The sequence below is a fragment of the Caloenas nicobarica genome, chromosome 10 (assembly GCF_036013445.1).
Source record: "Caloenas nicobarica isolate bCalNic1 chromosome 10, bCalNic1.hap1, whole genome shotgun sequence".
NCBI classification, from domain to species: Eukaryota; Metazoa; Chordata; class Aves; order Columbiformes; family Columbidae; genus Caloenas; species Caloenas nicobarica.
The window spans coordinates 21,996,657-22,140,835 of record NC_088254.1 but is presented as its reverse complement, the minus strand read 5'-3'; the positions used below and the strand labels follow the sequence as shown (position 1 = coordinate 22,140,835).

Below are 144,179 nucleotides of genomic sequence, written 5' to 3'. Positions count from 1 at the left end.
CAAACAAAAATTTCAAACCCGTTTTGACTGAATTAAAAAAAATCAAAAGAGCTATAATGAGTAGTTTATGTAAATTAAATAATTCTTTCTGGATACATTCCTTCTGGCTTTAAAACCATTACATGAGGAATGAATTTGGCACAATATACGGAAATATCAAATGCTTATTGAAATTAACACATTTAAATACCAATGAATATTTAAACTACAAATAGTTCTCTGAATGCCAGAACTAATGAAGTCTGGTTTCATATGGATTTTTCTGTGGTTGAAATGTATCATCTTACAGTCTCTCTCAATCATGTGGATTCTTTGGAAGCTACTAGTGCCTGAGTTCGTGCTCTACCGTTTCCCTCCGTTCGGTATTTTTGGGATCTCTCTCCTCACCTAAACACCTGCTGTAATGAAACAGGCAGGACTTTAATGATCTCTGAGACCTCAAGTGTTCTGGCACATAGCTGAAAAGAGCTAACAGGTGTAAAAGTTATTAGTGAGGAAAAATGTACTGAAAAAGCAATTCTTAGAAAGCCAGATTAATAAGCAATCAGTTTGTATGTGGCTCCAAATTGATTATTGTTCAACCATATTAGTCCAACACTTTGTTCCAATAATTCCAAGTTTCTCTGTAGATGTAAGGGTGAACTGCCTGCATACTTTCATTTAGATGCCCTCACTTTGAATAAAAACACCGTGTAAAATGTGCACATTATTGCATACGAGTGAAGTGTTATGACACCCAACTTATTCCACAGTTGGATGCCAGACATTCATTTATATTTTGGAATATTTAACTGTTTTATCTGAATTATTGTTACCTATTGCTTTGTACAAGCTAGTCTGGGCTCATCAACTCTGACCAAAGTCTTAAAATGAAAGCTCAGAGAAAAGATTTACCGTGAGGAAGAAGGCCAGCAGACTATTAAGAAGTCGTGACAAGACAACATCGCACTCCTTCGTTACTCACATGTGCGCTCTTCTTACTCCACGTCTCGGGGCTGTACCTCTGACGCTCCTTTTGAAGCCAGCGGTAGCATTTCAAATGCGAAATAACATCACAGTAGGCAGTGCCGTTTCCTCCAGATCCCTCGTTCGCTTTAAACAGCCAGCGCCGTACGTCCATATTGTCAACGATGAGCTGGCTGAGAACACGAATCATCTGCGGAGCAACAACACAAAGATATTTTACACTACGACAATATTAAATTGTTCCTCAATTTAGACTTCCAGTTCTCAAATATCTGAACTTGAAATCTCTTTTCTAATGACGATTTCTTTTTTCTTGGAGATGCTTGTGTTGTTACAGTTATTTTGGATGCGTAGGGAAAGCAACCTCCAACATTTTTTGATGAAGAATGTATAGCCTTTGTCCTGCATTTGAGTCCACCAAACCACAGCCGAGCACCTTTGGTGGTCGGTGAAGCTGTGATCTGCAGAGAGAAATTTGCTTGTCCAGGTTTTTGTCTCATCAGGATTTTAGGTTTTGGATAATCAGTATTGCTCAATAAATGTGGTGGGGAATGACACGGGATGGACTCCATGATTTGCAAAATCTGAGAAACAATTGTGCCAGATTCTAACACCAGCTAAAACATCTGTGAAATTTTCCTACTGGAGAGTACATTATGTGGTTATAAATGTACAAAGGAGTTACCAAGCAGGCTTTATAAAAATGCTAATTATTAATTTGTGTATGTACACAGATTTAAATGACTTTAAAATGCCTTTTGCCCAGCTGGTGTAGGATGCAATTAGCTTCTTAGAAACTGCAAATGCCTTTGAACCTGGTGAAAGTGTTATCAGATCTTGTTGCATTGGCCTTCTGCATTTTTACATAGGGACTTCTGTTTCTTTTTTAAAGATGTTGACCTGAAATACAATTACACACGTGTTCCAGTTGCTATTATTTGTGGTTTTTGAGAATCGCATAAATGTGTTTTTCTTGATGACTCCCCTACAGTAATGGAAAAGGATCAATAATATTGTAAGGACTGTACCAATCACACAGAATTAAGTGCTATCTTTAAGTGAAAACTGAATTGTGCTTTAACATAATGTCACCTTGCTTTGATTATTTAACCTAAAATGTCAATATTTCATACAAGCAAACAACAGAGGTAGAACTTCCATAACACTGTAGTATGAATCAAAAGTATTAGATCCAGATAAATTATTTAACAATAAGTCAAAGAGTTGTTTTTCACATCGCTGATCATATATTCATTTCATCTGCTATAGAAGTTGCAATGCATTTGTGTAGCTCAGATTGTTTTCAGTGTTAAAGATGATTAATAAAAAGCAAAGCACTGTGAAAAGCCTAAGTAGTAGGAATTCCTGCAAACCATGGCACTGGTTATTTTCCTGTATGAGATGTAGCATCACCATAAAAATATTTTTTAGAAAAATCAGTACCCGTCATACTTAGATATATTATTGCAAAATCAGCTTATAGAATGAAATAGTGAGGCATTCAATAAACATATGTAAACTGAACATAGTACAGAAAACTCTTGTGCCTTGTAATTTTAGTTTAGTAATATCTTGTTCTTTTTTTAGTGGCCATGCTAACAAGACAGGTGAATTTAGCAGTGGGAAGCCAGGTATGAGGTAAAACTCCAGTTGCAGATATGTTCAGTGAACCTCAATTTGAATGGGCTAACTTCTAAGGGGAAGAAATTCTCCCTTCAATAAATACTAAATTTTCCCAGAAATCCTTGTTCTATTTTCAGTCACTGATAAAATTCCTATTAATTTCATTGAGGCCGTGACTTCATGGAGCAGCAACACAAACTGTTTGACATAACTGAACCAAACACCCTTACATATCCTCAAGAAAGAACACGAAGAACGCCAGAACCATTGTGTTACTTCCTGACTAGGACATGAATTGCACTCAATGGGTCAGATACAGCCAAAAAAGAAGCCAATCTCATGCACGATTTAATTAAACCCAGTTAGGGTCTAACCAATATCGTAAATTGGACAAAGTTTGTGTCCTGTCGAGTAAAAAGAGGCGTCTGCACGTGGACACATCCCGGCCCATGTCCCGCTTACCTGGTCCATGCTGGAGATGTCAGACTCTCCGGGAGGGGTTGGCACACAAGCGCTGGCAAAAATGCGTTTACTTCCAGACTTGGTACTACAGAGATGAGCCACTTCTGGCACCGAGCCCAATATAGGGACATTTAGCATGTCAGCCACTGCTAAATCATCTTGGTGGGGAACCCCTCCGATAATGTAGGCGTCTCTGCTCTGGAGAAGAATTTTTATTCTTTGGATTGTCTTGGGACTGTACTTCAGTTGAGTGGCCAGGCACATGTGATGCTTCTATATAAAGATAACATTATTCTTGTTAAAAGGTGTTCTTCTCTGTTCCATGAACCTAATTTATAACGTTGCACATGATAAATACATTATTAATAGCAGGCTGGGTTATGACCTATCCTGTAGCTTAGCAGTTTAAATTGATAAAAGCTGTTGGGGTGAGGCTCCATAATCGTGCACATCTTTAGTGTGTTGGAAATGGGCTCGCTGGGAATAGAACTAATTACTACACATCTGTATTTATTTGATCCATGCGGAATTACCCTTCTGTCAGTCGGCAGAGAGGCTGGTGGCCTTTGGATAACAGTGATTCATCTCAGCAACACTTCTGGCGTGGTTTAACTCTAAAGCTCCTAAAAATCAATACAAAAATGAAGAAAAGCCCCTATAGCAGGGATGGTATTTCACCATACAGTTCACCAGTATTTTAAGCGATTGTCTGAGAATAAAACACTTTGATTTACAAAAGCTTTCACTGATCACATTAAATTACTGAGGATATACATTTCCATTACACAATAGTTCTGATAGCTCGTGTGAACACAGCTGCAGAGCACTCAAAGAGAGGGTAGGATTTTGTTGTTTAAAATAAAGGGGTCTCAACTTTAAGAAATTTTGCATTTCTTCTAAAAAAGAAGATCTATTGCTGAACAAAGCTACTCATGACATGCTATAACCTCTAAACTTATGCTAAGAATATTGGTCATGGCAGGTGAAACCTCAAAAATATTTTCTACAACATATCCTATGCATGGCCTGCAGATAACCCGATTATCTTTCCAAAGGTATAGAGGAGCCCCAAGGTTGAGACAGACAGGGATAGACATCATACAGAAACAGTACAGAGACCTCCACTGCCATAAATTGCCATAAACAAATAGTTGTAACAAGAAGGAAATCTTCACATTGAGATTTCATCTAATTTAAGCCCTAGTCAGGAAAGTATTCCTGGATTTGCCAGGGATTTTCAGGAGAACCCAGAGTATTTTCCTTCAAAGTCCTGGACTGGAGAACCCAGAATGTTTTCCCTCAAAGTCCTGGATGCTCCTTCATAAGGACTGAAGTACAAATCCTGATTCTACTACTTAGATGATGATGACAGCAGAAAAGGAAATGGGAAGCCCCTGGAAGTGGATAAAAGGAATCCCCTTTTGTCAATACCAAACACACAGCTCCAAAAAAAGTACTCAAGTCTCTCTGTAAAGAAATCAGACATACTGCAAGGAAGGTGAGGATATAAGTCAAAAAAATTAGATACTCTTCAACATTCTAGTAGGAAAAAGGGAGTCACAGAAGTGTAAGGGCAAAAAGAACAACAAACAAGTTTCCTGGAGTCTTTTTCCTTCCGTCAGTTTGAAAACTGAGACTCTTCATGTTTCGATTCATTTGTTCCCTCTCTCCTGAGCGTGGTACAAAAGCAGGAGATGGCCCGTTCGGTTGGGCTTGTGGCCATGGAGAGAACAGGATCAATTTCCAGCCCCGGTCACTCGCTCCCTGGGGCTACGAGTGGTGATGTAGGGGCGAGATTTGCTTTGTGTCTCTCAATAATAGATTTTACAGTTAATTAAGGAGTGCAGGAAACAGGCTGTAAAATCTAGTTCATTCCTGCTCCGAGTGGTACAGCTGCCATGATATACAGTTGTGCGAGTGAAAGCAGGTAAAAGCAGAACTGAGGAATCCTCAGAATTCCAGCACGACTGCACAGAATAGTGGTTGGCAGGTTAACCAAAAAGCCAGTTCTTGGTTCTCTCAAGCCTGTTGATTTTTTTATAAACTTCTCAGGATCAGAGAAGCCAACCTTGGCATCAGCTTTACTATTAATATGATGAGCAAAGCTACCACTCTGCTGTTTCAATGTGCTGCTGGTGGAGAATCAGGGCAGGGTCACCCTTTGTTAGAAGCCTTTCTCATTGCACCTGGATGCACCGAGTCACAAGAGGATGTTCTACCAGGCAGCAGCTGCCTAAGGACAAGGGGATTTGGACACCCTTTTCTCACAGGTCTACCTGTGTTTGGTGTTTTCCAGATTTTCCTTCCATCCAGTTCCATCAGAATATCCAGGAAACTGGGCAAGGCTGATTTGTGCTTCTGGAGTTGCTCAAAGGAGCCTGCTAAGGTGGCCTTCAAGCCATACATTCATATATTAGGAATAAATGTAGATAGATTAGGTACAACAAAAGTTTTTCATAACAGAACCCATAACCCTTACACAGACAAAATGACAGCTAAATCCATGGTCACCAAAGCCAACGGGTGACGAGGATCAGTTAAGAGCACAGATTCCTCTCCTCACAAAAGATACATTTCTTGGACACATTAGTCGATAGATGGTAAAGAACATTTGCTTAATGAAAAGAATGTAGGTTGAGGATTTTGCATATATTGCACTGTGCTGAACAGCCATGGGGATACCTCAGCCTGGTGCCAGGTAAAACCCGTGATTGTAATTGTTAGGTCCCTTCATCAGAGCACGTAAACATTTCCCAGTAAATCACAGCTGCACAATAAATTTTCACAAAGCTGTTTGCTCTTCTCTTTCTGGAAAAGAAACTTTGTTTGGAATATTTCAACAGAAATGGGAAGAGGGAAGGCTATGCACAAGAGACGCGTGCCTGAAAACAACCTGCTTTTACAGTAAAACTGCTTCAGCCAAATCACCATGACCAAAATAGTCCGTGAGAGACATGTTCCATTCCTGGACAGCCTATCCAGGTTTAGCACATCTTTTATCCATAGTATGATGTGTTCTAGGTGGTATTTTTAGGATGTTTTATGTGGAAAGCTTCTTCAAGCTTCCAATATTTGGTAGGTAGTGCTGGAAAAATAAGCAATATCCAGAGGGAAAAAAAACAAGCTACAATTGTCAAAGTGCAATTTAAAAAGCAAAAATATATCACTGGTATTTATCAAGGATTTACCACCCCAATAATTTTACTTCACAGGGTGAAGGTCCAGCACAGGCAGCTGTGATTCTTGTAGGTTTCCAATGTTGAGGTAAAAGCACAATACTAAAGCAAAGCCAGCTCCTAAAAACACAAATATCATCTCTTGATGCTTTTTCTCCAACTTCAGAGAAAACAGAACACATTCACATCTACAGAATTCATTTCAACTATGGCAAAACTATGAGACAGCTCCAGCTCAGGGTCTCTCCATATACAGCGAAAGAGCTGAGCACTTTTCTCACATAGATGTTTCCAGACTATTTCAACAGAAAATGATTCATCCACACATGCAAGTGTTTTGCTGAACAGCTACTATAGAACTACATTTGAAAAGCAACACATTTACAAAATATAGAAGACCTTCTTTACCTTCTGAAGCCATTAGTTTCAATGAGTATACGGTACAACGAATAATTGTTCAATAAAATAACTAGAAGAGGGTTATTAATAAATATTAAAAACAAGAGCAGGGCTTTAAGCATAGATCCTAGAGATACAAACGGACCCCAAAGTTTCATAAAAATCAAATCTCAGCTAAGACACTATGGGCTGAATATGCACAATATAAAATTATTCTCTACTGTAGATAATCTTCACTGCACTGCAGTATTTTCAGAAGCATTGTGTGTAGTGTACATTCAATAAAATTTCTTTCTAGACCATGGACCACATGGATTTAAAACTGACTTGAAAGGTTTAGAACTAATATTTCTGTATTACCTAACCTATGCAGTTTTAAGTTCTGTTCTTTAAGCAGTTGTGAATTGGATTTAATTGCAAAGAACACTACGAACACAAGTGATTGAATACCGGGCTGCCCGGAGATAAAGTTTGAGTAATAAGAATGGTTTATTGATATGATTTGCTTAGAGATATAAATCTATCAAGTTCCCAGTCCCGAGTATATAGTAAGAAGGGACAGTGGTCTACAAATAGCCAATATAGGACTATCTCAACTAAGTCTATAAAACTAAACTGGGATATTTATTTCCAATGCTCTAACTAGTAGCCTAATCAGTAAAGCCCTTAAACTTGCAGTAATATTTCACTGATGTGTACCAGAGCGTTACAAGTTATAAAATTTCCAATTTAATTTTACTGCATCCCTCAAGCTGTAGTAATTAGAAGACAAACTCACAGGGAAGCTGTTTATAGCTTCAGGGGTGAGAATTTTGAACCTGTCCTGCAGGTCAGCCATGTCCTCAGGGTTCCCAGATCTAACAGCTGCCTGCAGACCCAGGAGTTTATTGTAATACCGCAGTAACTCCTCACTCAGCTGAAGGGGGCAGATGTAGATGACGTCCACGTTGGCATCTAAAACAAAGGGGAACGATGTTCATTACTGGAAGAAAGGTAGAGTCTGTTCAGAACAGCAATCTGAGAATTCCTGATCATTTGCTAACAAATGGCTTGCCTAAAAAAACCCACTGAAAATAAAAATGAGATCCGTAATTCCCAAATCTTAGTGGTTTAACTGCTTTTTCTGTGCTTCAGCATTTCTATGAAGACAGGTCAGCAACCCAAGGAAATAGCTAGTTTTCAGAATTCATTTCTGCAGAACATATTGGGGGCAGAATTTTGCAAGTGTTGCAGGGGGATTTATATGCACAACTCACATTAACATCAATGGGAATTGCACACTGCTTTAAAAAAACATATCCCATTAACTTCAGTAAATTATAAAACTGAGCAGTTAAGTTTAGGAAGATGATGAAATTCCCCTTTCATACGCTGCCTGGATTTTGTACAGCCTGTTCCTATTCTTGTCCCGTCTGTATAAAAGCTCACGGCAGGATACCATTAATAACTATTGCTGAGCGTGTGAGTGTGCAGATTAGCGAGTTAAATACCACAGTGTGAAAATCTGTTTTTCTGCACGTAAAACAACTTGGGCTGAAAGCGTATACACAAACAGAGGTGAGAAAGTGGAATTCTTTAATATATGCTGGTTTGGAAAATTTTAACTACTCTGCTCCTCTAAAATATTAATGCAAGAGATGAGTTAATGAATTAATGGGCCTTGCAACAGCAATAGAATATGCTGCCAAAAAGCACTACTAGGTTTTGATCCAGCTCCTGCTGAAATGGGTAGGAAGTCTTTCATTGTCTTCACTGGGCACAGGAACAAGAGCTTGGAAAGTGCCAGGGCCAACTGCTCCCACACGGGAAGGAATCAGAGGCACAGCAAGTATCGGACTAAGGAAACCCTGAGCCTCATGTAAGAATAAAATATCTTACATATTCACTTGATTTAAAAATGTAAGGTCAGAATCTCAACTGAGGCATTTTAATAGAACAGCATGTGACAATCAGCCCTGTATCTGAAGCTCCAACAGAGCCTACATATGTATATATACATATGTATATACATATGTATATGTATAATACAATTCATAATCATATACATTTTTTAAATAATTAAAATAATAGTTCATTAGAACTGCTATTGAATACTCTGTTTTTAGGCATTTACTCAGAGCTGCAAAACGAGCCTGAAAATTTACCAGCTATGGTACAAAAAGACTCCTCGCTAGTATGGGCTGTGATGCTGAATGGATTGCACGGTCAGAAATGGAGAAGCTCAGCTGACATTGTTGAATAAAATGCTGCAACACATTTTACTACTCTTAGCACTGCCCTATAAAGAGATATACGAGTCTGCATCGGACACAGTGGGGCTCCAGAGACAGATTAGCTCATAGCAGATTACAACGAGCAAGGAAATCCTCTGGTACTCTAAAGAAAAAGAAAATCAATATGGTAAATATCAATACTCTTCTGCCAGGCACAGGTAAAGTATCTGATCTAGTTAATAATTTAGGTAATATTTAACTAGTTTGTATCTTACTCATGGTCTGTTTTACAGTAGAACCAATTTTCATGTTCACAGATTTAAAATGAGAAAATGCCTGTTCAGTGTGTTGACTTTGTCCCGTTAAGTTTGTAACTATCCTTTCAGAAACAAACAAAAAAATCTATGTTAAAAAAATAAAACTACTGTGGAAAAACACTATTAGTGCCTAGATAATATATAAAGGCAATTACATTATTATTTTAGGCAACTGTAAATTTCTGGATCTAATATATTTTTGTTATGAACTTACTAAGTGGCATTTATAAAATAATAATGATACTGAAATATACATGAATCATGTAGAGCATGTCATTCCAGGGAGCCAATGAAGTTGGTCACTGACAAATAATGTTCTTCACTGCTCTGCTTAAGAGAAGACTCTCATTCTAGGAAAAACTTTTAAATGCATGTCTTTTGCCTCATTTGCTAATTAAAAAAAAAAACAACTCTGTTTAAATAAGGGCTTGCTCTTTTCTAGCACATCTCTCCATATGAGCCTGAATGAACACTAGAATTAGCTACCTAATTTTGTAGAACACTAAACACTTTTGATCATTTGTGGTGCTCAGCATGCCCCAGGATGAGGCTGCTTTACCTTAGCACGGAGTTGGCAAGAGTCAGCATGTTCTTCTTACAAATAACATGGGCAGGAGCAAACGCCGTAGCAGATAAATTACTTCTGAGCTTATCTGTTCTCTGTATTTAACACTAATACAAAAATAAAGTCCTCATCGGACATTCTACAGGCAAATAACAATCAAAAAAGAGGCAGCCAACAGCTCATAACGTACCCAGTATGTCACACAGCCTCCCCATCTGCACGTTCTGCTGGAGAGCGAGATTGGGAATATGCTCACGGGTGCACTGGGAATAGCCTGGAAAACAAGTAAAGCCCCCCCCAAACTGTCTTCAGAAAACCCATGGCACATATTTGAAAGAAATCAGACTTTTGGATTAAAAAAAAAAAAAGGCATAATAAAAAGATTTCAAATCCCAACTGTGTTATAGCACTAATTACATCAGCTGTATGAATTTACTTCTATTAGTGAACTGATGTAACATCATGTTTTTATGTCATGAGATTTTAAATACAGACCTAAACATTCCAGACCTATAGAGCTTTACAATTCAAACATGTAGACTAAATATTTTGAGTCTTCTACATTGCTGGGGTTTTTTTTAAACGGCGAAAAAAAAAAGACACCATTGTGAAGGAAGAATCCTGGTACGTTTTGTCCTTCACACAGATAAAAGGCACCAAAGCCACTTCATTAAGGAGGCGTCGCAGTGATACCTGATCATTTGCTGCAGAGGAGGAACGAGGGGCAGCCTGCCTGAGCTTGGCTTAACTAGTTAGGGGCAGACTTCCAACTGATTGCACACTCACATTCCAAAAGACTGCGGTAAATGCCATGACCGCTGTGACTATAATCTCTAACCCTGTAATTTTTAAATTCAGCTAATTCTAAATTAATCAGCGTGTATATAGAAACACACAACTGTGCGACGTGAGTTGCGAGTCACAACAGCTGTGATTGAACCCATAAGGAAGTTCAATGTGACGTTCAGCATAAAATCTCACCTGATCCAGTAACGAGATCCTCACAACATTTTACATTTCTGCACATTTCCAATTATCAGAAACTCGAGAAAAACTTGGTTTGACTAAAATCTGCTCAGTATTTCAGCGCATTCATTTGGGAAGACAGTAATAGAGGATCTTCCAGGCAAATTACAAAGACAGTTAATACAAGTAATCAGCATTCTGAGGTGCTGTGGCAATGACACTTCCCACACACGAGAGCAAAACATAATAAAATACAGAGAAATGGAAACCACCAATTTCATTTTTAGCAACTTCTTGTAAAACTCACATCTTGTAGCAAGCACAATGATACCAGGCACCTGCAGAACTACATCAATGTAAAAGATATTGATTTTTTTGCCACTCTAATATTAAGCTACAGTAATTTGAAAAAGCTTGCTCTGATTACTTAAACTTTAGTCTCAAAGATACATTTTGTTCTCTCAGGTGGGCACCGATTTGAAGCCACTAACAGTGCTGCCTAACAATATCGAAACATTGACATTTCTAATGTGGAAAATAGCTGATTTCCCCACACTAAACTGTCCTCTTGAAAATACATTTGTTTCCAAGAACTAAATCCGGGCAGAAAAAACAACATGCAAACATTGCTTGGAAAATCAGTAATTATTTGAAAGGGATAATAGTTAAAGTAGCAATCAAAGAAAAGTCAGAACTTGCATGTTGCTGTGGTTCTGCAGATACATTAGAGCATCACACCAACTACCGCATGTACTTTTCTCAGATACGTTAAAAAAACATATTAATTCACAATATATTAGCTGCCACTGACATGACCCTATTAGATGTAATGAGAGGAATATTCACTCCTTGTGAATCATTCACCTTCCAATGGACATTACGAACCACGTTAATCCTCACACCTGATACATTTTGAACATGGTTGCTCAGCTGACAATGCTTTTTAAAGGTAGAAGTTTAATATTCCTTTTCTTGCAGTCTACACAAAACTAACCCAAATGAACTGTGTGTACTGTGATCACACTCTATGCATTCTGCACAACCTGGGCCATCATCTTTGGCTTGTTGCATACAGCTGCTTTGTGTAACACTAACATTTTGCCCCACAGCATTTGGTCTCAAATGCATGAAACATTTCAGACAAATTTGCATTTTCCAGAAGCCAAAGCTCCTATTTGGATTCAAAGCACCGCTACTTTGGTTGTTCTATACCTGCAATCTGGGTAAGTTAAAACTCCAAATGGTGTTTGAAAACAGTGATGGGGACAAAACCTGGTGGTGACAGAGCACTCGAGGATGTGGCTGCTCATTTGCAGGAGGCATCAGCGCGTCACAGCAGCTCACCGGTGGGGCTGCTCTGTGGCAGGGGTGACCTTGCAAAGCAACAACCAAGAATTTTGATTTCTCAGTTCAGTGGCACTGACAGGACACCAAGGGCTTCCTCCTTCATGGGAGTTTTATGGTTGTGTGTGTGAAATGACTTCAGTGGAATGCTCAGGCAGAGTTATGGAAGTACTAAAATACGGGGTGTCTGAATTAATGGTAAAGGACGTGCTTGCACCTCTCCTTCCAAACTCAGCCATGACCTAATGCCCTTTAACTACTGTTTTCTTAATAAATTTTGCTCATCACCAAGTGTCTTCTCTCAACAAAGAGTCCACAACACTTTTCGAACTGGCCTTTGAAAACAGAAATAGTGGTACGGGGTTGGGGGGGGACACACACGACGTGACAGTTTAAGTGACCATGGGGCAATATCTGACGGGGAAGGAGGAAAACGAGCTGTCCAGGATTCAGCCACCTTGTGCTTCCCATGCTTGGGAGAGGGCTAATTAATAATACCCAACTTTTCTCACCATACTTGGCACACCTACTGTTCAACTGAAACTGCTTTTCAAAAGGATTCATGTATCACACATGAGAAATATACAGTAGGTTATATAAGGTGACAATTTATTATAAATGTCACTATTCAGGTAGAAAGATTGATCAAGTCACTTAAAAACAGTTGAATGAAAAAAAAGAAACAGTATTTGAATCCCGAATACTACACAAGTGTATTCATCCATTAGAGTGTGGGAGTAAATCTGATCAGAAAGTTCAAATTCCTTTTTCCCTACACTACCTGGCGAAAATGCTAAACAATCTTTAAACAACAGAATCTACTTACTTTTTTTAGCTATGCTAGAAATGCAAAGTTTTTGTTTTGGTGAAATAAATGGAAATGTTTGCTCCTCACAGCAGTGTAATTTAAATCCTTTACTATCTCTGTTCCTGGATTATTTTCAGAAACTTGAGGTGAATTTGAACATGTTGTGAAAATGGAGACTGCTGAGAAATTCACAGTTATGACTCTACCTCCATTTACTGGAAATTCCGCTTCCATGGGAAAAAAACTCAGTCTCTGATTTGCCCTAAATGCTGAAGTCAAGGAAGTATGAGTAGAGAAATTCAGGCTCTGTTTTTGATTTACAAAACTGAACAGAGAAACCACTAGCAGTGTATCAAACTCCCGTGTCTTGGTGTTTATCTGCTCTGCCCCAGTTCTTCTAATTTAGACACATTTTTTATGATCTTAAAAAAAAAATCCTGCTGAAATCAGCTGTCATTTTGCATGTTTCGTCCTCTTAGACAGAAACGAATGTTACTTGTTTAAATTGTTCATCTTCCTAGAACTCTGATCAGACAGACTTCTTAACTGTAACATTTAATAAGGATGAAGAAAAGAAGGCAAAATATTTCAGGGTATTTAGCAGTTATTTTTTCAAAAATACTATTACATGACGTAGCAGATCAAAAGTATAATTGGAAAAGGCCTGAGAACAAACTACACAATGTTACCAGATGGATGTGTTCCAGAAATGGGCCCAAAATTTTACAAATGTTTTTTAACATGTCAAATGCGTAGGACCAGAATAATTAAACATTTAAATTTATTTCTATTCGTACACTTTAAAGGTTTTTAGTTTATAGACCTTATGTTTTAATATTTTCAAATTTTAAATATGACCTGTTCTTAAAATTATATAAAACCAAATTGGGTCAATTTCTTTGCCATTTTATGTTGCTGTTTCTCAAAACCAGTTCAATCTTAACATTTCAAAAGAAAAAAATGCTATGTATTTACATTACATTTTAATGAGCTAAATGCTTCTCATTTAATTAATGTAAAAGCCCTATGGAACTCAACCAGAACTCCTGATATAGTCAATGCATTTAATAAAAACAAGCATGAATAACTTTTTAAAACCCCTCTTTTGGAGCGCATAATCTATTTTTTCCACGCCCCACTTCAATAGGTTTCCTAATTTTCTAAGAAAACATCTGCACTCAAATTATCTTTACTACTTACTTTCGTCCTCATTAAGGGAACGTTTCCCCTTGACCACGTACAGACTCCGGGACCTGCAGCAGAGGTTGTGCTGGATAAAGCACGTTCCAGAATCAGGGCCCAGCCTTCGGGTGAAGTGCTAAATGAACTCGATTTTCCCTAGAGCTTTAGAATTTACTTAAGAGGCTGAAATAATTGAAGAAGTTTTATAAATTCCACTGCATGTTACAAATCCATCAGAGTAACAGGGACATAATGATTAATTTTTTGACGTTAGCCTGTTTTGATTATAGTGAATTTTTTAAACAACTTTGAAAGCATCTGTTGTGCAACAACTCTGCTGACTTCTGCATTTACACACCTAATGAATAATTGCTTTTTCCTCTATAAAATGCTCTCCTTCACATTTTTACCCAGTTTAGAACACTGGCATGTAGAAATTATTTTTAAATGATCCTGCTTTAAAATAGGATTCAGTCACATGATTTAATCTAGCATATTCGCATGCGACTTACAGACAAAGGTGTAATTAAAACCAACTGTATATTTATGTTAAACATAGTCAGCAGAATCACAAAACGAAAGGCTATCTAGGCTCCAAAATTGGAAGCTTAAAACTTATTTAGAGTCTTCAATAATTCAGGTCTTAACCAACTCATTTTACAAAATCCTGAAGCTCTCAGGTCAATTTATTTGCTATGTAAGCACAAAATCTAAATCAAGTCACAAGCATTTTGACAGCATTTTGTGTTTTAAGAGATTATCGGTGCATTTTAGAAACTCCCAAGAAATCATATTCTGTAATTTCTGAACACCTACACTTTGCCGTTGCATTGCAGAAAACAGCTTTTAAGCTTCCCAATTCATAAATGTAATTAAATAATTACATTAGTGCTAATTAACATGAAACTGCAGATTATTTAAGCGCAAAAAACACTATTCAACTTCTTAATTATTCTTGTTCACACAGCATTTCCTTTTGCTCAGGCGCCCTAGGTGCAAATAAAGCATCCCATCTGCTCGTAATTAGAACTAAATAATTTCAGAGAATGTAGCTTATCATTTTGACTGCACATTTGATTAAAAACAGTGTACAAGCAATATCCCGGCTTATTGCTGTAACAGCAACAACACACAGAGGCCCGTGTTTTCCTATCATTAAAGAAGACTGAAAACATTATCTGTTATTTCAGGGGGAAAAAATACAACTTTTTAGTTCATTTCATACGGATGAAAGCAAATTACAGCAAATCACCTCTCCACTGAATAGTGGCCCCCACATAATGACTTTATTTGCTTAATCCCCAAATTAAACGCCGTTTCGAGCGAAGGCCCTGTGTTATTACTCTCATCATGTCGAGAACATTTTCCTGCCGAGACCAATTTGAATAAAACAAGGGGCCTTCCTTGAACTCAATCAAGGAGTCATAATGTGGTGGGTAATAGAGGTTGCTGATAGATTTGCAGGCAAAAGTGTTATACCTAATGATGGGATATGGATAATAGTCCTCCTGGAGGTCCTGATGCGATTCCAGTTGGCTGCCAGATGCTAAAAATCAAGAAGAGCATTGATCAGTGACAGGGAGCTGTAGTGGATTCATCTAGTCAAACTTCAGCTGTTTTTCCACTGTACAGTTAAGCCAGGCATAAATTATATTAATTGATTTAATTACATACTTAAAACATCTTCCCCAATTAATTTAATTAGGTGGCTACATGAAGCTACTGGCAGGGGAAGATTAGAGGCTGCTCACTTAATTAACAGAATATGAATGAAAAAAAAAAGAAAGCAAACATAAATGAAATTGTGAGCACTAATTAAGAGGCTGTCTGCAAACTTAAATACTTTCTGACAAAGTGGTGACAGGAATGTAGACAAGAGAGGGATTTTTTTTTTTCCCAGCAAATTGAGTGCCACAAGGTATATATAGAGAACTAAGGTAATGCAGTTAAAACATTGATTTTCTGACAGAACTACTGAAGTCAAAGTGAAAGGACTTTTTTCAGTAGAAACACCGCAACAGATTTTGCAGCCACAAAGGCTGAATCTCTGATGAAGGATGAAATATGATACTCGGACAAGTGTATGGTTAAAGGGGAAAAAAAATGGAAACAGCTTATTGCAACCACTGAAGCAAGAGATGTTTAGAAAAGAAGTGCTGCCGTAACAGCTGGTAGCACTGCACACCTTGGCCCTGATGTAAAAATTCTCCAGGTGTCTCTGACGTGAATCCTTCAGGGCTTTTTTCACACGTGCCATGCGATTATGCAAGAGCCAAGAAATGGCGATCACACCTGCTGCCCGCTGCTGCTGCCCAAGCTGGACGGAGGCTTTTCTGGCCCGATAACATCGCCACGTTGCTTGGATCTTTGCAGCAGCCATTTCGGTACCTCCTTGGCCTTTGTATCTTTGGCCAGGTCGATTTAAGATCTTTTCCACAGTCGACTGATTCTTTATCACTGACAGAATGTCACTTTTGGTGGGTTTCTTATTAAGCTGAAAGTCTGATGCAACTTCCGCCAACTTTTTACAGTTTATTGTGGCCAGTGGTACAGCGTAGTCCTTGAGAAGCTTTTCTGTATGTTCCAAAAAAGAGACGATGCTCCCCCAGGATGAACAATAATGTTGCCTGAACGCCAGAAAGCCTGGAGCTTTCTGATCTATCATGCCATGGTGAACAGCAACGTTGCAATCAAAACACGGACCCTGTAAGGACTGACATGGAAACATTTGTGGGGGCTGTGGGAAGAAAATAGCCACAGATTAAGAGTAATCACCATTGATTGTAAATGAGTGGTCAAGACATACTATTGTCTTACTATTTATCACTTAACTGTGGGAATTCATACATCTGAAATACACTCATACTGATTTATACATCGAAACCACAAAGTCCAGCCTGGCTTTACCATAACACGCATTGCCGCACAAAGACCTCAGAGGTCATGCAACATGATGAGCATTTTGATGGAAATACACTAATTGCACAGAGGAACTATGCTTGATTCACCAACTTTAAAAATTAGACTCTACAGTGATTCACTGGTCTACAGTCAGAAAGTAACTGCAATCGTGTTCTTCCACTGAGATGGCCTCCACTTTTCCCAGAACGGGTTACATCCTTCCATATTAATGCAAACGGGATAAAACCTGGAACAGAATTGTTCCTGCCTCTCCACAGAACTCTGTATTTACTGGTGACTTTAGCCACCAACTCGTTAGCTCAGATGTTCAATCCAAGTGCAATATTTTAAAACTATTTTAGGTAATAATTTTAATTTACATTAATAACTCATTGACCTCCATTTCTCAAGCTTGCTTTATTTTTGATTTTCAGATCTCTTCTGTCACTTTCAGATCTCCTCAATGGCATAAAAGTCAAAAAGTCTGGAATGATCATGAAAAGCTCCAGACACTTTGCTATGGAACACAATAATTAGCCATAAAAAGAAAGAAATGTCCCTTTTGCATGGGGATCAAGAACAATCAGCAAGCATTAAGCAGTCAAGGTCAAACTCCCCTATAGTCTTCTGTAAATATAAAGGGAAACACTACATTTGCTTAACTGCAGTGAGGGAGATTTAGATGAGACATTAAAAAAACTCTTTTGTAACAGTAAAGATAGTTAGTTAAGCACTGGAACAGATGGCCTAGGGAGACTGCGGAGTTGCTGTCACCAAAAGTTTTCAGAACAGGTTAGAAAAACATCTGTCCGCAATATTACATGTTCAGGTAATTCTGCCTGGAGCTCTAGATAACCTCGTAACATTCTTTCTAGAGTTATTTTCTAAGATTCTGTGAAAAAGCAAACAAATCTAGGGGGAACACTTGAGAAAGCAGAAATTGGCACTATATGAAGTATTTCCTACTTCAATATTTACTATTTACTGGCTTTGGTTCAAACCCTCCTGTAACAACTCAGTGATTTACAGTCACTTCCTAAACCATCTCTGGTAAAGACAGTATTAAAAACGTGAATAAAAAGTTCGTTATCCTCACTGTCTACATACCTGTGTCTGAGAGGGAATCTGAAGCTCGGATTCCAGCTGTTGAGCTGGGTACGTCCACACCGGCTTTGATTTTCTTGCTGAAACCACGGAGCTGCTGGATGGCAGTGGTGCAATGTTACCTTCACCAGAGGAATATTTGCCAGAAATTGCTTCCTTTGGGTTTGGGAAGGTGACGGTATCTGGATTTTCAGGGTCCACCCTACTACTAATCTCTCCTGCAGCAAAGAAAAGAATTGATCACAGGTTTCATTGTTAAGAGAAATGCAACAACAGCATCAAATTGATGTTCTACCCCTACCAGCAAGTACTGGCATGTTCCGGTTTGCTCTCATGTCCAAGCAGGTTGCAATTTTCAGGAGCTATCACCAAAAGCCACTGAGGAATGCTGCTAGGTGGCCATAAGCCAAACCATACTAGAAGAGGTTGCTATTGCGAAGACTGAGATTACGCTATAGGAAAATGTATCACACTTTTAATCTATATGTGCTGAAGTTTGTAATATGCCAGCCAACAGTATACCCAGGATAACAATTTCAAAATATGAGCACTTACATTCAAGTTTATTCCATAAATAGTTTAAATTTTCAGCCACCTCTTTTCATTAGGAGACCTTCTCAAATTTATGGGATTGTTGCTGAGCTCGCTGCTAATTTTGCCTTTCCATGCTGATGTCATTTGCCGCAAGTGACTGTGACAACCACAGTTTTGAGTACAATTTGTGATAGATAAAAATACCATATCCCAGAGTATATTCATTTATTAGGAGTCATTCATTTAACGACACCGCCAAAACAATGCTCCATCAGCTATTGTAAGCCATATAAGTCACGATTTACAGTAACATTGGCTTTACGCTAACACCAACGGTCAGATCTTCAGATTCAGGTGCTTGAATTTGAAACATGCAGGTAGGAACCTACCAGAATTTCATAAATGAGCAGGGACCAAATCCTCACCAGGATTAAGAAACCTGCTTCTCATTCCATGGCAAGACATAGGATGCTAGGGTACATCTTCATGCACTTAGTATTTTTAAGAATTTGAGTGCTCATTCAACAGCAGCTTCTTTGTAAGATAACACAAAGGCCTGAAAGTGAAGCTGCAGATGCAATTTTTGCTTGTTATCAATCCTTTGCACTCACCTAGAGCTGACTTCTGGACCTGCCTGTGAAATTCATGGAAAGGCACCGCTTTGGATACAAGAGGACATGTCTGGAGAGCTATCTTGGCTGCTGGAGGGACAAGCCTTTGCTCAGTTAGGCTCAGAATACCTACAAGAAAATGACATTACTGAACAATTCATATACATTCCAGCTACGAAAGAAAAAGAATTAGTAACAATAAAGAAAGAATTTAACAAAGGCAGACTTAAGTCAGTTTTATTGGAAGATTCTTATCCTTTAATATTCAGTATTTTACCTTCAAGGAAGGTGAACATTGCCTATAAAAATTGACAAATTCATGAAACACATTGTAACGGTGCTGATGCTGAGGAGGAGTTATGTGCTTGTACAATGGTGATTTAATATACAGAACATATGAGAATTAACTCTTGTAAACCACAATGTAAACATGAATATGGACTGATTGTTAAAATAGTTAAGTGCATGTCTAGTTAAGATTGAATGGTTAATAACCAGACATTAATCATGATCACTTATTTAGTCATACAAGAATCCTCCATCACACACATTTCTTCTTTCCAGTAGCAACTGAACTCTGTGAATTACAAGATACTATGCTCAACACAACATGTGCTATGTCCTAATTTAGCTAAACATTAAGTAGTCTGAAGTTGATTTCTACTCTTTGCAACTTTTGAGATCGCAATTCGTATGAGTTTGGAGGTGCCAGAAAATTTGATTATCAGATACCTGCTGCAAACAGCAGATAACACTGCTCATGTATTAAGAGCATAGAGCTGGTGGCAACAGCACCCAGGTGAGCTTGTGTGACTCACCTTTTGTCACATCTTCTTCTAACAGGGGTAGGGGAGAATCCATGTGGGGAGAGGCAGGCAAACGCCAGAGGTTGCTGACTGTGTGACCTTTCGCTGTCTTCTGACTACACATCTAGGAAGAGAATCTTCTTTTAACAAAGAAATCCTGGATCTGCATAGACACACTCTTCTACTCCCGCAATAATAAATAATAAATATAATTTCTGCTATGAATCGTTTCATTAAGATTTAATAATGTAACAGTACAAGCACTGCTTTTACTACTTATGAACATGCTACAGTATTGTCTACTGTCATTACTTTAGTAATTTAAAATAGAGTTAATTAAATCCAATTGATGTCTTTTGACTTCTGCTATGCAAAATCAGTGTACTAGTTAATAAAGGAATCACAAGAAGTTTGATCAATTTTAATGAGTATGGTGTAAACATAGTATTTCTTAGCAGAACAGCCTTTGAATATATTAATATAAAATGCATACACAGGCAAGGCAACAGAAAGAAAACAGAATCCTTTCAAACATGTAAATAAATTTTTGCTGGAAAGAATACCAATGGGATTAAAATACATAAAACTACTCACAAATCAGGGTAGTATCAAGGTAAGTATCAAAGAATTCTGAAATTCCAGAGTTCCTCAAGGACAGCAGGGAACGACAGGGCCTGGTAATGTGATGTGGAAACGTGCCACGCCGGCTGTGCTAATAGGGGGATTAAAGCTCCTTTCCTTCCCAGTTAACCTGTGCTTGCCTGAAAACACAAACCTGCTGGTTCCAAGTGCCGGGAATTCAAGCAGTGACACGCACCGCTGTGGAACAGTGATATTATATCATGTGTCTTACTGTTACACTTTCTATTGTACATATAGAGCATTGCACAGTGAAAAGAATATATTTGCCACCTTACACTTCAGTATTATAAATACAAAGTACATGTTATCATCTAACAATTTTTTCCTCTCTCCAATATCCTAAGTATTTTCAAGTTTCTTTCTGACTAGGAATACACATACTAATACTATTCCATTTGCAATGTGGGTTGTACTCAACTCCTAAAGAAACAGAGAGTTTGATATTCAGTGGGTTTAAAGCTTTACACCACATGCAACTGCAAGGCAAGTAACATCATCGAGATCTCGCACTTGATGAGAGTGAACCACACCAGCAGAAGATAATCGTGTTTTCCCTTTTCCCTTGCCTGGCTGATGCTAGAAAAATGAGACACAGATAACCTAGAGACACATGAAAGATTCAACTTAAACTCAAACATTTTATGAAGCAAAAGGAAAAATTGGCACGAGTCTGTCAAACCTTACTCTGTCAACAGATTTTTGGAAATATAGATAAGGGTTTATTAGTTTTAGCAGCTAAACTACCTAGGGACCAGGTATGCTCTAATATATTAAAAAATAGTTAAAATATATACATAACGTATAATTTAATATAGATATCCTGCTCAAAACTTTCTCTGCAATTGCAACTCCACAACTTTACAGGTTTTCCAGTAACTTTTATGCTGGGCCCGGGCAACACAAAAAGAAAGCGACTAAATTTGAATGAATGGGGTAAATAAGTGCCAAGGCACAGGTGTGAATATATTCTCAGTCTCCAGAAGCAGAAAGGTTCCTGGAGGGACATACTGGGTCTTTGAGCAAACAGGAAAGCCAGCAGGTGGATTGGAAAAGGAGCTGGGGGCATCGGGATTAGGAACATTCGGACAGGCTGGACAAACAGCGTGGCAGAGAATCGGGCAGATAAAACGAGAATATTTTCTGGAAGCACTTGCAGAAGATGATTGCAAGGAACAGAGAGACTGAGGCAAGATAAAAATGGGAAAAGGGGAAACTTGGAAGAGGAAGCAAACAGCTTTGTATGCAACAAGGCACATCTTCCTCACCTCAAGGTCCCACAGTCTCATCTATAGTCAGAAAATATCTCTGAAGCCCAAATAAATAAATGTCCTGTGCTTTTGCGGGTGATGATCTGTTAGCAGTTACTCCACTAGTCTAATGATTAGAAATTGTTCCATTGGAAGGAAAATGTTTGAACCTTACTGATGAGCTATATGGAAAACAACCTAATGCCACGTGCTGGAAATTTTTTTTATTTGCTTTAAAAAAAAATATTTCATTATGAATGATAAACTACTTTAAAATAATAGTAGATACATACAATCAGAAAGCTAGGAAATATTGACAGACCTGCAAAGCAGAAATAATGGTATTTACCTCTTTTATAGAGCACATTGGGACTTCCTGGTTTAAAATAAGTAGGTTTGAATGACTGATTTTCATGCTCATGTACAGCTTTTAGTACAACAGGATCCAGGCCATGGTTGGGATCTTTGAGCACTGTTGTGTCGTAATTAGTGAATAACATCAACCATTAACTTCATAGAAAGGAACAGGCAATTCTAAAGAACTGCTTATAAACCTAATAGGTAAATGAGATAGATCAGAATAAACTATTATGATTTTTCCTTCCAATTTGTATAATAACACTGTCCACAAGAGACATTAGGGAAATAGAAAAATATATACGCTTTATCCTGATAGAGAAACTTTCAGAGAAATCATAGGCAATCATTTCAGTTGTGGCCATTATGAAGCATTATGCTTTAAGGGATCTAGATGTATGAATCTTCATGTCCTTGTGTTCCAAGAAAATAGCAATAAGCATATAACAAAGATTAACTTTATACCAGCTGGCATATAAGAGGCTTGATACTGAGAAAAGGGAATAATAAATCACACTTTCCTACTCACTCTCAGCCCCAGCAGTTTGTTGAGGACAAAACAAAAATTTATAAAAAGGAAGAAATTTAATTAAAAACAGTGACTCCTTTTTCAGTCTATTGTTGTTGTATCAGTAAAGCAGCACAGACTTTACTATTGGTCAGTTTTATCCTAGTTTAAATCCCAGGAGTTTTGTTATAATAAACAGCATTATGAAACATATCTATTTCATTTGTTTGCATAGAGATGTAATAAGCTACAAAGAAAAGCAATTCAAGCAGAGTGTACAAGTTCAAAAGCAGCCTAGAGGGTTTTTTGTTGTTTTGTTTTGTTTGGTTTTTTTTTCTAAATTGGAGATAGATATTTAATTCTTCTTTGCTGTATCCTTTAATTGCTATAAAGTCCATGGCAGGTGTCCTGTTAAAATAAGTACAGATGCAACTGTAATGTAATTTACTCAATTAAAATAAGACCTTAAAACCAATAAGTATTATTAAGTACTGCAAGAAAAAGTTTTACTTTTTGCATCATTACGTAGCTTTATTACCATTATTCAGTGATTTAACTTAAAAATATATTTAAATATTGCATCTTTTTTAAAGATTTTCTATAGACTTCCATCTGCTTACGTCAGCGCAATTCAAAACCTTTCCTCACACCTACAGCTTTCACAGCATAAATATAAAGTCTAGGGAATTGCACACCACATATTGCAGAACTGGCATCTCCTAATTCGCATTTTAATGTTTGCAGGGTAGATGGCCCCAAACCAGCACGGAAGCAAAGGACAAACCCTACACCACACCAACCTGCGGCACCTCACCCCTTCTGCTCTGGCAGAACCCAAAAAAGTGTCACTGCTGCCAGGTGATTGGAACCTCAAACATTTTCCTGCACAAATAGTGAAGTTAGTGCTGAAGATTATGATTCAGCGAGTGCACTTTCCCGAAGTCAGCACCCAGCCTGCTTCATCAAGGGTGCTTTGAAAGGCCAGGTTTATAGGGCTGGAAGGGAGCGCTTGATTTGCAGTGCAGACTGAGGCTCACTTGACTGATAATATGCTTGGAGTGTGCTGAAAAACTATTTTTTTCATTTCAAGCGCTTCTGAGTGTAATTAACCTGGGACATGAGAAAAACAATTCTATTACCCTTTCTAAAGTGTTTTTCTCCTGTGGATAAACCTCTCCCACTTGATTTTTTTTTTCTTTTGTTTTGCTTCATCTTAAATAGGGCACTTGTAACACCACAGGGATTTTCCAATTAGTTCTCTATTTGTTTTCTTTTTACCTAGACAGCAATATTTAACTAGAACAACTTTTTTTCTAAAAATGTTTATAAATCTGTTTTTCCCCCAGTAAAGGAACCGAGACCAGTATTAAATACAGAGAAAAGATTACTATTATCAGGCATCAAAACTACAATTTATCAACCAGGAAGATTAGATAGATGAGATTTGGTAAGTAAATATCAGCAAACAATAGAGCTTGATAGTGATGGTGGAAAAAGTATATAACGCAGTAATCTATCATTTTATGATTATCTTCTCTAAATTGCCATCTACCTTCATATCTTTTATTAAGAAGTTCCAACAAAGATTTGGTGTAAGCAGCTCATATTCCCTACAAAAGGAAGTAGGAAACACAGCAAAATAAAATCAATGGAACTAAAATCAGTTTTCAATGTGCTCAGAAAAGTGGCAGGAAAGAGCTTGTAGAAGACAGGTCTAACTGGAAGAAATATGAACTCCATTGAACTGTCTGTTCACACATAAAAAGTATGAGATCAACAAGCACAAACTATTCCAGAAATGGAGGAGGATAGGAAGGATAGCAAGTTATCAAACTTGATAAATAGTATGTTCATCGCTGATCTCAAAAGAAAAAAGCACACAGAACTGGGCATATTCATGACTGCTTCATGTTTAAACAGGTAAGACAAAACAAGATGCAAGTAGAAAGAAACTTCTGGGTAATAAAAAATGACATAATTAAGTACATTCATAACTATCATTAAAAAAGCAGCTGGTTATGAGCAGAATCAAGTCAATTGTAGTGCAAAAGGGCAGATGACTCAGGGTACCTTAGGGGTAAAACAGATCAGACAGTGCTCAGCAGTTTTCAAACTGGCTGATCCTGATGAAATACACTCTAGGATACTACACTGTGTAAAGCAATCTCAGAACTGCTGGTGGGATGCTTGCAGAATGGAAAATACACTAAAAGCTGGGAAAAGAGCATAGTGCCTATCTTAGAAAGGGGCAAAGAATCTGCTGAGGAATTCTAGCCCTATTGACTTAACTACAATTCTTGGAAAAATTCTTAAACAAATAACCAAAGTAGCTAATTACAAACATGTAGAAATTGAACGTGTCAAGATCAAATTTGTCAGACCAATCTTATATTTTTCTACAACAGGTTAGCAAGCATTGTGAATAGGAGAGAAAAACTAAGTACTGCTTACCCTGACTTCAGCAAGGCTTTTGAAAGTACCTGGTGATGATATTATGTGAGCAAGCTAAGAAAGGATGGTTTAGTTAAACTTGCTTTAAGAGAGATGCAAAGCTGCTTTGATAACTAATTCAAAAAGAATGTCTATGTTAATATGGCAGGATACTGAGAGGGTTTGGTGAGTCTGTCCCCTAAGTGTTACAAATCAACAGAGCCTGCTGTTCACGCAGGAGGAGGAGAAGGTATCCAAGTTTTAAGCAATGGGAGAAAATCAGTTCAGGTTGTAAAAAAAACCCAAATGGAGTAAAGACAGATGTAATGTGATTTTCAGTCTTTGCTCTCAATCACAGGATCATAGAAATAATATAAATGTTGGTTTGAAGTGATCTCTGTAGGACATCAAGTCTAATCATGAGTCTACTACCCACAATAGATCAGGTCAGCTTTGGTTTTGTCTAGATGAGAATTACTGTAGGATTTCATTTCATAGTTTCCCAGCTTAGTCTAAACAGATGTATTTTTTCTGTGTTGATGTACTTGAGCAGCAAAACAAGGAGGCAGTATCAAAGAACAGTTTCACTCACACTTCCATCATCTATCAGTTCCTATTGGGAAAAATAATCTTGTTCTAACACCTGAGCCAAAAAAATCTTGGTAATAGTAAACGAAGTATTTAACTCTGGTTTCAAGTAACCTGATTTTGGTCCTCCAAGTCTAAGAACCAGCACATAGAATTCAGTGCAGAAATACCAAATGCCAAGTAAAGGACAAATTCTCACTACTGTCAGTGGAACTATTTTAAAGTCAGGTGAGTCGAATTTGTAACAGTGCCTGTAAGAGATTTAAAATATGAACAATTTTTATGACTGGTTGGCTTTTTATCCAAGAAGATTTCAGAGTAGGAAAATTGTATAGAAAATTAAATTTTGTCCTTCTCATTCTGATTTACACAGTCTAGCATTTTATCTAATGATTAATACAGTTTCCCTCAGATGTAATACTAAGATATTAATACATATTATTTCCCTCAGATCTTGTTTATCTACAGAAAATAAAGTCCAATTGAAATGGAAAGCCCAGCATTGAACTTTCAATATGGAGCAACTAGGCATCTTCAACAACAGGTTTTATATGCTACTCTTACCTACTTTAAACTCTTAAAGTAACCAGAGATGTCTCTGAAGTGTCAGTTTTCCACGTACTTGGAAAAATCAAGCGTTGCTCCTTTTATGGCCTACTGCTGGCTCTCAGAAATTTACCTCTCTCAAAATTCTGCCATAACAGGTGCAAAAGAGAATAGATGGAGAACTTGGGTGAATCCCACATCTGCTTTTTGAAAAAGGCAACAGAAGCAGCACAGAAGGAAGCAAGCAAGATAATTGCCGACTCGAACTACAATACATTTTACTTGTGGGCAAAGGGCCAGCTTACGCGGAACAGAACATGCAGGACCAACTTATTGGAATTCAGGGGTGGGCTTCCATTCTTGTCCGGAGACAGCTGTAAACCAGCAGCCCATAGCATCCCAATCAGGCATCGAGTTTTGTCAGGGAATGCTGATATGTACAGAAACAGCTTCAGCAGCTTCGGCTGCACCCCTGCCTTGCAACATGACAGTCAATCTCCAATTCCAGATGACGAGAACTGGATAAAAACTTAAAACAAATGGTGACCTTTCCAAAGATTAATTTGTTTACCAACAAAATGTTCTCCGTTTGTCATCTGAGATGGGGGTGACCTTCACATTCCCATTTCTAGGTTGAAAGGATGCTGACTATCGTCATCTGTTAACTCTCTCTCACAAATTATTTCCTTTTTATTTTTAGTGACAAGAAGATTTTATTAATTCATTGTGCTGGTTATTATCATTACATACCATAATACAAATGCAACAAGCTTATTTCGAATTACTGTAGTGTAATACTGATTTAAGTCCCATTCTGCTACCACTGCCAGATTATGTTTTGATGGTAATTATAGCCATATGCACCAGTTTAAAATGCAATCAGGGTTTGAGGACCACAAGACCTGTTCTTTTTGTACAACTTCTACTCGCTTAAATGAAAAGAATTGCCATGCTTTGCCTTACTTTATAATTTTGGAAATGAATAGACTTTCGGTGATGAACATTAGTGACTAGTATGATGCAAATACTGGAAAAAAAAGAATAACTGAGGATACAATTCAAATGGTTGTGCTCAAAAAAGTTAGCTAAAAAAAAATACACCACAGCACAGAATCACTGCCATCACCATTAGAGCCAGACTATATAAGATGCAACTCATAAAGGCTAGAAATCATCACCATATTAAATTCTACCTCATGAATAAATTAAAAGGTTCCTAAGTTTACAGTATAATATACATTTATAAGAAAACAAGGAGTGAAAAGTGCCAGTATAATTCCATGAAAGAACAGCAGTACTATGAAAATGAAAAGTATAGTTGTGAATCTTTTCTACATTGCAGCAGTTTGTCAGAATTATTTTTGCTGCAATTCAGATTACCATTTGTTCTGCTAGATACTCCATGGGAAGTATACATATTTAATAATTATCCACTCATCATTTTTCATTTGTTATCCAGATATAGGCTACAAAATAAAGTGATGGCCAGTCTGCCCATGGTGCTTCAAACAGAATTAGAATCCTCATTTTAAGATAACTACAGAACTTTACAGAGGATGAAGCATTACTGCTCATCAGAACCCCAAAAGTACAAAAGGGCAATGGTTAATTGTTCTTAGTTTCTGACATAAAATCCAGCATCAGCAGTTTTATAATACCAAAAGAGCAAGAAAAGACGACATTTTACACGAAACAATGAGATCCTTACTAATAATTTTTCAAACTACTCAAATGGCAAGATAATAAAAGTCCATGTAGACTTGTGCTTGACCTACCTAGTCACCTCAAAACCTGTGTGTTTTTAATCTCATCACTTTTTAAAATGCTCAGGTCTCCTTCAAAACTCAGATGCTGACAACTTGTGGAAAAAAAAAAACCCAAACCTGAATACAGTTAATCAAGCAATTAGTTTTTAATTTACTTCGATGAGAACCTTTTGCCACTGATTTTTTGGGGGGAGATAATCTTTGACCTTCCATACGCATGTAGGGCACGTTCGTGGGTGTATGTGTGTGCCCACGTGTGCGCGTACAAATATTGCCCTCTAATGGCTGATTAGTAAAAACAGGGTAGGTAGCACTTAACTTAATTCTTGTAGCTACTTTAATTGATTTTTTTTCCAAAACTAAAGACCATATAATTTTAGACCTGCAACTACAAATCGATTTATTTTAGTTACTATTGGTGATTTCTAACTAACATTCCCCTAAGTGCTAGTGTAGATCGCATTCAACGAAAATGCCTGAATTCACAATCTCAGTAGTGCATTTTGCAAATCTAACTGCAAAATTTTACCCCCAGTGAAGCTAGAACATTCCAAAACACAGATTGTGTCATGGGATTCAAAAACTTCTGAAAAGCATTGACTTTAGTAAACACTGTAGAATAAATTAAAGATAGGAAATACCTACTGGCTTTTCCAGCCCATCTCCCTATCATAAATCGTTCCTTAGCAACTGTAAATATGTATCAGAGAGCTTGACTAATTTACACTAAACATTTGTAATTTAAGCCAACATTAAGAAGTTTTCTCGGCTCAGTATATGTTTCAGTGAGGGTGGTAAAACACATGGCTCTCTGCAGTAGTATAATATTCCTCTCTGTGAGTGTTTTAGAGTGGTTCTAAAAAGCTATTAGCCATGATGCTTTTTTCTAATTAACTCTATATCACAGGGTTAGACAAATCACCTCTTAGTCTGGGCAACAGCTTTCGAAAATCATTTTTTATAAGTGGCAGCTTACAACTGTGTCATTCACAGATCCTGTTTATGTTTCTAACCAAATAGGCTAGAATGTCTCTTCTAGCACTGGGCTTGCTGCACAATGCTTCTGTTACATAAATTACATTGTAGAAGAGCATCCTTGTGGGAGACCATCGGGCATATCCTTTCATGTGGACCCCAACGCTGTGCTAAATTTGTAAACGTAATTGATCTTTGGAGGGATGCCTGTGCCCATTAAATTTTTTTCAAAGCATGCTTTGCAGAAAATGTCACCTTCATGTTCATTTGTTTATTTAAGAGGAGCAGCAGTTACAGAACACAAATTTGCAAGAATTAAAACGTAATGTTACACAATTTGAGCATTCTCAGACCAGAAAGAACACAGAAGGGTGATTTGATGGACAGTAGTCAGGCTGCACTTATGGGAGCATTGCAAAAGTGCTCAGTCAATAACTGTTTTATCTCAGTAGATAATAGTTTTGTACTATGGAAAACAGCTTGACCAGAAAGAAGAGAAAGGCCGCGCTTCAGAATATCTTGTAGCTGGACAGTGAGGGCACTTGGGATCCACAGACACGGAAAGGAAGGATTTGAATCTGTCCCTCACATTCCAAAGTGAATGCTCTCAGCGTGGAACTAAGAAGTAGAACCTGACGTTTCCTCCAAACCAGCTCAGAAAAGATGTAAATGACATCTAAATTCACGTAGTCACTCTAGGCTTCTGATTCTCTTTCAGTATCACCCCTATGTTTTTTTGGTTCAGTGACACTGATTTGGGGTCAATGCCAGCAATCCTGTGGCAGGATTTTTTTTTTTTTTGGTCAATCAAAAAGAACATCAAAATGAAGTACAAGCGTTTTTCCACACGTTCCTAACAGTCCCGTTATTGTTTGAAAATGGATGTATTATTGTCTTTTTAAGAAATGGCCATAAAACAAACAACTGGAAGCCCATTCTTGTCGGCAAAATCCCTTTTACTTCTTCCTTGATCTTTGGGTCACATCCTAAACTCCACGAGCTCCCGTTTGCTTATCTTCACTCCTCAATTTTACTGAGATTAATTACCATGCAAGTTCCCATGTCTACTTATACTTCTGCTGAACTGGAGTCTTGCTACCTAAACCTGTTATTGTTTATTGTTTTCCTAGTACTGTCACCCCAAATATTTTGATTGTTACATATCAGTGTCAAAAAGTAGGAAATTATGAGGTACTTTCACTTTTTTTAAAAAAATTTAGGTCTGATGTGTATATACTTTAATAGTGAAAAGTAACGCATATGGTAATCCAAATAAGACAATCTAAGTTACTTACAGGAGCAGATTTTTTCTTAGTTATAAGTGGCAGTCTGGTCTCACAGTTCTGTTTATTTAAAACAGCTTTATGATTGATGTTCTCTGAGTCAAGCATAATTTTCATATCCATTTCCAGCTGATGCTGAAATATATAATATGCATAGTCTTACAATAATTGCGCAGAAGTGTTTATAAGCAGGAATTAGCTAACATTCATAAATTTGGAAGATGATAAAAATTCATGTTATTTGGCTATCCACACAGAACCGGACAAAAAATGAAGAATGGCCTTTTGATTAGACAGACGACTTTGCAAGGCATACGACTACTACCCACACGTATGATTTGCCAAAATTTGTTCAATTACTTTAATTATAAGCTCCGAAATTTCCAAATTTGCACACCTTTGAGTTAAATGTTGAGTGGAAAGGACAATCAGGTTTGACTCACTTGATTAACACAGGCAATTTGTGAATACCATGTACCTGTGTTACAACAAATGTTTTATACACACCCTATTACTGAGAGGGTGTTATATGCATGTTCTTCCCACAGATGATAACAAAATTCCAGTTTACCTCAGCCATGTTTGCCAGAGACTTTAATTCATGAATCATTGACCTGATGGACCAGAACAGCTTCTTTGAATCCGTTATGGCCCATTGACTCAACGCAGACAGAACACTTGCTTATAAGTAAATGAGGAAATAAAAAATCCTTATAGTAATAAGAATTAGAACATAGCAGTTTCTTAATGTACTGTGTTATCTGCATGGAATGGACTCAACTATTCTGCTAATAAAAATTATTATTATTTAAATCCCGATGGACAGAAAAAAAGACTTTTCAAGTTTCTTATTATAAGAAGTACCTAAGCACATACTTTTCTATAAAAGCCAGAAGTGATGCCATATATTTTTACTAGAGTAGAAGTTTCTTAAGTTGAAGACACTTTGGCTCATCTTAATGCATGTTCTTTAGTTGACACCTGGATCTGCATCAAATGTAGTATTTCCCAATACTTTTATTGCAATAACGTTACTAACTAGATTCTGCATCCAAAGGGGTTTATTTACCAACCAGTACTGAATATAGAATAATCCTCAAATGGCAGAAACTAATGTATCAGCAGAGAAGTCAACAGAGCCAAGGTCATTCAGAGGAGCTGGGGGCCTGGCAGAGTATGTGCTGAATTCCTGTTACGTGGATGTGGGGATACAAAAAGCTCCCTTACATAGTAAGATCCAACTAAACATATTTAGAAACAATAACTCTCTGTTGATGCTTCTGTTATGTAAACATAAACCAGGAATTTATGAGACTTCTGCTGTTTTAAAGGCAAAATATGCCATAAAAAGGTGTAAGAATCATTAGAGGTGTATTTGAACGATTAAACAATTCTATTACTCTGTGAGAGCACTAAAAATGGTTTAATTTATTTATCTGCACAATATATTATCTTCTTTTGATAGTACTTACAAGCAGATGTATCAATGAGATGCTCATTTAGATTTGGGTTTGTAAGAACATAAGTTATTATCCAAGCCAATTACTCTTTTACCTACATGGCTGCACAGAGACAGAAAGTTCAATTTTCATCTCATCAGTGATTTTGTGGTATTTATTTTATTACTATAACACACCGCTGTACAGAAAGGAAACTGCTTGTGCTATTAAACAAGAATCGGGGGAAAATTGAGTACCTTCTCAATTAAAATAGGAGATGATTTACAATGAGGACTCCCCACTCAGATTGACAGTGTACTGATCAATGCTGGAGTGGCAGATTCCACACATGACAACAAGAATTGAAATACTTCATAAAAAAAACCTGGTAAGACTTACTTTGTCAGCTTAGATGTATGCTGACAATTCTACATTTGCAGGAGCTGGAGCTGATGGTGTCAGGGGTCTCTTCCATCTATATTACCCAAAGTCTTCGATTTAAGCCACCCTGAACCATCTTGATGCAGAATTAAAAAATGATGAGAATAATAGGGAAATAGTGCATTATTACCAATATTATGCTCAATAAGAGAATTTTTGTGCTTAATTATTAACACAGAGTATATAGAACAGGTTGACACGTTCAGTTAAAGTTCAAATCCTGTTCTACTTCAACACAAAAGTCATTTCTGAATGGAGGGCATTTTTATCACGTAGTGAGCCAACAAATCTGGCTCGCTATGTAATTCTGCTTTGCAAATGCACGTGGTGTGTGCTTTCTAAAAAAGTCCAATTCCTTCAGGAATGGACTAAATTATGTTAATCTTTGAAACAATATGTATTATCGGCAACTATAATAAACCCTTTTTCATGTCTCCTATTTATATTATTTACATATTCTAGAGCCTCCTAGAAACAATCTCATTTACATCTTTAATTCTATTAATGATAAGAATATTAACTTCTACTGTGTATTCAGAATGTCACAGAAAGTATCAACTTTTAGGAAAGAAAAAAAAAAAAGACAAAAGTTAAAAACCAAAGCTATACAAGCACCAGTTCAGGTGTTTTCAACAGAGCACGTTTGAAAAAAAAAAAAAAAAATTGAACTCGTACACTTAGCAGTTATGTATAACAATTGTCTTTTCACTCATTGCTATACAGAGGCTTTACAGTTACTGCACGAGGCAGACACCTCTTTATGGTTCTCAAGCTTTATTAGAAGAAGAAATCCAACTACAAGACACAGGGGGAGGGAAAAAACCCACCCCAAACAGGGACAGTGCTTCACAATTCCCCCTGTGAGCTAGATTTGCAGAGTCTGCTGATCCGGCTGCTGCTATGACTCAGAAATACTGTATGTGTGAGTACACAATAATTTTAAGCCTATTCTGACACCTGTGGGCAAGCTATTTCCCATCTGAGAAGTATTCCAGCAATGCAGATGTGAAAATAGCATCTGTGCTTATTTGACTCCAACCTTGTTTTATTCTGACTACTACAAACACAACTTATGCTCCATTTCTAGTCTTACGCAGTGTACTACGGACTGCAAAGCACAAAAATACTACTACGTGAATTATTAATTTCTCTTAGAACCCCTGTGAGTTGAAACGCTGATCTCTTCAAGCCTATGTACTCGGAAATACTGTCTGCAAACGGAAAAGTATTCAGTTCGCTAAGATTTCTTTTGAGTGGAAAGGAATTTTGGAAAACACCAAAGTATGCTTAAAAAAAACCCCAGAACTGTTTATAGCTACAAGGAAGGAAAAGACAGGAAGTAAGGGATTGTAGGTGATAATTTCCCAGCTGGATTTCACAACTATTTAATAAAAAAAGCTTTTTATGTTGGCATGCTGGGCATGTAGAACAGCTGGCAAAACAGCATCATTTGCCATTTTCTGTATTATGTGAAATTAGGGCTAGCTTGTGTTTCAGATATGTATTTCTAAGCGGATGCCATAGATATCAGAAACAAAAAGACCAAGTCAAGGCAGACAGAGCATGTGCTCTCCTGTAAATTAAGCTCATTGGTGCACATGAGGAGTTGAAAGACCACAGATAATAGAAAGGTTACAAAGTAGCTGAACTCTGATAATTTTTCCTCACAATAAGTGTATTCATATAGGATAGGGTTGGAATATGGTCTGGGGAAAAAAAAAAAAAAAAAAAAAAAAAAATCAGAGATGTCATTGCACCTTATCCATCATTTCAAGAGTAAGCAATATTTTAATACTACTTCATATTGGGACTTCTTTTCCAAAGCTAATCAGCAATATAAGTGTTAGGCTGCTCATCCTGGTTATATCATTTCAAGTAGCTTCAATCCCTACCTTGTGGTAATGGTCTTAAAACTATAGAGAACCTCTTCTTAAGGTTTTCCCTTACTCAAAGCTCCCTTGAATTTAAACAGTAGTAACCCAAAATTGTAAAAACAGGTATTTTTTCAATTCAACTAATTACCTCCATTTGTTTTTAAAATATGTTTGAGGAAACCACCTTGAATGCACCAGTCAAAATTCACATCTTATACTAAAAAGGCAAAAATACTTCAGATACAAACATTTTAAGAAGGCTTTCAATGACTTTACAGGAATTTCATTAATAAAAATGGCAAAAAATAGGATTTCAAGGAGAAAAGCTACATTTATCAGAGAGGTGACTACCCTACTGAAGCCTTTCCTACATGTGGAATGTCTTTCACGCAAAAACAAAAAAGGGAATCACTTTTAGTCTCAAACACCACAAACATATCTGTGCTCATGCTATTCCAAGATATAGTTCCATCTATTTTACATACGTTACTTGCAGAATCACAGTTAAGCAGATGGTATTTGCAAGACTGGAACCTTAAAGCAAAACAAATGTCTAGTTTCAGAACCCTTTAACAATATGCTTGGGAGTGGGGAGTGTGGAAATAAAGAATGGAGTCAACCAGTAACCCACTAGACACCAGTCTACACACTTAACATGGTCTCTGGCAGAGTAAGTAGCAAGTTATTTCAAACCTGTGAACCTTGAGAAATGTGTAATGCAGTCACGGGCTCAACAGGTACTCGTGGTAGAATAAGCTGCTTCTGAGAAGCACCAAAATGAAGGCCCCTGATTTAGAAAGAAAAACGAACAGTGAGGTTTTCTAAAATTCCTTTTGTTTTACCTATTAAACCCATACTGCTTCCATCTGGTTGAATTCAAAAGACTGCAGTTTTATTTAAATTTGCATTTAGTGAAAAAAAAAAAAAAAATCACAGGAGTTAGCAGAAGGTTGTTGTAGCTACTTAGAACTGCATTTACTTTTGTATTTTTTTTTTAAACTTAAAATAAAAGCAAACCAGCAAATGACCAAAATAACCTCATCTGGCCCATTTGCTTTACAGGATTCTGATACCACAGGTTTTCTGTTTTGCTTCTTGCATTTGTCTCTGCAATAAAACGGCTGTTTCACTTACCATTTAGGGGGCTCTTTTGAATGTACTTCTTTATTATCAGTAGAAAAAATAGTTAACACTTGTCTCTTCATAGTATTTAAATAATTATCTGTGTGTTTCTGTCAGAGATAAAAAATAACGTTTAGACAATTTATTTATCTCCATTAATTTAGCAAACCACATCTTCTGTTGTCTGAAAAGTTGATAGGCTTTGTGCTTCTGTTGGACTAAATCTGATTTTGGCTAATGGGCACAAGATCAGTTAATTCTGATGACCCAAAAAAGGAAGCCATCATTCTGAACTGTGCTGTCGGGTGAATCCCATCATTGGTAACCAGAAAGGGATCTTGCAGGATGATAAATACGTGGCCCCATGTACTCTAATAAATTACTGACAGACGTGGCAAAAACTGAATCGTCTTCTGGATCTGCTCTATTTTACTTACTCTCAGCCCAAGTTCAGTTCTCTCAGTTACTGTTCCGAGGTCACTAATATCCACAGCTTCTACATTTCTTTCCAACTTGATATTTTTCACTTTAAGCTTGTGAAGGTCTTCTTGAACCTAAAAAGCAAGTTATGACAAAAAAATCATACCCATAACCAAAACCCATGGGATTATGTAGCAGGATTTAATGCGGATTAAATGCTTATTAAATACGGGAAAAAAATATGCACGACTTCCCATACTTCTGTACTTCACTAAATAAGAGAATACAAAGCAAATGGTTTTAAAGCCATAGATTGTAAAAACCCTGAAATTTTAAACCTTAATTTTAAAACAAATCTCACAAAACAATGGCAATAAACCTCGGGCCTGAGGTCCTTTGCCAAGGAACGAAGTTTCCTTACACATTTCAAACATCTCTCTTGGCGCAGATGCCTGAACTCTACAGAAATCTCGAAAGCATTAATGAGGCTCTGAAAAGTAGAGGCAGCCTGTGAGGGGATCACAGAATCACACAGAATCACAGAATGTTAGGGATTGGAAGGGACCTCGAAAGATCATCCAGTCCAATCCCCCTGCCAGGGCAGGAACACCCAGATGAGGTTACACAGGAAGGCGTCCAGGCGGGTTTTGAATGTCTCCAGAGAAGGAGAATCCACAACCCCCCTGGGCAGCCTGTTCCAGTGTTCCGTCACCCTCACTGAGAAGAAGTTTCTTCTCAAATTTAAGTGGAACCTCTTGTGTTCCAGCTTGGACCCATTACCCCTTGTCTTACTGTTGGTTGTCACCGAGAAGAGCCTGGCTCCATCCTCGTGACACCCACCCTTTATATATTTATAAACATTGATGAGGTCACCCCTCAGTCTCCTCTTCTCCAAGCTAAAGAGCCCCAGCTCCCTCAGCCTTTCCTCATAAGGGAGATGCTCCACTCCCTTAATCATCTTTGTGGCCCTGCGCTGGACTCTCTCCAGCAGTTCCCTGTCCTTCTTGAACTGAGGGGCCCAGAACTGGACACAATATTCCAGATGAGGTCTCACCAGGGCAGAGCAGAGGGGAAGGAGAACCTCTCTCGACCTACTAACCACCCCCTTCTAATACACCCCAGGATGCCATTGGCCTTGGATCACGTCAACCCAGGTCAAAAATGCGTATTTAAAGTGTGTTAGCCAAAAAAGCTCAAGGTCGCACGATGCTAAGAATCATCACATTTCCCAAGCCCTTATCCAAAATTCGCAGGCGACGCCGCGGCCGCTCCCTCAGGCGGGGCTGAGCCCGCCAGTCCCCTCAGCAGCGGCAGCCCCACAGGCCGCGCCGCCCGCGCCTCAGCCCAGGGGAGAGGTGCCCTCCCCGGGGAGAAGGGCTCCGCCGGGGGCTCACGGCCGACGGCTGCCGGGGAAGGACGGGGCCTGCTGGGCGCTGCCCGGACCCACCTGCACCGGGCCGGCTCCCGCCTCCCGCCGCGCGAACGCGGCCATGGCGGCTGCCGCCCTCGCCCTGGCAACGGGACGCGCGAGACGGACCGCACCATCCGCCTCGCCGCAGGGGGGAGGGCACGTCAAACGGGGGCCGAGCCCGCTCTCCGGCTCGCTCCTCCCCTTGTAGGACTCGCCCGCTCGCCGCCTCTCCCCCCCCTTCCCCCTGCGGCCGGGTGGTAGCGGCGGGGCCGGAAGGGGCGCGGCGGCGGGCGCCATGGCGGCGGCGGGGCCCTTCGCGCTGGTCACCAGCTGCGCCGCCGGCTTCGCGGCCGAGGAGCTCGTCAAACGTGAGTCGCCGCCGCGCCGCGGAGCCCCGGCCTGGCCTGGCCTGGCCTGGCCGCAGCTGCGGGCCTCGGGCCCGGCAACTCCTCACCCCCAGCCCGGGCCCTCAGGGGGAGGCTCCGCTCCCCTCACGCACCGTCCCCTGCCAGGGCCCCTGCCTGCCCCGGGCCTGTGGTGTTTAACCACCTGCCCTTGAGAGCGTCAGGGGCCTCCTGATTGCTTTAAGGAAATAAGCTGTTGAAGAGAGGCCGTGTAGACCCGCAGGTTGTGTTTTGTGCCCTCTGACACCAAGGAGCAGGCGGTATCACCACCACAGCCAACAGGGAAACCGAACATTCCAAAGCGCTTTGTTACCCACTGGCCCTGTCTTAGGTGTGAATAAACTGTTGTAAGTTATACCTGGACTAAATAATTTGAGAATTGCCTTGAGGCTGACTAAAAATCATAGAATACCAGGTTGGGACCACAAGGATCATCTAGTCCGAGCTCTCTTGGCAAAGCACAGTCTAGACAGGCTGGCCCAGCACCCTGACCAGCTGAATCTTAAGTGTCCAATGTTGGGAAATAACACTTTCTTCAACAACAAATGAAAACCAGATTCATGAGACCATAAGCTTCACTGCTGCTGGGTGTTCTGGTCATTCACACACAGGGTACCAAAATGATTTTGTTTCACCAGGACATGCCAGTGGCCCAGATGGCCCCTAGAACACGAGGGGGACAAACCAAAGCAACCAGCATGGCTCAGGAGTATTGGCAAGCAGAAAACAAAAGCAGACTAAATACAGTCTCTCTGGTTTCATCTTTCCGTTGAACCTCAAGGGTGGTAGAATTTCTAAAATTCCTGGTTGGTCTCAGCTCTTGCTTTGCTTCGGCTTGCTTTCGTGCATTAGACCATTTGTTGGCCCAAGGCAGAAGCACCAAAAAGGGAAAGCTAAGGAATTTTTCCTTTCAGCACTTGTCAGAATTGTAGATTACACTTACTCTGTATTAAATACATAGAATTCATTCTACAGGAAGTGGTTTTCTTGGAACACACTTCCCTTCTTTATGGCCCGAAAAAGGGAACATGAAAATAAGGCCTGATAGTAGAGAAAACTTTGGTGGACTTTTTAGTAATTTTAAAATCAAGGTAATTCCAGGAAGAAGCTGTTTAGATCTTGACGGGTTTGCCATTACAGCTTGTTAGTACAGCCTTGGTTTTTAGGAGACTGTTATGAACAGTTTGGTGTGCATGATAAGATGTATCACTTATCAACAGCCCCAACCACTTTTCTGAATTTGTTTTTAGCAGTTTCTGAGAGATCTTCCTTAGGAGCCTGATATAGCACTGGGCTGCCCCCCGGGACCGGTTCCCTCCCTCTCATTAAACCACGTTGTGGAACAAGAATTACAGCACAAGGTCTGCAGACAAAGGTGGCTCTGTCAAAGCAGCTGCGTTGACACCAAATTATCTAAGGAGATTCCATACCAAAGCATTATATGTTTCTGTAAAATCTTGTTCTTAGTTCTTGTTCTTGTTCTTCTTGTTCTTAGAAGGTATAAGCAAGGCCAGGTTGGACAGTGCTCTGAGCAACCTGGTCTGGTGGAAGGTGTCCCTGCCCATGGCAGGGGGTTGGAACTAGATGATCTGTAAGGTCCCTTCCAATCCAAACCTTTCTGTGGTTCTATGATATTGGAAGGAATTATTCAAGGTTCCTGCAGCTAGCTTCCCTTTGATTATTTCTCGTAGTGAAATTAAACAAGTAAAAAAGGGGAGCAAAAAGCTTCATTGGAGTGTTATTTAAGCTGAGAAAGTCTTAAAACTTCAGATTTTTTTTTTTTAGATAGTGCTCACTTTGACATGTCCAGGCTTCCACTGTTTTCCAGTGCCAAAACAGGAGTCTTATAGATAATCTTTGTGTCTTGTTGAGTTGCTTCACAAAAGACATTAAAATCTTCCTGAAAGAAACGTGATCATTTACTAAAATAAATACTGTGAGAATTTTAAGTTCCTGCTTTGTCTAACAAGTGAAATTACATCAGATCCAGGAGCATACCCAGAACAAACGTTGTAAAACATTCAAGGACAAGGCCAAAGTACACTGGGCTGAAGGGTTTTGGGCAGGTTAAACAAAATGCTGGTGCAATTCTCAAAACTTCTGCTTTTACAGCATTCAAGTGTCACACCAGGTTAAAGTCATTATTTAATAATGGTTTAGTTCGAGAAGACCATTATATGAGCTCCCCTGAGGCAGTACAGTGTTTGAGATATATTGTGGCAACGTCTTATTAAATACTATGTTGTTTGGTAGGATCCATGTAGCAGTTGGGTTTTGAGCCTATAACAGAAACATAAAAAAAAAAAAAGCCTGATAACAGTGTTATCCCTGCTTTTGCCACTGTGTTTCTGGATTTCCCTGGTATGTACTCTTTCTAGGAAAATCTGGTTTTAAGTAGAAAGAAGCTGCTTAGAGTGTTCAACTGTGAGGAGGTGTATGAGAACTGATTTCTCCTGCTGCCTGCCAGAACTTTCCAGGCTGATTACAAGGCATTTTTCAGTGTTTCTTCCCCTTAAGTAGGAAATGGCTTGAGGACAAGAAGACTATTATGGTACCTTTGCTTGATATTTTTGTCTTCCAGGGTTCTGTGGGATACCCCGAGTTCTTTATTTCATTAGATACTGTGGCAAAATGAAGCTGTTTAAAATGCAGAGTAGAATTGGCTCCTCTCTTAGATACATTTATCACAAATTAAAAGAGCAAATAAGATTGTTTTAATTTTTAAAAATGCTGGCCAACAGATACATACTGTCTGTTGTGATTTTTTTCCCCCCTCTTTTTTACTGTTTACCACTTCTCCCCCACAACAAAATATCTACACCAAATGCATATTTCTGGGTTCTCTTTACTCTTTGTGTAATTTGCAGGAGTATTTTTTATGGTGTTTTCCACCAGGTGGCTCTCAAGGCCCAGAATGTGGGAACTACGTGGTGCACCTACCAACTCTGAGGATTTGGGATCACGGATGGCATTGTAGAAAACTGAATTGTGTTCTTATAGCATGTACTCAATCTGAAAAACACTAGGAAGAAAGATAAATACCTTAATCCCTTAGGGGGAAAAAAAACCACACCACCAAAAAACAACAAACCTGCAAAGAAGAGTTGTAATGATTCTGAAAAAACCATTGCTATTAAACACACAATATAGCAGAAGTGCTTAAATATCAGTTGAGTGTTAGAGAACAGAGAACATGGCTGGAAGAGGCAAGATATCTGCATCTGGTTCTTTGATTATTATTCAGCTGTTTTTCTGAAAAGTTACTCCTGGTCTCGTTTTCCTTTTTCAAAAGCAGTTGCCACCTTGCACTTAGAGAATACTTACGAAGTCTCCATTACAAAAAGGGAATGATGTTAGATTTTACAATCTTGTCATCTGAACCATTGTTTATCTTGTCTATATGCGAACTCACAAAATTTTAGATCAGCAAGTTTAAGTCAGTAAAATGAGCATTCATGTAAATAGCTGAAATGAATTTCCAGAATTATTGGTCAGAATTTTGTCCACTTCATTAAAAATCATAGATATTTGTGATTGAAGAAAGGACACAACTAATGAGCCTGCTGAAAAACATCAGCTGGTAACTGACTGCCTGGAAGTAAAATAACTTCTCCTCTGGAGAGATTTTGCAGAAATTTGGAAGTTCATTGAGCCATATGACACCAGTCACTATCTATTACTGGACTGAGCCATGAACTGATCTCCTGTGTCAGTTGCTGTTGTGTTCTTAAATGGTTTTCTGATCAAAAACAGGCAAAGTGAGCCATGAACTGGGCTAAACTGGAGGAGGAGAATTGTCTGAGGCCAAATGTGATCTCATTGTAGGTCGGCGTTAGTGCAGGAAGTTGCAGAGGTGAGCGGTGCCAACGTATGCAGGAGGTAACGACCCCGAGATGATACCACAGCTGGCTTAGAAATGGTCTGTTTGGCCCTTGGCCTCAAATAATTCACTGTAGGTGAAGCTTCTATTGCTCCAAAGTGCTTTTATACAGACGCGTGGGACACTGAAATACATTCTATCTTAATGAATATTCAGCAGTTATTGGTAAGACTGTAAAAGTTATTTCAGTAAAATGCGTCCAGCATTAGTAGTTGCCGTATTTCTCAGAGGACCTTGAACTCTAAATCCTGTTTTTGAACGTCGCTAAGCACTGTTCTTTTGTGGCATGAACTTTTTCCGTGCGTGTTTTTAATGGTGATGCATTTGGAGTCTGTTTGCATTCCTGTCATCCAAATAAGCCACTTGTGCTCATTAAGTCAGCCCAGTAGGTCCTGCCTACTGTTGTGGTCAGAGCATGACTCAGTTGGTTTTCCAGGCCCTTTGGATGGCAAACCACTGACACTTTGAATGGCTGAGGAGTTTAAAAATGAGTAAGTCACTGGAAATTAGTTTGACAAGCCACCTCCTTTTGCCATATTAATTTTCAATGAGTTTATTCTGTATCCAAGTAAAACTTAACAGGGTTTATTCCAATGAATATTCTCTAAATTAGATATGAACTATTCTGGCTGAATTTACTTTTCTCATTAAAATACAGGCTATCTTGAAAAGAAATTTCTGGAATCCAGAGGTGGCAAATGTAATCCTTAAAACTGGTTCCAACATGGAATATATATCCTTGACAACTTAGTTTGAGTTGCAGTCTGTATTTCTTTTGTAGTTTCAGCTTGTTTACTCAAAAGGCCAAAATCTAATTTGTCTGAGTGACTTTTGTGGAAGAGAACTATTAACAAGATACCCAAACTACATATAGTTTCCTGCCATGAGTAATCAGGCTGTTTTGCGGTAATTTGTTACAACCCTGAGCCATAACAAGTCTGAATCCTTTCCGAAAGTTCCTGCAGTCCCTTGAGTTTAGTGCGCAATATCCATTTTTACTGGGAGAGAAATTTCACAGGGGATCGGCAAAATCTCTTGGGATGAATGATGGGTAATCGGAAGCACAAAGGGATGAAAGAGGCTCCTTAAAATACAGGACCAGTAGCATGTAATAGGAAATGGGATGTGTCCTAATTCTTCTAGCAGTACTTTAAGGCCTAAATTTGTGCATGAAGTCTTTTGTAGAGGGGAAAAAAAAAAAAAATCACTTACAAAGCAAATGTGAAAGTTCTTTCATATCAGCTTTTGGAAATCTTTTGTAAGAAGTTCTTTCCTTTTGTCTTCTTGCTCAGGTGGCTTTGTGCTGCCTTGTGCACTCCACTTATTCACCAGTTAGATTTCTCAGACTTTGCAGTTAGTTACAAAAAAAAAAAAAAAAAATAATTGAACCTTTCTATGGCAACCTTGGCAGAGAGTTTTTCCTGCCTTTTTGTTGATAAGATACACAGAATTTCAAATTCATGTCCAGACTATTTGGGGAGCAGCCTATTCTAGCATCACCAGGAACTGTCTCAGTACCTTTAAGACATGACCCTTAAGATTTTAGAAAATCCATATACTTTTTTTTAAACTCTTCATATACCCAAAGAGATTTTAGATGGCTCGGTCAGTTTTATATAAAATTGACCTGTGTTTTAAAGCATCCGTAGGTTTGTCCAGCTTGACAAAGATATTCTGCCTGTTCCAGCAAGGTATTTTAAATACAGATGGATCCTCTGCTCTAACCATAATTCAGCTCCAGCGGGTGGCTGCCACACTGCGAGTGTGCGCTGTGAAGGGCAGTGTTCAACATCACATTATCAAAGCACGGACATGGAGTTTAATTGTCGAACTCCTACGTGGAATTTAATGGGAATTACAATAGAATTGTAGTAACTTGGTTTATTTTCTCATTAGTTACCTTCAGGTTTTGGTCATAGTCAAACAGTTCTTTACATCCGAATGAACAAGCAGGGTTTGTTGCTGCTGTAATAAAGTCAAGGTATTCTCTCCATACATCCTGTTTACGGGTAGTGAGTTTGAGGCTGACACTTTTAAAGGCATTTCCAGGAAAAGAGACTTGCTTTTTGAAGGGCTCCCCTACCATATTTTATTTCTAAACTCTAGGACAGAGTAACAAATCAAGTTTGAATATTTGAAGATCTTAATATATGTTTTATTATAGTAAATAAAGATGGCTCTATTTGGCACTGTACCAAGCTTCTGTAGACAAATTATTTTCTTCACGCTTGTTTTATCATCTGCCTCATTCATTTTCTTTTGTACAGGTATCACAGGAAAAGATGACCTTACTGCGGGTGCAATTACAAGTGGAAGAGTGAATTTCTACCCCTGGACAATAGATAATAAATATTACTCTGCAGATATTCACCTCTGTGTCGTACCAAACACATTTCTTGTTACTGCAGATATTGCTGAATCCGTGCAAGCATTTGTTGTGTACTTCGACAGCACAATAGTAAGACTCTTCTGCTTCATTATATTGCTTTATCTGTGTGATATAGTCGCCTTATCACAGTGATAACCGCAAATTATATTTTCTTCATCTTGTGCCATCCATTCCTTTTAGGCTGTTCTGTTAATTGTTAGTAAATCAATGTTAAATTATGCCTGCTGACCATTGCAGCAGTTTCCTTCCCTTTTACTATTATACTCCAGCTGGAGGGGAGGTTTTCAGAAAGATTGAGACAAAAAAGTACTCTAAATAAGGAACTGTTTTTATACCACAGGTGGGAAAGGGTACATACTACACATTTGGCAAAGTTACCTTTTACCAGACATCTCAGGGCTGTCTCAGAATAAACTAGAGCAAGGGGAGTAGTTCACCAGCCCCCATGACATCCACTTTAATGTAGATGACAGCATAGCTACCCTTAAAACCCAAGATATTCTTAAAATTAAATACTCAGGATTAGCCTTAAGTAAAAATGTTTCCTAGTCTACACTAAGATTGCATAATTAATATTAAACATGAAAGAGGGGCCCAAGGCAGTAGGATTAACCCATCTGTAAAACAAGTCAAGAATCAGAAGGAAGTTGTATATAAATCAACTTCTCTGGTTAGAACACAAGTGTTGTAAACATACTTGATATGCAACCTAGTGTATTTCCTAATTTCATTGCTTTTATTCTAATACTAGTAATGATTTTAAAACTCAAGTATTTGAGGATGTATCACAAAGACTTCTTTTTTCCCCTTTAGAAATGTGGACTTGATAGTGTCTCCGAATGGCTTCCCCTGACAGAAGAGTGGTTACCAGAAGTCATGATCCTGGTTTGTAACAGAGTATCTGAAAATGGTATGAAACCTAAAGAAGTTCCACACTGACTTAGAGTTGTTAACCCTGCTGGATAATTTATTTTCTAGTTAAAACACCACAATTGTTTCTTAAAATATCTTTGTGAGACTGACTTTGAGATTTAATTGAGAAGAGCCAGGTCACTCCTGCAACCAGGAATAGAAGAGTCTTAAGCTAGTTGTGGTTAAAACTGAATCAGAATTTTACAAGCTTGCTTAAAATGAACTCTGTGTATCCCCTTCGTAGTGTACCAGTGTGCACTGTAAAGTAATTAAAAGGTATTAATATTTCTGGATGTGCATAATCCTCTCTGGTGAAGAATGATGATTACTGCTGGTTGCTTAACTACAGTGGAAACTATGTTCATCTTTTGTGACGATTTGGACATTAAAGGCACATGTTTGCTTTGGTTCTAGAGTAGCATATGCAATACCACAGCAAGCTGTAGGGTGCAGAGATGGCCCTGTAACTTAATTTGGGTTCAAACCTGGAGTTAACAGAAGTCTTCATTCACTGTGGCACTTCACTTACATTTCCCTTTGAGTACCCACTGCAAAGCCATTTGATTTTATGGTATTTGAAAACAAAACCAAAAAACAATTAAAAGGAGGAGTTTAACTGGAGCTTTGGGGATCAAGTTAAAAGCGAATAGAGAACCCATGCCACCTACTATATATTTTTCCCCATACAATCCAGAATAAGCAGACAACTTTGAGGGAATAGAATGTAGCTTAAGATTCAGCTACTGATATTAGTGTCAGATGTGTATGTTCAGTACATGTTTTTGTTTCCCAACTGTAGGTGTTAACAGACAGAAAGCTCAAGAGTGGTGCATCAAACACGGCTTCGAACTGGTAGAACTCAGCCCTGAGGAACTGCCTGATGAAGATGGTAGGACTGCTACTTCTTTTGGGAATGAAAAAGCACACCAAAATACCTTCTAAACTATTGCAAGGGGCATAACTTGATGTGCTACATGATTACAGCATGGAATGCTCCCAGCTGGTGAGGCTTAGTCTCAGCTGTAAAAGGTCAGGAGGAGGAGGTCATTTCCTGCAAGAAATTCTGTTTGTCTCCTCCCAAATACAGCTGCTCTTTATGTAGCACCTACAAAAAAAATAATATCTGCTGCTTTTTCTGGCACTAATCCTAGGACTGTATTGATAGATTAGAAGCATTTATATTCTACTTTGCAAAAAAAAAAAATCTAAAGAACAGGAATCAGAGATGCACAAGGGCAGGAAAATGTCTTTTTAAAAAAAAAAAAAAGACTTAAAACTCGTTGTTCATACCAAGAAAAGATCAACATTATTCATATGGTGACATGATAGGCTGAAAAGGGGAGATTGTTAAAAACATTTCAGAATATCACGCACTGCTACACAGGAAATAAGCCAGTTTCAAAATCACTGGCTGACCATGTGTTTATAACTTGAGAAAACCCATCAGGCAAAGTCAGAAGTGTGATGTGTGATGTTCCACTCTTGAAAAGTGACTGTGCACTTCCTGACAGCCTTATCAGCATCAGCCTTATCTCCTCATTTCAGCGATACAAAAAGGTGTTTACATCTTACCTCTGTAGAGCCAAAATGAGACAACTGACTCCATTTCCAGGCTGGTGGAATTAGTCACTGACATTTACTCTATTTCACATTCAGCAAATATGTAGCTGTCACCAAAAATAATTTAGTCTAAAGTCCTGAGCTAGAACTCAAGTTCCATCCCTTCCCCCTTTAAGGGCCTAGATAAAAGTTGTATCTTGAGTAGCTAAAACCACAACTTCTTCCCCTGCCATGTCTTTAAAGGTGCATTGCTTTTTGGTACTTTGTTAGTCAGGGAGGGATACACATATTTCTGATTTGTAGAAACCAGAAAAATCAGAAGTGGATACCCCTTAGACTAAAGTTTTCTTAGGAAGTGCTTTAAAAGGAAATACTAGTAACCATAAATCCAGTTATTTTTCTATTGAATAATTGCTGTAAAGGGCAAGCTCTTTACTATTTAAATAGTATAAGTAATGGGAATAATAACAACTCAGGATGTTAATCTTGGGAGTATTAAGATCTATGTTCTTTCCTAGATTTTTAATATGGTAGTTGATTCACCGCGACTCATGCATAGGAGGAAATGTGTTCCAGTGAGTAACTTATTTACCCCGTAAACATGCTGTATAAATTACAAAATACACAATGGATACAGTAAACATACTGGGCCAGTATCTGCTTAAAAATTATCACTTTCTGGCAGCTCATCACAAACGAACTGGAGCTCTTGCTATGACTACACAGTTTGTGCAGCAAGGCTAAGAACTCTAAACTGAGACAAAACCAAACAGCAGTGTCCTAGATGGCAAAATATTTGATCAGAGGGGTCATAGACAGCTTTAATTTTTTTTTTTTTGAAGGCACTTCCAATTACTGCACCTGTCCCTGAGTCATCCTAGATAAGTTTGATTTTTAAGCAATCGCATTTTTATATCCAAAGGGTTGATTGTTTTCTTTATTTTTCCCTATTGCTTTGTGAGGCCTGCACAAACATGGGAAGCTGACTAAACTAAGGAAATGGGAAAACTGACTTTATACAGAGTGGTGACAGATCTATTCAGTAAATGCGTTGAAGTCCAAATAATGCTTTTCCTCGTCTTTCAAGTTACTGTAATTCACAGGATTACTGGAACAACTGGAGTTAGATATTGTGGACATAGCTTTACAGTGATCATTTTAATTTCTAACAAGCATCGCACCTGTTTTAAATGGTTGTCCAAAGTTCTTTACTCTCTAAAGAAAGGAAAAGTAATTTTAACATCTGTTTTGAGGTCATACAGCATTCTAAAAGATCTTGGGGTAAAAGATGCCTTACTTTTAACAGCAACTTAAAAACTGCCTATTAGTACGTGAACGTTATTTAACAATGTAGGCCTCATGCTAAATATTTAACAAAACCCCACTCATAATTTAGATTTCTCTACAAAGAGCTGAGAGCTCACAATTCACGATACCTGGAAGCGCAGACTAAGAAGTGAGGCATTAATTTAGATTTGTTTGGCCTCTCATGAAGCAAAGGCAAGAAATCAATGTTTCCAAACAAAATAGTAATTTATATCGCGATAAGATAGGACAGGCATTCACACACACCGTCTTACTTTCAGGCATGTAATAGTTTTTGGTCTAATTGTTAGGAGTGAAATGTCTTTAATCTTTTGTTTTAGATGATTTTCCAGAGTCCACCGGAGTGAAACGAATTGTACAAGCCTTAAATGCCAACGTGTGGTCCAATGTAGTCATGAAGAGCGGTAGGTAATGCAGATTCCTCTTATATGAATTCTGGAGAATGCAAGGCCTGGAGGGCTTCGTATTTTTAGCAGAAGTTTAAACTGAGCAGCTACAGTGGTACTGCCACTGCCTCAGCAGCCAGAGAACAGAGCACTCGTCCGCCTTTTACACAGAATAGTAGAGTTTCAGGTATTGCTTTCTTTGTCCCTTGATGCACAGAGAAACTTACAGGAAATGGGTGAGATTTATTCCTGTTTCAGCATCTGTTCCTGTTCTCTCTGTACTTTTAACTTGCTGTATACCAGTAATTCGAAATAAATCTTCCACTAAGTCTTCAAACTTCAATGAAAAATAAAAGCTTGTTCCACCAAGCTCTAGCAGCAAACAGCTAGTTGTTATCGGGTTGATCTAGAAACCAATATATGGTTTAGTGCAGAAGAAATGTTAAATCCCAAATTTGTTTTAGTTTTTTGAAAAAAAAAATTGAAGCAGGGATGAAGACAGCAAGTGCAGAGGTGAGATTTAGCAAATAAGTGATTTCAAACATCTGTTGAAGAACATTTTAAGTGCATTGCAAGAAGGACTCTCTTCCCTACAGAAAACCCCGCTTGAGTACATGGAAACCACAGAATATTTTGCAAACAGTGCAAAAAACCAAACAAAACCAAAACAACAACAAACAAACCAAAAAAGAAAAAACCCAACAGGCAACCCCAGATAACTGGCTATCAAGTAGAGTTAGAATTTTGCAAACATCACTTTAGGATTAGACTCATTAGAAAAGGAAATGCTGTGGCTTGCCCAGAGTTATTGCAAGCATAGATACTTCCATTTACTTGAAAACCTTTAATGGCCTTTCTGATAACACACGCTGGTGCAGGAAATGTGGGAAGATTAAACTCTTGTGGAGTGCTTTGCCTGACATTTCTTGCTTCACAAAGTCTCAACCCATTACCAACCTTCCAATGTCTCCCTGCTCCCCCATGTTCCATTTTCCACTGTTGCAGCTTCTTCCTCCTTATGTTTTTTAACTGTGTGATGATTTCAAGGGTCAAGAGGCTTCTGTTAGTTCCTCTAACTGGAAGATGGTTACTGGATGAGAACTGCTAAACTGATAATATTTTAATTTTTTTTAAGGTAGCCTTTTGAGTGTTACTCATACCACATCAGAATGAGGTTAAAGTTGGTTCTGATTTAGTGTAACTGTTGTAGAGAAGTACATAGCCATTTGAGATGGTGTAAAGTTATCTCACTAGTGCTAAAATGGTCGTCTTAACAGCATATTTCCTGCATTTGAGAGATGCCACATTACAGAAGAACAGAACTTAGTCACATGTTCAGTTCTTCATGGGTGGAAATTCCTGTGCATCATTAGTGTGTTCTGTAAAGGTCGGACTCCTTGAAAATCCACATTTTCTAGCTCCACAGTGCAGAAACCACACAGCATCAATGCACGTTACTACAAACCCCTCAGGAAGTGAACTATATTTGGAAGCTGTTGCAGCCTAACTGTGCCTTCAAAGGGAAATTGTTGAGCTCATTTCACTTAAAATAAAACTTTTTACAACCTGTAACATATCTTTTGTTTTCAGCTTCCTCCTGATCCTGGAAACCAGCTGCCATGTAAATCAAACTTCAGCTTTTCTACCAAACTACCTATAGGTGCTGGCTCTTTAGAAAACATGCAGTCATACTTCGTGTGAAGATTTTTCATGAACTATAAGATATTTGTGTAGAAGTAAAAGCTTACAGCACTGCCAAGTGTAACCATTCCTAAAGCCAGTGTTACAGCACTGCCTTACTTCAGCTGTTTGTATGAGGATTTATATTTACAGACAGAGCAGTAATGACATCTTTCAAGGACAAGCATTAAGCCCCTATTATTTTAAGATATTTTATCTTAAACCCAAACACAATTCTTCGTAAGTTGTGAAGCAGTTTTTTGCACACCTCTTAAGAAAATTTCCAACCTTTTGATTTTTTCCTCTAATGTGTAAATACATTCATTTCACACCAATACATAAAAATAGGTGTTAAGTGTGGCATAGTTAAATGATAAACATTTTTACATCAATACCACACGCTTTGCAAGTAAATAAAGCACTATTGTCTTTACCAGAAGAAAAACAAGCAGTCTTACCAGAGAGTCTCCAGAGGGAAATTCCCTATTGTAGTTGGCACAAAGTTGCTGGTTCTCCAGGCCTCAGAGCTCTCTGCACTGTGAGAATTCAGGTGGTTTTCTTGGGCAGAAGGATGTGAGAAGTTCTTCAGCCAACATCTTCCCCCCACAAAGGCAGTTCGCTGCTCTCGTCCTCAGCTGGCCCTTCAAGAGCCAAGATAATTGACCTGGACAGCAAAATAAGAAATAACTCCCTGTCCTCTAAAAAAAGCTCCTGAGTTGTTTTCCTGCTTAAATATGTGTGAGTGATCCCAGCTGAAGCTGGTTACCTAAGGTGGGGCCAGTGATTAGCCCATCTCTCTTTACAAATAATTAGCCTGATTTAGGGGAGCTATTTAAACTTAGTTATTTAAACAAAACATTAATTTTGACTTTTTAATTCCAATTTTGTGTGGAAGTCAGGATCACCACATGTCAGCTGGAGACAGACTATGGAGGAATAATGGATAAAGATGGTGGAAAACATTTTGCGGTGGGTTGAGCATATATTAACTTCGAACCCAAGCTCAGAGCTCTGCAACCATTGATGAGTAATACCTGTCAAAATGTATAAAAACCATCATAAGGGAGCCACCAACTATTACAATAAGTCGAATGAGATAATGTTTGGTTTTGATGCTGTAAGAACACTGTGTAAGGCATCACCCACTTCCTGAATTGCACCCAGAAGATGAAATAACTTTTGCATCCAATAAAAAAGTTTATGGGAAGGCTTTTTCAAGGGTGTGCCTGCAACCAAGTGCTCTGTCTGCCACCTCCCTAACCACAGGTCCAGAAACAAATAGCTGCTTTCCAGCAATCCCTGCTGTAGATTCCAGTTCTAACGGGGACAACGTTTTGTGATTTCGCTGGCTGAGGTTACATGTGTATGGGGGTGGGGATGGAGCCACCGTTATTTTTCTGGACGGGATGAGCTGTAATCGTAGATATGGAAGAGGTACATGATGAGCTCACTTCATCCACCCCCCTGCCAATGTGGGAATGTTCTCTGTCAAGTACATTCTGACTCAGAAATTGGCTAAATGTCCATCTTTACAGTTTTCCAAAAGCTCTTTGCTCAGCCTGCTGAAACGCGGGGAAGCTCCTCTGTTGTGGGTTGTGAGTCTCAATCTTTTATCGCTCAATTGCCTGTTAATTTAGCTGGCGGACTTCACAGCCTTTCACGTCTTGCCACTGAACTTTTTTAAGGCGATTCGTCTGGCCAGACTGATTCACTTCTTCCCAAACCTTTGGTGAGCGATCCGTTAAAGCAGTAAAACTGGACAAACCAGCCAATTGAAACAAATACCTGCTCGAGGAGCGGGAGGGGAAGAGAACGGGACAGGACCACATGTGAGCCCAAGTACACAGTGAAAATTATTAAACAGGAACTGAGGTCTTAGTAATTCACTAATGGGGACATGTTTACATGTTTTATAGAGAGCTGATGGTTGTAGTTATATGTCCAACTCTTCAAAATGAGGTTTTGTATAGATGGCAAGTCAGTTTGGACAGTGCATAAGAATTACATCATCTCAACATTTGAGTCTGGAGCTTAGTCATTAGTGTAAAAATTCAGAGCACTTTTTTAAAAAAAGTGATATTAATCACTCTTCTGGCACAAGCCGTTGTTTCCTGGCTAGTTGTAGTACAAAAACCTAACGTTATTTCTTTTTTTATTTGACTAAAATACTAAGATTTGCAGAAAAATCTCCCGAGTCTCTTGTGTAACTGTGAGTATTTAGTACTCAATGCAAGGCCAGCTGAAAACACGGCTTAGAAACAAAACACCTCAGAATAACTCCTATTATGCATATATATTTTTTTTAAATGAAATTTAAAAATACAGATAGTTTAATTTTAAAATATTGTACTGCATCTTTTATCTTAGATGATTGGTTAGTTTTAGGTTTTAATTCACTTTTTTTTAAAGGCTGGATTTTAAGATACCACTGAAATACACAGCAGGGCAGCAGATGTGGAAACCCAAAGCACCTGGCGGTGCCAAGAGACCTTGGATTTGATGGCCGGGCCCTTCCACGTATTCTGAATTAGATATTTAAACCTGGCCTTTGCCGTTACCATAGTGCTCAACCTGTTTAGACAATATGTGTCTAAGCAAAGAGACTTGTTGCATTTCCTGTATTTAACCACGAACTCAGTGCTGCTTCCCATGGGTGGTGAAACCAGGTCTGCTGAGTGTCACTTACAGCAAATGCCTCTTCTGGATTTTGAAAACCGCCTTGTTTGGCATCAGAAGAAATTTGCCAGACTAAATCCTAACACAGCAGTGACTTCCAATAGGAAGAAAAAAGAGCTCCCGTCTCTTGTGGCTTACACATCTATTCCCTGTTGGTAATATTTAGCAGTAAATATTGCTAGTATACTTAAAAAAAAGTTTCTGCTTTAAATAGCGCCCGATACAGTTCTACAGGGTGCTGTGTGTGTCTTCCCTGATCTATCCCGTTTAGTCTGTTATAAGTATTTGTGATAATATTGCATTTTCTGTTAAACTAACAGCCGTTTTGTTTTTAGACAGGACCCAGGGCTTTGGTCTCCTCAGTTCATTAGCAGGTGCGAACTGTAGCATCGGGTCAGAAGAGAACCAAGATACACAAGTAAACAGTAATTCCTATTTCTTGTTCTTTGCTCGTACTGTTTCTTCTGTTGCTCTTTCCTATTGTCACACGTGGTGTAGTGGGGGCTTTTGCTTTTTTTCCTCCATTCTCAAAGGATGCTTCACAGCCTTCTGGAATGGATTTTAAAGGAAACATTTCTGAAGTCTGCAAAACTGTCTGCATTTTTCTTACAAGTCCTCCTGAGACAGTTGTTCGTAGGAGCTGTCACCTCGTGGCTGTGAGCTTGCTGGTTTTTGGGATATTGCCTCAGAACTCCTCATTTTACCTGGCGATGTCTGGTCGTGTGCTCAGTGCGTAAAGCTGTTGGGTGTTGAATCCACTGACTTCAGCACCGTGTAAATGTTTTACCCCAGAAAACCCACTGGAGCTGAGGAAAGATTATTAAAAGCTCCATTCAACGTGTTGTTTTCCATTAATATCCAAGAGCAGCATTTTGTGCAAAACAAAAACTATCACTCGATACTGTTATTTAAAACAACAACAAACCTTCATGTGGTACCTATGTACAGTGTTGCAAAAGTGGCTTTTCATAATACATCTGGTTTTCATAATACACAGGTTTTGCATTAGGTAACAGCTTAAGATAAAGAATAAGTTTTTAAAGTCAAGCCAGGAAGCACCTGATTTGCTGATGATGCTTTTTGGGTGCGTTACTGGATCCTCTAACATCTATTTGTTTCCTGACAGGCCAATCCATCAGCAGCAGACAGAGAAGAATCGCAGGTAGACGGCAGAGAAGATGCAGCCGGCACAGACGACCTGCAGATCGACAGCTCCGTAGGTGAGATCTCTCTCTGCTTGGCAGGTTTGTTGGAGCAGACACCCATGGCTGGGGCAGTCCCAGAAAGCCACTGGCTTCTTCTCCATGAAAACTGTGGCATAAATGCACTTGCCAGAGCCAGTAGAGACTAATTGTTTAGACTTCAGGTGTTCGTATTGAAAAAATGCGCCCACGTTCAGACAGGACAAAGGCCCTGCAGCACAACCACCTGGAAACATTCACATCACAGAATGTTAGGGATTGGAAGGGACCTTGAAAGATCATCTAGTCCAATCCCCCTGCCAGGGCAGGAACACCCAGATGAGGTTACACAGGAAGGCGTCCAGGCGGGTTTTGAATGTCTCCAGAGAAGGAGAATCCACAACCTCCCTGGGCAGCCTGTTCCAGTGTTCCATCACCCTCACTGAGAAGAAGTTTCTTCTCAAATTTAAGTGGAACCTCTTGTGTTCCAGCTTGGACCCATTACCCCTTGTCTTACTGTTGGTTGTCACCGAGAAGAGCCTGGCTCCATCCTCATGACACCCACCCTTTATATATTTATAAACATTGATGAGGTCACCCCTCAGTCTCCTCTTCTCCAAGCTAAAGAGCCCCAGCTCCCTCAGCCTTTCCTCATAAGGGAGATGCTCCACTCCCTTCATCATCTTTGTGGTCCTGCACTGGACTCTCTCCAGCAGTTCCCTGTCCTTCTTGAACTGAGGGGCCCAGAACTGAACGCAATATTCTAGATGAGGTCTCACCAGGGCAGAGTAGAGGGGAAGGAGAACCTCTCTCGACCTACTAACCACCCCCCTTCTAATACACCCCAGGTCCCATTGGCCTTCTTGGCCACAAGGGCCAGTGCTGGCTCATGGTCACCCTGCTGTCCACCAGGACCCCCAGGTCCCTTTCCCCTACACTGCTCTCTAATAGGTCATTCCCCAACCTATACTGGAACCTGGGGTTGTTCCTGCCCAGATGTAAGACTCTACATTTTCCCTTGTTATATTTCATTAAATTTTTCCCCGCCCAACTCTCCAGCCTGTCCAGATCTCGCTGGATGGCAGCACAGCCTTCTGGCGTGTCAGCCACTCCTCCCAGCTTGGTGTCATCAGCAAACTTGCTGATAGTACACTCAATTCCCTCATCTGATGTGGGTATTGTGTGTACTGTGTATATCTAGGATAAGTTGTGATTCAAGTTTCAAGCTTTATGGTTGCAGAGAAAAATCCTTACGGTGTGACCCAGCAGGAGGGAAATGAACCACACTCCGCTGGGCTGAGTCCTCAGAGGTTCAGGTGTTTTAAGCTACAGGTCCTTAGCTATTCACACCGTTCTGGGAGGTGGGAATTTTTTACAAGTTGTATGTGGAGATCTCCTAAAGGGTGGGTGTTGTTAGTCGTGGTCTAAGCATAGTCTCATTACTCTTTCATTTACTCTGTGGCTGTTCAAAGACAGATCATTTTATAATAAGCGAGAAACCTTAAATATTGGTTGAACTCAAAAACACTCTTGCAATGTAATGTATCAAAATTAATTACCACTGTAATGATGCCGTGAGCCGTCTGTATGAACAATCAGTAAATTAAATGTTTCTTTCTCTCCTATGGGGTTGGAATTTGCAAGTGGGATTTCCAGATGTTAAAATACTGTTTTTATCAGAAAGGCTTCCATACCTGCTGACAGAGGAACTGACCTTAAACCAACCTATACGCATTTATTTCAGATCCCGTGTTAGATACGGACATTCAGGAGTTAGCCAGCCTGACCACGAGAGACAGTGACCTGGAGAACTTCGAAAGGCTCTTTTCAAAGCTGAAAGAAATGAAAGGTAACGTACCAGGGAGAGACGTCCTGAGCTGTATCGCCCCATCTAGTCACTCCAAGGCATGAAAGCCAGGGTGGGAGATGGGATGATTGTACAAATTCCTGTTCTCCCGTCTGAGGTTTTTTATAAGTAGCTGATCTTTTCATCAATTTGTCCTTCATCTTGATAGTGCTCTTGAAAGAAGTAGGTGCTGCCCAGCTGGCTGCTGTCACATTGGGTTTGTCCACCGTGAACTAACGCTACACAGTTTTCTATAAACAAACCTTATTTTTTTCAGCTCTGCGACTGTGTGCCAGTCTTGTCGTTTGAAGCTACAAATGTTTGAGGTGAACTCCAGTGTGCTCAGCACCCTCGTCTTTCTGGTGTTTGGGAATTGTAGTTGCTCTTACTAAATAAGATTCTTTTTGTTATGATCTTAAACTTGTTTCTTCACAGTCCCCTAAAAACAGCCGCAACAGGCATTTCGCTCCCTGCTCCCTCCTGAGGTTGACAACTTAAGTCATGTTCTTTTCCACAGATAAAGCCGCAACGTTGCCTCACGAGCAGAGAAAACTACACGCGGAAAAGGTGAGGTTTGGAAATCGGCCTTGAAATTATTAAAAATGGGGTTTTCCTTTCTAAGTCATAGTTACTTGGCTTGCAGGGTTCCTGTATTAGGAGGAGTAAGAACAAACTGCGCAGTCCTTGGGAAGACTGTCTGGTATCTCCCAAGAACTGGAGATTTTGAAACACCAGAAAAAGCTTTGGAGGCCCCGCAGTCTCTGAGGGTGCAAACCGGCTTGCGCTTAAGTCACTGGAAGAGCCTTGATCTCACAGAACGTTTAATTGTGCCTTAATTAGCACAAGTTTTCTATCACACCTGCCTCCCTGAATTCTAAATAACCACCTCTGTGGTGTTGAAATAACTTCAGAGGATTAGCATTGGACCTAGAAACATGGTTGATAGATTCAGCTGCGGCTCAGTTTCTATTTTTTGGATGGTAAATGCAAAATCTTCAGTCATTTGAGGGGAATTTTTCTCCCTTTCTCTTTTTTTCCCATTGTTAGGTGGCCAAAGCCTTCTGGATGGCAATTGGAGGAGACAGAGATGAAATCGAAGGGCTCTCCTCGGATGAAGAAAACGAAATTCTGTAGCTGTAAGCGACACAGCGATCCTGAAAGAGGATTTGCCTGCAATGAGCGTTTATTGCGAAAAGCCCCATTTAGCTTTAGTTGCTTTCTTTGGTTAAGGGATTCCCCGCATAATTGTAAGAAGTAACACATTCCACAACACCTAATGGTTCGAGTGGTTGTGTCTGACTGTTCGTTTATTCTCTCCCAGAGGTTTCTGGAAGGCGATGCATGCACTTAGAGGAAATCATAATTAGTTTACATTTTTCAAATTAACATTTTTATTGTTGCCTCTTTTGAGTTTAAATAAACCAATTTACTACCAGTTCTCTTTCTACATATGGCCGGTGGTTGTTAAGTGACTACTTAATTCCAGACTCAATGTCATAGATGTCGGCCTGTTGGATAGGTTTATGTGGTTTTATAGCTGACTTACTAGTTAAAACAAACCAGATTTATATGAGCCATGAAGAGAAAGTTGCTGAATAGTGCCCTGTCGTGGGACGCTGCGCCAAGGCTGAAAGGTTAGTCCTGCTGGGTGCCAAAATTATTAAAAACGGCCCCCAGGCTCCCAGTTCCGTTTGCGTCTGTACGTATGCGGTCCTTCCCTGGAAGGTCAGGGCTTGGCCCACACTCCCTGGGTTTCCATTAGAAATTAAATTTGGGATTAAATGCAAGACAGATTTTTTTTTTTGCTGCTGCTGTTCCAGGGGTGAAGTTCCCAGCCCAAACCTGCAGTGCTTGTTGTCCAGGACCCAGCAGAATGCACAGACCTGCTGGTGAATTCTGCCCCAAATACTTAAAGAGAAAAGCCGGTTTTAAAACCCCACACTGGCACCTGCTGTGTTTCTGACAGCTTTACGCTCCTATATATTCCTTGGAAGGCACCAGAGTGCAAGTCTCAAATTGCTGCTTCATGGTGAGCAATCTTATTTAGAAATTTTTGAAATGAACTTTCCCAATGTCTGGTTTTTGCGTCAGTAAATTTTGCGAGTCTTGAGATAGCGACTTTCCGTAAATTATTTGACGGCTTTAAATTTTGAAAGCGCTTTCCCTGTGGTTCTTGACATTCCTTGCCTCTTCTTTTAAGCAAAGCTAAAATAATAGGCTGCTTGGAACGCCGTAAATTATTTCCTGGGTAAAAACTGTGGCGTTTGCAACTCTTAAAAAACAGAACTGAAGCCTTGTTAAGTAGTTTGAAAAGCATTTCTCATACAAAGGTGGAGCAGTGGCCCAACCATAGTAAAATACCTATTTTTAAGAGAAATGTTCCTTTTATAGGGCTACATGTACAGACATCCAGCTCGTGGTGCAGCCGGTGATGAGAACAGGGCTGACAGCACAGAGCGGGGACAGGAGGGGAGCAGAAGGACGCGGAGTTTGGGGCAGGAGGAGCCTGAACGCAGCGTCCCGCAGGGTTGGCAACACATTTGCACAGATATTTTGGAGCAGATCTAACGTATTAAGAGCTCTTTCAAGTATGTTTTTGCTGTAAATGTGTCTCTTGTTTGTAGGTGCAGCCTGTGCTTTAAAAAAGCACAATTCATCGAGGTAGGAAGTGTGGCTAGGAAATAGTTTTAATGATCCTTAAAGAGTATTGTATTCTATTTTTAAATCAAAGTTTACTTTGCTGGCAGCTTGTTTTGTGGGTTAGGTTTTTTTTTTTTTCTGAAAAGAGGTTTCAGTTTTGGCTACAGAATTTCTTTACAAAATAGATGTTACAGAAATGAATGAAAGGGGCATTAGTGGCAAAACAAACCTGGAGGTTGTGTCTTTCCCTCCATTTGTCTGCCGCAGCATTGTCGAGTAACAACAAACCAATTCCCCTCTCGCTGTTACGTCCTCGCGGTGGGTTTGAAGTCTGAGCTTCCCTGGGGCTGGTGCTCCAGTGCTGAACTGGAACAGCTCTGGTTAACGCGCTGTGGGCAGATGTAGCGGCTTCTCTGAGTAAAGGTGTCCCAAGAGCATCCAGATCCACAGGGATTTTAAGAAACAATTCTGAAGGAAAATTATGCCGCTTCAGTGGAAGTGGGAAGTTTCTGGCTGTGGCCTTTGCAAGAAAAGTCAAAGAAAAGTGATTGTGTGTGTGTTAGCAAAGAGCGTTTAAAAGGGTCTCAGCAAACACTCCAAGGGCAGGGGAAACCTTTACACTGAACAGAACTGAAGAAATCGCCATTCCGGTGTTGGCCACGGCGCTACGGTCACTGGATCTGCTGAAAACACACTGCAGTGAGCTCAGCTTTGAGGGCCCCTCAGTCTACACCTGCCCAGCGGTTTTTTGCTACGGCTTTGAAATTTCTCATTTATTATCAAACCTGTATTTTGCTTCAGCTTCCCATTTCCAATGCAGATGAGAAAACTGTGACTAATCCGTGGTATGTTCAGGTGACAACCAGCAGAACTCACAGCTCAGAGCTGATTTACTGCCTCACGCTGGAGTTTTGGCAACCCCAGTACAAAGCCTGCACGAGACCCTTTTATTACCACATCGTTGGAAAACTGAGTGGAAAACGTATTCTCGTAAATCCTCTGTCAGGAAAAACAACACCAAAAGAAAAATCTGAATTTTAGTGAAACCTTAGGAGGAGCATTCAGAGTTCACAGGATTAGCTCATCGTGTGCCTTGGCTCAGTGACACCACTGAGAATGCCCTGGGACCAGCTCAGTGCCAGCACAGACGCATCTTCGTCCCCCAGGATGGCACCTGGTGACCAGCCTTCAACTGAACCAGCAGCTGCGCTGGACATTTCACAGCCCAGTCACCCCTGGGCGCAGTCCCAGTAAGGACAAGGGCAACGGGGACACATCCCCGGTGTCCCCTTCGCTGCGGCCGCCGGGGCCGTGCGAGGGACTCGCCACCCTGGGAGACAAAGATGGAAAAACTTTTCCACCGGTTACATGGTGCAGCCATGGAACGGCGGATCTGGGGAGGAGGTGGGTAGATTCTCCGCTCTTTAAGATTTTCCTTAAAGATTTATCTGGACAAAAGCCCAGCTGACCTGATCTAGTCTTGGACCAAGCAGAAGGTTGGACTGGAGACCTCCTGTAGCATCTTCCAACCATCACGTCTCTGATTTGAGGAAATAACGGGGCACTTTTCAGCCAGATCCAAGAGAACTCTCATTTTTCAGTAACACATTGGTGGGCTCAATGCTACTGCCAGGACCAGAACACATCCCGTTGTTAACACCTGCGAACCAAGGGCAGGTTCGTACCCCACCTGCCTTTCTCTGTTCTGCAGGAGCCAACACGCGAGAGGCCTCACACACCTTCAGCACAGGACTTCGGTTCCTCAGCACGGGGACACCAGAGGTATTTCGGGGGTCTGTGTCGTGAAAAAACACTGAGGACAAGGCAGTAAATATAGCAGCCCCGTGCTGCTCCTACGCTTCCAGTAATGGAGCTTCCTAATTCACAGCCAGAAGGTGAAAATACAGCTACAGTGTTGTATTGTGGGCAAAGAGCAAATTTTTAGCTACATCTGACTTTTCCAGCAGTTCAACAATAAACCCCTTGAGCCCCAGCGCTCCACTCCTACTCACCTTTGAATCCTGGTAGTTAAAAGAACTAGTTGTATTTTTTAAAATTATTTTTTATACCCGACTTTAAATTCTTGGAACAAAACTGTCCAAACTGTAAAAAGACTGAAGATCAGCCCTGAAACTGAGACCTTGTGTGAATTACTGGGAACAACTGTCACTACACATACCTAAAGATGCTCCCGTCTCTGAATTATCTGTGGTTTCAAAACTCAAATGCTTTCAGTCTGTGTCCTTAAATATATGTTTTACAATATCCTTATTTTCTCAGGAGCCTCAGTTTTCAAATCAAAGTTTATTAAAATGTCAAAAATAGAACTTACAGTTTCACATATGAAATAAGAGGGCATACGTAGTACAGGCCTTTAGTAACAAAATAGATGAATAATGCTGAACAAGCTCAAGCGGGTAGGTGACATCACCGGCCGTTAACATACAATCTCAGGTTAAGAAAATCTAAAACCACTAATGCAAACATGCTTATACATTTCTAGCGAAGGGGGAACAGGTCGATGGAGCGTGACGGATGTCGGGAGAGCGAACCGGTGCATCTCAGGATCCACAGACTGGATGAACCAAAACATTGATGGAGTTAAGGTGTTATTGTCTTTTTAAAGCCTCATAAATCTGAAAAGACCTGAAAAGCATAATCCAAGGGCCCATCTGGGAACCTGACGTTGTTGCTATAACATCAAAGAGCACCCGGGCAAGGGCTCCTGCTGAAGTCCTTGGTGCGTTTGATTTGCCCGGGTTTGTTGCTCAGGTCCGGGGTGAGTCTCTTGTTCTCACATCAGTAACTCCCCGATTTCCAGCGATCGCCAGAAAGGAACGTAGGAAAGATTTAATACTCTGAAATCCTTAATTGCCCTTTCCGTTAAAAATTAAATATTTGATTCATCTGAATATTCAAGAAAGACGACATAAATACAAAAGCATGTACATAATAAAAACCCCCATATCTGAATTTCTTAACCATACCGCTCAATCAGCTACTATATAGTGACTAATTATTTCTCATTCTAGCTCACCAGCTTATCTGTGAGATCCCATTCCTCCTACCCAGCCCGTACCTCAGAGAACTGGGAAAGCTCACGGATGTTTTGGGACGTGGCCGAAGTCCTTCCCCGGCTTCTTCTTGCTCCTCGCGCTTTTTCCAGTTACTCGGCAGCACGAGGCGCGTCTGGATGCCACGATTTGCTGCGCGAAGGAGTCCTGAATATCCATCACCCTGCAAAGGAGCCCTCTGCGCCATTCAGAGTGAGGGAGAGGAACTAATTGCTTTAACTCTTCAAGGTTATCCCCAGCAAATATGGGTAGCCAAAGCTTTGGGGAAATTTCTTATGATTAGATTTCTCCATCTTTGTACAACTACATGATGATTCCTGGCGATTAAATCAAATGGACAGCACTGGATTACTCCTAAGACAAGTTTAACACAAAACACAAACTGCAGTTCAGTTCAATACATTAATAATAGTTAAAAAAAAAAAAAAGTCACCACAGTCATTTAAAACCACAAGGCCAACAATATCATCTGCCAGCAGCCAGGCCCTTGTGTCGGCTACAACAATTAAAAAGAGTCAAAGTTCCTGCTAGTGACTCTCTACTAGTAACAAAAATGTATGAAATCCCAGTAAAACGAGCCAAGACTACCACGAAATGAGAAGTTATTCCAGTACAGGTACGTAATCCAAGCTAGGGCAGGGCCGATTGCATACATTTGTGCTACATATCAAAGCTACTTTAATAAAGTTTTAGAAAAAAAGTAAAACCAAGAAGCCACGTGCACCAATGGGGCAGCGCTGCCTGCGACGATCTACGGCCGAATGTTCGTTAGTGTCCACGGGAACGGCGTCATTAAGCAATTTTCAGATCTGACGGGGGAATTTGCTTTCATCTCAACAATCAACTGCGCACCGCAGAAGGAAACTCGGCCCCGGCGTCCCCTGGGCCGCGGCCCGGCCCCAACCTCCAGCTCGCCGTCGGTGCGGGGCTCAGCGCCTTCCGGTTCACTTCATAAAGGAACTTGGGAAACCATAAAGCTTTTCTGAATTAGTGAGGAGGCGAACAAAGGGAGGAGAGGAAATTCATACTTAGTGGAGATAATCTCAACTTTATCTAACGGTGCCGCTAGACGCGCTTACATTTTCCACTCGAAATCGTTTTGCCTACAGGACGATGAGGTGGGATTATTCGCAGTTTTTATGTATCATCTCAATCCTCTTTTTCAAAAGGTATCTACTAATAACAGTTGGCAACTCATTATCCTGTCTCCAGTAGAAGACATAAATCTGATTGATGGAGAAAATTCAGGTCCAATTCTTAGTCTGGCTGACGAGACGGTTTTGTGAACAAACTTGGTATTAAAGTTGGGGTTTATTCCAGGTCAGGCCGGGTCCTGCTCACACCGGCACAGGAATTTAAGATTTCATTTTTGCTGCTAATGCACAAGGCACCACAGAGTCCAACGTCCTCCACCAGTATGTAGATAAACAGTTTGTCCACTAAAATAAGCAAATGTAACTTAAAGAAACTGGGGCAGGAAACTTGGGGCCATTTTACATGGCAGGTTTTATTCCCTGTCTCACTAGAACAGCAAGTCAAATACTTCCACTAAAGTCAGGATCAATTTTTGTTTGCAACTGCGTTAGAAACCTGTATCTGACAGTTTGAGCCAGATCAACCCACAGCGACAGACCTACTTTCGAAGTGGGTAGGAAACCCTGTTTTATTCAGATACTCTTACTGCACAAGCCCATGCAATCAGAGATTTAACTAAAATCAGACACGTTGCAAAAACTAAACTAAAATTTAAAAAAATCCTAGAAACCTCCCGTCAAAATTCTGCCAGAGGAGATTCCAAAGTGCCCTATCATTCAGGAGCACAAACCACCACCAAAAGTCTTCCTCAGAATTTAAATTTCATACACAAAATGACATTTCTTGTTTCAGGAAGAAAACTAGCTTGTGTGTTCATCTTTTGTATATGAAAAAAGAAAAAAGATTGCCATAGAAAACTGATTATCTCCTCTCCCCCTTCTAATATTTTGGCACGAATGCATATGATATTCAATACAGATGTAAAGAAACAGATAACTGGATAGCACTGACGAAGTTATGAGACTTATTTGGCAAATTTGAACCATAAAAACAAGTGCTAGGGGCTTTTTCCAGTTGTGGAAGTTGTTTGCCATGACAGTTGCTGCAGGGAAAAAATAATATGAAACAGGCTGGAGCACGTCTATTGAAAATGAACATTTTATAATACAAGTAAATACAAAACTCTCCCAATTTCTCCAGGCAAAAAACCCCCACATCTCAGAGCATTTTCACCAGGTGAAATAAGGTGTAAGCAGCGGGGTTTGTGTGGGAGATGTGCTGGTGCAGGCGCACTCTGACCTGTCGATATCAAACGGCGCGTTCTGCAAAGGCCAGCGGGGCCCGTTCGCTCCCAGCACCAGACCTGGCCACGGAGTTCACCAAGCGGCAGGTGCCACTACGGGCTGAGAAAATAAAATACAAACTTTCTGTAGTTAATGCAAACAGACCACACGACAGCGAAGGTTTAACTCACCCGGGCAGAGCTCCCCACCCAACAAATGTCTGTTTGTGAGCGGCAAGCGGCAAAACTCGCTGCGGCAACAGCAGAAGGAGCTTTAAGTTGGGCCTTTTGCTTCGCGCCGATCCAGTCTGAGAACGTGAGCTGCATCCTGCAAGACTCTGCCTCCTCCTTTGTAGCCCAGCGGGGGAAATTCCTTCCTTTTGGGAACATTTCTAGGGGAATTAGTTCTTGTGTGCTTCAAATGCTTCCTTTCCCCTCCGCTGCTGCAATCTGGGGAGGACGGGGAGGAGCAGGTGGATGGAGACGGGGACGCACGAGCAACATCAGCCCAAAGTATCCGGCTTTCCAGCGATGCCGTGTGACATGAGCGCGGAATTGCAGGAGGCAAACATGAAGTTTCCCCCGAGTGTCCGTGTGTCCTGCGTCCTCCAGCGGCCACACGGCCCGACACGCTGAAACCAAGCCCAGGCGTTTCGTGACGATAAACTTCAGCTTCAAATTCTAACTGCAATGGCCCGTAGCATCGTAACCAAAGTGCTGACAGTTTCAGTGGAAGTGGCTTAAATGGGTATTTAGTTTAAAAAAAAAAAAACAAAGGAAACCCACCTTCTTTTTGTTTGGCAGATTTTTTTTTTTTTTTTTCTCATCACTTCGATAACGGGGAATTCGTTTGCTATGCACTTTGCGTTTTGCTAAGGGTTAAGCCAATTCCATTTTCCAGAGTCTCTGTTTCGCCCCCCCCGCCCCAGGAGCCGTTTCCTTAGGAGACGCTGGAACAACGAATACTCGGGGAGCCCATTTGCGTCAGGACCTTGTCCAGCCACTGCAAGGGCCCGTTGAGATGCAGCTCGATCCAGCAGGGAGTGCTGGTCACCGTCTGCCGCCTGCGACACAGAGGGGTTGGGGGGGAGAAAAATAAAAAAAATAACATAAATGTGGCTTACAAACCTTTACAAATATGAAAAGGTTTTACAGCTACCGGAGCATTCTTTCCTGCTTAGACAATAGTCTTGCATGTGGGGCCAAAGAAATGTCTCTCTCCCCTATAACGCGCTTTTGGCCTGTGCTGCCAACTTCTGTTAAAAACCCGACCTTTTCTCTCTACATTTCTTATGATCCCAGAGGAGCAGCTCACTGTGTAACCTCTTTACTACTCAGATTCCTGAAAACCGGCAGCATCTGATTCCCTCGAGAGAAAGGACAGTGTTTACCTAAGCAAAATTCTTCAGTTTTATTTTGCAGACTTTGCCTCTCCTAATTAGATAGCAACGCAAGCAGTTTACCGAATACATTAAATTTCTCTATGTATGGGGCACTCTGACAGATTTGCATCTGATCAGCTGCCTCAAAAGAAGCAGAGATGCTGCAGCGTGTAAAAAGTTGCAGAAAAGCAGAAACATGGTATTAAACCAGGTGTTTTAAAATCCCTCGCGCGTTGGTGGCCGCGGCCAGAGGGAAGGGGGGACGTCTCGCTGCGTCAGCACGCGCCGCGCTTTTACTTTTGCTTGCCGCAAAGCTCATGCCCCGTCTCCAGGCTGCCTTTCTGTCATTGTCCCTGAGGCCAGAGGCCACGGAACGTCTCCAGATGGTAAAGCAGGAGATGAGGAGGAAAGGAAGGGCAAAGGGAGGCCAGGGCGCAGGGCTGTCCCCGCTCTGCCGAGGGACGGCACAACTCTGATCGCAGGCAGAGAGGCAGGGACAGCTGCTGTGGAGGAGGAGGATTACCGAGAGAAACAGCCTGCAAACAGCCTTGTTTTACACCCTCATTTCCCACAGAATCTGTCCTTGGAATCTGTTTGTAGGAGGGAGAAGCCAAAGTCTGTGGGGAGGAACGGCTGCTGAGCAGGGAAGGGTCCAGTCCCGCTGCTCCGGGGGTGCACCCAGTGCCACCGCTGCCCTTCCCGCTACAGCCCTGCAAGGCTTTGGCCGAGGGCTGGAAGCCCTGCTGTTCATTCATCCGTATCGCTCACCCTTTGAACTGAAAACGGCAGCAGGTCCCACCCATCCCGGAGCTGGTGATGCCCCGAGTGTGGGCGGATGGCCAGGTTCGTCCTGTGCAGCAATTCACAACAAGGGTTCGGCATTCAGGGGTGTCCCGGGAGCTGCTTGGGCAGAAGCAATGCAGGCCAGGGACAGCAGAGCACCGACCTCGCTCTGTCAGCTTCACTGAAGCATCCAAACCTCTCCGGTCCCAGAAAAAAATAAAGCCTGCTTTAACTTCACACAGAGCGTTCCCCTTTGCTGCCCAAAACCAGCGTAAGCTGAGCAGTCCAACCGTCTCAGCGACACCGTGCAGAAAGCCAACATTTGTGGAGCTGCCGCGCTTCTCTCTGCTAATCTATCACAAGAACCTTCGTTCTGCCTTCCAGCCAACCCAGCACATTCCGCAAGGCGAACCCTCAAAGCTCTCCGTGACTGCGGCTCGCTCCAGCGGGCTCTCGCTGGCCAGAGGAGAAACCTCCGTGTCACAGGCTGCTTGTTAAATCGGCTTCTCCCCCCGTTCCTCCGCCAAATCCCCGGCACACCAGAGCACCAAACACCCCTGCTTAGACGGCTCAAACGGCAGAAATCACTGGAACGGCGCTCTGGATGCAGCTGCCGCTGTAACATTTTTATATATCAATCAGTTAACAAATAACCGTGCCCTGACAAAGGCAATCTGACGTGTTATAGTATTTTGTGGCAAGGAAATGAAGGAGCAGGAGAGCAGCTTCGGTGCAGTCAGCAAGAGCGTAGGGTTTCACCGACTGCGATACCCTAATGAGATCGTGGACTCTCCGTAAGTCACGCTCATCTGGATTTCATTCCGAGCCGTGGCTGCGAGCCAGGGCTGAACCGCTCTGGCCCGGGTGCGGGGCGATTTCAAAACAAAATGGACTCCAAACATCTGGAGAAATGAAGAAAGCGGGAGAGTAACGTGCAGGGCCTGGGCTGCAGCTGATCCGCCGCATGGGCAGAGCCTCCTGCCCCCAGCTTTTCCACTAAGGCCACTGATTTCAAGGGTACAACGTCAAGTAAGTATTTCAAAAATCACATTTGGCTTAAATCCGTGCCAGCTTGCTCTCTCACAAAACGACATTTGTTTTCCTACTACTTAGAGGCGTTTGCTTGGTAACGCGGTGGAGCGACAGCAGCATGAGCTATGGGGTTCTGTGTTCCTCGCATTGTCCCCGTGTTGTCAGAATAACCACATCATCACTCCCAAACATCAGACCCTGCTGCATCTCCTTTTTTTATCTTCAATATTCACTAGGAAAAATAGTCACCCTGCTTCTCCCACTGCCACTGCTCACATTTAAGCAACTGCCCTCTGACAGACACTGAGGAAAGGATGAGGAAATTTAACTATAATTTTGCAGCAACTCTCACCATTCTTCCAAATGTAAATTTTCAAGCCGACCTGCTTTTATTTTAATCTAATTAGTCCCTGATAAAAGAAGCATCAAACCCAATCTATATCTATTAGGAAGCACTCACACTGATCCTGTACTGATAACGGGGTAGTCACAAACCACTCAAACTATCAAATATGCGTCTAATTTTAAGGAAAAAAAAAAAATCTAATAGTTCCTACACAGGCCGTCTGGATTTACCTGCTGTGTTTCAGGTAAAGCTGTTAGTTCACACAACACTGACCAAATGTACATGGTCATCCAGGTGCATCACACGATGTGTGTTTTATACAGGTAGGATGGGAAAAACAAGAGGTGGGATGAACACAACAACTACAACCCACCTGCATCACCGGAGAGACCCTCTGTGAATCCCCCCCGCGTAAAAGCTGAGGAAAAAGCTGCGAAATACAGGAGTGGCGATGGCAAGAGCAAGCGTATCGCCAAGTTCCTCACCTGTATTCTGCTCCCCATCCCTTGACGAAGCTCATCCGAATCGTGCACATCCTGGTGAGCTGGTACACGGCTTCAAAGCCCTGATTCACAGACTGCGCCAGCAGAGCCGCGAATTCCTGGTTGTTAAAAATCTTCAGGTTACATCCTGTGGAAAAAGAACATGACAAGATGTGACACAAGAACAAGGTGTTAGCTGAACCAGATTAAGAAATCTATTTCCCTCTGAGGATGGAAAGAAACTCGGTGCTGCTTTCCCGTATCCCCAGGCCATGGGATACTATGCGCAGGTGGTTTAAACACAGCATTTCAGAAAAAAGGAATCAGGGCTGCCACATTTCAACAGATCATATGCTGAAAAGGAAATAAAACATGTTACAGGACAGAGAACAGTGAATGTTGGTGCCCCCACAGCAGGTTGTGACCTACGAGACCTCGCGGGAGCCTCATCTGGAACCTTCTATCTCATCTAGAACCTTCTTCTACCTCCTTTACAATCATGTCCCTCATTTTGTGATTTAAAAGCCTAACCGTGACCATAACGCTGAACAGCAGCAATGGCTGCGGGGTCTGGAAGGAAGGAAGGAATGCACGGGCTGAAAATGGGAACTCGCTGGTGCTGGGTTTACGTGGTGCCCGTCAGCAGAAGTCATGGAGAAGTTCTGACGTGAAACCGCTCTGGCAAGTCAGAAAGCAGGTATCAGGGTTAAAAAGGCTGGTAGCAGAGCTGCTGCTTCTATCATTGTCTCTTAAATGTAACTATACCATGTTTTCCTTTAAAACTGGGGGTTTCCCCCAATCTTTAGTCCCAGCTAAAAGGCTGAGGACAATTTATTCAACTGTTTTTAGGTGTTGAAGGTGAAATATAACAACATCCTTCAGAGTTTAAATAAATAAATACATACAGAACTCTTAAAAAAAGTGTTGCTATGCTTAATTTCTCCCAGATAACCAGAAATGAGTTAAACTCTGCAACTTGGCTCACTACATATGGGCCAAGCCTGAAAAACAACCAATTTGGACTGTGATGAATTGTGTTTTTTTCTAAAAATCACTTCTGAGCCTACTCTCTTGGGCTGGACTCATACTGTCATCTGGTTTTGGGTCGAACTGCATTGAGCAAAGCATAACCACACGCAACAGCTCAGCAGCTGCAGAAAAAACGACCCATTTTTGTGCCCATAGCAGAGCCCAGCCCGAGGGTTCGAGGAGAAGCCGTGTCAGGAATCTTGCAGTCCACGGGGGAAAATAAAAAGGGTCAGAACATCAGAGTGAGCGAGAGGAAGAGCTGTGGGGCAAGAGAAGCAAAACCACTTGATCAGGATCAGATTTCCAGGCTGTTCCGGCTTCAGGGCTGGATGGGAACTGGTCTGTCCGCGGCTGTGACTGGGAGGAGCGGGTACGACGCGATCTTGTCAACAAGGGAATGAAGAAACTGCTTCAAACCCAGCAGAGATTTGAAGATGAGTCTGAGAAGGCAGCCAAAGGCTGTGGCAAAAGTGGGGAGAGCTGGAGGCCAGAAAAATGTGCCTGAGATGAATCTACAGCGGAAATGTGGGTTGTTTGTGTCTTCAGATGTTGACTCCAGCCGGGGTGGACTCTTGTGATGTGGCTGGAGAATTAAGTCATGTTTGCAACACTGGCAGCTGCTTCCCAAGCAACTGAGAAAGGAACCCGTTGAGATGGGCCAGGGCTTGCAGCGTACGGACCTCTTCTCAAAAGACAGACAATCTTTATTCAAATATTTCTAAACAAAAAAGTTCATTTTATAAATATATACATACTTTTAACTGTTAAAAAATAGCTTTTGTAAGCCTAACTAAATAGCTAAATTCCTTTTTGAATGGCATCCTTCCATCCTAGCTCCTGCATGCATCTAACAAAAAAGTATTTTCTTCCTAGACAGATGCAATACATTCTCTTGGAATGTCTCAGCATACTTTAGATACACGTTTGCTGTAACCAGAACAACAAGGTGCCTGCAAATGCGATTACCCTAGAATAAAACTAATTCACAAAGCGGGGGGAGTTTTACTACAGAACAGAAAAAAGTAACAATTTAAGTGTATTATGGGTGAATCTAAATTAAGAAAAATTTCTTATGGTATATTCTTTTACTCAAAGGTACAAACAAAATTATAAATATGACCTTTGCAATAATGGACTGATGAAACACTGCAGGGAACAAGCGGCAGATTCTGCTCTTAGTTCTGCACGGATCCTGAAGTATTGTTTCTTCCTGCTCGGATGAATGTGGTGCAAACAGCTGCTGGAGCAGACATTGTACCCTCCTTTATCAGCACCTTCATCCTTTCTGCTATAAAAAATGCCCTGCTTAAGTTGTCAAGTTGCTTATAATAGGGCAGAAGTTCCTGATTATTGTCAGGGACAGAGATCAGCAAATCCACGCCTACCTTGGCCCAGAGCTCGCTTTCCACAGCCCATGTAGGACCCCAAGAGGTTTAATCCTTACCTGGTGGGATCTTGCAGACCGTTGCTGGGTGCCAGCCGTAGCGCTGGTTGCAGTTGGGAGACTGGACAAAAATGGCACTGTCGCTAAGGCACTCGGCAAACACTTCGCCGCCGATGTAGTAGAGTCTCACTCCTCTGCCTGGGAAACACAGGGAACAGTTTGGGTTTAGTTCAGAACGTTCATCTGCGAAATCCGCGAGACGAGCTGGTGGAGACGTAGCCAACCTCTGCATGGGACAGCTCGCAAAAAGCAGCTAAACTATGAACGATGGCAAACGAAAGCCACCTCTTTTGGCCCACTAGTTAATCCCATTGGAAGCAATAAATTTGTTTGGTGAGCAAGTTAAGCTCAGGATGGCAGGAGGACCAATCTATAAAGTCAGAATCGCGCTCTCCGGTCCCACCATCAGTCCCAGCCTGGACTACGATCCATTTACCACCTCACAGCCTCTTACTCCAGAGATACACGTCTCTGATACCTCCCATATGAATGTTCTATCAGTTCACATACAGTTTTCAGCCCTTTCTGAAAAGTCATCACAGCTGGATACAACCGTTTGCTTATTTCCTCAGTGATTTGGAATTAAATTATACAACGTTTTCAAGTCATTGCCTTTTACTTGAGACTACATTGTATACAAGGACAAACATACATTTCCCATTGGGGTAGTTCACACACATTATTAAAATCTCAGTTAATAAAGAAAGACATTTCAGGAATACGTCTTTGTTGCTCCAGTACATAGTTGCTGTGGTCTTATGCTCCTGTTTGAATATCTTGCTTTCATTCTTCCATAGAGCATAAGGAGCCTGCTGAATTTAAAGACTGATTTCTGAATTTTGGGAGGGTTTGGGGTTTTTTTTTTTGGTGCTAGAAATCATATTAGAAACAAGTAAGGAAAGATCCTCCTGTAAGAAAGTTTAATGCTCAGGAAAGGGTACAAAGGGGAACCAAATCAGGATAAAAAGCAGGTTCATTTTGACAGAAGTCAGCAGAAAGCACAGCAAAGCAGAAGCCATTTTGTCTTCTATTAAAATTGCATAAATCTGGGATATTCTATTTAGCGTAAGTTTAACTGAAAACAAAATGGAATGTTAGCTTGCAGTATAAGCAGGAAAAATGGAAATTGAGATGAAACCCAAGGAACTAAGTTTCCATCTATAAAAGAACAGTCAGTTAGAAAATAAAATCGTGCAGGAGGGAAAAGGAATACACGAGATTATCACTGACACCCATCCAAATACAAAAGAGTGCATGTAGAAGTTTAAATTCTGTCTCTATTGCAGCAATTTTAGTGTTCCTCAGTGCGTTTTTTTAATTATACGTTTATGAAACAATACAATTAGTGTTCCTTTATGGAAGATTAGCTTGCTAGAGCACCACGGATATTCAAACATCGGAGCGCTCTAAAACCGACCAGCTGAATAAAAAGCTTCACATGCAGGTGGAAAGACCTTGAAAGACACCGACTAAACCAAGGGAACAGAAATTACCGATGTGTCGCCTGGTGAGCTCCACCGCTGCGTTTCTGTTCACGTTGGACAGTAAACCAAGGCAGAAACGTTCCGAATTTGATGGGTCGGTGAAACCGTCCACGGTCATCGAGGGCTGGGAGGCGTGGAAAGTCTCTCCCACGCGCTGGTTCAGTTCATAGTAGGATATCGAGCACCAGAAAGCCGGTTCACAGTAGGTAACAGGCTGCAGATCTGCACAAAATGAAAAGCAAAACGAATCACAGGCCTTCAGGAGGAGAAGGATGAAAACGGAATGAAGGAGGGATGAAAAAAAGCGACTGTTTTGAAATATTGTTCTGCTGCATTCCTTGGGCTCACTTGAACCACCAGACTTTAATTACTTGTCAGATTTTAACGGACCGCAGCTAGAAAGTTACATCACCCCTGAAGCTTTTAGCACATGGAACAATCACAAATAGTCAAAGACATTAGTCACTTCGCAAGTGGGCTGTCACGTAACTACCTTCGCACTTGGAGAAAATTTTAAAAACAAACCTAGCTTCGCTATGAAATGCGGAATCACTTTTAGGTGGCCAGCACCCTAAAAAGAGAAAAGGAGAAAAAAGGGAGAAACAGAAAACCTTAGAAAGAGCAGGGCACAAACCTGCTGTAAATAACACAGAGCTCCAGAACCCTAATTCTGAGCACTTAGACCAGCAAGTCCCACTTTCATCCTTACTGACTCTGTTACGATCTCTCTGGCGCTGATGAAACCAGAAGAGTTGTCTGCAATACGCAGCAAATTGTATGGAATACTGGCATCAACGTAATTAGAAAATCAGATCCTTTCTCCTAGCCCATGTGATCTCAAATTTTCAAAAGAAAATCCCCAATAGATGAGGACACATCTCTTTTTTTGGGGTTATGGTTTGACTCAGGCTGTGGAGCGAAGCGAAAGGATCGAAGTTCATGAGCAGAATGGGGCTGAGGCAGCCTCAGGAAGAAAATATTTCGTAGCATGAAAGGTGGGACATTCAAATGGCATCGAATGATTTAACTGCTCCCACTGGAGCTGATGAGATTTCAGCTGGGGAAGGCTCAAATCAAATATTCTTGGAAATACCGCACTAGGTGGTGCCCAGTCCTGCTCCAAGCCAAGAATCTGCTGAGCGGAGGAAGCAGAAAGCAGACAAAGGTAATTGATAAGTGCTCTATTCTTCCCATTCGATGCAAGAAATCAAAACGAGAGAAGAATTCCGTCTGGTCCTTCCCCAGTTTCTCACTCCATCCCCATTCAAATGGAGCTTCAAAGCAGAATGGAGCAACTTCCCATCTGGCCACGGAGTTGACATCAAGCAGCAAACCCCAGTTCTTTCCATCGGCTTCCCCATCCTGCAAGGCTCAGGTGAATCTGAGACTTAAGAGATCAGCTCCCAAAAATCAAAGACAGGTTTTTACCAACCCAGCCCCCTCTCACACTGAAGAGAGTTGATCCGTAGAAGTTTGAGAGTCATTTCTCACCTGGTACCTGCTGTTACTCCATAACCTTTAGACACAGGTAGAAGCAGCCTGGCTTCAGCCCAAAGCCGCGCTGCCTTCCCCTCCATTCCTGTGCTGGAGGAGTTCCCAAACTAGGTAACAATAAAGAAAAAAATCTTTGGTTTCTGCTTTGTTACAGACTTTACTGACAACGAATAAGGAATCAAATAAAAGTGCATCTGGGGAACTCTGTGATCCTCAGCAGATCTTCAAAGTCTACGAATTTTGGAGCTCGTACCTATTCCCAGCTTCTATCACAGTCTCCCTCTTTCCTTAATTATAGAATCTGAAAGAAAAATGCTCTATCGCAAGCAAAGCCTGATGTTCCTGCTCTCCTGCCCACATAACAGCCCCAAAAGAAAAAGCACGTCCACCTCTGACGGAAAAGGACATAATGCTCGTAGCAAGGGCTGACAGAAGGCAGCTCAGCAGAACATCCATTTCAGAGATGTGACAAGTACACCTGCTGTTCCTTCACGTTTTAAACCATTTTTTAGCTTACAGCAAGGCCCCCTCCTGACATCCGCAGGTGAACACATCCAGCAGTCACACAAGTTTACTGCTTCTGCCTTTTTCTCTTGTATGTACAGCAAATACCAGCACTAATCAGCCTCTTAAGGTGTGTCCACCCACTTGAGAAAACAGATCATGTTCCACATGACTGCGCTCTTATTCCGCAGCAAGTGCCTTTCCAACTGAAAGGCTGCTCAGATCCAGAAAAATCAGATCAACTTTTGTTGATCCTTAAGTAATGTCCTCAGATTGGTACTACGCAAGTTATAAAAACACTGAAGCCTGTATTGCTCTCCATGGTTTTGTGGTCCTTTCCTTCAGAAACCACCTCCGCTTGGTTGCGACCCAAGGGAACTGTGGATTCCCCGCTGAAGGGTGGACGGAAATGTTATTTCCAGCTTATTTGCAACTTGAGGAAAGACACAAACCAACAAATCCTATTTTGAAGAAAAACTTGTCTCTAAAAAATGCAACCAAGCTTTTAATGATGCTGCATTCTCCTGTGATTTGTGGTCTTAGGCTTCGGCTTAAGCTGTCATGGGACGGGTGAGTTACCTCTTCTGTTAGAGCTGTCCTGAATATTCACTTTTAATTTACGGATTTACTGTTTGGGGAGAAGTAAGAGAATGTAGCTCTGCTGAAGCCAAAGAATCCTGAGGGGGTAAACAATCAACTAAACCATGATACATTAAACCCAAGCAAATCCCACCTGAACCACCTCCATACAATTCCAACCTTGACTCACTACAGCTTGGCTGTCACAAGCATCCACTGAGCACTGGGATGGTACCCACAGCGCTTCTTCCCTCCCAGGTGAAAGTACTGTTCGTATCTGTTCAGCTGGAGAGGTAAAAAAAATCTGCTGGCTGCTTTGCAGTCTCTACAACATGTGCTGCAAGCATAACAGAGGATGTTATCCTGGTTTCAGTTAATGCATTTGATACACAATGTATATCAGAAGTTACTGATATATGATATTCAACTGTATTAGGGCCACAGAAATGATCTGAGGCTGGAGCAGCTCTGCTGGGAGGACGGGCTGAGAGAGCTGGGCTGTTCAGCTGGAGAAGAGAAGCTCCGGGGAGACCTTAGTGCGGCCTTTCCGGACTAAAAAGGGGCCCATACAAAAGATGGAGACAGACTTTTGAGCAGGGCTTGTTGTGTAGGACAAAGGGTGATGGTTTTAAACTGAAGGAGGGAGATTCAGGCTGGACATGAGGAAGAAATTGTTGCCCCTGAGGGCGGTGAGAGCCTGGCCCAGGTTGGCCAGAGAGGTGGTGGCTGAAGCATCCCTGGAGACATCCCAGGCCAGGCTGGACGGGGCTCTGAGCAACCTGAGCTGGTGCAGATGTCCCTGCCCATGGCAGGGGGGGCACTGGGGACCTGGGGAGGGCCCTCCAACCCAAACTGTTCCATGATTCTATGAATATTAATTCTAACCCCTCCTCAGAAAGGAAAAGACAAATAGATGTGCACGCTCCCTTCCCCTCTGTGCTCTGAGAAGGGTTTTTTGCTGCCCTGGGAAATGGCGTTTCAACACGACGAGTAACAGCGGCTGATGTTACTGATGGATTTGACCGTGGGGTATGTGCTTATTTCACTTACAGCTTTTGCGTCAAGGCTTTTGCGGAGCACACACTGACAATGGATTTCCTGTACACCAAGGGACGGCCTCGCTCCAAAATAACAATACGCATGAAACCTCAGGCCTGGCCCTCGGCCAGTGTAAACTCCCTGACTTCATTCCCCATGTCCACATAATGCTGGCAACTCTCCTTTCATTCGGGTTGTTTTCTGTATTTTTCCCAGTTCATATTTCAGTAATACAGAAGAGATCATTGGGTATCTATAACTTCCATTTAAAGCTTATGTTTGACAACTCAAAACTTGACAACTGAAATTTTGGATCAAAACTAGAATGCTTCCAAATCAAATGCACAAGCTGAAAGGAGGAAAAAAAAAAATCCCAATATGTTACCTCGCAACACTTTTGTGACTGTGAATGGAAAGATGAACCTCCTTAAATCACTCCAATCCCATATTACAGTCTTACAGCTTTATGCTGAAATACATACATTGCACCTCAAACGAACCTTGCTTCTATTGTCCGAGTTGGTTTGCCTCATGGTAGTTTATTGCCTTTGTAATTCTCTGGAATACGGCCATGGGATTTAAGTCCAAAGTTCAGCTGACACACAGTAAACTGTCTTAAAAGCTTCAGGTTGTTCTGGTCAAATAAACGGACATCAATACTGTGACGTTATTTTCTTAATGGCAAAACTGCAAAAACCTGCTGTACTCCACTGCCAAGAGCTTGCTGATAACTTTCCTCATCGCGCACCATTGTGTGTTTTATATTTCAATTTTCTCAACAAAAGCACAGGGAAAGCCCGATTAAACTTCTGCACATCAAAGGACAGCCCTAGACAGTGGACTATTCTGCTTATCCACAGAATTATGTAGCACAGCAAAAGCAGGAGCACTGCGGGCCACTGACCGCCGAGTAGCTTCTGTTTAACTGGAGGGAGAACCTGCAAAGCTGAGGAAAAATTCTGCTTTCCCAGCCTGTGCAGCCCCTTTCTGGGCTGCAGAGACCATCAGGGGAAGGTCTGAAGGGCTGCTGGTGTTCTCGTTACACCACTCTAAGCAGCTCCTTACCTTAGATACACCACCTACAAGGTACAGATGGGGACAATTTTGTCATTTGACAGTTTCAAGAGTTGCTCAGCTACACAACATTCCACTTATGATTTTGTAGCTTCCTCACACACAAAAATCACAATGAAATTTTTAAGAGAAACAATAAGTTCTTAATTTGTGGAAGCTCTTGCCTAAGAGCCATAAATATTTGGTTTGCAAAACTTGATGGTAACTTTTAATGTCAGTAAGTTAAAATGCTTTTCTGATGTCTCCTCCTTAGACTACAAAGAGATTCCTTGTGGTTAACCAGCTTCACCTGCTCCTACTTAGTTTTTGTCACCAGACAGCACATTAAACGCCCAACAGACCCATCAGCTGAGCAGCACGCGTTAATAACCGGTGTCCTTGCTAGAAAGGAATATGCATTGGGGCCTCTTTCCTAGAAACTCCTTCTTCCTTATGTAAGGCAGATGCCACAGTCAACTTGCCAGGTTGGTTTTGTTACATGTAATTGGCTCTTTATTTTTAGGTTGAAAAAGAATGCTAGAAATTCTCATTAACTCCTAGGCAGCACACTGGGGCATAATGGATTCAAATGAAAAAAAAAAAAAAAAAAAAGGAAATAAAAATAAGTCAGCCATGTATTCTCTTCTCAGGCTTTAACAGTTAAAGCAAATAAAAATTTAGTGGTGCTGTGGCAATATATTCCATGGTTTGGGAAAAAAAAAAGAGGAGAGGAGAGGAGAGGAGAGGAGAGGAGAGGAGAGGAGAGGAGAGGAGAGGAGAGGAGAGGAGAGGAGAGGAGAGGAGAGGAGAGGAGAGGAGAGGAGAGGAGAGGAGAGGAGAGGAGAGGAGAGGAGAGGAGAGGAGAGGAGAGGAGAGGAGAGGAGAGGAGAGGAGAGGAGAGGAGAGGAGAGGAGAGGAGAGGAGAGGAGAGGAGAGGAGAGGAGAGGAGAGGAGAGGAGAGGAGAGGAGAGGAGAGGAGAGGAGAGGAGAGGAGAGGAGAGGAGAGGAGAGGAGAGGAGAGGAGAGGAGAGGAGAGGAGAGGAGAGGAGAGGAGAGGAGAGGAGAGGAGAGGAGAGGAGAGGAGAGGAGAGGAGAGGAGAGGAGAGGAGAGGAGAGGAGAGGAGAGGAGAGGAGAGGAGAGGAGAGGAGAGGAGAGGAGAGGAGAGGAGAGGAGAGGAGAAGATAAATCCCCCCTCCAACAGCCCCAAGTTATCCACAAGTCAGCCAATGACTGACAAATTTTGGAACAGTGTCAAAGTACCCTGTGCCAGGATTAAAAGCATATGTAAACTTTATGGCTATGGTTATTCAAGAGTATTATCAAGTGGCCTCTGTCTGCTGGCTTAATGAACACTGAGAGAACTGATCCTCAGAGCCAGAGCTATGAGTGCTTTTTATGACAGACCTTTGAGAACAATTTCAAATACGGCAAGAGCTCAAACTGATGAAGACCAGACCTTTTATGTCTATAGGTAAGAAAATAAAGAGCAGAGCCACTTAAGGAGTTAACAGAGGCTCAGAGACAGCCACAAAATAGGATCTCACAGGTAACAGCCCCTTTCAACTGCTATTCCTTCTTCAGCTTTCCTCCTATTTAGTGTCTCCAGGTCAAGGAGTGAATTGGTGACATCAGTGGTCTCAAACAGCACTTAGGCCTGGACTATCTTCCGGGATGGATTTAGGCAGGAGAAAGATAACTCAAGATTGCAGTGCAACTTGAGTTTGCTTGAAGAAAACCAATGGGCTGGTGGGTCAGAAAAATCCCACAGCGCATCTGTGGTTTGTGCATCTCACCTACAACATTCCTCCAGGTTTGTTGGAGCAGGAGACCCCACAAAGACCTCTGATGCTCAAGTAAGGTTGTCCATGACATCTGCTTCTCTCCGTGCTCGCAGTCCTGCCCTCTGCCTGTTTATTTGGACTCTCCAGCTGCACACCAACCAATGAACCTCCTCCACTTTGCTCAGTCCATGCTCAGTTCATACTATAACTTACACGCAGAATCACAGAACCATTTTGGTTGGAAAAGCCCCTCAAGATCATTGAGTCCAACCATTACCCCAGCCCTGGCACTGCCCCATGTCCCTGAGAACCTCATGTCCGTCTGTCCAACCCCTCCAGGGATGGTGACTCCAGCACTGCCCTGGGCAGCCTGTTCCAACACCCGGCAGCCCATTCCATCAGTAAAGTTTTCCTACTATCCAATCTAAACCTCCCCTGGCGTAACATGCTTGCTCTGCTGGGGATGTGGGATATGACGCCTTTGCTGTCCTTCAATCGAGAAGATGATGGCCTGAGCTGACAAAGCAAATCTGTTGCTCTGAACCTCAGCCCCCTGTCCACAATATGTGCTTAACAGCATTTGCCCCATAATGAATGTAACATCAAGTTAACAAAAATAAAAAAACCTGCAAGGCGCTCTGGTGCATTGTAAAAGAGACCAGTAAGCACTACAAATTTACAAACTAACTTTTCAGGAGACAAAATTTAACCTCAATCTGTACCCTTTAAAAATATAATAACACAAACCCACCAGCAAAACAGCCATATATTTTCCTTTCAAACTCATGTAATCAAACATGGGTATATTTTCTGCAGTCCTTCACTCATTCTTTTCGGTATTTGTCTGTCAACATTTCTTGGTTTTTATTTTAACTCTGATGTAAGTTCCGATCTCTTTATTTCATAAAGAGTTACTACAAACCACTCTTATCATGGCAAAGAGGATTAGCAGAAAGGAACATCAATGGTACTCACAATCTCATCAAAAGCGCACAACCTCAGGAAATAACATCACCTCTAAAATGTCACTATCTTGACTGTAATTACACTCGGTTCTCAAGATCACATGCTTACCCAGATTATTGTGTGCTGGAGACATAGGGTTTGGTGATAAGTTTGGAGAACCTGAAAATCAAGACATTGTAATTATTAGGATGGCATCTGCACAAGGAAAATCTCTTGCAGAAAATCTTCAGTGCTGCCCAGGCTTGTTGGAGGGATAACTCCCTTCCCACTTAAGTCTCATTTTGTGACACCAGCAGCTCCTCTGATGTTGATTACTCTTTACATGAGCTTCCAAATGCTATTAATTATATCAGCTTACTACATCTGCAATACTGCTAAGCATCTTCGTAATGCATTCACTTCAGCTTAACCCATTAATGTTCAAAACTGAGCATGCAGCTGTCTGTATTATTTTCACTTGCAGTTATCACAAATCCGGTTGCCATCATGGCAGCTACGGTCAAACCCAGTCAGCTGGGCGTTTGAGAGCTTGATTTTACATTGCCAGGCACAAAACATACTCGTAAGAATCAAAAACATGCCACTCTGTATCAAAAAATCTTACTGGTTTTGGGACGATGAGTATTAGATCAAGGTAAACAGATCTGACCAAACAACTGTCAGTATTTTATCCCCAGTCATTTCAATTTAGTGCATGTACTCCAAATATCTGCACTTGGACGTCCAGAGCAATTTCCACAGGCTCTGGATGCCACATGGTGGTACAGCTCTTTTTTTCTTTTCTTCTCATAGTGAGTTCAGCTGGTTTATTTAAAATTTGTTTTTCTATAAAGGGGGAAGTCCATGACATCTGAAGGAAGGGATAGAGCATTTGAACATACATTGGGTATTTATAGCATCTTCCAGACCAATCCCATTCCAGTCCACTTTCCAAAAAGCCATACATACATTCCACATGTCAACCACATTACCAATAATTGTATGCACTAAAATGGTTTGTGTCAATAGGTTTAAGTTTGATGTAGATGAACAAGCCCACATCGCCCTCCTCCATCTGTGGAACTGCGGTGAAAGGCTGCAAATCACTCACCCCTCTTTTGGAATCCCACGTATGCTCTACGGCTGAAAACAGGCTCAGAAACCAAGATATTTGTGTGCAGTATTTGCATTAATTACGTTCTGTGTGTCTATCATTACGCAAGTGCCATGCATTTGCATATCCCTCTTGTAAAGCATCAGCCCTTCTAACCAAGGATGTGTTTTTGCCTTTCAAGTAAAAGTTTTACAAATTAGGACTCTGATTCAGCAGTTCTTCCTCACAAGCAGTGACACCACTCAGATCAACAGGATGCCTTAAACAACTCCTCCCAGAAAGATGAGACCTGCATGTTGAATTTTAAAGCATCGATACAGATCAGCACAAACACTAAGGCTGCTCATTCTAAACCTGGTTTCTTGTTTGCTTGGCAATGAGAGAGAACCCAGACTTTCAACTTTCTTTGGGATACATCCACCAAATGCTAAACCCATTTATAAACAAATCTCCTAGTGATAATTTCAAATACAGTTAAACTGGACATTTCAGTATGTAAATGACCAAACGATCAGAAAAATGCTTCTGAAGCAAAGCGCCAGCTACGTGCAAAATTTTCACGTGCATACAAATGTGCGGATCTAAATACAACACAAACTGTTGTCCTTAGATGTGCCTCCAGTGCTTCAGTCTCCCGCTTAGTAGAATCTACTGATGGACGTTGAGGAGAACAGGAACACGCTGTACCTTTCACCAGCAGCTCTAAAACATACAGCCCTGTGCTTTATGTGAGATGTCACGCTACATCTGCACTCCTACAGAGATCAAATACCTCAAACCACCATCTGATCTTCAGCGCTGCAAAGGAAAACTTTTAAAGAGTCTCTGATATGAACTAGAAAGCTGCAGTAAATGGCAAAAGACGACTTACCTGCATCCATGCTGGGGTTCATCTGGTGGTCACTAGTTTCTCCATCCTCACTCAAATAGCCCGGAGGAGGTGTCTCTAGAAGCATAAAATGATCACACTGTCATTGCAACTGGATGCAAAGTCTGGATTTTAGACTCCAAAAACATTTACTTTGTTATTCACAAGGAGCTAAATATCTTTTTTATTACTTTTCTTCCTCAAGCTGCAGGAAGGAGGAGCTGGCACAACCAGGATGATGGTCATAGCTTATTTGTGAACAACCGAAGAGAGGGAAACAAAAAAATCTGGATTTTTCAGTTGCATAAAACTTTAAGCCATGTAGACAATTTTCTGTCCACATATTTCTCCTCTCCTGGTGTGCAGCTGCATAGCTTGTCCATGCAAATAAGGTGTAAATTGCTTGTAAAAGAGATACATAAATAGAAGAGCTCAATTCCATCAGAAATTTAGAGAGTTTTACTCAAATTAAAATGGCTGAATTCCATTCAAATCTAAACTTGCTAAGGGAACATTCGACTTTAGGCTTCACAATAAACTGAGCACGCACTACTGAAGGGAAGAGGTGAGTTTAAAGAAAACAAAACTATAAACAGCACTGTTGTCTGTCTATATTTACAGCTTTCATCTATTTTTGTATAGGTTCCCACTCCTTAGCTTCAGAGCAATGATAGAAACTTTCCAGTCATTCAGCTTGGCAGACGCAGACACGATTCGCTGTGCAATACGACCCTTTTCCTTCCGCTCGCTGTATGGAAGGTATACGGTACCTGGAATGTAGTTGCTCTGTGGCTCGATACCTGCTGGGAAGTTAGTGTTCTCTGGAATAGAGTGACTGTAATCGTCTAATGGCGGGAACTCGGCTGGGATCTCTGTGTGCCGAGGCACCAGCACTGGAGGTAACACTGCACGAATGGGAAGGAAAAAAACCAAAATAGAACAGCAATGTTAACAGCTTCACAATAAAATGACTGAAACCCGAGAAAATGAAGAGAAACCAGTTCGGAGTAACACCCTTAAGTACGTGCAGCACCAAAGTCGCTAATTAAGGGACACGATTTGATACTTGCTTCTGAAATAACAGCAGCAGTTAAAGAGGCTATTCTTAACAGATCTCAGCTGGGGACAGCACTTCTCTGAACACACCTACACTGTCTGCCCCTTCCACGGCAAAGAAACAGGTCTCCTTGAAAAACCATTTAAGAGAACTTATACCATATGATTCAAAAGGAATAAAATTCACATAAAATGAAGCAGCAAGGTAGGATTAGCATAAACATCCAGACTGGTTCTGCAGATTTGTACCGACACGCAGCACAACTATCTGCAGTTGCAGATGAAAGTCTCTTTCGGAGGCAGGAGGAGACTTCAGAACAGAACGTTCGGTTGTGTTGGGAGCTATTCTTAGATCCGCTTCAACTTAACAGTAAATTTATCCTTAATTTAATACCAACAATTAGGGATGCACAGAACGCTGCCACAGTCCATACTCGTATCTCCTGTGTGTGTGAGTTGTTTACGTGCACACAGGGCCACATTAGGGACCTGGCAACGATACAACCTACTCGACTTGGATTTTATCTATTTAAAACAATATTTCCCCCTGAGTGCATATTCATAAATTATTCTACTGCATACAGTAAGAGATTATCATCAATAATAGATACGCTTTGGTTTTAAAACCCTAAGCCTGCTGCTTTATTCCATTTTGAAATGCACTTAGAAACCCCTGATGCTGGCAGCGAGAAGCGGAGGTACCGGCAGACGGGGCCGGCAGTACCTGGGGTTTCCACTCTTTGGTAATGATAAGGATTCACGCAGACTTCATCCTTTTTCATGTTGAAGGCGTACTCGCACATCTCCATGGCTCGCAGCTCATGGTGGCTATGAAGGTCCGGCCACCGCCACAGCCGGCAGTAGATCACATGGGGAAGACCTTTCCGGTGAGATACTTGCAACCGGCCATCTAACGATCTGCAGAATATAAAGACGATTGCGATTTAGACTGGCATTAATCATAGAATCATGGAACAGTTTGGTTTGGAGGGCCCTTCCCAGCTCCCCCAGTGCCCCCCCTGCCATGAGCAGGGACATTGGCACCAGCTCCGGTTGCTCAGAGCCCCGTCCAGCCTGGCCTGGGATGTCTCCAGGGATGGTTCAGCCACCACCTCTCTGGCCAACCTGGGCCAGGCTCTCACCACTCTCAGTGGAAAACATTTCCTCCTCACGTCAATAATACACATGTAGTAGTGACCACAGCCCATCAAACGCTCCATGGGGGAACCTAGTGTGAAGACTGGAGACTTGAGCAGGAGGTTCAGACCACAGGCTGCTCGGCCAGCTCTGTGTCCCAACACAACCGCAAAAGGTGCTCATCACCAAAACCCGCTGGGACAGGCATTCCAGTGCCAGACTTCAGGCCTAGAAGTACATCTCTGAAAACTGGAAAATGTTTGTTTTACACAGCAGCCCTGCTCTGGATTTATGAATTTTCTGAAAAGAGGTTTATTTGGAGGCAGGGACAAGAGCCACAGCAAGTAGGAATACATCCATTTAGTGGTACTTCTTAAGCATTTACAGGCCATTTGCACAGCTCTCAACAATCTATGCTGTGCACATAAAGGTATCACATCTTAGAATATGTGCTAATAAAACTGGATTTTTAAAATACAGAGAGACATGAATTCCCACTGTGACAAAATCACCCAGAATTGATACAGGCACCTTTTCTTTAAACAGTGTTCAGGACCATTACAAACAAACAAGGCTTCCAGTTTCATTTTCCAAATTGCAGCTTGAAAGCAAAAAATTTTTTTTTCAGCACTGTTTACTTTTGTTTTTACATCTAGTCCATGTCTCCTCCAGCTCAGTTATCACCTAATCCTACCCTCGCTCCAAAACAGCCTGTTCCGAGCAAAGCTGGGACGCACGGCGTTTTCAAACCCTCTGCAGCAGAGGCAGGAGCTGGAGCAGGGGCTGAGGGCTCCCCAGTCACCACCCAGGAACTGCCCCCAGGCTCCTTCTTTGAAGTCTAAACCCTCCCCTTGCTTAATGACTGAAATGAAACACTTCAGGGGTTTGGTGAAATATTTCTGGTTTTTAATTTGTCAAGGAAAGAAAAAAAAAATGAAAATGGAAATTTTAATCGGAATTATTTCCCCCAGTTCTTTGTGTTGGCAGCCAATCTAGAAAAACCAAACCAAACCAAAACACACAAACAATTATTCAAACAGTGGCTGCGTTAGTCTTGGCTGCCCTAGGAGAGTTTTCCCAAAAGCTGCTCTGGCAGAGCCTGGTAACACACACACCTCTTGTAAACACGGCTACAACAACGAGGAAGGCACAACGCGACCAATTCCAGCTATTCTGACAAGCGCTTGATTTAGAGGAGCAGGAAAGTATGTCACGTAACTGCTATGTATGAAATATATACAGAGTCTATGCTGAGGGACTTGCTGGTACAGGTTACAAACCATCTAAAACCTGCAAGTGCATTACAGCCTGAAAAATGCACTATGCCCACAGTTGTTATTTACAGTACATATTTATAGTATGTATTTCTTCACATTGTGTCTGTTATTTATGGGTCACGCACTCTCTTCGGACTGCTCTGTAATGTGGTGACCAACCAGCTGAGTCTCTGGCACGTTTTCCAAGTGTGTTCTTCTGCCAGGCTCCTTCCAAGGACAGAAAAGCAGAAATTGGTCTTCCCAGGTGGGAGACTCACCAGGAGGGTGCCAGAATCTACAGCTGATCATCTGGGAAGGTGGGAGCCTTGGTATGACTTCAGTGGGGCCAAGACTTGACTTACGTGACCCCAAAACTTGCCAGTTTGGAAAAATTAAGTAAATATATATACCAAAAAAGTGAAAATATTCACTAAATGTAACAAAAAAGAGTAGGCTGAAACAAGGAACAAACCAGGGCTGCTTTTCTGTCCCCCTTTCAAACATGTCTGCCCACTCAGAAGGATACCTCGCAGTTAAGTGAGGGTAAAGGAGAAAAAAGACGACTCAGATTATTCCAAGTGTCCCGCAGGAGACACAACCGTGGCAAGTGTTTTACTGTTCCTGGTCACCATCAGCAGCTGGACATTACAGCCAGGTTTGGGTTGAGGTTCGCAGCTGAGATGGGGGAACTAACACCAAGTGTGTACGACTTTGGGATTACTTGCAAGGATGGGTCTCTCCCTCTGTTTCCCAGAACAGAAAAAAAATCTCTATATCTACGGCAAGCAAGCTGGAGGGTAAAGCGCTCTTCTTCCCATTGCCCCAGGGTTCTTGGTAAAAGCCATGAAGCCTTTACAAAAGATGAGGCAGCACATCTCCAGGCCTGACTCGCTCTCTGGAAGCCATGCAAGAGCACATGGACATTTCCACACGCTTCCCAAGCAGTCACCGCAAATCCATGAAGGTGGCACCATGCCCCAATTCTTCCTTGTGTGTCCTGTGAGCTCCCGAATTAATAATCCTGGTGATACGTGAGATGTACCACTAAAACAAACATGCCAGGAGGGAGACAGATGCAGTAATACAGCAAACACAGAGACAGTGGTTGCTACAGGGACTGAACTTGAGACTTTTTGCCCCAAATTCAGTGGCTCTCATCACCCGTAGATTAATGGAGCGCTTCTGCCAACAAAGTTCTCACAGCAAGGGTGGACAGAGACACCAAGTCCCTGTTGTCTGAGCAGTCCCCGAACCCTGAACAGCTTCAGCGGTTATCTAAACCAAACACAGCCTAAAAGCACAACCGAGCTCTCAACCACCAGAATCGCAGCCACTTGTTTTTGTTAGCAGAGGCTGCACGCTGCGGCAAATGGCTTGTGCTGGCTGTTTTATCTGCCACTGCTCATGGCACAAATTCTGTCTAAGGCGGAAGACACAGACTTCTCCACAATCATATCTAAAAGACTTTTCAAAATGACAAAGCCATATGTTTTATTTTCAAATATAACCTCCCCCTTTCCCCTCAATAAGAAGATAAGGTAAAAGAAATCGTATTTCCCCAAAGCCCTGGGGGCTAATTACATTTTTATGATTGGGAAATCTCTCCTCAGGCTCTCTGTTACAGGACTTGGGACTAAACAGCTTCATCTGTGTGTTCTTGGAAAGAACGTGGGTAAGTAACAGGGCAGCTTTATTTCTTTCTGTTGTCCTACTTCAACCCTTAAGGAATAATTTCTCCAAATCAACAAATAACTGGCATGGCTGAGACAGAACACGAGATCAGATGAGCAAACACTGTGCTCTACTAAAGGCAGCTTTCTGTGTAGATGCGTAACTCCAGTTACTGCAGTCAACTGCCACGTCTTTATTAGCTAATTGGATGTCCATTCGTAGATGTAAGTGCTTGATCAAGCACAAGGCTGGAGTACCCAGTCACCTCACTCACAAATGATCCAGGCTGCAGTCTTAAGGGCAGCTAAGCCAAGCTAAGGCCTAGCACTGCCTTGGGGAGATGGGTTTCCTCCCATTCCTACAGCCCTGCCCCATCTCATCTCCTCCCTTGGCTCCTGCCCGCTCAGCATCACACCCCAAGCTGGCTCAGGTCTCTGACTTGGCAGAAGATTATCCACTTTTTCATGGGTTAGCAGGCTGGAATATTCCTTGGAGGAACCTGATGAAAGCCAAAAGCTGGTGCAAGATGAGTTAGTACATATTATCCTTTTGTTAGCAGGCACCACAGCTGAGGATGCACTTGGCTGGCTCACCATATCTGGATAACCCAAGCAGGTGTCTCCCTCACATCCATGCGCAGAATAATCAATAAACTCCACAGCACACACAACTTCTACCCTTGCTTGGTCCTGTTATGAAGCACAGTCTGATCTCAAAGGCTGAAGTATTCCCAAAACCACCTGAAAGCTCAGCACATCCAGACTTCATTAAAATCTGCAGAATCTAAACACCAAAATTTGCACCAGGTTAATGAATTGTTCCTCCCTCTTACTTTTCTTTTAACCAGCCTGTGTTGGGCAGATCTCCCTGTACAATTGAGCTGATACGTTTATTATCCCATACTACCTAACAAGATTTCTTCTAAAACCACCAAAGCTGCTTTGGCCAAAAATTCAGTACTGGACGGTTCTCTCCAAAAGCAGCACCATTTATTTTGGTGGGACACTGTGTCTTCCAAGTGCCTCTATACTGCATGGCGGGATTAAAGAGCAAAGGCTGTAAAGAGCTCTTCTTTTAACAGTGTTGATGTTCAGACTCTCACTGCCAGAGGGTTCTAGTCCACCTTTCCTAACTAGCACATATCCTGAACTTGCAGGATAAGAACGAGAAAATATTGTGATCCACATGGCTGTTTTACTAAGGGAAATATGATGAGCTGTAGTTCTCACCGCCTGCGAGTGTGAGAGCGTGTAGGCTCTGAGAGCCTGCAAGACCAAAACCAGAGCCAGGACACAGCGAGATTGCCGAGCTGATACCAGTTAGCAGTGGTTTATAACAAAGAACTGAATTCAATGATTCAGAAAAACTACGTCCTATGGTGCGTTCAAACGTAGAATCACAGAAAGGTTTGGGTTGGAAGGGACCTTACAGATCATCTAGTTCCAACCCCCTGCCATGGGCAGAGACACCTTCCAGCAGACCAGGTTGCTCAGAGCCCCGTCCAACCCAGCCTTGAACACTTCCAGGGATGGGGGATGCGTAACTTCTCTGGGCAGCCTGTGCCAGAGCCTCACAGGGAACAATTTCTTCCTCATACTTAATCTAAACCAGACATTACTCCTTGTCGTATCACTACACGCCCTTGTCACAAGTCCCTCTCCAGCTTTCTTGCAGATCCCCTTCAGGCACTGGAGGCTGCTCTAAGGTGTCCCCAGAGCCTTCTCCAGGCTGAACACCCCAACTCTCCACCTGTCCCCACAGCAGAGCTGCTCCAGCCTCTGAGCATCCTCATGGCTCCAACAGGTTCACGTAGCTCTGAATGAAGAAAGGGAGACCAAGGTTCCAGGAATACAGCCGGGTAATTTAACTGCTTGCACGACAGCATAAGGCATGGGCAGGGCAAAATTGGGGTGTCCACAAGAAACAAATAAACCTCCCTCTCCAGGCTGAAGACCTTTAGGATTGATCCATCATTACATGTTGTTACAAGCCATTTACCAGGAAAGCTTAACACATGAAACTGCTACTCCAAACTGTCCAGACTGCTGCTGCTCCAAGAACAAAGGGCAGCAGTGACTCTTAATAGCAAAAACAGAGAAGGGAGGAAAAAAGAATGACAGAAACACAGAAGCTTTTTCTTAAAAAAAAGCCCGATTTAATTTGTAAGATACTTTATCAGGAAAGGGAAACAAACCAACCAACCCCACACTTGTTACTTCTTATTTTCCTCATTGAGCACTTTGCAGTTATCTTCCCTGTAGACAGGTAATGAAACTCTTCCTTGCACCTATTCTCCTTCTTTAAAAGTACAGTTGAATTCAGTGGAATACAGTAGTGAAAATTAAGCAAAGTGATATAAACAAGATATTACAGGGGAGGTTGCCGAAGTTCAGATTTACTCTATCAGAGATCCCTTCCCTCCCCTTACCATCCACACACATACACTCCTGTTCGCAAAATCCATCCCTTTTATATCCCTGTCATTCATCTTCCAAGAGAGCAAAACGCCTGAAAGCTCAAGTATCCAGTAACACCAGCATGTGCAAAAAGGGGTAAGGAAAAGAGAAAAAACTATCGGGAAGAAAAAGTTTGTTATGTATTTCCAAGGCGTTCTTACTAAGCACCACAAGCAGAAGCTGGTTTTTAAAACCAAGACAAATAAGTTGCCAGTATGCTCTAAAGTGCACCAAGAACTATGGCCACAGGCTGTGATTTTCCCTTAAGCACAAAACATGATAAATAGTTCCTTACTGGCTCCGCATCTGGTCTACACCAGGAAAGTAAGTATTTATTCTTGTAGCAGCATCTGGGGTTTGTGTGCAGAGCACTGTAAAATCCACAGGGCTTCACCAAAGCTGGATAAAATCTCAACTTTCCCTGAATACCGGCCAAATGAACAACACCAAAGAAAAAAAATCACCCATGCAGCACATTTGTAATTCAAAAGCTTGCCATCTCTCTCCCCTCAATTTGCTCAGCATTGCTAAATTTTCCAATTTCTGGTGCAGTTTTAACAATTGTGTCATTCATGCTCTAGAACCAGAAGCAGCTGCATTGAACTGAGGTTTGCAATGCTCAGTATCACACTGCCAGAGAGGAAACTAATAGCTAATACTTCTACTTAGCACTTAGAAGATTAAAAGAATTAACAAACATCTAATTTGCAACACATCTCTATGGAGGGGGTAAGTTTTTATTGTCCCCGAAGCAATGAAGTTAAATGATTCTCCCAAAGTGTGATGGGAGCGGCTGAGGGAGCTGGGGGTTCAGCTGGAGAACAGGAGCTGAGGGGAGACCTTCTGATCTCTGACCTGCCTGAAAGGAGCTTGGAGCCAGGGGGGGTCGGGCTCTGCTCCCCAGGAACAAGCGCCAGGAGCAGAGGAAACGGCCTCAAGTTGCGCCAGGGGAGGTTGAGGTTGGATCTGGGGAACAATTTCTTCCCCAAAGGGCTGTGGGGCATTGGAACAGGCTGCCCAGGGCAGTGCTGGAGTCACCATCCCTGGAGGGGTTGGACAGATGGAAACGAGGTTCTCAGGACATGGGGCAGTGCCAGGGGTGGAGGAATGATTGGACTCGATCTTGAGGGTCTCTTCCAATAGAAATGTTTCTATGATTCTATGATAGAGCAAAACAAAAGTTTGTGTCAGAGCAAGCACCGGGAATAAGGAGTTCCTCACCCCCTTGGCCCTATCAAAGACCACCACTATTTTGTGCTAAACTCTCACATTCGGACTGCTTATTCTTCCCACTAAAGCTCTCCTTTGGATTTAGAATTAAACACACTCCCTCTACGTTTGCAGATGGCAGCTGATTTCAGATGCTTCTCACCTTCTCAGGGAGTTGCTGACAGGGGCAGAAGTGCTGTGGAAAAGGCACAAAGAGGGAGGAACGGGTGAAGTTTGGGAACCCATGGAAAGGTTCTCCCACCCCCTGCGTGGCACTGCCAGGTCTCACGGGATCCCAGCCCATAGGTGGCCCAGCTCCAGGCATCTCCTGCCCATGAAGTCTTGAACAGAGACTGCTACAACCTGCCAGTAAAGATTTTAAAGGTAAAGAGCAATTCTCCTTTCTTCTGACACTGTGTAATTCTTCTACTTGAGTCTCATTCGCTCTGAGTTTGAAAAGTAGCTGACAATACAGAAATTACTGATTTATCTTGTGTGGGCTTCTTACTGCCTATTTACATCTCTCAGGCTTTACTAAGGCTTTACTTTCCCTTCCCCCACTTGAAAGCTGAAGAAATACAGCACAGAGAGTTGATGTAAGGATCAGATTATGACAGCATGAGTCATTTATTAACATTCCAGTAATGCTAAGCTCTTTAGCAGGTGCCTTGAGACCATATTTTTCAGAGTCCAATTTCAGATTCAGACATAAGCACATTTTATTGGTTTACCATAAACTGTCTGTCCATTGTTGCCTTCTGCTTGCCCTGTGTTCCACAGCTCCCTTCTGAGCTGTGGCCGCTTCTCCTCCCTGCTGGCACACAAACAACAGCTTAATTTAATTTAGATTTCTTTAAAGCTAGGCATAGATCTTATTTTGTCATGTAGCATCATGATCTAACTATTTTTTCCTCTATCTTTTACTAATCTCTGTTATTTACACCACTTCGGCTTATGCCACAGCTACAGAATATTGGCTTCTGGCTACCAAACCCAGCTCCCTTTCCTCCGTTTTTAGCCATTTTTAAATTATATGCCTCTACATCTCTTTCAACTCCTCCTTTTTCTGATAGCCATTAGCACACAAGATATGTTCTTCAGAGAACCAACCATGCATGTCCTTCACCCCCCTACCCCAAAAATGACATAATATATCCTAATGCTTAATTAAGGCTTAATCATAAACCCGATTCTAAACTTCCTAATACACACCCCAATGTTTCTGCCACCTCCACTTGGACCTGCAAGGCGGACGGCGGTTCTCAGAAAAGTTACGTTCTCCTACTATTGACAGTTCAAGGGAAAGCAATGAATTAATTCCCCAGCAAGGCACAAAATTGGAGACGCACCATTTCTAACAACTGCAGCACAAATTATGCACTTAAAATGCCTCCAATGGCACCTCTTCACCCTGGGGAAGCCCAGAGCTGCCAGCAAAGCAAGGTAAAAATACCCCAAATATCCTTGTTGTTACCGCAAGAGACAGATAGGGCAAGCTTTATTTTGGTAAGAATGTGGTAATTCGCTACTAACTTACCACGAATGGAAATCAGTAGAGAATAAGGGATGTAAGTGGCATCTGGGGCCAGAAGTGTTTCTGAAGGTATCACATCCAAGCCCTTCCCCAGGTACCTTTTGTGGAGCAAACATCACTTTTTGCACGATTTTTGTAACTCCTCTAAATTATAAATCCAGCTTTTTCTGAGCAGTCCCGGTCCTTTTATTTATTTCAGCCAAGTTTATTTGCCCAAATCTGTGTCAGATTCATTTAAATTTATTTGTGCTTGAGCCTTAAGGGGCCTGGGGGCGGAGGAACCAGACACAGGGAGCAGCCTCTCCGAAGGAGCGTGCCTTTTTGAAAACTCATTTATCATACGGACTCGTCATTTCTTCCCAGAATCCCATGTTTAACTCCAGTCATGAAATCCAAAACCCAACACAACTTTCATCCAACCGAACCACCTCCTTCCTCTCTCCGAGGAGATTCCAGGCATACTGAGGGGGCTGGGTATTTGTGTGTGCCGAGGAGTTTCGTAAGGGGAAAATGGATGGATGGAAATGCCAAAGAGCTTCAGATAATCTTCCATAACACAGAGTGCATTCCAAACAAAAGTATTTCATGAAAGACCAAGTAACTGGAGCACACGGTCCTGCTAGCAATCAAAAAAGCAAAAAAGAAGCTGCTGCTAAACTTACTGTTAGCTTTCACGGTACTTACACTGATTTACATTTAATGTGTAGCTTCAACATGCATCTTCTTGATACCGTAGGGAAAAAAATCTTCCTATTTTCACTAGAGTCAGGACAGCTTTGCAAATTATCATCAGCTGTCGATACAGCCCAAATCAAACCAGAGCAAAGAAACAAGAAAATATGCATTTTAATTGCTGAAAAAGAAACTAATGTGCCGCACAATGTTTGGATAGAAGTCTCACACCAAGAACTGTTGCCTCCAACATATATATGTCTGCTGACAAAAACAAAAGTGATTATCATAGTGAGTGTTGAAAAATGACAGTTTTAAGACCTTGGACTCTCCTTCACAATATATACAATTGCCAGTGCCTTCAACTGAAACTTCATATAAATACCAGGAGTCGGAACTGACTTCTCAGACAAATGTTTGTGCATTCTATCAAGCTGGGAGAAAGCCAACATTTCTTATGGAAACATTTTTGGTGGTCCTGGGCAAAGAACATGTTTACTTTATAGCAGATATAACTAAAAATACACTGTGCTACAGCCTCCAATTATCTTGTTTGGAACAGTTTGAGGCTACTCAAGGCTCATTGCTGTTATTTTCTTTATTATATAGTGAAAACGTTGCTGCTTTTCCTATAATTTGAAAAGCAGCTATTTCAAGATTTGACATCTGTGTTTGTACCTCCCCCGCGTGGATAACAAGATCCAGGGTGAAATTTTCCGGAGTGCCCATCTCCCATTTCCAAAAGCAACTCAGGATGCTTAAGATGTAGATCAATACTTTCCTTGAATTATATCGGCCTTTAAAGTCTTCCATTAATTCCACTGGCTCTACATTATAGCGCTTTTCAAGCTGGCTTAATAGCCGCTCGGATATATAATTATTTGCACAACCAGTTGTAATTAACAGCGTACCACAAACAAGGGGACCTGGCAGGGATGTCCTTTGGGATCCGCGCAGAGCTACAGACGGCTCTGTGACCAGGACCTGTTCTTCATTAAGGCTGATCAACTTTAAATGAAATGCAGCTTGCTTACAAAAACTTTACTCTGGGTTCCTTAACCTTCAGTCTCTCCCATTCTCCCAAACAATTAACCACCTTCTCTTTCCCAGCCGAGCTTTCCCAGCCACCGACTTGCTCCGGCATCCTGCGAGTTGTTAACGAATCGGTCGGGCATGAATCATTTCCCATGTGCTGGCTGCGGATTTCGTCACCCAGCAGATTCTCACAGACTTTCCTCCTCGGTCCCGATGACAAAGAATTGCCTCCACTACCAAAACCAAGCCTTTGAGTTTCCACGAGGAGTGAAGCGAAGGTGTGTGCCATGCGAGAGGTGAAAAGGGGAGTGGAAGAAGGTTGTGTTAATTTTACAACTCTGACTTCCTTAATTACGAGGCACCAGCAATGCAGGAGGAATCCAGCTTAAAAAGCAAACCTGGAAGAGTGTGATGTCTTAAGGGAACGCCGCAGATTTAAGACGAAATGCCTCATTAAAAGCCCACAGAAGTTAATATTTTACAGTCTCTTATGTCGGTAATTACTAATGAAATCAGAGACTCCAGACTCTGCAAGAGTCTGCGTGTATTTGGAGGGAAAACTTTGTAAACTTCTCTGTCTCATAATCAGGTTTCACAACACACCTGAGGAGGGTGAGGGAAGAGAGGAGGTGATGTTACGGGCTTTGAGGTTTATTTTGGGGGACTGCTTCTATTCTATAAGAGGGTTATTTGTACCACGGAGGTAGAAAATGCTTCAGCTGAAATATTTTTTTTCCCGCCAAAAACTCTAGACAGCAAAGAAAAAAGCTGCGTACGTGGCCTACCTGAAAGCTTCCTTTCTTCTAGTAATCTACAGATCACTTGAAAGGCTTGTTGGGTTTTATTTCAGCCTAATGGCGCGGCAGCTGTGCCATGCGGCAAGAGAAACCCATTCCCTCAGCCATCCCCTCCGGCCGACATAATGATCTTATTCATGCGCAATTCTGCTTTCCTAAATTACATATTATGTTTAAAAAAACCCCAAAAACCAAAAACCAAACCAACACTGAAGAGTACTCAGGGGGGAAGAGTATTTTCGCCATGCTGCAAGGGACGGGGGATTCCCTTGCTCACCAAAAATCAGACTTTTACACGTTGTTGCTCCCTCTATCAGGACGCACTGTTCCCCTGTCAAGATCTGCAGCACTCACTATCAATTTGAAGGAAATTTTCCCTCCAGCCTTCACCCTCCCCTGCCCTAAACAGCGCTGGGGATGGGAGCAAGGCTGCAGAATTTCAATGCTGAACTCTGACTAATGCAGGATGTGTGGGAGAGCAGCACGGCATGAATAACAGCTCTATAAAGCACGTCTCAGTATCACGCTAAGTCATTCTTATCATCCAAACAGGATCTGGAGCATGTGCGTGCACGGTACCTTTCCTGTAAAGGTTTTATCACTGCTATTGCTTGCATGGAAATCCAGCTGGTACAACATAAAAAAGGAGCAGGAAAAAGTAACTAGCCGAAATCAGCATAAACAAATACCTTATTTTCATGTAAATGTCAGTAGTAATAAAAACTTGAGGCAAGAAGTGATTAAAGAACAGTCCAGAAAACAAAACAAAACATGAAAACAAGTTACCCTTCAACCACCACAGGAGACAGAACTGTTCCCAAATGAGATGTTTTTCAAAAGTTTTCCATGAGGTATCCATAATCAACAACTGAAAATATCAACTGCATCAAACCTCACATTTAAGTAACAGAGAGCCATTTCAAGTAGCTTTCCTGTTGTCATCTCCCCTTCCCTCTCTCCAAACTAAAAAGAATATTTAATATTCACGTCCTGGGAGCGTCACTGGATAAATGCTTAAACATTACGCTTAAACTGGAAGTAGATCTAGCGCTTGCCAAGGAGAGGGGAACAAGGAGGGAAGCAGACTCACAGGTAAATATTAGTTTGTACTTGAAAATGCCGGAGCCCATTTTAAAGCTGCTTTTGATTTTCATGCCAGCTTCACGCCGTCCTCCCTCAAGCGCTGGCGGGGAGGGTAACGTAGGGGGAACGAGCGCCCGGTGGCTTTGGCAGCTGGTCCAGGGTGACAGGGACACTGCCGGCCATTATCAGCCCGATTATAGAAAATGATCCAGAAACAAGGGATGTTTTTCTTCCCTGTTTTCTTTTCGGCCCCTCTTGGCCGGTGCCTGTAACGGCAGCCACACAGGAGCCCGGCTGTGCTGCCGTGGGTGGTTTTGGCGCTCACGAAAGGGTCAAGGAAAGCTGTTTGGGAGCACAACTCTTCACTCCCATCCTGTAACCACACAGGCCTACATCGCCCTGCCATCTGGCACCCTTCGTGAGTACAAGCCTGGGCAATAATGCTGGATAAAGACTAGAAGCTCTTTAGAGACACCAGAGATCCCTCCTGGCCTGCAGCAGTAGGCCAGCATCCCTCCGCTGGCACCTGGGAAGGGAACCCACAGAAGACAAAAGAATTTTCAGTTCTTCAGATCCTAAAGTGTTTTCAAAACTATGCAAGTGTACAAATAGATCTGTCCGTCTTTGTGGTACAGCCAAGATAAGAGTAACGTTAAACACGGCTTAAGAGCTCACAGCAACACGACAGCACTTTCATCGTCAATATGAAGACCACCATCAAATCAAAGCTTGAGGGAACCTTTAGAAATAAATCATAATCACTACTCAAGATGAAACGCAGACAGGAGACCCAGGAACACCACCCAGTTTCTCTAAAACAACACGGTGAGACAGAGAGAGGTAAAAGTCAATTATGGTCTTCTTTTTATGTCTCCTCTTCAGCAGCATAAAGCACTGACTGGGTCCCTGGGTCAGCAGTGACTCAGAGAACAGAGGCCCTTCCACTGAATCATCCACGCATTTTTAAGCACCCTCCAGGTTGTGTTGATTGGGAGATGTCTCACTACCTACACATTCCCTAAATACTAACTGGGATGTCCAAGGCACGAGTGAGAATGAGAGAGAACACGCGATCAAGGGCGCAGCGGAGCGGGCAGTCCTCTCTGAACACCTTTTTTTTTTGTTTTCCAAAAAGGAAGACAAGCCACACACAAATCCAACAGCATGTGAATATGGGCATAAGCTACGCGGAGATAGGGAAACAATGGGATAAGTCACAAATATTTGACTTCACAAGTCAAGACAGTTTTCTTTTCCCTTCCCTCATGACTAAGCCTTTGGTCCACACACCCACTCCAGCCTCAAAAAACAACTCCACGACACAAATTTGATTGCTCTAAAATACACACAGGCAATGACCAATCACACCTCCTCCTCACAGCACTACGTCTATTTACTAAGAGTCTGCACCAACTGTCTGCGTTGTACGTAACAGGATCCAGCTCCCTCTTCCCAACAAGACAGGAAACACCAGCAAGCCCCACTCCTCTCCTTTTTCCTTATCCCATTCCCAAACCTTGGAGACTGCAGGCAACATTTCAAGACTTCATCCCCATCCTGGCACAGACCCGTGTGTTAACAACAACGTTAAACCTTACTCTAGGAATCTACTCACCATCTGCAACCAGTGCTCCGCATCACCTCTAGTAGCTGCCTTCCCCGTTGTTTTCTATTTTGTTCGCTACATTTTCCTGCACAAAATTGAAGAAAAAACAAACCCAACCCAACCCCAAGAAACGAATTAAGATCTACCCCTTCGTTTCCCTCTTAGCAACCAAAACAACTTGCCTGGCCTCATGTCATCTCACCCAATCTCTTCCTCCTCTCTGGCACATCAGATGAATACCTCGTTTCTGCAACCCATCAAAATCACAGCTGCTAAAATTATCATTCTGATCCATCAATCACACTCTTCTCTTAATCTGTCCAGTACCTTCTATGAGGCATGAAGTTCAAACAGCCTAGAGCCTTGTCCTCAAGGCACTCCAGCCTCTTTATATCCTATTTGAGGGCTCATCCCAACCACAGCTTCTCCTCCCTACTCCCAGATTCCTTGCCTGGCCTGGACACCCCCCACACGCTTCCCTCGGCTTCTCCTTCCCTTCCCACCTCGCCCCCTCTTCTTCCAGCCTTCATGAGATGGAAGGATGATCCTTCACTGTCTCTTTTCTTTGGAAAGGCCAGTTAAACTGTGTGCACCACATGCTATCAATGTGATGCAAGCAGACAAAAAGGTTTACAGGGAGGAGATGGTGCAAACATATTAAAGTAATTAATATAGTCCACGGTTATACTTTTCTCTGGATATTCCCATGAGTACTGTCTTGCATCTTTTAGACTGCCAGCTATTCACTACAGGGACAGTCTGTATTTTTTCCCCCCCTCCTAAAGCAATAAGCACATTCTTGGCAGCTAAATTATTAATAAGGAACAAATGGTAATTGATTTATGGACGAGCCTGAAAGAAAGGATTTGTCTTCTTCAGTCTTTTAAGTCACCGTGCCCACACGGCTTTGTCCTGGTTCCATCCACCTCAAAATCTGTCTCCCACCCAGACCAGTAAGGCAGCATATCCAGCTCAAAATTATCTGTGTTTATGTGACCTCTTTACCTCTGTGCTCTCTGACCACTGACCAGATATTGCAAAAGAGAAACAAAGCATTTCTTGTTCCTTCTGATTCTCTTTCTTCTCAGCTGGCCAGAAGAAGCCTAACCGGATTAGTTCTTAAGATTTTATTTTTATCCATTGTGAGCTTGTGAAAAAAAAAAAAAAACCACTCTCAAGGAAAAGATGAGTTTTGCATTCAGGCTTTGAATATGCTGAGCTTGGGGAATTAGCTCCCTCGCTGCTGGTGGAAAGTTCCACAGTTCTGGCCCAGCTCTTCACACCAGGACTCTCTCTCCTCCTCCTCCCAGCACTATTTTCTCACATTTCAGCTCCAATACTTGCAACAACGATTTTTTGCTCCTGCTTTGCTGAATGAACTGAGGTCTTCCCCCTGCTATGAATACAGGCTTACTTGTAAAACAAGCTTGAGGAGCAGCCCCCGAGAGCAGCTACTCCACAGGCTGTTATGTTTATTATAATTAACAGCACCACACACATCCTATTGCTTTCATAACACTCGCCACAATTTGTTTGGCACGAAGAACCGATCAGCAGTCAGCCTGCCACAAACTCAATCTTTTTTAAGGCGGGACCTGTGGCTTTACTGAAAGCAACAGAAAGTTTGTTTCTGGAAACATGATGGAGATGCCATGTAAAACCTCGGGTTGCTGCTTAAATGCTGGCTGAACCCCAAACAACGGGGACTCTTACATGAGGCAAAACCAGCCCTTCAAAGGCTTGCAGGCAAATATACTGTCACTGAATATTTTGTCATGGAAGCAAGAGCCTAAAAATATAACACGAGCAGATAATGCAGTGAGACAGGCCAGCGCACATCCTGTCTTTGCTCTGTAAACACCCCGATGCGAATTGGCACCATTGTACAAATCAGGCCACCCATACAAAAAGTAGGACGGGGGTTTGTAATAAACTGCGGCCTTCATCCCTAGGCTCCTCGTCCCAGACATCTGGCTTTATACTGGAAGAACAAGGAGCGCGGCGGGACCGTGCTGCCCGTCCCACGGGCACGGCGGGGAGGAGGTGTGGAAGGAGGAGATGGCGTTATCACCCGTTTTCTGATAAAAGCAGTACCTGTAGGAACCCTGTGCCCTGCTCGTGGCGGGAAACCCGGCCTGAGATGTGCCGACTCAGCGCCCGCCGGTGCCTTTGAACTCTTCTGAAAATTCCGTCTCGTCCCTGAAAGCGAAGGGCTGTTGCTACCTCCTTTCTCTGTGCAGAATTCAAAGAAAAAAATAAAGCATGCCAGGTAACTAGAAGACATTATATCCTTCATCTCTTGTTCCCATTGGCAAAATTTGGGCTTGAAGGGGAGACTATTTTGGTTACTATAAAGGAGGGAATGGTAAAAGCCATACCAGATTGAAAAGAAGTGAAGCACTGAGGGGCTCAGTTCTCCACCAAAGGAAAGCCAGATTCATTTCTTGTTCCAGTAGATGTATTTTAGGTAGATTTTGGTGAATTAGACCCCAGTTCTCAAAACCTTCAGATTCCTTTAAAGTCTTTTGTTCTTATCAAAATCATCCCCATTGGTCCCGCTACTTTTCTATAAAATATGTGTGATACGTTTCTCTTGTGGAAGTCTGTCAGAACACTGGAAACACTTCAGAGATTCGATACCACAAGCACAGATGTCAGACTTTAAAAGCATTCAATGCAGTTATGCATAACAGTCCCTAAAACAAAAAAGCCATAAACAACCCCTGGGTACAACAATACACATAATCATTCAGACAGCCTAATCTTTCCTCAGAACCTCCAACCGCCCCAGGCTATGTAAAATTCTAAGGCATAAAAGGGTATTCAGAAAGGCAAATAAAAACAGGTTTCCCAAACCTGACAGGTTAGTTACCTTCCAGGGAGGGAATGAGCAGAGCCCTCCAGCTGAACAGCATCGCTCACTTGCACATGCAATGAATTCAGTGAATTCCAACCCGGCCCTCTAGATCACTGACTTTTGAGGATGTTAATTGCTTGATGGTAGCACGCACTAATCCCCACTAAACCCCAATCCAATATCAAGGCTAATACACAACCAGCATAAAAGAGAAAGTCCCTGACCCAAAGAGATTGGGATTTCCACTTACAACAGGATGCAACAGGTAAATTAAAAGGCCAAACAGGAAGGAGCAGTTATCACAGGAGCAGTTTTTATACACCAGAACTGTAAAGTGGCTTCATAGGGAAAAGAAATTAAGAAGATCACCAGCACATTCTTCTTCCAGCAATTAATCAGATTTTACTTTCAAAACACATGTGCTAGAGTCCAGGTGGGCAAATCTGGGAAGCCTTTTGTTTCTTTTTACATGCCGGGGAAGAAGAGGGGAAAATGCACAAACTAAAATATACTCATGCACAAAACTAAACATATACATTTTTCTGAAAATCAGAGAGTGGCTTCAGGAAGAGGAGCCTGTGGGGAAATATGTATATCAGTAAAGCAAAGAGCACCAACCCTTTTTTACTTTCCTCTATTGATCGCCCTTGATAAATTCTCATGACTCTCTTAGGGATTTTTTAAATCTGTTTTTTATTATTACTCCTATTTTTAAGGCAGATAAGGTTGTCTCCGGTTTTGAAACTCCAACAAGGGCCACGCACTCCCACACAGAAGACTTTCACTGCTGTAAGACCCTGGCTGCTCAGCCAGCTACTGCTTAGTAGCTCTGGCACAAGAAAAAAGCAGCACAGAGGCACTAAGACCCTGTAGCGTCCCTGGATGCACAGTGCAGAGAAGAGAAAAACATGATTTACAAATGACTTTCCCCCAGAAGCCGCTGAGGGCTGAGCGGCACCACACAGCACACATTTGCTTATAGAGAACCTCTGTAACTTCACCGCGGGTGGGAGGAGCGGGAGCCCCGCGTGTGGCTGCGTGGGCAGGACCTGAGACTGCAGCACTGCAAATAAATATAGTTTATACACGAATAATTGCAGAGTTTTAAGGTATTTATTTCTCACACAGCAATAAGATGGAAACTGTGGAAAAAAAAAAAAAAAAGTGTTTTTTCTTGAGCCAAATCCTTCAGATGTTAAAAAAAAATTAATAATCAAAGACAAGGGCTGGTGAAGGAATCCTCATGAGTGTGGCTGCTGCATTCCTGACTCGTCAGCTCAGGTGCATCCGGCAGCTGCATCAGGTGCCGGACTGGCAAACGCATTCCCTCCTAATGGCTTCTTAATTGTTTTCTGACAGCCACGCCGCATTCTCCAGGGGGCTGTGAAGGCAGAAATTTGGACGCCGCCGTTGTGCCATTTGTCACCAAGGGGCATAGAGCAAAACCGGCCACCTGCTTCCCGTCTGCGTCCCTGCCGCCCTCACCTGCTGATGGCTTTGGAAAGCTCCAAGTGTGATCCCCAGCGAACAATTCCTCATTATCCATGTCGGTGCCCCAGAAACACCCCCTCGACATTACGTTTAAGCGTTTGCTAGGCTTTGTGCATTGGCTCCATTAATTTAACTGCTTAAATCTGAGCATATATAATACTTAGAGGGCTCTACAGAAAGATGGACTGAGGAAGCCCTTGAATGCTTTGCTCAGTTAGGATGAAAGAGACTTTGAAATCTTAAAACACTGCTGCTATGTTAGACAATGATGTGTTTAAAAAAATAAAATAAAGGCCTTCAGTATTTTCACTTGTATTATTTCAACCCCAGCGGGCAATACTGGCTAATGTACCTCAAGGCAGCAACTATACGTTTTTATTTAAAGACAATATTCACTCCTACTCTGTTCTAAACTCCTATCTGAATAAAAGCCAACATATTTTGCTTCCTGCTGTAAAGATTGGACAATTGTAGACCTTGTCTGGGGGATGAGGAAAACCAACATGGAATATCATGTGTCACTTCCTTTTACCTAAGCTTTCATGCACAATAAATGAAGAAGGGTGGGCCTTTTCCCAAAGCAACGTTTTTCTTTAAAGCTCTATATTAATCAAATCCCTTCAGAACAAGTTCATTTGTATGTATTTAATTCTGAGACTGATAATAGCACAAGTGTATTGCATCATCCTCACTAGAACAGTAATGCCTTTTAAAGTTTCTTTTTAGTAGCTGCCTCAGACATGCCTTAGATAATTTTGTTGGCCAACTGAGGACTAACACAAGACATATTCTACGAATAAATGCATTTCCAGAGCCTCAGTCTCAGAAGGTGATTTTGCAAATGGCCAATGAGAAGCGCCTGCTTTGAAGTGTTCCTGGAATCAGTCACAGTTGCTTAAACCACTGATCAAATTCTACCAAAAAAGGCTTAGAGAAATGTTACTGCAGAATAGGTTTATCTTTCCCATAAATGCAAACTACTGCATTAAAAACAGAACTTTCCTCTATGAAATACATACTTTCACAGCTTTGGAGTGTTTAACTGAGGTGGCTAAAGTCAACATTTCATTTTCTTTCTTGGAACAGTTGAAAAAACTTAAAGCCAAACCTCAGTGAATGGAAAAGGTAACTTCAAAAGTCTTTCCCCTAAAAATAACCGATGAAGTTAGACCAGCCTATGTGAAGGACCAGTTCTGTTACCCATAGCGATACAAGGTTAACATCACTCCAGTCCACTGTGCTCTATATGGGATTTCTTAGCCAGTAGGTCTCCTGGTTTTCCCTTTGGGACAAACCCAACCACCTGAAGTCAGCGAGAGCTCCCTTGGCTTTGTGCAGCCGCCACGCAAAGCGGACGAGATGCTCAGCCCCATCCTGCTGTTCTGCGCAGCTCAGCCAAGAGAAGCTGTGAAGGAAGCTCAGGATGGCACAGCCAGCGATGCCTCCACCCGGCATTTCCCAAGGAAGGACAGACAGCCCCGTGCCAGTCCCCTCCCGACACCACAAAGGACACATCTCAGTGTGTGGGCAGCTGGAAGACGCTTGTCCCCAGCCTGGAGAAGGTCTGGAAAGCTCTGGGTGTTCAGCTCCAGCGCTGCTCTGAGGACCACAGCTTCCTGATGTTCCCTCCACAGCTGAGGATCCGGGTCAGTGAGTGCAAGAGTGGGTGTGAGACGCTGCTGCTGCAGATTTCTGCCTCGGTAGTGGAAATCACCACAAAAGGTCTATGGTAAAAGAAAGTGAGGCTTGTTGTGCTCTGCAGGAGTTGCCGGGTGCTCAGCAAACCCCTGTCAGGACACTTATTCTCACACTTCAACAGACTTAATTTGATCATGCACCTATTCAAGCAAACCTGGCCCAAGCTTCCCAAACCCAGCTGGGTTCACAAGTGAAATCTCAAAGCGTTCTCTGCCCAACATTCAGCACAGCAAACCACAGGAAACGCACAAGGTTATTTCTATCATATCATTCAAAAAACGGTTTTCCTAATATTTTGGGGAGGGAACGGAGGCATTGACACTGCTACATAGAAGGATTCATTACATTTCTTCTTTAAGATTATTTCGTTCTACTTCGTATTTGTCACAACATCAAACCACTTTGACATATACTTTACACAGAATGTTTATGAGATGTGTGGGCAAATTTAGCGATATGTATTTTTTAAACTTGATTACATTCCCCCCCACACACACAGAGTCTGAGTTACTCTATACATAAGGTTCCTTTCACAGCACAAATGCCAGGACTTCCCATATGTGCTGCTGCTTGAGAACAGCATTCCTGGCAGGTCCTAATGCATCTGAGCGATGGCTTTAAGCTCCCAGCATTGCTTCAAGTCCTATCTGAGAAGAATGCACACCTGAAAAAACCACCAAGGGAAGCCACGAAAGAAAAGATACCAAAGCAGCTCACAGACAAATTAGAAGTGCTTTAAGTTAGTAGATATTTCAAAGAAGGCGTACAATGTGCTGCCAACTTGCTCTCAATGGAACACTTTGTTTTAAAAGGTTGTTTGACAAGAGGGCTGGTTTCTCCTTGTCAGGAGCACGGGAATCCTCAAGACACCCGTCCTGAGAAGTGTCAGCATCGCACAGATGGGCTCCAAGGAGAACAGGAGATTTTCAAGCATGTCCTCAGTGAAACGCCGCCTGGGCCCCTTCCAGTCGGTGCTGTTACTCCACCTTTAATGGAATTATTCCCTGGGCACATGCCTTCGCTTCTTTAATTTTGCTGTGGTTTTCCTAACATTATGCTTTTATAGAAGAGTTTTGCAGCAAGTATAAGGGAAATGACATCACCAGCCTCCAGTTCAGTCAGCTTCATACAGAAAGCTGCCTTCAAAGAAGCTTTTAAAAATACATTTTCAGTGGCTTTTTAGCATTTGAAAAAAAGCTAGGGCATCCAAGCCTCTAAAGTCACATAAAGAACTTCCAATTCAAACATCTGAACACTGATACATATTCATTCGCTGTGCTGCTAATTAACCACAAGCTGATTTCCTTCAGCAGTGTGTTTATTTTAGCAGCATGGTTGTCCAGTATCCACCTTCCAGAACATCGCAATAATCAGGCTCCATAAAACAAACAGCTGTGTTCGCTGCTATACTGAAAAAAATACACCCATCGAATCAGTGTTTTGGCTTCCACCAAGAATGCAACAGGCTCTGATCAGATCTGGAAGTCTCAAATTAAAAAGAATTAAATATTTCTCAAGAAGTTGATACTGACAGTTTTTGCCCCTTAGTAAAGCATCCTCCTTCCTCGTGTTATTTATAGCTTGAATCTCAACTTTTTTGGAATAATCTTTAAAAATCAAAACTAAGCCATGTTTAGCGAGGTACTTTCAAAGCCAGCAATAAACAACAGGCACCTACTGCCCAGTGTAGTACGAGTGTTGACTTTACGTCGGTGCCTGAATCAGGCGGTGGGAACTGGACTTCAGAAAACTGAGGCAGCAGAACGAACCTTCTCGGCCCAGCGACCAATGTGCCTCGTGGGAAATCAGCCTCCACCTGGCTGAGCCACTTCAGGAGATGCCTTAAAACTTCATTTTCTTTATTCCTGCAGCAAACACACTCTCCCTGAGCCAGGGCCCTCCCAAACACGGTCCCCTGAATGAAAAGTTGGTTTGCAGAGGCACATACCCACCTATTATGGTACGAACAACGGCAGCACAAATCCAAAAGCACCAATGGGTATAATATAGAGCACCTACGCTGGCATTAGATATGAGCTCTTCTTTACTCTTTAGCCTTCTAAACAGATTATCGATTCTGTCACTAAGTATGAAATTAGATATGTGACTGGAGAATTAAGCAGAATTAAAACTTGCAGGCTAAAATTCTGGCTTTATAACCCTGTATCCACAAACAGCTCCATTAAATTCCACTAACCGGAGAAGGTGCAGCTACCGACAAAAGCCACAGCACAGTTTTAAAATAACCATTGCTGGGTTTGTTTGTTTCATTTACATTAGGAAGTGCTTTTTGGTGGCATTTCAGGATACGTTACCAGACAATTAAATCTTAATGACTGAGTATGAAGGGTGATGAATGAAGGTCAGTATCACCATTAGCTGAACTGGGACTTAATTTCAAAAATATCCACGTGTATATTCTTCATTGATGAAAAATGCACACTTCCCAGTAATGATGCCCAAAGATCACAAAGTAAAAGCAACTTGCATGGCCAAAAAAACCCAGGCCCTCAGAACAACAAAAAAAGAGTAAGCCTTGCTAAAAATGGATGCTTTGACCTCATCAAACTTGTGGGCTGTGTGCATTCACCACTTTTTGTGGGAACGCATTCCCGAAGAACAAGCCTTCCTTCATGTGGGGTGTTGCTGGTTGAAACAATTGAGGAAGACATTTTTTATTCTCCTTGTTCTTCCTACCACCAATTGTTACTCACATTTTGTTTCTGTTTATACAACCAAGTGCTTTCACTCTTTACCATGATCTAACTACACTTCTAACCAACACGCGGGCTTCGCGTTATATGCTGGTGGACGTGCAAACACCAGACAGTATTTCAAACCGGCAGCAAACCCCTACACAACGCTGCCACTCTCCTTTTCTCCCAGCAAGGTGTTTCTGCTGCCAAGGACACAGACACTTCTCACCCTGGTGCAGTTCTGGTTTGCTCCGGCCTCGTTCTGCACAGCTCCGACTCTCTGATGAAGACTCCGAATGGGAAACCTCAGCTCCTTTATCTTTTGTTTTCACCAAGCCAGGCCTGAAATCTTCTTTGGCACAGCGATGTAAATTAAAGTGTGATTCTTGTAATTACTTTTTCACCAAAAGCCCTACCATTGATGCAGTGGTATCAGTAAGAGACATCTTTTTTTACCATTATAAATTATTTAACATTTAGAACTGATATAAAATTCTACTGGCAGACTGGTTTGCTACCTTGGAGAATATTACTAAAGGCACAATACTCCCCAGTAAAATTTAGCTTTTTGGGGTTTTGCTGAAATGCATGATTTCCACCCTTGGTTAAATTCTTGAGGCTGGTTGGATTGCTCTGTAGCCCAGAAACAAGAGCCACCTGAAATGCCAGATCCTCACTAGAGGAGATGTACAGTCCACATGCCTTTGCCTCACACGCCTGTGTTGGAACTTTCAGAAAATTTAGTGGCAAGTCAGGATATAAACTGATAGAAGATCCTCTGTACTGGGAGGGGACCCTCCCAAGAGACAGACTCATACAAGATAATTGACCAAAATTAACTGAGTGAAGTCAGAGAGAGTCCAAATGTTTCACCAATAAAAATTTAAAAAGAGCCACAGTTCCAAAATATAGCTCATTGGCTGTACTTATTTGCCTTAAAAATACCTTACCCAATGAACACATTTAGTCACTGCTCTTTTCCTCCTACTACTCATGACTCTTGGCAAGTCAAGGTTTGATTCCACTTCTCCTGAAAACTGGCATTAGTTTCTTTTTTAAAAAAAAAATTTAAGTAACTTAGAAGCCCGAGATGAAAATCCTGCTTCATTGGCCTCATGCAGCCTCTGAGGTATCGAATGCTTTTCCAACTTCTAGCATCCCTCCTGGCATATACTGGCCCATCATGGCTCCATATGGCATCAGGAGATATTTTGCAGCAGAACAATTCTAACCCAGACACTTTAGGAACCAGTTCAGGTTTTATGTCAGCTTTTCTATGAACTACACAGCCCACTCATTAATAAACGGATGTGGCAACTCAGCCTTTACACCATAGCAACTTTGCTTGTGATGCTGAAATTCTACATTATGCTTTCAAGAGCCTCAAGTTTTCCCTCCTTACATGATGACATAACGAAGTGTTTATGATAACCTGAAAAAGAAAACTGCATTTTGTAATTATACTATTATATGGTCCTCATTACCACAGTATCCAGTGCCTAATACACTTTGTGTACTTGTCTCAGTGCCTAAAAGAATTATTTGCTCAGTTTTGAAGAAAGGAAGCTGAGGCAAAGGGAGACTCACTGATCTGAAGTTATGATGAGAACAGGAGCGCAAGTTCACCCATTCTCTGTTATGCCTAATATTTAATGCTGTTTCCATGTCACGTATGTGTGTAAACATTCTTTGCGGAAAGTAACTGTGACAAGAAATAACAAACTTTATCTTATATCTCACAGTGGTAAGACAGGAAATTCTTTCTAACAATTTATAGTAGTAAAGAGTAACATTTACTCTTTATGTGCTATTCTAATATAGACATTTCTAATAGTTTCCCTGCATGTTACAGTCCTCCTGCCTAAAAACCGGCAAAATTGTGTGTGTGCAGGGGAAGCGATCGTGCTGTCCTCCTCGCCATCACGCACGCCCTCCTTGTTATCTTCTTCTTTAGAAACCCTGCTGTACCAGGCAGAGCCCAGGACAGACACACACACGCCATCCCAATTAGCAACTCCCTTCTTGCTCTTGAGAGATTTAGGACTTAATCCAAAGCTTAGGAAGAGTCTGTGAGATGTACATGTGCTTTGGATCTGGCTAGTTGTGTCTGGGTATATAGTTGCTTAGTATAACTTAAAAAAAACCAACAAAAAACTCTTCTCACAGTCCAAGACTTACACATCATTCCCACGTTGCTTCAGCAGTGAATTCCGCGGATCGCCCTTTACCCGTCAGCCTCTCCAGGTCTCTTACACGTCGCTATAAAAACGAAACACCAGCATCCCCCCCTTGCAAATTACAATGTCTTCATCTCGTCTACGCTATGTGGTCTAGTAAAACCAAATACATTTTGAATAAGTATGGAGTGAGTATATACAGTGGCAGCCTTTTATTAATTGGCTGTTATCTAAAAAAAATAATAATTTGGAGTGTCTCCTGTGGGAATTCCATTTGCTTGTCTGTGCAGGAGGCCTCCGGAGTTACTCAGAGAAGAGCTTCACTGGAGCTTCTCCAGAAAAGTAAATACAAAACTAAATTCAAGTACCCAGGTTGCAGACTCCGCACTTCACCAAAAACCCCTCCCCCTCATACTGACAAACAGCAAAATTTACCCTCTGAGGAATCAATAAAATACAGATGTGAAGCACGCACGCAGTAAAACCGCAGGCATTTGACAGCCCGCTCCAAACGGCATCACTGACACTGAGGGGTTCAAAGATCTGCAGAGCCAACATTAAAGCAGACAGAGCAGGGGAAAACCTCTTCTCACCACCGTTTTCCCCCCAGCTGAGCAGACATCAGCCCGTCTCTGCGAGGATGCAGGAGCAGCTCCTCGCTGCACAGCTCGGCCGTCGAGTGCACCCGCGGCTCTGCCCGGCGCCTCCGCTGCCCACGGCGTCCCCGGTGCCAGCGGGATCTCCTGGGGACTCCCCTCCGCTCACCTTAGTTCCTCTGAACTACCCAACCGCAATGTCAGGGGGCCAGAGAATCAGCTTCACGCTACTTTTGTACGTCGTGTTACTCATTTGCAAATTCCAACCTGAGAAACAAACGCCTCTACATCTTTTGGGCTTTTTTTTTGGTCAGCTGTATGCACAACTTGCTGGCCTTTCTCTAAAAAGTGTCTGGCTGTAATACAGTAACTTTTAAGAGCATTAACAAGAAACTCCCCCTATTAATTCTGCTGAAAACCAAAACACCCACTGGAAGTGACAGGAGATACCAAAAGCTGAAGGCATCGTGCCAGCGGCTTAAGGGAGATCTGTAGCAGGTCACAGCACCAGCTAACAGCATGTCAGCACGTTACCGTGAGACCTCTACACGTGTTGACTCTTCAGGTCCAAGACATGGTACCCTCAACATGAAGTGGCGAAGAAAAAGCATAAGATAACGAGGCAGAATGAAAGGGAAATACAGAGTGTCCCTGTAATGGGCAAGGGGGAATGTCACACTGAGTGTCGGGCACGTTGCGGTAAAAAACGGAGATGGACTCACTGGTGAGGATCAAAACCAGCCAAGAGAGAAAAAAAAAAAAAATGATGGACATGGGCAGCCAGGGGAAATGGAAAAGTGGTGACAGAATTGTAGAGAACTCCAGAGGTAGATGGTGTGGAAACCATCACAGCAGGGAAGGAGGGAAGGTGACATGTGGCTTTTAGCCTGACGGGCAGGACAAAAGACACATGGAGCCCCCCGAGCCGAGATGCTGGGACAGAGAAGGGGCTCTGGTGGGGACATGCCACGTCTACCAGGAGCTCAAAGCATGGAGAACAAGCTCCTATCGTTATTTCAAACGGCCTCACCTCATTAGGCTGGTATAAAACTGAAGCCACAGTACAAAGTTAAGCTCTCCTTTGCAATACCAGTTTACAGCAGCATGTTGTGAAGAAGGGAGCTGGCACACGGCTCTTCTGGAGGCTGCCAAGGCACAAGCAAACACTCAAACCTCTGATTAAAACCTCCTCTGGAAGCCAAAAGTGAAACAGTCGTAACACCTGTGAGAAAGGCAGCACTAATTAACTCAAGAATTTCCCAGCTTGTTAAGCATTACATTTCTTGACAGTATTTCAAGTGCCGGGCCAAAAAACACCAACATCTGTAATGAAACTCCAAACTAGCAGAGAACGACTGAAAAAGCTCCCCACACACATGTGCGTACCAAACCCAAGATATCTGTAGCACAACGAGGAAAAAAAACACAAACCAAACCAAAACACCAGCCAGCGAGATACAGCAGAAAAGTTGAATGGTTTTTAATAAGCAGCATATATCAAGTGAAGCAATGTACAACTTAAAAGTCTAAAAGTTTAGAGGAACAACAGAGTATTAATCCCATGGGAAAGACATTTTGCTCATATACCTTCCCTGGGAAAAAAAAAAAACCAAACAAAACCAAAACAAAAAAAAAACCCACCACAAACCAGAAAACTAGTATGTTTTAAGACATTCTACTCTTCTGATAGGCATCATATAAATAGACACAAATATATAATCATTTGGTAGTTTGGATGTATTAAGTTTTAATTTAAAAGTTTTTCTTTTCAGTGTTCTATGAACTACGCAGGGAAGAACTTCAAGTTTAAATAGGGTGGCACTGACCTTCCTTTTCCTGCCCTGGTAAAAACTCTAAAAATTGGACAATGTTACAGAGAAACTGTGTTGCAATTCCGAGCCCATCAGGGTCAGATAAAGTTCAGTCTTCCCTTTGAACTTTCTTCCCTCTGTGGGCTACAGTCAAATCCTCTGTGTTATTTTAACTTGGTTTTTAAAGTTTAATTTCCTTTTTGTGGCTTTGCATTATTCACATTATTGACGTTAAAAGTGATATGCAGCCCCCTTTTCATCTTTCAGAAAGCGTGGAAATATTTGCGGGTTCCTGCCCCCTCCATTAATTAAAAACTTGCCTCAGCAACTCTGTGTAGCTGCAGCACAGAAGTCAATAGGAGAAATCCTTTTTCCTTCGGTGGAACCGGGGTTTCTCTAATCCCCTCTGCCCAGGAAGGGCTTTGCAGTTTAGCAGAGCACAAAACCAGTGTTCAGCTTCAGCGAGAGCGCTCGGAATTGGTTCCTTTTGGGTCCGAGCCTCAGCGCTCGACACACGGTAATTTAAAATAAGCAAAGTGAAGAGGAGTTTTAAACAATTCTCACTGCGAACCCTGGGAGCGGAGCAGTGACAAACCGCACCGGCAAAGCTTTGCAATATTCTGCTTTAAATCAACACCATCTGTACCCACCTAAAGCAGAACAGAGCCAATATAGAGGAGTGCGAAAATCTGGGATCCAAAAGGCCATTTCCAGAAAGTATCACACCGAGATTAACCTCAGCCTAACGTGGAGCACTGAGCTTTGCTTTTTTTTCAAAATAAGCAATAATAGCAAATAAGCAATAAGCAAATAAAGCATTGACAACCTGAAGTCAGCTGGAAAATAAAATTCCATTCTCCAACAAATTCTATGCCTAACTTGTCTTTTTTTTTTTATGTGGAACTCCGTCCTCATTCCATATTAATGCACTAAACTAACTTGAAAAATCAGGTCAGCAAAGCATGACTCAAAGCAGGGCTGGTGAGCCTCCAGCACTTGCAGAAAAAAATAAGTAAATATCAAGGTGCTCAGTCAGAGACACTTTTAAAAATCTAGGAATACAGCTTCAGGCATCTAATTTTGCAGAATCTTTGATTCTAGAATGAAAAAAAAAAATACAACCAGCAAATAAATCCAGTTAAGATCCTATAAGCTTTTCTTTAGCCACCACTACTTGCCATAGGAAAGCAGAAATGATTCATCTAACTCGGAAGCACTGAAAAAAAGTCACTTAGACACGAGTAGCAAGGACAGTTTGCTGACAGTCCTTCCGCGATGACAGGCTTCTAAAAGATATGCCAGTTACAATAAATATTTCCAAATTAGATATCTGGCATTAAGCTGAGAGAGCCAAAGGCTTAAAGATGTCACATAACATAAACGCAGCTCTGTTTAACTTTGCAGTGAAACCCCAGGCTCATTCTCTTTTATTCCTTCCCCCCCTCCCTTTTTTTGATATGCCAAATCCATGAGCAACACAAGAAATTTCTTGTGCTCCGCTGTGACTAATATTTATCATTTGTACATAAAATGGCCATTATTCATCCAATCGCAGATTCAGCAAGTGCTTTTCAAAATCTCCCACCCCCCAGCAAGAACCGCAAACCAAACCAGCCGCCCACAGCCCGGCTGGAGCTGCCGCCACATTCCTGAGCGCTGAATAACGGAGCCTCTTGGAGTCCACGCTGGGATTTTCTGCTGCTCCTCAAACCTTCAGACAGACCTGCCCCTGGTGCGGGATCGGCAGCTTGGGGCGCACCTCGCCTGGGCCCTTTAACTCTTGGGTTTTTTTTTTAAGCGTGGCTTAAAAACAAGATGGGCCTGACTGATTTTTATTACTTAAAGGGAGAAAAAGGGGGAAAAGGAGGGGAGAAAAAGGGGGAAAAGGAGGGGAGAAAAAGGGGGAAAAGGAGGGGAGAAAAAGGGGGAAAAGGAGGGGAGAAAAAAGGGGGAAAAGGGAAAAATAAAGTATACAAGAACAAGTCCCACAGCTGTGTCCTAGCTCTGTCTCGGATTCACTGAAAGCAAGAAGAGGTCTGAGATGCAACCCCTGGGCGATTCTGTTCCCAAACGATGCCAGTGATGCCACACGCATCCTCGCCGATCCAGGCGCGAAAGCCAAACGTGACACCAGTTTGGTCCAAGAGCGAGAGACCCACCCAGAGCTCACTGATTCACTCCAGAGGAAAAAAGGCACTTTATTCTAGGGGTCTGCAAAGCCCAGACAGGCTGGTTTGGGGCTGCCATACTGGGAGAAATCCCAGTCTGCTGTGCCGGCCTTGGGTCCCCTGTTTGCGCAGGAAGGGACAGGACCTGCCCTCCGGGTCCGCGGTGGATTTTCTTCCACTTCTCACTGCTTTGGCTATCCATCCCAGCGAGGCCTCCTTGCGCTGCTGGATATAATACGGCTCTGGGGAACAGGGGCAGCTGCTCTGGGCTAAAACTGGAGAAATATCCTGAGAAAGGGATGGTGTCTCGGGCTGGAAGGCTCACACAGCCTCCGGCAGCTGCAAAAGCAATTTTGGACAGTGGAACCACTGAAAGCAAAGGGCCCCCCAGGAACCAGTGCCCTCGGAATAAAACCAGAAATATTCCCAAATTATGAAAGCAGGCCACAAATACATTCTCAACAATAGGCAGATAAATTGTTTATGTTTAAAATCACTTCTTTATCTAACATGAAGTTCAGGGTCAGTCCTCAACTTCCAGTTGCTCCACTTGGCTCTAAGCCAGTCAAGTGACAGTCAAACTGGTGACACGGGATGGGAATGTCTTGTACAATGATATTCTGTACAACGTTTACCCTCCACACTTCCCAGGGCTGAAGAGAAAGCACCTGGTAGAGAATTTCTGCACCACACAACAGTAATTCCCAGACTGGTCGCCTCTCTGGCAGCAGCTGGATTTGAAGATCTTTAATGGGAAGTCGGGTATCTCTCTTGAACTTGAGTCCTGTGTTTTTCTTTTGTCCAGTGCTAATGTGACATTCCCATGGCACGGAACAGTCAGGGAGTAAAGCATCACCATCCAAACACTGTTGTACCACAAGCTGCACACCTATTTATTTATTAGGCTGGGGAAAGAGTCCGATGCTTTGGGTTTGCTGCTCTACTCACTTCATGTTATGCCTTACCTGATTGGACGTGGATACTTGAGGCAAAAAAAAGCCAAAAATTTGAATACTAAAGATTTAATAATGGGGTTGAGTAACTGAGTAAAACTGAGTTAAAAATGAGTAATTTTTTTTGCTGTAGAAGGTAGTCAGTCATCCTATGCCATGTGCTGGATCAAAGCACAGAGACTTTGTTTTCTTTTGCTTCTCTCTTTGCCAAGATCTTTACGGGAAGGACCGGAAACTCCTGTGATGCATCGCACGCCAGCTTTGACCCAAGGCAGGTACCCAACTGGTGAGCCAGTACAATAATCCTGCATTGCTAAACCCATTGTTTCCCTGAAAAACCTTGAATCACATTCCGTACCGGGTTGGCCAAGGCCAGCGGATGTTCCTTTCTGCATAACCTGTCACCACCGCTCCCGAGACAGTGAGAAATTGCTCGAGAGAAACAAAGATTCCCCCGGGCTCTTCCAAGGGGAAAGTTTGGCCCATTCTCCTTCCTCCCTCACCTTTGTGTGCTTGAATGTGAATAGTCTGGGAGACAAGGACAAAATATTTAAAAAGAAAAAACTTTGCTGCTGTGAAGCCTAGGAAATTTGGCCCATAAAGAACGATGGTCCAGGCTTCAAAGCAACGAGTTATTTTTTAGGAGGGTAAAAAATAAGTTTTTGTTGTGTAACTGGCTGGAAGAAGGAACTCTTGATGAGTTAACTTAATGAAATGATTCCAAGTAAGTTCTATTCTCTCCTTCCTGATTGACTGGGTATCTAGCACTTATCCTCGTATAATGGTATCAACACAATCAATAGCTCCCCAAGTAATGTCAGCTGCTGGCTAATTTACACTTCCATAGTTGCCATCTGCTATTCAAGGCATTGTAACACAAGCCATCAGCCTCGGATCTTTAACTAGCAGGGTCAAAACAAAACTATTGAAAGACAGAAATTTTATCCATATTCCCAACGGGTAAAGGAATACATTTAATCCAATTACGGTTTCATCACTCTTAGTTTTTCAAGTTTTGTTCACACAGCCAGGAAACTGTGTTACAGTATCTGTTTATTTGAGTTCAGCGAGCAGCCCTGCATTTCAGAAGGAAATGAAAGATACTCATTGATATCCCAGGTAAATTAATTAAGACCTGGGAATTCCAAATTAAAAAAAAGGTTAAATGATCCTTGTCTGCATGATCTCCTGAATGCCTCCTATCATTTTCAAACTACATTTTATCTAGGCTCATGGAAGAAAAAGATGCCTAGCCTACATTAAAAGCAAGTGTCACTCAGGAGGATTTCTTGATTCTTTTTCAACAGAGTATTCAGAATATTAACTGTAAATGCATGCTGTTAGTCTGCCATTAGAAATATTTCTTTTTTAAAATCTGCGTGTTATTTCCCTTTGAAATCACTGCTGGCAAACCACAGGGCCGTGAAAAACTACGACAGAAATATGCAGAATTACCTAAATGCTTATACCCAACAGCTGAAGCACCTAGTGGGTGTGCAGTGATGGAATTTACTCCTCCAGAACTGCTTCACAAAACCAGGCAGTTACTACAGCACAGGATGCAAATTCCAGATTTGACCAGAAAAGAAGGGGAGAGATCAAAGATTCAACAAACTGGATGACAAATGTTCAACTGTATGAGTCGCTACAAACAGAATCAGCATGATAATGCTGAGCTCCGCAGCCAGGATTACACCCATGATGGAAACAATGGGACATATGGGCACAAGTAATATTCCTCTTTCTTTTAAAACCATCTATTGTTTAAGAACAAAGCAAACCACATCCAAATACATCTGGCATCAACATCTAATGTTTTGCAAGCTGATCCTGCTTTCCAAAAAAACCCAAAGAAACCCCGTACATCTGAGTATCCCATAAATTTTGCTGCTGCACATGATGAGTCTGGACGTTTTCTGGAGGAGGAGTTTAACGCAGATATTGTGCTGCCCACCAAGAGCCAACCGGGCCCCATCCTCACCATCCTCCTTCCCTTTCATGCGGCCGAGGGCAAACTTTCCCTAGGAGAGATGATGGCTGGAAATGGCCTCTTGCTGCCACAAAGGCAATTCATCCCATTTGCATCCTATCCCCTGCTTAGATCTGAAGAGCGTCTGGGGAAGAGGGCAGCTGGCAGCCGGCTGAATATCGCCCTGGAATGCAATGGCCGGCTGCTTTAAAACCACAGCTTTTCTCTGCGGGGAACAGGCTGCCGGCAGGAAACGGGCTCATGTTCTATACAGAGAATTCATCGTAAGGAAAATGCTTCCACGAAGCACTTGGAGCTACCATGAGCTACTGCACGTGTGCACCCAGGGAATTCAGAGCTTTGGAAAACGCTTGAGCCTCCTTCTCATCCATGTATTATACCCTGGACGTGCTCTCAGAAACAAGACAACCCTGAAATGCCCCCAGAGAAACAAAAGGTGACTAAATGCACAGCTTGCTATAGGTTTACCTGGAAGCAGGACTTAACAGTCCCCCAGCACCCAGAGAAAGCACAGGGCCCACTTAGGGCCCAGTTAGCAGACACTGGGCACCAGTTTCCATTGGTGTGTGTTATTGTGAGCAGAAATGAGCCAAAGGTCTGCAAGCAACCTTCTCTCTTCTCAGCCTGCATTTGAGTGCTTGGGTTCTAGGCTGCAACTCTTGTCCAAGTATTGACTCCAGCTGAAGAAACGAAGTGGAAATTAATCACATTGCCATTTGAAACAGCTTTAGCTTTCCTCCGCCTAATGTCTTGCCAGGTTTCTCCACGCACACCAGCTCTTTTTCATCTTAAAAAAAACGGTGTTCAGGCAGAGCCTGAAGATTTTCTACATTACTTCGTGCTTTCCAGACCTGCTGAAGCCTGGTCAAAGCTACAGGTGCTGTAGCTCCAGAAAGTCCAGATACAATCACTGCATGTACACAAACTGCAAACGTGTGCAGCAAGTCTGACACTTCGAATAGGCATCTCGGCTACTACACGTTTTGTAGAGTCAGTTCAGGTCTAACACCTTGCCAAAACTGCAGACTTACTGTGTGTGTAACACCACAGATGTACACACATTTCTGTCCAAGAAATCCTGACTAGAAATACAACGGCCTTAAGCTTTGCCTACAGAGTTTGGATCACGGCAATTAACAAAGCAGCTCTACACTGGAGACTGTCCATGCAATTAAGAAAAAAAGAAAAAGAAAAAAAGAGCTTCTAGTATTAATCACCTTTTGACAAGTTCCACCGCAACAGTTTATAATCCTATCTACTTTAACTCCCTGAAAGTGTCAAAGTTCATTCTGCACTGGAGTAAAACCAAGGATGAAGCAGAGAAAGAATTCCACAAAATGGCATCTTCCTTCAGCGCACAGCTGGCCAGCAAGAGGCCTTTTTCTCTAACCAAACCAATAACACTGGAGAAGGACCCTTTTTATAAAAGTTAAAGAAATAACAGGCAGAAGAAGCTTCTTTTGGACTTCCGAACCACTCAGGTGAATGCTAAACCCTTCTGCTCGTGGCCAAACAGCCCCCAGCACCCACCGTGTCTCTAAGTTTTGCAAGAGCATCAACCCGTCAAAATGCTTCTTCCTGATTATTCTCTGGAATTGCAGTTTTTTGGGTGCAGGGAGCTCAGGGCACCAGTCTCAGTTCAACACCATCCTGATGACTTAATGCTCAACTTTGGGTTCCTCAGCCGGCTGAAGATCAGCTTGCCATCAAAAGCCCCAGTTCAGGCAAACATTTAAACACATCTTTCAGTCTCACGGCAACGAGCACTACGCAGCCCTTGCAGAGCCGCTGACTGCCAAAAGACAGGCAGATGTCTTCTGCTGGTTTAAACCACATGGGCTGAATGAAAATTCCTCGCATCTCCTTAGAGCGCATGCTCCTGACTGAGACTACAAACTAGTTTGCTTTGCTAAGCACTTGTAAAGCATATTTCAAATAATTGTAATCTTGAGGTCTTCTCTAACATCACCACAATGTATATTTATTAAGTTAAAAGCACGCACGCTGCTACCAAACAGTTATTTAACATTCATTACAACTTGTTCAAGCAAGCCTTATATGCCGTGTAATCATAATCTCCTCGGGGCAGAAATGCTCAGCACGGCTTGAAAAAACAAGATACTGTTTTGTCCTGAGTTTACCCGTAAAAGAAATATTTGAAGTATTATTAATATAAGCCTTTCCCACACCCCTCCTGGAACTGTGTAATCATACCAGCATCCTAAATAAAAACAAAGATAAATTGGAAAGAATATAGCAGATCTTAAATTTCAATTTTTCATAAAATTATGGAAATCACACTCCAATCCAAACTCTGACTTGCTTCATTGTTGCTCATAACACATGTGAACTTGTTCACCACCCGGCATTGTTCTACACCGACAAGGGTGATGATTTTTTTTTATGAAACCTTTTCAGATACCTTCCTGGGCAATTTGCCCACCTTCCTACACTATTCAAAACTCCTTCTACGCAGAACCAGAAGTACTAAAAATACTCACAGGACTTCTCCAGGTGGAAAGGATCAAGGCTTTTGAGTCAGGCGTCAGGTCCATGGCAAACTGCCTCACCTCCGCTGCCTCTGCACAGGAATTGCTGCAGTTTTGTTTCCAGAGATCCAGAAGTGTCAGGCCATGGGGACACCCATGTTCCAACACGCTCTCTCCCGTCCCTCTCAAATCATAAGGCAAACCACAGAGTTTAATTCGGAATAAGTCAGCAATATATTACGCTACTTAAGCACCTTCACGCTCTTGCAGCCAGCAGACCCAAAAGCTGCGCTTCTGGGGACATCCGCTCTTCAGAAAGCGCCTTTGAAGGGCACAGAAAACAAACCAAAACAAACAGCGGGCGACAAAACGTAACATCATGTGAGGCATGGGGGACTTCTAGGGGCAGGTCCAGCAGAAATTTTATGTCCAGTGAAAAAAAGTTAGAAGACCAAAACAGAATTGAAGACCACCATAACTCTGGGCAATCTGGTTTTAAGGTCTTCTCAAATTTAGTTTCATTCCAGAGGGGGAGAAATTTGGTTGATAAAAGGCAGATTTTTCTAACAATAATATGTTTAGACTTTTGTAAGGCAATTGACTGTGTAAAGTTGGTAAAAATATACCCACAAAAACTGATTAGGGCTAAAGAAAATGTCCTAAAAGATGTAAGGATTTCAATCTGTTGTTTTTCTGGGGACAAAGACGAGTGAAAACTGAATCACAGCAGTATAAGAGTATGTTAATCAGAGGGGGAAAAGTGAATACTGAAGGACCCTTCAGTCCAGCCAAGAGAGATATTATATAATGAAGCAATGCCATAAACTGATACCAGGCCAATTGCAGCTGAAATATGGTACTTTTTTCCTTTTTTTTTATTGCGAGGAGATCATTAGCTATTGAAAAAAAAAAATGAGATCATTGTGCAATCTCTGCCTTGGTATCTTTAAATGAAGACGGGATGCATTTCTAGAAGACACACTTGTACAGGTTACTAATTTCAATACAGAGCTCAAAACTCTACTCACAAGCCTCATTTAAAAGTGCACGATTTACAAGACATCAGGCTGGGTGAACTTGTTGCCATAAAAATAAAAAGACACTCTGAGAACTCCAGTGAACTCCACACAAGCAGGCAGCAGACTCACCCAGAGACACAAATGCGATTATGCCTTTTAATGGCCGTCTACTACTAGACTAAATCAGAGGTGTAACATGAAGCTCTATCCCTACTCTGTCCCCGAACGCTTCCTTGTGTTTTACATTCACTTGCCAGTAGAAATGTGATTTCTAGAAACAAGGAGCTAAACTAATTACCTGATGTTCCATTTTCTTTAAAACCCCAAAGAATAATATTAAATATATATTTAGCAAGCAGACTGCAGTCACCACGAGCTGAAAAATCACTTTAAAAACATTTGGGAGAGGATTGCTTGTAGAGAACAAAGTAGCAGCAACCCCACTGTTCAACAGATAGGCTACGAAAAGTAAAAAATAAAATTAAAGAAATATTACTGCATGCAAAGCAGCTGCCTCAGAAACACATGGATCTGACAGCGCCTCAGGCCATCCCAGAGCCACGCTCGAGCAGCTGCGGATCGTAGGAAGGGAATCCTACGGCTGGACTTAGACGTGCAATTAGTTCCACTGACTTACAGGAGACTCAGCCTGGCAAGACTCTTCAGAACACGTCTGACCTCCAGTGTGTGTGAGTTTGGTGGGATCGCTATTACTCATCCCAAGCGTTCGCAGGGCAGAAGGGTTTCCTATAGCTCACACGGCCGCAGGACCGACGGTGGGAAGCTCACTGCAGCACTGAGATCATGGAAATCTTAATTTAAAGAAAGCAGCAACTAAAGGAGAGGAAGATCATTTAAAAAAAAAAAAAAAAAAAAAGCATCCAGGCTTAGAGAGAAATCTTCTCCACTTACACCACCCCCCCATATCAAAAATAAAGACACAAACCACAAAGGGAAGGAAGGAAAAACCTCACGAATTTTTATGTTTGTTTTAGGCCTACTGCAGCAACTGCTTCGCTTCACTTTTATCTGCTTTTGTGGTGTTTCTGAGCCCTTGACTGTAACAGCAAAGTCCTCTATACACAAACAGCAAAGGGTTTTCTACAGCAGGCAGGGGCCTTTGTTACTGATGGAAATTAGAGACAGGTGTTGATTACAGAATGGACGGTAATTGCTATGCACAGGGAACCTGGGAAGCAGAAATACCAGAGTCCCTGAGACCTTATTACAAAAATAGCTGTAAGCTCCTTCCCCCGGGCACTTACTAGACCAGTCCGTGAGAAAATAAGTTCTGGTGATGACTACGGTTCACACACATCTTGTAATAAACACTTCCAGATTTCATGTCTCCCAGCATACTATTACTGTTATTCATTATTTGCTAAGAGATGACAGAAAGCAAAGTATAATAAACAAAAGAATAGAAAACTCCACAGCTCCCGCCCCAGAAACCTTAGACTGGTTTTGCATAGTGTCCCTCCAGGGTGCAAGTCAAGGCTGTTCTTCCCCCTCCGCCTTTCCAACACAATAAATGAACGAGTTGAACAGCTTGTGGTATTTGCATGACTGGGGAGAGATGATCTGAACAGTTTGAACAGCCAAAGTCTAAATAGTTTGCAAGTAGTAAAACACAGTTAGTGACAAAGTCCCCTGAAGACCCTCACCTTGCTGATTATTGCACCGCCAGTTACTACAAGTATTACGAGATGAATCAGTAATGACAAGCAAACTCTGTAATTTCCACAGTAGGCTCTTTCTACTTATTTTCAGTTTAGAGATAATCCCACTTTTATTAGGTGCTGATCTATCACTTTAAGTACTGCTAGAGCACTGCAGAGGAAGAGACCAAATGCCAGAGTGAGAGGTTTTAGCTAAAATAACCTCTTGAAGGGCTTCAACTAAGGCAAAAAGATGAGGAACGTAATGCTACGTTGATTTGAGATGCATATGAACACCACCACCTGATGGTAACAATATGTTAAAATTATACGAGATTCTTTTGATGTAACTTAAAGGAAGAAGATTTAAAGAAGAGTATTTTCATCCCGTTCACTCCAGGCACAATTCCTGTTGATGACAGTTACACATCCGTGTTCTGAAACATTCTTGTCTCTGACAAAACGCACCGTGGTGAGCTAGCTAGTTTCTGATGAAGAAAAGAGTCCCATAAAGTTATAACGCTTCACATCTGCATTATCCAAGGTATCTGGGTAGCAGATCAGTGCACATGGGAAGATCAGGCAATTGCCAGGTAATGTTGTACAATTAGCTTATCTGTGCGCTAACAAATGCTCAAATTGCAGAGAGCCAGGCTTGGTTAGGAAGATGGAGGAATATTTCAAAGGCTGCTCATCTCCTTGTTGCACAACGGCCAAGTGGCCACTCACATTCCACACGAACACCAGGTCCCTGCAGAGTCCAGCAATGCCCACTTTTGCACCCACAATTCGCTTGGTTCTAACTCCTTGCTCCAGCATGCAAAATACTTTGAGCCCTCATGGAAAGTGCCAGGCTAAGAATACCCCAAGAGCTCAAGTTCTTCCTCAGGGGACACGACCACTAACAGGCTGTGTACCTTAAGTGATGAGACATTGTTTAGTCTTTTCTTTGAAGGGGACATCAAAAGGCAAAAGGGATTCTGCACCTTCAGTGCCAGCTGCTGCAGAGGCATCTTGTAAGGACAGTTACCAAATGGCTTTGCATGTGCTTAGATGCCTGTTCACCAGGGAATCACGACATTACTCTCTGCTAGGAAAGTCATAAGCTTGTGTTGAACAGTCCCTGGTAGCGACAGTGACAAGAAACTACCGGCGACAGGCACAGGATGTGAGAAAACAAAACACTTCATCATAGTCACATTCTTCAAAGTCAAGCGGTTCACCCAGTGAGTAATATTCCTGCAGTGGTTTGTAGGTAACAAGAACTATGCTTATAGAAGTGGAAACCATAAATCAAATTATCTAACTGATGCATTATTATCATAATATGTAGAGCTATGACAGCATAAAAGCACATGGAAATGAGATAATTCGGAGTTGTTTTTTCTGTTAAAATGAACTTGGCTTCCAAACAACGTTAATGAGACAAAGGATGACAGAGTATCTCAAGTTAGAAGGGACCCATACAGATAATGGAGTCCAACTTCCATTTATTGGCATATTAAGAAAATATTTGGGGTTAAAGTACAAGACAAAAAAAATTATTGGAAAATAAAAACGAGGTTATTGCTATCACAGCTTCCACCAACATAATGCCACTTGCTACGACGACAGATCTACAGATGCATCTGCCAGCCAACTGCAAGCATTCACAGTGACTTGCAACTCCTTCAGCCTGGGGAAAACTTATTTCAAATTTCATAGAATCATTTTGGTTGGAAAAGACCTTTTGAGTCACGGAGTCCAACCATTAACCGTTAATCCAAAAGAAAAGATCACGTGAGCAGTTTCATCCGTGTCGACAACACACATTGTGTCTTTAGCCAGCGCTTGTTCAGCCCCTGAAAACCATTGCAGTAGGTACAAACATACGCAAAATTTAAGCACTTGACTAGCTTACTCCTCCTCCAGTCTTTTGTGCCAAGAGATAACAGCAGCACACAAAAGCGGAGAAAGGTTATCCGGGGAGCCTGTGCCCTGCATTCCCAAAGGATCGCCCACGCTCCTGCAATAGCTACAAAACAAACTACGCACATCAGCTTTCATGAACCAAGACACATGTTTGTCTCCTGTGTACCTTTGAGTAACAACCTCGCCTGCTGTAAAAAAATAAAAACTAAAAAAACTCTAAAATTAAAAAAAAAAAAAATCCTGCAAGCTAGCATTGGATCCAACTCAACATGAGGTGCAATTTTTAACCAACAGGAATAAGTTACTGAATCACTGTTAGAAAAGTTATGGCCTGTGTTTTGAAATAAGCCTTGTCTTCTAAAAATAATTCCTCGGTGACTTAATTTATAGCAATACATTCCGTATGCAGTTACACTGCACCAACTTTCAGCCAGCTTTTGACAACGCTCAACCCTCACATGAACCTAGAAAAATATCCTTCAGAGCTCCAAGTAGTACAGTGACTGCAAACCAAAATCAAGGAGGAAACACGATATGATTTGTAAAATCAAGATGTGATTCTAAAGCAAAAGTGTGACAAAGTCATTTACACTTCCCAGTCACTCTCTCACAGAGATGTAGGTTCAGAGTTGCTCTGCACATGCAAAATCGACAGCCCTGAAGTCACATAGATGACAAAAAGACGTGACTTACTGAACTAATAACAAAAATCAAATCCCACTGTGGCTTCAAAAACAAGAACACCTATGCCCGGATTGTTTGTCACACTAAGTAATGCCTTTTGCTTTCATAACAAAGAATATTTGTGTTCATTTCCTTGCCCTCCAAGTAACCATCTTTCCCCGTTGTCTAAGGTTCTCGCACACAGCACAAGAAAAATAATATTTAAACAAAACAAAAAAACCCAAACACCACCCCAGCCCCTAAACAAACAAAGAAAAGCACACACAGAACAGTCTGAGCAGGGCCAGACAGCATCTTGGCCACTTCACCAGGGGGGATGGAGGAATTTCAATCCATCCACACCAACTACTCCAGCCCTGCGAATTCCCTCTCCCCACTTTTCCATCCTTGAGGCAACTCAGGACTGGATAACCATTACCCCATTATTTCACTTATGTAGGCACACGTACATACTAAACAAGGGCTATTCATATTTTGCTCAGATGTTAATAGACCATTAACTTTTTTTCAATGAAGTTGCAATACTTTATTTTTTTTTCTTCCATTGAATGGTAAATTATGATACTCATTTCTACTCCAAGCTAATTCTACTGGACACATTTTTTTAATTTATATACATACATTGGAAAACAAAAACAACACCACAAACCCAAACCAAAACAAAAAACATTCACAAAAATCCACCAAACAAACAAAAACCCTCACAAACATAAATACATAAAGAATTGTCCTAAAACTTCCAATGGCCTGTCTCCAGTCCTAACCTTCCTACTTTTCCTCTCTTCCACTGAAGCACACAAAGTCTGTCAAAACGCGTGTAATCAATGGCTTCAAGTGCAAGCAGATCTTTCATCGACTATCAGATAAACTGGAAACATATAAACTTTGAATGCAAGCACTCAAAAGCCAAATTAATAACAGACTATTAGTGCTCATTAGCTCTACCTCCCACCTTTCCTGTTTCTTTTTCTTCTGGAATTGCTGCCCTGCCGGTACAGCAGAGGCTCTGAAATGCCATCCTAAAAATAGAAAGCAAGAAAAGAGAGAGGAAAAAAAAAAGAGAAGGGAGAGAACAGGAACTGAGAGAATAAGCAGAGTGAGAAGCTCTGTAATATAAAACTGTCTCCAGCTTTAAAGTCATCAGCCAATCATAATCCAATCAATGCCTTTTTTTTTCCTAAAATCAGAACACTCAAATGTCTATTTTTATTCCTGTTTAGAGCAGCTATCTCGACAGGGCTTTCAAACCAGTAGAGCCTGGCATGCAAAGCACTGACTAACAAAACCCAATTTCAAGCCATAATTTCCAAGGCCTCCACTTGCTTTTATGGGTTCATTTGTGTCCAGCACACTGACGGTTTACAGCACAGGCACTCAGCAAAACATGGAGAACTGAAGGGAGGAAACTGAGGGGATGTTTACATGAAACTATTCTTTCAACCCAGAACAATATTGAAGGGTTCTCCCTTCAGGACTGTTCACCATCCCATGTATTAATACCTAAATGGCTACACAGTTATTCCAATATCCTAAAACACACCTGCAAGTGCAATCATCAGGAACCACAATATTTACAGATAGGTTTGAATTAAAGCTTGTTCTTCTGGCCCTCACACATCCCAATAAGAATTACTAGGTACTCTTAAGGCACTGAAAAATCAAGACAATAAGGAGCTGTACTCATCCTAGGTCTGGAAAACATGCAAGGATAATGAAATCCCATCTCTGGAGTATCCAAGGAGGTGGTGTATCCTCAGCACTTCCACACTTGCTTTGTGTGGAGGTTGCCCAGAGAAGCTGTGAATGCCCCATCATTGCAAGTTGGGTTGGACGGGGCTCTGAGCAACCTGAGCTGGTGCAATGTCCCTGCTCATGGCAGGGGGGGCACCGGGGGAGCTGGGAAGGGCCCTTCGACCCAAACCCTTCTATCAGACTGTGATTCCAATATGCTAGAGGCCTCTTCCTGGTTTTAATTAAATATTAATGCACATAGTTATCAATGCTACGTCATGAGTATGTTATGACTTATTGGTATGAAATATAAACTGAGAGGTCACAAACGCTGCCCTGTCAGTAGAGCACAGGCCCTTCAACAGGTTGTGAAACGGCCATAATGAAAAGATCCTTAAAAGGACTCAATTAATATTGTATAGTAAACACTATTTTAAATGGCAGTAGCTGACAGCATTGGAGCTTCATTGTTGTCCTTCAAAGAAAGTAACGATTTTAAACACACAAGGACTAATCCGGCTGTTATTTTGCTCTTAGGAAATCTAAGTAACCACGATCTCAAGTGTTACTTCTCAATCCTGACTGTCGCCCACAGCAAGAATTCAAATTCAACTTGCTTCAATACCTTTGAAAAGAGCATTTACTTCAAACTTGTAAATGATTTAAAAGAAAAAGCTTAATTAATAATGTTGTTTCCAGCCAGATGGCCAGCTATTAGTTTTCAGTCATCTCTTTTGGAACAATTCGCCAGAAGTCTTCAGATGCACAGGAGTTTTAAAGCAAATAGAAGTGACTGCCCAGCACCCTCAGCAGCTGCCAAAATGTTCAGTAAAAGTCACAGCTATAGGCAGAGAATTGTCCAGTTTTTCCACCTCGCGTTGCTCTGAGTCATGGTTCTAAAATTCCACAATCGCTTGACAGATGCGCATTTATTTCATTTAACATTTTGTATTTGGATGGCATTAAGTTCATATATGGTTATACAATATGACCTTGATGCAAACATGAGGCTACATGTGTAGTGCTTCCCCTGGACTTGTGCTGACAGAATCCAAACTGGAGCTCAGTCCCAGACCACTGTGGTACGATGTGTATCAACCAGTCAAAATATTCCCTGTGCACAGGAGGCACCAGCAGAGAGATGAACAGATAAATGTGATGCAAACCCAGCTAAGGTTTACCACTAAACATCTGCGGAATTCTAATATTCTCACTGATGTAGCAACTACATATTTTCAAAGAAAGTTTCCAACAAAAATTAAAACTGCTTTCTTGGTACAAATGAGAGGCTGAAGAGCAACAGAAAGCTTTTCCAAATATTGGGTTTTGCAGAGCCGACCTCTCAAGATTTTAAGAGCTTTCCACGACTGTTATTAAACGCTGTGACATCTTCGTGAGGCCAGTACTGCATGTGCCAGGTAGCTCAGAGGAGGGGACGAGTAGGTTAAACGTTTTGCTCAACGTTACATAGCGGTATGGAACCAAACCTGATGTTTCCAGTCTTCCCTAACCACAGTGTACACTCATTATGCAGTAATCCACAACTTAATTCAGTTATGACTGGGAAAAACAAATATGCAACTGCAACTCTATACATGAACTTTCAGCCTATAGTTCTACCAAACAAGCAAAACCAGATTTGGGGAAAAGCTTCAGTGATCAACTGTCAACTTACACACAAGTTACTTACGGCATCTAATTCAGAACAAGGCTCAAAACAATTTGCAGGCTGCCAGGAAACCTTTACTGGTGGCAGAAATCAGCTACAGAGTAGTATTAGCTTTGATAATCAGACAGTGATTATCTACTTGGAAAAAAAAAATTACGTTCAGTTATTTTGTAAAGGTTGTTTCTAATACAGTAGCTTCAAACCAGCTGGTTTCTACTTTCCACCATTTTAATACCCTGTTTCCCCCAAAATAAAACAGGGTCTTATATTAATTTTTGCTCCAAAATTTATACTTTTTTACACATATAGCTGCCTGGACACTATTTAGATTGACTTTGTTAACAAACTGTAACTAGGGCTTATTTTTGGAGCAGGGCTTATATTTTGAGCATCCTCAAAAATCCTGAAAAATCATGCTAGGGTTTATTTTTGGGGTAGGTCTTATTTTTGAGGAAACAGGGTAATCATAATTTGCAAAAACTCCACTGGCCGCTAAAAAAATGACAAACAAAAAAACCCACAAAATTTTGAACAGAAAACAATAACTTTAAACAGGCCAATAAGATAACTTTGACTTATGGTGAAGCTTATGTTCAGTAAGTCAGGTAAATTTAGGCTCAAGGAGCAGATACGGAGAAAGAATAGCCAAATCATATGCAACTTTTGCCCGTGAAATTCTTACAAAGTAATTAATCTGGGGTCTCCAGAGTTCACTGGAGTTTCGCTTGAAGGTTCCAGGTCAACATCAATAACTATTCCAGCCCTTTCCTCCAACCAGCTGCTGACCGTGGGGGGATAAATGAAAGAAAGGACAAATGTCATTAGCAGACCTTGTGCTCATCTGAGCTCAAGGCCGATAATGGCGGGTGGGTTTTATCCAGGCCGTGCAAGAGGAAACCCAACTCCTGCCCAGGTTTGTAGGGCTGGGGGTGTGGGAAGGGGGCTCAGGGAGAAGCACATTATAAAGGCTTCACCATGGGTATGCAAGCTGGTTAAAAATGGTTAAAAAAAATTTTTTGTTGTTTTTTTTTTAATAAAAACGGGAGAAAAAGGAAAAAATAAACACAGTGAGAACAGCCAAATGCCGTCTTCTGCACAGGCAGAGGATGAGGAGGTGCTGCCAATGCTAACCCACTGCCGGTGGTATCTCAGCTACAAAACGTGGAGGGCTCTGCCAAGCCACGCTAGTGCCCATCAGAAAACCCTCACTGAAACGGGAGTGAGAACTCCTCCGAAAATGAAATGCTTTGCAGAGAAGTATCATCTTCAACAAACTTGCAGCTAAATCCTGCCTGGCTTCCTGCCACATTTCCAGCCCAGGGTTGACAAGTCCAGTCTTGGTGGGACTGGAGCCCTCAGGTCTCATAGGCTCCAAGTCTTGCAAAAAAAAAAAAAAAAAACCCACAGAAGCCCCAAACCCCTGAATTTAAAAGAGAAAAATGGCTAATATTCAACCTACAGACACCTCTATCCTCCATTTTCAGCTCACTGCTTTCTTGTGCCGGCCTGACTCTCCTTTCACTTGGATGTAAATCAGAAGTAAATTTACTGAAATCCATGTAATTACACAAATGCAAGAGTGGGAAACAACTCAGACTCCAGCTGCTTGTTAGCCTTTCTTTTAGGCAGAGTGCTTTTTTAAAACACTGATAAAATTTTTTGGATACTGTTACACGTGTGCTACAAATTGGCTATGCATCTGACTCAAGGGGAACAACAATTTGTTCAACAAATAGTACGAAGAAAAGGACCTTTCTGTACAGTTCCACATGTATGGAAACCACAGACTTTGTATCCCTGCAAAAAAACCACATCTGGTCTTTCCAAATACAACGAAATTAAAGGTGCTCGTAGTTGGGTCTTTGTGTTCCCACACAGCAACACTCAAAATCCAGTTATGGAGAGAAACGAAATTCAGGGAAAAAAGCGTTCTCTAGCTGTTAAGTAGATAAAGAAACAACAGTTGCACATTAAGCATAAAAACAAAGAGGCATTCTCATGTTCCACAGATGTCTTCTACTAAGTCCAATGTTTTTGTGAACTTTAACTGTCCTACATCTGTAAAGAGTAAGTGAATTTCTCTTTTCATGTTCAAGCAACTAGAACAGGAAGGACACAGTTTTTCCTCTTTTACTGTGAAAAAAGAAAGTCAGTATCAGCATCCATCATTCAACCACTGCTGGCTGCCACCTCACCACAAAGGAGGGAATTTCTGGTTTGACTTCCTTTTTCAAAAAGATCACGTTATGGTTAATGATCATCACCAATTCAAAGATGATCTCTAACCTTTCCTCTGATAAAATTTGTAAGCAGAATTTTAATGAAAATTTCAGATTAGATAACTACAAATTATGAAGTGAGCTAAGTATGGCCCACCTAATACCCCGACCCTGAGACGTTCTTTCCCAAGAACTCTGAAGCCTGGAGGACGCCAGGGCCCCAGACAGACAGACACACACCTTGTCCCCTGCCATCTTCTGTCCAGGATTCACAGACCTCACTTGTCATAAACTGATGTCTGTTCCTCCAGAGATCGAAAAGCAGATGCTCCCGTCCACGGGGTCAGGCACGGCCCATCTGCGCTGAGTGCGCAGGTGCCCGAGGACAAGGTTGGACACACAGCTACCCACAATGTGCAACTTCTTTGCCCTCACAACCTCAGTGCTGAAGAGCAAGTGGGTTGTAAAGGTATTTCTAGCGACAAATAAAATTTATGAAGATCACCTATTCACCTTTCCTAGACTTACACAGGTTACATTTCCGACAGGTAGGTTTTGCTGGATTTTTAAGCGTGTTCTTTCATGAGGCTCACCAATGAGATTTATAATTTCATCACATCTTCCACATCAACAGCGGATCCTAATACCCCAAAACTGCAATCAAATTGACTCCTCGTGGAATAGTACAATTCCGAATCCAAGCAGGCTGAAGAATCAAGCTCACATGGAACATTTTCTCCCCGTGCTTCCCAGTGTCCTTTCCCCAGCGCTGCTCCCACTCGCTGACATCTGCTACTTTGGAAACGTGCTCCTGTTGTAAGCAAGGCTGGTACCAGCAATTGCTGCTCGTGCTGAGTCAAGCCTGTTTGTGTGGAGATTCTCCACTGCAGAGAAAGGAATGATGGTTCAACACTTGGAGCAACCAGCGGGACACACAATCCCACAGATTTCCTGGCCTGCTCATTTGGAACAGCCTGAAGTCTGCACCACACACAGCCCCGTGGGACAGAGAAACCTACCTTGCCACTAAATGAGCTCATTTGGATACTCAAAACAGTGTAGCCACAGCAGCTCAGGTTTAATGGGCTTCTTAGTTGACAATGAAGATTTCCTGTTCAGGAGCTCACACAATTCCTGGGTGACCTTCTAAAAAATAAGGTGGCATTATTTCTTACCTGGCTGGGCTCTTCTGAAGATCCAGGTTACGTGGGTTTTTTTCTTTTTTTTTTTTTTTTTTTTTTTGGTTAATAGGGCTTCTATTACTATGCACAAGTAGTTTATTCCTGCTCACATTTGTGCCCTATGCTTCTGAAGGATCAAGCCTTTAATACAGAAAGAAAGAGCTCTGGCTTTTTACGCTGTTTCTACAGAGCCACAGCACCAGCAATCAAATTTTCCTGCTCGCCTAATGGCAAGTCCCACCGTTCTGACAGCGATGGCAAATGAGGATCAGGTCTAAAAGGCTTCAAAACATCTTTAAAAGCAGTACTAACCCCAACAACTGACATATTATTGTCTCTTCAGTTGCACAGAAAGTTGTGCTACCAGTGACAAGCACAAGAGTTCAATTATTACCAACTGTCTTCTCTTTATGTTTGGACTGAAGTCGCATGTACCAAAGTGTAATTAGCAAACATTTGCTGAGCTTGGTGGAGTCAGTCTCCCAGAACTGGAGTGTCTGGACAAGAACCTCTGCCCTGCCTTTATTCCCCTTGCTCTCTTCACTGCCAATCAACACAAGCAGCTTTGGACTGGAAAAAGCTTTTTACACAGCACATCAAGGCACAGAAGGACAGAAGTTAATTAGGACTATTCATAAGCCTTACTGGAAGAGAGTGCTGCATCCCATCCCTGAAAATTTAATTGCACTCAATAGAGGAAAGCTAGGAAAAAATAATAAAAATTAAAAAAATAATAATAATTATTAAAAAAAACAGAAAAAGATAATTTGGGAATAAAATCTGAATTCAATTTAATTCGAGCACCGTTTGGCCCTATTTATTTTATAAAGCAGTTCATGCACGATAATGGCATTATTGTGCATCTAACAGCATTAGAAGATCCTAATAAATTAACAAGTGAAAATTAATGGCTGCTTAGTCCATTAAATCTTGTTAATTTTATTTTTGTTGCAATAATATAGCAATCACAAGTTTACATTATTAAACCAATATTTATTAGAAGAACTCATTTTAATTGGATCCCTGATGTGATAATCCCATACAGTGTGTATTTCTCGATTTCATAAATTTTTTGCATTTATTTCTCATTATATTTAAATGACTGCAATGTTCAGGGTCTTTTCCTAATACTATGAAAGTTAAGCAACCATTTTAAACATTTTATTTCACAAAGATTCAACACTTACTACACAATATAATGAGAATCTTATGAGTCCTTTCAGAGGGTATTTTCAATATTTCAGTCTCTTCAGAAAGGGGAGAAGAAAAAGAGGCAGAGATATGAACATTTGAAAACATCTCAACAAATGGTAAACCACATTTTTTCCTCTTAGCCCATCGATGTTCTATATAAACACTGCTGTGTTGTCTTTCAAGTCAAGAGTTTTACCACCAGTTTTAATGCAAAATGTCAGCTGGGACATCTCAGGGAAAAAAAAATAAAAATAAACATATATTGGCCAAAGGTTTTGCATTGTACTGGCTGCTGACAGAAAAATTACAAATTTGAGAAGACATCTTACCAAGGGCTGGGTCTCATGTGCTTTAGCTTAACAGTAGCGTTCTGTTTTTTAAAAATGGCTTAGTGTGGACTAGAAGCCACCTACTCACTCTGTTATCCAGGCTGTAACTCCAACGCAAGGGTGGGGAGCAGAAACTTCTGCGTCCAGAGTGGTTTGACCTTTGGGGAGACGATGATGAGGAAGATGCAAAAGGTACGGATGGACAAGCAGGACTGCAGGCAGAAAGCACACCTGACTGTAATCCTGTGCACACCGACCGTATTTTCACTTTTAGACCTGATCTGCAAACTCACACGAACACTGGTCACAAACAGACTTGTAAAGCGGAGCCTATCCTGCCGCTCTCAGCGCCACCGCGAAACCTGCTCACGTGGGCTCTGCGAGCAGCACAAAGGTTAGGACAGGGCTGTAAAAACCTGCCCGTAAAGCCAGGGCAGCACACAAGTTGGCACAGAGGGGTTTGGGGCAGTAAAATTACCGGCACCAGGTAATTGTGGCAGCAAGACTGTGTTTGCACACAGGGACTGCACTAGAATCATCTCCATCTGATCATCACCAACCTGATCTGAAGTGCAAACGCTCTCAAACAAGTCTATGCAATATTAAAACTTCTCACATACAGAGACAGGCCAAATTGAAAACAAGGTAGTTTAAAATTGGCATTAAAATAATTATACAAATTTGCACATGGACACACAAAACTGTGACCAGCCCTTTGCTTATTACTGACGCCAAATGGGCACCAGCCTCAAAAGAACACACTCCACAGTCTCGCAGACTCTGCCACTAACTAGATTTACAGTTTGCGTTTTTCCTGCTATTGAGGCAATCCTAAGAACACGTTCAATGCTTGTAAATACTGTGCAGTCAACTACCAACACAACAGAAGGTATGCTCACACCCAAGATGCTCCTAAGATCACTTAGGTATTATCCTTGGTCTTCCCCACCAAAATGTAAATCATTTAAGGAACACCTTGTTCAGCTGCTTTTGAAAAGCAGATGTGCCATGTTTCCATTTCAGTTGGTACATTCTAGTCTTATCAGATGAGTTCCACAAGCAATAACACCCACTTTTCTTCAAAATTATTTTCTAAATTAAAAGCAATACCACTTAAAAGAAGGTGTTCCTTAAATGCAAGAATCCTGGCTCCCCTAAAACCACCAGTGATAGAAAAAAAACCCAAATACAGTAATAGGTTCAAAAGAAAAATATGCATATGAAAATATATCACAAAATGCCATGAGATTTATGTCTTAATATGTGTGGCACCACTGAAGATCTAGAAACAAAGCATTTACTATCTCACTCCATATCAGCAAGACTATGTATACTGTACAGCTTTTAGAAATTATTAAGAGCTCATCACAGGTTCCTGGCTTCTCCAGTTCAGACTTCAATGTAGGTTAAGAGTTAAACACTCATCATGGTTCAGCCTAACACACTTTATTTCCAGGGCAAAACGCTGATGGTTTATCAGATGCACAGCACGGCCTCTCTTTAGATCAGAAATAGTATTAGAAATTCACTGCTCTTCTCCCAGGGCAGAGTGTTCTGCAGATAGGTAGTAATGTCAGCTGTAGACTTTGCTTCATCAGATTCCATGCTTACTGTAATCTTTGGTCTCCAAAGCAAATAGAGCCATCAAAAATACAAAAAGATCTGATAGCAGCCGGAGTAGACCTCAGCTTGGTCATGGAGCAAAGCAGAGAGGCTGCAAACTCCAACACCTGGCTGCGCTGGGGTGTGTGCTAACGGCACACTGGCCTCAAACTTGGACGAAAAGTGATTAAAATGCTCATCCTGAAAGCTAGGCTTTCAAAGTCAATACAATAGATGTATTTAAATGGGCAAAAGAATGTGTGTTTTCAACTTTATCACCCAATACAGTATGAAAAATTGTCTTACTGCCATGCAGACGCAGCTTGCTACAACTCACTAGGTCAGGTCCTGACACCAGAACCCACCAGTTTAGCACAGAGGCAGCTCCCTCCTGGAGAAGGATGGGCTTTGGCAGCAGTGAGGAAGATTAGGAAGGTCTAAAGATGCCAATCTGTCAAGCACCCAAGAAACAATCAGATGGTCTGAGACTGGGAGGTTTTTCAGGTGGAAATTACTTTTTGCTCCAGCGAAAAAAAAGAAAAAAAAAAAAAAGAAAGAAAAATCCTGCCAGCAGAGCATTACCCTGGAATCCCTGAAGGTCTCTCCTGCCTTCTGCTGTCGCCACAAGTCCTTCCAACAGAAAACCTGGGGCCTGACATATCTGTCACATCACCTTACAAATGGAGCACTTGGAAAAGTAACACATGTTAAACAAATACATAAGCAAATAAACTATTCATTGTTTTATAATCCATGAGGAGATAGAATGTAGTATGTGTATTTCCGGTATCACATAGATAAAAATAACAGCAGGAACAAATCAGTATACTAATTCCTTAGCCCTACAACAAAATTTGTTTTTCTTCTTCTTCTTTTTTAAAGCAATCCCACCTGATCACTACAGAAATTTGCTGGGTAGTCATTATTCCCATGACCAATGTTCCTGCAAAGTTCAAGCGTTTTTACATCTGAAACTTGCTTCGCCTCATGGATACAATAGCTAATTTTGGACTTGCCCTGCTCCTGCTGGGCCAGAGTCATCACTGGCATAACTCTACTGCAATTCAGTCTACTGATGCCTTACAGACAATGCACAAGATGATCTAATCCTTAATGACAGTTTTTCTCCCTTTCCCCCGCCTCAACATACTTATTTGACTACATAGTAAAAGGACATACGTAGAAATAATAAAAACAAACAAAATACCCAACACAAACTAAAACCATATTAAAATTGTCTTTCCAACACTAATTTCGATTTGTACCATAATCAGATTCACAGATAAACCAGGACAAACAGCACAGTCCAGAGGAGAAGACAGAGCTCCTAAAGTCACAAGGCCCGAGGATAGTTCCAGCTCTGCCATGGACTTCTAGACAAGCTGTTCCACATTTCCACGCCTTTCCCCAGTCTGATAAACAGGTATCGACCTCTTCCTATGCTGCTCCAGAGGGTCCAGCACAGACTAACCTGCCCAGGCTCATCCGGATCCCTGCAGTACACACACTGAACAATAATAAAAGTACAGATGAAGTGTTGTGTTTAAAAACTATTGCCAAGCCATAAGGAGCTACCATCAAAATATGCTGACACTTCCTCCATGCCAAGGTTTAAGATCTGCAGGATACAGGCTCCGTGTCATAAGTGACCATGAAACATTTTAATTTCTGTTTAGGTTTCCCTTAACAGAGCAAGGTCCAGGAGGAACAGCCATTCACTTCTGCACAGTAGGAACAGCCAGGACAATCTCTGGAGACGATAATATTTATGACTTGTGACATCTGCTTGTGTTGTAACTTGTTTTCAACCTTTACAATTATTTTTCTAAATTAAAGCACCCAGTCTTTGAATGATAAAACATCAAAACCTTCCTCGTTTATCTAAACCACCTTGTTACTAGTAAAAGAAGTACCACGAGGTTTCAGGCTCTGCTCCCTAACAGGTCAGCATCAGCTGGACACAATTCCCACGTCACATCAGCAGGGCTGCTCAAGTCATTTTCTTCTTTTGAAATGCTAAGGATTTCAGGAAAGTGGTTTAAATAGGGTATTATCTACATGGAAAGCACACTGCTTACCAAGAATTTAAAAATATAGGTTTTACGGCATTTGCATCAGGTGGCGGCTCTACAGGTTTTGATTTCTGCTTCAACTCCACCAAGGCAGTAACTCTAACAAAGGCTGAGATGTCTATTTGCATTACTGGCCAAAATCTTTGCCACAGTCATTCACCACCAAAAAGATAAGGAGACTTTATTTTTCCTTGGAAAAAACCACACTATAGTCGTTGGAAGAAAATTTTAAGAGTTCCAAATATTCACATTTCCAAGCTACTTGCTTCGCTTTTTCATGCAACAGATGCTGCTTTGTACTAGCTACTGCACATTAAATCATTCTGACAACTGAGAAAGCATACATTTGTTTGCGCGAGAGAGAAGCATGAATACACACACACAGAGATATATTCTCACGCAGAAGCATACAATTATACAGCATTCAAATATTTGGGATGAACTTTGGCCTTTGTTTAAAGAAAAAAAAAAGTACTTTCAACCAACAATCAGTAACAGAATCAGCAGTCATCTGGCGGAGCTCACAGAAATCAACAAATCTTCAGCAATAAAAAAGCACTTCTGGCCAGCTATTTGAAAGTTACTTGAAAATTTTTCTTAGATGGGATACTTATATATATGTCCTTTATGATTTAACGGTCTAATGGATTGATCTTGGAATCAAGGCTAAAAATAAAATCTGTGTTAATTAAAAAATGAAAAAAAGAAGTTGTTTTCACCCTCACATGCTTTTTCTCCCTCCAAACAATCCCCTTCAGCTGTGCCATTTGCATTCCCGATACAAAAAGTAATTTGAAAACACACGCACAGCAGGGCTCTAAATCACCTCTTCAGAGTAATTCTGTCCAGCTAATATGGAAGAAACCAAGCAACTCAAAACCATTTTCCTGATACATTAAGCAAAATAAAATCTTAATGTAACAGCACTAGAGAACACGCTAAAACTTTTGATAATAAGTATCGACAATAAGTATAACCATAACCCAGAACGATCCCAACTTTTTTTTTTTTAATCTCGGCTAGAGATATTCTCTCCCCTACATTCCCCTCTTACTTTCTTCCTCTCTTGTTACTAGACGGTATCCCAATTCTGTAGCCAGTTCGGGTTTTTTTTAAAAACTATATATAGCCAGGATAGCGCATGCAGGAGAGAGGACTTAGCACCGCACCGAAGTGCAGCGAGGCTGCAAAGCAAAAACAACCCCCTCTGCCCGGCTGTGCCGGAGCGTGTGCCGAGTCCCTGGGGACAAACCTGCTACCGAGGGGCCCTCCCGCGGGGGTACCCCCTGTTCCGTGTGCTCCCCCCCTACCTGGGGATGGTGATGCACTTGGTGTTGATGTTCTGCGTGGTGATCGCCTTCTCCAGCTCGTCCAGCTGCCCCGTCTTCTTCAGCTTCTTCACCAGGCTCTTCACCGCCTTCTCGCACCATTTCTCCTCCTGCCCGTTCTGCTCCCCTTTCTTCCAGCCCAGGAGCCGCTTGACGATGGGAGGAGTGAAAGGCAGGATGGAGGACATGCTGGCTCTCCCGGCGAAGGGCCGGCAGCGCCCCGCCGCTGGCTCCGCGCTCGCCCCCCGCTCCGCTCCGCGCAGGCCCCGCCGCGCCGCGGGCAGCACAAAGCCCGGCCCCGGGCGGCGGTGGCTCGGCCTGGCCCGGCGCCGCTGCGCTCGTTCTCCCCGCCGGTGCCTCAGCGCCTCGGGCTCGCGGCACCAAACTTTGCCCGGAGTTCGCCGCCTCTCCCCGGCGGCGGCGGCAGCTCCCTCCTCCCCCTTCTGCCCCGCTCTGTGTGCGCGGAGAGGCGCCCACTCCAGCTCATTCCCAGTCTGTCTCTCATGCAAATTGCCTGCTGGCCGCCCCGGCCCGGCTTCCACCCCCTCCTTCCCTCCCAAACACGCTCACTCACGCCGCCGAGGGAGGGCGGGGAGGCGGCCGGCCCGCCGGGAACTCCGCTCCCCCCCCCACACACACACTCTCCCCGCCGGCGGCAGCCCCCGCGCTCCGGGCGGAGGCCCCGGCTCCCCGGGCGGGACGGGGCTGTCCCTCCCGCGGCCCCGCTGCAGCGCGGAGCCCCCTCAGCGGCCTTCCCGCCGCGAGCCCCCTCCGAGCGCAGGGCGGGAAGGTCCCTCAGGGCCGCCGCGGCGGGAAGGAGCGTCCTCAGCCCGCGCCGGGGGACCCGCGGCGGCCCTGCCCGCCCCAGCCGCGGCCCCTCGGCCTCCCCACACCCGTCCCCTGGGGGGAGGCCCCCGGTGCGGGTTCGTCCTCCTCAGGGCCGTGGGCTAACAGGGCTGTAAAAGCCCAGAAGCGAGATGAAGAGCAGCGCCCTGGAGAGACCCCATCGAGGGGGAGTCAGCAAAAATAAACACAAGCGACAAAAATCCCCCTCAGTGAGGGGAACGATGGAGGGTCTGCGGGCAGGGTGGGGTGGACAGATGCAGCCCTCGCCACAGATGTTTTCTCTGTGGGAAAGTGTTTCCACACAGAGATAGCTGAACACAGCTTGGTCAGTCATGCTCAGACTATCAGCAGTTTCTTGTTTCAACTCCTTTAATTTACTATTCCATTCCCTCATCTTTCCACCCTGAGCACCAGGTACCCGAATAATTTTTGCCCTGTATCAGGCACAAATAACACTCTGGAGATGTTTACCGCCAGACCTGGTCAGAAATTCTCAGACGGAATATTTTTGTCAGAGGACGGCAGTTTGCTCAGATCTAGGTGTTTTGTAGAGATGCTTTGGGTTTGGCTGACTCAGTGGCATCCAGGTACATTTCCAGTTTCTCACTTTCCATCACTGGACAGACTGTCACACTCCCCAGTCTCTACCATTGCCCCCTCCATACCGCAGGTGAGCCCAGATTCCAAAAAACACATGAATACAAACGAGAGCTCCTCAGGGCCCCAGTTCTCTGATAAACCACCCCAAAATGGTGCCGTGCAGCACATGTGGCAGCTTGGCAAGCAGCAAGGGGGCTGGGGACCACCTGCAGAGTCACCAGGTGCCTCCACTGAGGCTCTCACATTTCTGAGCCCCAGCTGCTTCACAGATCTTTGCAACAGCTGCCCAGGAACAAAGGGGTGAAAGTTCCAGGGGACCCAACTCCCAGATTCTGAGGTTTCAAGCTGAGATGTGCTTCCCGGTTTTCTCCATCCTATCAAACGGGATGAGGGCAAGCCTGAATTTGGGAAGCCTCCGGGGCTGCTCGGCAGCTCCCAGACGCGCGGGTTCTTGCCAACCCACAGTCTCAAATTCCAGGTTCCAGTACAACCCAGTGGGGAGACTCCTCGAAAGCCGGCATCCAAAAACTTTCCGTGCCTGCGGATGCGAAGCAGCCAGCCGTGCAGATTGCCTTGTGGCAAGGTAGAAACCTATGGGTTCAGACAGTGTCTGAGGCTGAGAGGCAACCGGCTTGGCTTTCACAGGGGTTTAAAACAAACAGCCTGGTTTATTCTAAATTGACAGCAACGAATTTTGAAATATCAATATTGGGTACAAATTAAATACTCTCCTCTATTCTTTTTTTTTTCCTCCGGCATTCTCATATTATTCCCCAACATGCGTTCCCCAAGTGTCTTTAATTTTGGAGGCTCACCACTAAAATTTTGGCACATGGCCCTGACCCAGTTTTTGGCTGCCTCAGTTGAGATGCCTGAAGTACAGAGATGTGGAACCCCTGTAGGTGATCCCGACATCAGTTGAAGAAATAGTTCCTCAATACCTCTAAAACAATGCAAAAAAATTTTGACACTAATTACCCTAAAAGCAGGATGCCCAAATTACTGACTGTTCCTCCTGCCTTGCTGCATATTTGTGTTTTTCAGAAAGGGCCTAGTTCCTGATAGCTGGTGATCAGTTAAGAATTTGAATTTCCATTTATTATTTTTCCCCCACAACTTTAGAGAATAACCTGAATATGTGAACCAAGTGAAACACAGATGGTGAAGTTAAATACATTTTTTATGTAGAAATAAGTACTTATTACAATTGTAAACATGGTGACGTTTAAAGTAATCTTCTTCTATTTCCCTAGTTCTTGGCCCAGCACATTTTGCAACTAAAAGAAGCCCAGAAGACTGAGCCTGAAGGACCTGTCTCAGACCTGGCAAGTCAATACTACACCGAGATCAGCCTGACAGAGATTTCTGCTGGGGACCGTATTCATTTATTTCTAGCTTTTCTGGCTAGAAAATCATGGGGACCATCCCATACTATTTTCATCCATAAAACTTGCAATAATACTCAAATCTTGTCTCCACACCCAGAATTCACGCTGCGACCTCAGTTCAGCAGGGCTTCCAGAATTTTCTGTACATATTCATGAGCTAATCTTCACTCCCTTACAGTCATATCGCAAGTGATCAACTGGGTAAATTTGAATAAGGGGAAGGAGAGGAAGAGCTGAGTGGTTTGCTCATACTCACACAGTGATTTAGTGGCAAAAAGGGTGGATAGAATTTGCTAAACACTAAACCGAACTGGGTCTCACTTGCTTATGGTATCATAAATGAGATGTAGGCAATTAAATCACTGAGCTGAACTCTGGGCCACAGCAGCACCGTGAACAGTACTAAAGACAAATAAACTTTTGGTTTCAGAATATAGAATTACTTTTTAAGATTAGGGACATTACATTTTATGGAACAGCTTGTGTGCCTGCTGGGGTTACCTGGCAGAATGAACTGTTCTGTGAAAACATGACTTTCTGAACCCCTAGACAGTAATCCTTTATTTCAGAGAGTTTTGAACACTCTTACAGTGGAAAAATTAAAAGACAGGACCATCCCAATTTTGCATGGTCTGGATCCATTTGCTGGTTTACAAAATGTCTGACATCTTGGAAGCCACCCCTATGCAGGATGAGTTTATGCATTTATTTGTGATATAATTTTTTTTTCTTTGTAAAAATGATTATGTTTGTAGCATAGTATAGGTTCAGGGACTCCACTTTCTGCAGTTTGCTCTTACTGAAAAATAGAGAGAGATATATATATAGTCTGCAATAATGTGACAAAACCATATATTTGGTTCATATACTTGGAGTAAAAACCCATATCGTTTTCAGCTAACTTGCATTTCTTAACCTTTTACTAACACACCAGCACCTTAACAATTACTAAGAAATAATCTCTACCTACCTTGTTCAATAACGGGCTCAATGAATGAATAGGAATGGAATTTAAACTTACTTTTAACAAAGAGAAAAATTGGGCTTTGATTCAGGAACAATATAAAATTAGCATGAGAAACAAGGTGTCCCCTGAAGCTCACACAGGCTTCTATGTACCTTTATTAGAAATATTTTTAACAGCTTCAAAGACTGAAGAGTAGCTCCTGTGCATTGTTCTGTGTTCCCTTTATATCCTTCAAGTAGCGAGAAGGGAGCGAGGGAATTTTGGGGCGGACACGAAGCCAGTTCCATCAGCTCTCCCCAACGCCCCGTGTGCGGGACATGCTGGGACAGGCCAGCCGGAGGACACGTGGCCAGAGCACGATGTTCTCTGGCTACCCGGGGAGCCCGGTGCCTGCTGAAACACCTCCCACGCTGTCTTAACATGCCTCTGTGCCTAGTTTGAAAATCAGGGAGAGGTGGGGAACGGGCTTCTGATGTATGGCCCTCATCTCTCTTTCACTCACTGAAATATTAAATATAATTTCCATTGTGGGCATTACCTGGATGTAGAAGGGAATTTTACCATGGCGCTGACCAAGACAGCTGAGAAGCAGGTGGAAACCTGTGAATATTACAAAGAGGGATTTACTAATGCACCTAAGAGGGCTGTGACCTCCTCAACTCCGTTTGCTCCATGTTACACAAGTAACAGCCACACTGAAGGACGAGATAGGCAGCGCTGAAAATGAGGAGATGGTTTTAAATTGGGTTATATTAATATCTTAGCTTGTAAATAAGGGCTATGACATTTAACTTTGAATCTATGTCACATAATATGCATAAATAAGGGAAAGTGTGGGAGCTTTCCTTGGTTAAGGTAATATATATATATGTAGAACAGCATTTACATGCAAGCAAACCTGTCTTAATCACTCAGAACAAATCTACAGGAAAATAACTTTTGGGGTGAGTCACAAAAAAAAGCAAGGTCATTCAAGTTAATGTCTTCAGAGTTAACTTCAACACTGTGAAACACACAGCTCAGACATATCCTTTCAGAGTACAGCAATTATTCTTCTATAGCTGTGAGAAAACACATACAATAAAAAGTTGCTTTGTGGAAAATTCATAATACTTACGACATACAAGCTAATTCCCCTGCATGTTCCAAGAGGCTCAGTAGTGTAAAAAGCACACAACCACCTCTGAGCAAAGGTTTAGTTGAGCCAGAACCCTGGTAGTACCTCTTGCCTAAGGTAAAAATACAAGGCAGCAGCATGTCCAGAGGGATCTTTCTAATACACTTTCCCAATTTTTGGCAATTAGTTGTGTAGTCACTCCTGAACTGGTTAATCTCCCCAAAGCCACTGACAGGCCATTCCTACCAAGACCTCTCTGCTTCTGACTTATATGTACGAGTGGCCTCCACTAGACCCCCGTGTCCCATGCGGGACACAAATTGAGCTGCTCTAAAGATGAACTGCAATTGTCCAAGGAACATATCACCTGTAAGATTCCCTTGTCAATGATTTTACAAACTGGACAGTACTTGGTGATCGCACAGGAGGAGAAAGGGCAGTGGTGTTGTTAGGGCAGCGAGTGCTCTCCTCCTCTGTCACTGCTCCCGTGTGATACGAGGCAAATTCACCCAAAATGCTGCATATTTCTTGTGTGCACCTCGCTGTCGGGAGGTCTGGCTGCTCCCCTGGGCTGGTCTGCGGCAGGGCACACGCAGCTGCACGGGAAGCTGCCGGCAGCTCTGCTCAGTAAAGCGGGACGTTCTGGGTTCGGGGTCCTTGAAGACCTCCTTAAAAACACACATCTAAGCAGAGTTTTAAAATCCTAATTCTGGTTTTCCCTGGCCATTGAAGGATTGGCTTTGAAATCTTAATATACCTTCTATGATAACTCAACACGGTTTACATTTGTCCAGTAAGTGACAGGAGATGCCAGTCAATAGTATGGCGGTGGGGTTTTTTTTAATGTTTCAAGAGAGACAATAAAGCATCTTGCTGAGGACTCCACAGCATCTTCCCCTGCACAGCTTTCAGAGGACCAGAGAGGTACATGCAGGGACACGAAAGCCTCCTGAGGCTGAGCCCTCAGTTGAACCACAGTCACTTGGATAAGGCCTGATCTAATCTTTATAAATGTGTTAACAGCCTGAAATTAATATGCTTTCAGTTAACCTGGAGATAAAACTGTCTACTCGAACAGGCATCCATGAGGCCGTGCAGATATTCTGACGGTGCGGAGTGGAGTATTTTCAACACCCGGCTCTGCGGGGAGGCAGCACCTGCGAACGCTCAGCACTGCCCAGGCTTTGCGTACAAGTAGCTGCCGTTGGGCTGTTCCTCGGTGCGATTGCATACGTGCACACATACAAACACAAACGCTTGCCTGTTCCAAGTCTTGCAACCTGATTTTTTTTTTTTTAAGGTATGCCACATGGTTCAAGTAAGATCCAAATTCTCAGTTATAGAGAAGTTTCTCCTTGTAAGACATTTCTCTCCTCTGGTTGCTGGAGTGAGCAGAGTCCATGTAAAACTACACAGATAGTCTCTTGTGGTACAAAAGGCACCAGTGAAAAAGCTGAAGCCAGAAAAAAGAAAGGAATAGGCCAGGCCCCAGAGCCCCAAACACAGAGGCTCGTTACAGGTAACACGAAAACTCCAGCTCCCAGCCACAAGCATTTTATTTGAGATTCTTTTCTTATGTCCGTATATGACTGTCTGTCCCTTCTGAATTCCTTGCTGTGTCTACACCCTTTTCTTTGCCAGGGCACATCTGGTAAAGTCTTCATTTTGGCTTTTGAAGCAGGCATTTTATGTCCAGCTGAACTTTAAAAAAGATCCTGAGCAAAGGCCTTTAACGAGTAAATATAAATATACTATTTTTATGAATAGGCCCCTGTTTTCACATATTCCACTTGCAATGGCCTCTTGTCCACAACTGCTGGCACGTCAAACCCTCTCTGGGAAGAATACACTTCTGGAGGAATACGGTTGTGCACAAGGGAGAATCTCAAAGAACGAGACAAAATTTTAATGGCGAAATTCAGTTGTGCTGCAGTGGGAAATCCCACTATCGTGCTGCAGCCTTGGGCAGTAGAAACCACCCTGGGCAACGTGCTGGGACTGACCCCCCAGCAGTACAGGGAGATCCTGATCCGGATTCAAACCACGTGGCTCAGACACCATCTGCTTGCTGCAGAGTCTGTGCTGAACCCGGGCAGAGCTGAGACTGGTTCTAACACACACACCAGAGACAAACCGCTCTGGAGCTCAGCCCTGCCTCACAAACTCAAATGGGAGTTCACTAATTCCAATTACTGTAGAGTTTAGCCAGCAGTTTTTATGTGGTGTCTCCTCTACATTAAACCCAACAGTTAAAGGTTGCTTACTTTTTCATTTTTGAGGTTTACTTAATTAAGGAGTGCCATCACCCTCTTCTTTGTTTTAATCCTTTCAACCTGAAACGCAGCTGAGGCCCCATGAAGGGATTGTCCTTCTCATCTGAATTAAGAATCCTCTTTAAGGCAGCAGCAGTAAGGAGTGGTGTGGAATTATTTGCCCATGAATAATATGTTAATATTTATACATAGCTTGCTTAGATAAGAAAAACAACTTGAGGATTTATGGGAGAAGCTCTGTATGACCATTCTTTGTGGAGCAACTTTTCAAGCTCCATGTAGAATCCCAAGTGTTGATTTTGCCTCCTGACGGTCTAATGTGTAACCCAAGAAAGTGCATTCTTCAGGATCAAAAAACCAAAAGGTATTTAAAAAAAAAAAAAAAAAAAAAGAAAATCAAGCCACTACAATCTGCCTGCTCTTCTTTTCTCCTGGGAATCTCACTAGCTTTTGAAAAAAGCTCAGTCACATTGATATTGGGATCCTCAAACACAACTGAACTGGAAAGAGTCCCTGAGCTGTGCATGTATACGCACAAACCCTTTGGCTTTCCTTTTTTAATTAATCCTCTTCTGGGTGCTTACTATTGCAAAAAATGCAGCTTTGCTTTCTCCATAAACCTCAAGTCCTACTTAGGCTATCAGAGTAGCACAGAAAAGGAAAAGAATCACAGAGAAATGTTCCTGCCCCATGTGTGCGAGAGGAGAGATGTTTACTCTGTGTTTATTTATTCTGGGGGAAAATAAAGTGCTTTGTGTGGGGGCTTTTTGCTAGCGAGGCTGAAACGTTCTCAAAGCATTGCCAAGTCTGTCAGGAGAGGGGAAAGCAATCTGGGCAGGCTGCCCCAAATTAAAACTAAACCCAAATCAAATTCAGCTTAAGCACACAGAGTAGTACTTGATATGGAGGCTCAATGCAGAATTACCAACTCAAACATTCAAAACGCCTCAGTCAAAACCCTAGCATATCATCAAAAGGGCTTGAAATCGTAGCAATTAAAATAATAATGCTGTTTCCTCTTTTCTGCCTTTTTTTTTTTTTTAAATCTCAAAGGGTTCATGTTTCCTACCTTGTCTTGACTCACAGGAGAGACGAGACAAAATGAAATGAAGGCTGAGGTTCTGATGCAATTATACATTACCAGGAGCCAAGGGCTTTAAGAAACATCACCTGTGTGGAGCTTGCAGTAAACTTGTCAGAGGAAGGAACAGTGCAAAAGAAACCAGAGCTGTGGAGAAAATGTAATTAATTATAAATTTACCAGAAATACTGAACAAATTAAGGAAACCTCAAGTGC

At 42.1% G+C, this 144,179-nt stretch overlaps 3 protein-coding genes across 4 annotated transcripts in view; 1 reads left to right on the top strand and 2 right to left on the bottom strand.

The window, feature by feature from the left end:
- Positions 1-37,123, bottom strand: part of IQCH (IQ motif containing H) — a 66,517-nt gene extending 29,394 nt beyond the window's left edge. The window contains exons 1-14 of the mRNA XM_065641691.1: positions 37,063-37,123; positions 35,633-35,749; positions 35,208-35,305; positions 34,767-34,860; positions 30,332-30,454; positions 19,990-20,101; positions 19,172-19,300; positions 18,030-18,244; positions 16,207-16,734; positions 15,501-15,567; positions 9,912-9,995; positions 7,405-7,580; positions 3,052-3,324; positions 965-1,156 (exon numbers count right to left, since the gene is read on the bottom strand). Coding sequence (XP_065497763.1) covers positions 965-1,156; positions 3,052-3,324; positions 7,405-7,580; positions 9,912-9,995; positions 15,501-15,567; positions 16,207-16,734; positions 18,030-18,244; positions 19,172-19,300; positions 19,990-20,101; positions 30,332-30,454; positions 34,767-34,860; positions 35,208-35,305; positions 35,633-35,749; positions 37,063-37,107 — 2,253 coding nt within the window. The 5' untranslated portion in view covers positions 37,108-37,123. The remainder of the gene's footprint in view (positions 1-964; positions 1,157-3,051; positions 3,325-7,404; positions 7,581-9,911; positions 9,996-15,500; positions 15,568-16,206; positions 16,735-18,029; positions 18,245-19,171; positions 19,301-19,989; positions 20,102-30,331; positions 30,455-34,766; positions 34,861-35,207; positions 35,306-35,632; positions 35,750-37,062) is intronic.
- Positions 37,124-37,298: 175 nt separating this feature from the next.
- AAGAB (alpha and gamma adaptin binding protein) lies at positions 37,299-56,704 on the top strand. Of its 2 annotated transcripts, XM_065641857.1 has the most exons (10): positions 37,299-37,394; positions 43,578-43,768; positions 44,513-44,609; positions 45,411-45,500; positions 47,818-47,901; positions 52,575-52,657; positions 53,366-53,459; positions 55,165-55,269; positions 55,784-55,833; positions 56,314-56,704. In XM_065641857.1, exons 1-10 carry the CDS (start codon positions 37,322-37,324, stop codon positions 56,398-56,400), a joined length of 954 nt encoding a protein of 317 aa, XP_065497929.1. In that variant the 5' UTR covers positions 37,299-37,321; the 3' UTR covers positions 56,401-56,704. The 2 variants fall into 2 exon arrangements, with proteins under 2 accessions (XP_065497929.1, XP_065497930.1); XM_065641858.1 differs by lacking the exon at positions 56,314-56,704 and having other exon boundaries at positions 52,575-52,664; positions 55,784-55,832.
- Positions 56,705-60,225: 3,521 nt separating this feature from the next.
- SMAD3 (SMAD family member 3) lies at positions 60,226-136,283 on the bottom strand. The gene is made up of 9 exons (XM_065641487.1): positions 135,674-136,283; positions 82,437-82,630; positions 81,427-81,561; positions 80,660-80,734; positions 78,804-78,854; positions 71,289-71,501; positions 69,796-69,933; positions 67,326-67,470; positions 60,226-64,361 (listed from the first exon to the last, which is right to left on the bottom strand). The coding sequence occupies exons 1-9, from the start codon at positions 135,877-135,879 to the stop codon at positions 64,238-64,240; spliced, it is 1,281 nt and encodes a 426-aa protein (XP_065497559.1). The 5' UTR covers positions 135,880-136,283; the 3' UTR covers positions 60,226-64,237.
- Positions 136,284-144,179: the final 7,896 nt, after the last annotated feature.

Excerpts from the sequence above, each read along its gene's own strand:
- AAGAB (XM_065641857.1), top strand. The coding sequence starts at position 37,322 with ATGGCGGCGGCGGGGCCCTTCGCGCTGGTCACCAGCTGCGCCGCCGGC. Across the intron at positions 45,501-47,817 it reads GGAACTGCCTGATGAAGATG|ATGATTTTCCAGAGTCCACC; the intron begins GTAGGACTGCTA and ends CTTTTGTTTTAG. Across the intron at positions 53,460-55,164 it reads GCAGATCGACAGCTCCGTAG|ATCCCGTGTTAGATACGGAC; the intron begins GTGAGATCTCTC and ends CATTTATTTCAG.
- SMAD3 (XM_065641487.1), bottom strand. The coding sequence starts at position 135,879 with ATGTCCTCCATCCTGCCTTTCACTCCTCCCATCGTCAAGCGGCTCCTG. Across the intron at positions 71,502-78,803 it reads TCCAGCACACAATAATCTGG|ATCTGCAGCCTGTTACCTAC; the intron begins GTAAGCATGTGA and ends CATTTTGTGCAG. Across the intron at positions 64,362-67,325 it reads GGATGGGGAGCAGAATACAG|GCGGCAGACGGTGACCAGCA; the intron begins GTGAGGAACTTG and ends TCTGTGTCGCAG.